Source organism: Pseudonaja textilis, chromosome 10, assembly GCF_049901715.1.
Source record: "Pseudonaja textilis isolate UNSWEBS1 chromosome 10, rPseTex1.2, whole genome shotgun sequence".
In the NCBI taxonomy this organism is placed as follows: Eukaryota; Metazoa; Chordata; class Lepidosauria; order Squamata; family Elapidae; genus Pseudonaja; species Pseudonaja textilis.
The window spans coordinates 20,048,407-20,189,203 of record NC_141999.1 but is presented as its reverse complement, the minus strand read 5'-3'; the positions used below and the strand labels follow the sequence as shown (position 1 = coordinate 20,189,203).

Here is a 140,797-nt window from a genome sequence, read left to right as displayed (position 1 = left end):
TGGGGAAGCCAGATGGACTTAACCACCATGTTACTAACTTAAGAACTGCGGCAATCGACTTCACAACTGGGGCCAGACAAGTCCTAAAATGGGGGAAAACTCATTTAACAAACGTCTTGCTTAGCACCAGAAACGTTGGCCTCAACTGCGGTCGTAAGTTGAGGACTACCTGTGTATGCGTAGTGCAGAAAAATAAATACTCTCAAGTAGGCATGGATAACTTGGCTAATGACCATTTTGAAAAAGGGAGGGAAGGCTCACGTGTGCTTAGAATACGTACTCTTTGGGCCAGGGGTGGGACTCGGCCAGTTTGGGCTGGTTTGGGCGAACCAGATGTTAAATTTACATCTGGTTCACTGAAACGGTAGTTGAACTGACCAGCTGGCCCCACTCGCCCCACTCCACCCCTTCATATTTTGGACGCGGGTAAGTGTAGGATTCGCGCAGAGGCTGTGGGAGAGCGAAAAATGGCCCTTCTGGAAATGCAGAAACGGGCCTGTTTCTGGCTTCCGGAGGGCTTCCAGAGCCCAAGGGAGGCTGTTTTCACCCTCCCAGAGGCCTGAGGGAAGCCTCCGGACTCTGGGGAAGGTGAAAAACAGCCCTCCCGGAAGTTCTGGTAAGCCACGCCCACCCAGCAACCAGGCAGACAACCGGTTGTTGGGATTTTTGAATCCCACCCCTGCTTTGGTCTCCAAGAATGGTCTCTTCACCCCTGGTTTTGTAGGGTGGTGGTGGTGGTGGTCTCTTTAATGGTGTGAGGTGTACATCCTGCATAAATAGGGGCTCTCAGAAGGAGCCCCGTTTGCTCCCAGCTGTATTAAATATTGAAAAAGTCCTAGTTCTAAGTCCTACTTGGTCCAGATCTGGAGTAAGTGTCCGTCTTCCTCTTGGAGATCAGGAGCTTCCTCAAGAAAGGAGAAAAACTATAAAAAGCAGGAGACTCGTTGACATAATAGTGTGATGGGCCAAGGTGAAGTGGCTGGCTTGGCTCCTTGGAGATGGTTTTAGCTGTCCATCAATGATCAAGCGGTTGCACTGATCACCAGTACAACAGTGGGTTTCTACGCTGCCTAGGTTCTTGTAGATGGAGGTGTACGGACTGTCGCACCAGGAAGGGGATGCACAACCTTTGACCACTGAATAGTTCCCAGAGATGCCTGAATGAGGGAGAAAGCGAGAGAGAAACTGAGTCTTCCATTCCCACTTGAATCATACCATGGAAGGATGCAGTCTTACAAAACAATGTAGTAAGCAGAAGGTATCTGAATGGTATATACCAAAGGTCTTCAAACTTGGCAAGTTTAAGACTTGTGGACTTCAACTCCCCAAATTCCTGAGCTAACATGATTGGAAGAAGAATTCTGGGAGTTGAAGTCCACAAGTCTTAAGGCTGTCAAGTTTGAAGACCCTTGGTATGTTCAGTTGATTTTCTCTTAAGCTCTCGAGGGCAGATGTTACATTATGCCATGCTCCCAGTTCTGCTGACCACAAGGAGGCAGACACTACAGAACCAGTTTCATCCAGCATGGGACTGGTTGAATATAGATATCCAGAAGTTATTCTAGGGCAGCTTTTCTCAACCATGGCAACTTTAAGATGGATGGACTTCAACTCCCAGAATTCTCCAGCCAGCCAACTTTAAGATGGATGAACTTCAACTCCTAGAATTCTCCAGCCAGCCAACTTTAAGATGGATGGACTTCAACTCCCAGAATTCTCCAGCCAGCCAACTTTAAGATGGATGAACTTCAACTCCTAGAATTCTCCAGCCAGCCAACTTTAAGATGGATGGACTTCAACTCCCAGAATTCTCCAGCCAGCCAACTTTAAGATGGATGGACTTCAACTCCCAGAATTCTCCGGACAGCATGTTGAAGTCCACCCAAGTTGCCGTGGTTGAGAAATGCTGTTTTGGTGCTTTTAAACTCTTAAACTGAAGTCATGAATTTTTGCTCTTCAGACGACTGTTCATCTGTAACTCATTCAATGGTTAAAAGAACAGATACATGGAATCTGTCAGAATTGCATATGACTGACAACCATCTCTCTCTGCTCTCAGGACTTAAGGGAAGGTGGACTTCATACACCAGGGTTTCTTAACCTTGGCAAGTGTGGACTTCAACTCCCAGAATTCTGGGGAATTCTGGGAATCGAAGCCCACACATCTTCAACTTGCCAACGTTTAGAAACATTGGCAAATACCACTCTGATAAACTGGCAGATTCAGAAAATTCTCATTGTCCACCAAGACATGGTCCAAAAGGGTCTGGAATGTTGAGAAAGACAAGAGTTTCCACGCAACTCTGAAGCCTGCTTGAAACTCTTAGTCCATTTGAAGTAGATTCACAATTTCTGCAGATTTATTTCCAAATCTTTCTCCTTATGCTCACTCTGCAGATTAACATGTAAGTAAGTAGGAGCAAGTAAGAGGAATCTGCAACAAATGACTCACCGTGGATTCCTGAGGCTTCCAAGCATTTGGTCATGGGCCCTCGGCATTGTACCGTTGTGATATTATTCGGGGCACAACCTTGAGTAGTGTCTCCTTCGCAGCTGTGGCACGTAAGGCCATTCAAGGGCAAGGAAGCCAATTTATAATCTGCAAAGAGAAGCAAACTCTGTGAATCGGTGCCCTTACTGCATTAAGCAAAGGGTTGTTGTTCATGATAATGGAATATGCGTAACTGGTTGGGTATGTACAACACAACATGCTCCAAAGGGCAACTAGACTTCCTTGTTTTTTTCCTTTTCTTTGAAAACATTTTGCTTCTCATCCAAGAAGCTTCTTTGATTTTAACTGACTGGTTCAAGGGATTTATATTCTTTGCAAATCCTTCCGTCCTCCACCAGTCAGTTAGAACTGAAGAAGCCTCTTGGATAAGAAGTGAAATGTTTTCAAGGGAAATAAAAAAACTTAGAAACTCTGTAATTCTCTCTTTTTTTCCCCTGGGCATCACTTCCAATATGGTACTTGGTGACTGTGCACCCAGGAAGATTTATACAGAAAGGAAAACGAACTAGCAAGATCAGGAAAATCCATAGTATAAAATGGTTTTAAAAACATGGATTGAAAGCATGGATATTCCCATGTATTTGTATCCATGTCTTTGACCTCAGATGTAGCATTACATCACCCTGCAAAGGATGCCATGATGGGTGTCTTCACCGTGGCTTTCATGCCAAGAGGGGGCTAATCTCAGCCCACAGGAGGTGAATGGGAACTGACCATGAAGGTCCATGAAGGTGACCATGAAGGTCATCAAACTAACATTTGGGGATGGCTATTATATGGGCTGTTCTTTCTTTTTTCTGCAGGCCTCTTTTTACAGCTCTAAAACAAGGTTGTGTGATGACCTACCTTGCACATCATTGTTACACCAGCTGGAGTTACAACACTTCACCATGTAGAAACTCTTGTGGTTTTGGAAGCCCAGGTTATCCTGGCAGTGGGAAAGCTGGCCACAGCCCTTGATACGTTCTTGATCCTTGGGAAATTCTACCAGAGGGAGGGAAAAGCAATGATGTAAATGTGGTTTTGGCCTCCAGGGGGCACCCTGTTCCATGAGTTGAGATTCCCTAACAGAACAACAGGATAACAGATTTGGGAGGGACCCCCGAAGGTCTTCTAGTCCAACCCCTGGCTCAAGCAGGAGACCCTATACCATTTCACACAAATAGTTGTCTAATCTCTTCTTAAAAACCTCCAGTGATGGAGCAGCAACAACTTCTGAAGGCAAGCTGTTTCACCTTTGGGACCAGAGTTGCTGGTCCCAAAGGAACTTCTCAAAAGGCAACTGGACTCCCCACCTCCTTTGAAAAGCACTTTGGGACAACCAGGACCTGGACGAATCCCCAGAGACCTCTAGACCAGGATTTCTCCAAATGTACTCTGGAGATCCCCAAGATCCTTTCAGGGGAACCACAGAGTCAAATAAATCATTATTATAACCATTCTCAGGTTTAATTTCTAATGTAGTACATATTAATCGATATAACCCACATAAACCGAAGCTCTTTGGGATCCTTAATCATTCATAAGAATTCAAAGGGATCTTCTGAAGATTCCACATGCTGCCTGGGGAATTCTGGGAACTGAAGTCCATGTGTCTTAAAATGGCGAACATTGAGAAACGCTGCTCTAAACCAGAGGTCTCCTACCTTGGCAACTTTAAGCCTAGCAGACTTCAATTCCCAGAATTCCCCAGCCAAATTGAAGTCCGTGTGCATGTGTAACAATAATACAATCAATAATAATAATACAATCAAATAATAATACAGTCAAAATATAGCTTTACTATGCTTTACTATGCAAAATAGCTTCACTATGCAAAATAATACAGTATATATATATATATATATATATATATATATATATATATATATATATATATATATATATATATACATACACATACACATACACATACACACACATACACACACACACACACACACACTGTATTATTTTGCATAGTAAAGCTGTGAGAGTTGGTCCAACTTCTTACTAGAACCCATTGGACCCAAACAAAACACTACAGTTTTGAGAACGGGGGAGTGAAATGCTAATTTTTAATCCCCGCATACAGAGGGCAAAAAATGACTTTATTATTTGGCACAATAGTGCTGGCTGTGAGCCGTTTCATCGTCTTAGCAGACATCACACAGTTCTGAGAATGGGGGAGTTAAATGCTAATTATATACAGTATATTTATTTGGCAGAGTGGGTAGGGGTGAATGCTGCACCGTTTGCCATCTTTTATACTACTGGGAAATTGAAATGTTCTAAAGGTTACTACAAATTGGAGCTTCACAGAGATCCCTAAATACATTTTTGCCTGAACACATTCCTTTAATTTGGTTAATTACAACAGCTCCACTTACAAACATGCAAAGTCTGATTAGTTTTAATTTTGGTCGGTTTTGTAGCTTTCTGAGTAAGGTGAATCCTGCTTAAATATATTTTGCATCGTCTGTGTTTAGACCAGGATTTCTCAACACTGGCTCCTTCAAGCTGCATGGACTTCAATTCCCAGAATTCCCCAGTCAAGAGCCAAGGTTGAGAAACATTGATTGTAGAAAACTGGCTATGTGGATGCATGATTGGATAATGCTGACTGCTAGCTATTTTATTTCTATTTTTATATTGTGTATTTTATTTGTTTTATTTACTAGAGTCATGTAAAAGTGAGATAGGCAGCTATATAAATTCAATGAATAAATAAATCTTAGAGATAATGAATACAAAAGCATTTTGATCAATTAAAAAATGTATAGTTATATATACATGTATGCATTTATTTATTTCCCGGATCTAAATGTCTAAATCTTAGGTTGATCTCTGCTTTCCTGCCATATGTACTGAAATGAATGGATTGACAAAGCTAGGTCTGTCATAAATTATAGATAGTCCTTGACTTACAACCATTTTAAAACCATTTAGTGACTGTTCAAAGTTACAATTATAGATAGTCCTTGACTTACAATCACTTACAACCATTTGGAGACTATTCGAAGTTACAAGGGCACTAAAAGAAAGTGACTTATGCTCGTTTTTCACACTTACAATCATTCCAGCACCCCCATGGTCATGTGATCAAAATTCAGGTGTTTGGCAACTGACTCACATTTATGTCCTGGGGTTATTGATGCTCTTTTGCAACCTCCTGACGAACACAGTCTATGAGGAAGCCAGATTCACTTAACGACCATCGTGCTAATGTAACAACTCCAGTCATTCGCTTAACAATTATGGCAAGAAAGGTTGTAAAATGGGGTAAAATCCACTTGACAACTATTTTGTTTAGCAACAAAAGATTTGGGCTTTGCTGTGGTCATAAGGGCTTCCTGTGTATTTTTTTTATTTATTAAACCCTATATAAATAAATTATATAGGACCTGTATACTGCAAGAGTCAAAAAGAGGGCTGTGAAAATATTTACAGACCCCTCACATCCCAGATATAAGGTGTTTCAACTCCTTCCCTCAAAACGATGCTATAGAGCACTGCACACCAGAACAACTAGACACAAGGGGAGTTTTTCCCCAAACGCCATCACTCTGCTAAACAAATAATTCCCTCAACATTGTCCAACTATTTACAAAGTCTGCACTACTATTACTATTAATCTTCTCATCCCTCCTTATCACCCATCCTCTCCCACTTGTGACTGCTGTAACTTTGTGGCTTGTATCCTTACGATTTATATTGACTGTTTCCTAGTATGATTTGATTGCTTATTGTACCCTATGACTATTATTAAGTGTTGTGCCTTATGATTCTTGACTCTTGACGAATGTATCTTTTCTTTTATGTACACTGAGAGCATTTGCATCAAGACAAATTCCTTGGGTGTCCAATCACACTTGGCCAATAAAGAATTCTATTCTATTACTATTACTATATCGATTGCATTTGTTTAAAATGGCTGCCCTCAGATCACTCTTTTAGAGCTAGAGGTTTTGTTAAATTTCTAGACACATTTAATATGCAAACACACGATGCTTGAATTACCCAGGAGAGCTCTGGGAGTAAGATGTTAAATGAAAGTTAGCTTCCTGTCTGAAACAAAGACATCGGAAGAAGAAGCGGCCAATAAATTGTGCACCAGAAGAAGGCAGGGACTCACCTTCTGGATCCGTCAAGGAGGTAATATCTATGCACTTGTCCTGAGGCCAGAAACAACGCATCAGTTTGAGACTGGAGTTGTTACAAGTGTTATCAGCAGCTGTACAAGAGTAGCAATTCTGGAGGTTTTCGTTATGGCCTCGGACACGGATCATATCCGTCACTGCCAAGGAGAAAAACAGCAAACCATTGAAACAGTGAATGAGTCTTTGTATATGCTTGCATACATTAAATCATTATTATTATGGATAAGATAGATAACTTCTATTGTCATTTTTTGTGTGTGAGCACAGTGGCCCACATTAAAAATGAAATTCTATTGCCTACTCTCAAGAGAAAGTATCTATCTACCCAAACCCATACATAACACGCATATACACATGCGATATACATATGTATGTGTGTGTGTGTGTGCGTATACACACACACACACCCCTATATATGTATGTGTGTGTGTGTGTGTATATATATATGTGCGTGAGTGTGTATGTATGTATATATGTACACACACACACACACACCCCTCTAGGCCACTGCACCGAGCTCTTTCCTCACGATCAGGAGGCTGTGAGTTCGATCCTAGGTATAGGCAGATATTTCTCTCTCTGGGTGCAATGAGGACATATCTGCTGAACAAAACTCTGCATTGGCAACAGGAAGGGCATCCGGCCAGTAAACATTCAGCTCCATTCGGTTGCCCAGACTCCACCCTGCAATGGATTATGGGGTTGTTAAAAGAGGAACAATACTTTGACCGAATCTAGATGTTCTCCTTCGGATACCACGAAGCTTCCTCCCGGAAGGTAACAAGGAAAACAGTGAAGAGGATGTGTAGCAACCCAGGCCTCACTTTGGACTCTGTTCAAGCATCATTATGTCAGAGTCTCTAGGCATCACGGCACGTACAAAACCCCAAGAAGCATTTTTAGGACTGTTCGTGAAACTGTACTTCAGTCCTTGGAGATTCCCAAGCACTCAGGTCATGGATGTCCCAAAGACACTTTTTCCAAAGGGCAACGGGGGGGACTTTCTTAGTTTTGGTTCCTTGAAAAAGAACTGAAGAAGCTTCTTCAATAAGAAGCAAAATGTTTTCAAGGGGAAAAAAAAAAACTAGTTGCCCTTTGGGACACCATACATCTGTGTTTCTTGGTTGTGGCAACTTTAAGATGGATGAACTTCAACTCCCAGAATTCCCCAGCCAGCCATGTAACAGCCTAGCAACAGAAATCTGGGTCCCAATTATGGTGGTTGTCAAAGACTATCTATAGTAGGGTATCTCTGACCTTGGCAACTTTAAGACTTGTAGACTTCTGGCCTTGCTGGCTGACGAATTCTGGGAGTTGAAGTCCACAGGTCTTAAAGTTGCCAAGGTTGCAGACTCCTGAATAGAACAAGCGAAGACTCATTTAATGGGATATTTGAAGTCATGCAGCTATCAGTCCCTGAATAAAACTCCTACGTGCTCAAATATGTACCTCTGGGTATTTCCTTGGGTACATCACTGTTGCACAGGTCAGTTTCACAAAATTCCTCTGCCAAAAACACCAGCCGATGGCCCAGAAGGTGTGAGATGGAATTATTAGTCTTTCCACTGATGTCACAGCCCTTGAGGAAGTAGGTGGAGATCTTGGGTCCTGCAGGACAACGGAGGAAGAGAAAGGCAGAGACACAACGGCCGTCATGGCAGGTTCCTGAGCTCGTACGTACAAATCGGCTCTCGGTTTTTAATGGGGATTCTTCCTATCCTTCCCTTGACAATGTGAAAAATTCTCCAACGAAGGATTTTCTCAGGCAGAAGCCGCCTTGAGTTGCCATGTGCGATTAGACGGCAGGATAAATTTCCAAATGAATAAATAAATAAAATGCAGCCTGGATCAGCCATGGGCCTCACGCTTTTCCCCCCATCACCCTCTTACCCCTATCACGCCCTCCCTTTCTCCCTCCCCAAAACTTACGACTTATTATGGTCATAACGGTGGTTTTGCACGTCTGCTGGTGGTCTTTACATGTTTCTGTATCCCAGCAGTCGCTGTTCCCGTTACAGGAGTAGCATTGAAGGGCAACAACTATTAGAAGAAGTTGAAAGGGAAGTCATTAGTAAAGCAGGGGGCAACAGGTAGGCCTCAGCATACAGCTACAATTGGGATCGCTGCAGTTGTTAAGTGAAACATAGGGCTGTTTAGAGCAAGGGTCTTCAAACTTGGCAAGTTTAAGACTTGTGGACTTCAACTCCCAGAATTCCTGAGCTAACGTGACTGGAGGAGGAATTCTGGGAGTTGGAGGCCACAAGTCTTACAGCTCTCAAGTTCGAAGACCTCTGGTATAGGATTTCCTGCTTGCCTTATGGCTTTTGCTTGTAACCGGGTTGGGAAAGTCACAAATGATGATCACCTGATGCAGCCCCATGCGGCAAACCTTATAAATGCACGCCATTTGCCAAATGACCAAATCACAGGACCAGGAGATATTGCAATGGCCATAAGTGTGATGACCGATTGTAAGCCCTTTTTTTTCAGTGGCATTGTAACTTCAAATGGTTGCTAACAAATTTTTGTAAATTGAGGACTATCTGCAGAAGGCCTCTGTAAAACAGGGATATTGGGAACAGACTTCTCTACAGAAATTATTTCCTTCCTTCCTTCCTTCCTTCCTTCCTTCCTTCCTTCCTTCCTTCCTCTATTTCCTTTCCCCTGTTCCTTCCTCCCTCCTTCTTTTCTCTTTTTCTCCTTCCTTCTTTTCCCTTTTCCTCCTTCCTTCCTTCCTTCTTTCTTTACCCTTTTCCTTCCTCCTTCCTTCCTTCTTTCCTTCCTTCTTTTCCCTTTTCCTTCTTCCTTCCTTTCCTTCCTTCCTTCCTTCCTTCCTTCCTTCCTTCCTTCCTTCCTTCCTTTCCTTCCTTTTCCCTTTCCCTTCTTCCTTCCTTTGTTTACTTCCTTCTTTTCCCTTTCCTTCCTTCCTTTCCTTCCTTCTTCTCCCTTTTCCTTCTTCCTTCCTTCTTCTTTTCCCTCCTCCCTTCCTTCCTCCCTTCCTTCCTTCCTTCCTTCCTTCCTTCCTTCCTTCCTCCTCCCTCCCTCCCTCCCTCCCCTCCCCCTCCCTCCCTCCCTGCCTTCCCTTCCCTTCCCTTCCTTTTATTTTTCATACTTCTTAATTGCCCATTCTTAACTGCCCATCCTCCTCAGATGTAAGCTCCTCCATCTATGTAAGCCATGGGTTTGTTTAACTGTGGCCAGTTCAAGAAATCATAATTGGTGGAACACACTAAGCCAGGAATTCTTCTAATCTAAGCTATGTATGGTCTATTGAGAACCACGTTGCAAAACAGGGCAGGTCCAAAATGAATGTATGTGGTGGTAGGGTTGAAATGGGTGCTTTAAAAAAAAAACAAGACACTTTTTTATTCCTTAGGTCGGTAAGCATGGAAAGGGAGATCAGCAAACAATGAAATAGGCATTACAGTGTCATGGTACCTATTCAGCTCCTATCACCCCATTTCCATGATGTCTTACATAAGTATTTAAGGAGTGGAATTTGCATTGTGATTTTATGATGCAAGTTCCATTCTCTTGAAGAAATGCCAGTTTGCTACTGATAACCCTGGACAGTAATGTCCACAGTGCCAACCACATTAAAAAAAAAAAAAACACAAGCGCAAAAATATTTGGCCTTACTGTTTTACAGGCCTCTAAATCTGCAAAGGAATTCAGGAGGCTGGGATTCATTTTTTAAAAAATATACTACTGCACAAGGCCGTAACTGCAGTCCTTGTATCTGGGATTATCAGACAGATTGAAATTCATAAATATTTTCCATCTTTGAAAATGCTCCAGGATCAGAGTTTTATTGGTTTTCAGCCACTCTTGTTGGGGAATTCTGCGAGTTGAAGTCCACATCTCTTAAAATTGTCAAGGTTTCAAATTTTCTAGCCACCCATAACTTGCAGGGAAAAGTGAGGAAGTGAGGAAGCCATTATTTTTAGCTGCTAATTTTTACCTTTTGCATTGTCCCTAAACAAGCAAATTGATCCGTGCTTGATTTGCCTTTGGGTTGTTCATCATTTAAAAAAATTAAATAAACCAGGCATCTTATAAAAGCCTAAGATTTCAGGGTTAGAGTCTTGCTTGTTCATTTTCCCCCAGTGTCTCTGGTCAAGACTTCTGGTCTCAAGGTTAGAAAACAAAACTTTTCTTCCACCTGCCATCATCTCAACAGAAGCTGTGGGAAGCCACGAGACTCCAAAGTGCCAGTTCCCTCTGGCGATCATCTGCATTTCTGCAGCCCAAACTCAAACTGTAACCATGAGGCATGACTTCCTATTGAGAATAAAAAGAGTGGGGAATAGGAAAAACTATAATTCTACTTCTTTCTCTCCTGCTTGCGACCTGCTCTGAAATCAGCCGGATCGATTCCCCCCACCCACCCCCAACCGATCATAAAAGAACCAAACTTTGAAAACTCCTCTGCGAAACTCATTTGGGAGCTCCGAAGAACAACTTTCATTTAACAGCCCTTTAGACAAAAGACAATACACAAAATCATTCGCATCCAACCGCCACCCTTCCCACTATTTAATTCTCTCTTTCTTTCTCTCTCTCTCTCTCCCTCCCTCCCTCTCTTCCTTCTCTCTCTCTCTCTCTCCTTCCTTCTTTCTCTCTTTCTTTCTCTCATTCCTTCCTCCCTTCCTTTCTTTTCTCTCTCTCTTTCTCTCTCTACTTCCTTCCTTCTTTCTCTCTTTTTTCTTTCTCTCTTTCTTTCTCTCTCTCTCCTTCCTCCCTCCCTCCCTTCTTTCTTTTCTCCATCTCTTTCTTTCTCGCCTTCCTTCCTTCTTTCTCTCTCTTTCTCTTTCCCCTCTCTCCTCCCTCCCTCCTTTCTTCTCTCTCTTTCCTTCTCTCTCCCTATTTCCTTCTTCCTCTCTCTCTCTCTCTTTCTCTCTTTTCTCTCTCCCTCTCTCCCTCTCTTTCTTCTCTCTCTTTTTCCTTCTCTCTCTCGCCTTCCTTTCCTCTTTCTCTCTCCTCTCTCTCCTCCCTGCCTCCTTTCTTCTCTCTCTCTTCCTTCTCTCTCTCCTTCCTTCCTTCTTTCTCTCTCTCTTTCTCTCTCTCTCTCTCCTCCCTCCCTCCTTTCTTCTCTCTCTCTTTCCTTCTCTCTCTCTCCTTCCTTCCTTCTTTCTCCCTCTCTTTCTTTCTTTCTCCCTCTCCCTCTCTTTCCTTCCTCCCTCCCTCCTTTCTTTTACCTCTGCCCCCTCCCCCCCTTCTTCTTTTTTGCTTTTTACCGTCTGTCGCCACCAAGGAGAACAAAACGCCGGTCCAAAAGCACTTCATGGATTCAGGATGCTGAACAGGATCCGGGGCGGCGGCGTAGGAGCGAGCTGGTAATCCGCAAAGCGAGTGGATCCTGGAGCAATTCTTTCAGCCGGAGGGGGAGGAAAAAAAACCCTTAGATTCTGCGGTTCCTTCCTTCTGGCGCTCTGCTTATGTTTGAAATCCACCCCCCTCCCTCCTTCCTCCAGCTGGCCTGGCTCCACCCCGGGCATCACTTGCGTCCCTCTTTTTAGAGAAGTTTCGGAGAGTGACGCAGCGGCGGCGGAATGAAGGGGACGGGAAGAAGAACGGGGAAGTGATGAAAACTTCACTTCGCGGCCCCATCAGCTCTCGGCTGCAGGCACACGGCGTTCTTTCCGCTGGAAACCATCCTCGCTTGCAGAAGCGGCTAGTCCTCAGTGCGGTGTTTCCCAACCTTGGCAACTTCTAAGGCAGGTGCCAAATATTTGGTTTTGCCCTGGGTTTGTTTAACGTGTTTTGCACTGCGGGCGTTAAGAATACAGGGCTGTCTGTCGGCAGCAAACTGGGATTTCTTCATGCTGGTGATGATTGGTTCCCTTGCCTTTATTATTGTTATTATTATTATTTAGAAATAGCTCAAAGTGGCCAACATAACTGATGTTCACTCTTCCTCCTATTGCCCTGCAACAACAACCCTGTGAGATGGGGTTGAGCTGGCCCAAATGGATGGAAACGGAACAAGGACAGATTCAACCTGGAAATAAGGAGAAACTTTTCTGACATTGAGAACAATCAACCAAAGGAACAGAAGTTGCCCTCGGAAGTTGTGGGAGCTTCATCACTTGAGACTTTCAAGAAGAGATTGGACTGCCATCTGTCAGAAATGGTGTAGGGTCTCCCGCTTGGGCAGGGGGTTGGACTAGATGACCTACAGGGTCCCTTCCAGCTCTGTTAATCTGTATAATCTTTATAAAATCACCCACCCAGTAAGCTTTCATGCCAAAGGGGGGATTAGACCTCACAGTCTCTGGGTTTCTAGCCTAGGGCCTTAACCACTAAACCAGGAATCTCCAAACTTAGCAACTTTTAAGACTTGTGAACTGAGGAATTCTGGGAGTTGAAGTCCACAAGCCTTAAACGTTGCCAAGTTTGGAGATCCTTGCATTAGAGACCAAGACGGCTCTCAGATCAGCACAATGCAAATTTCATTCCTTAAATATTTGCAGTAGATATCACGAAAGGAGCTGATTGTGATCTAAAGCAGGGGTCTCCAACCTTGGCAACTTTTAAGACTTGTGGACTTCAACTCCCAGAATTCCTCAGCCAGCATAGTTTCCTGGAGAATTCTGGGAGTTGAAGTCCACAAGCCTTAAAAGTTGCCAAGGTTGGAGACCCCTGATCTAAAGTACTACCTGTATATCTCAGGTCCGTCTCAAGATCTCCCAGAATTCCCCAGCCATGAGTTGAGTTCCACAAGTCTTAAAAATTGCCAAGTTTGGAGACTCCTGGTTTAGTTGTTTGAAAGGCCTGGAACGAAACTCATTTCGGGAGATCACAATTGCCTTAAAAAAACAAAAGGATATTGAAGAGAAGCTTAAATGAAAGATTAGCGTTGGGCACTGGGCAGGGTTCTCTGTGGCCCTCGATATTGCTGTACATTTCAAAGAGATTGTGGAAGAGTGGTTGTCAACATTCACACTTGTGACCTTGTCTAAGGCTGCGCTCACATGATGGGTTGTTGAACTACAAACTCATCAAAAATGCTCTTTTGCAGAGTGCGCAAAACTCAACTGGCCAGCCCATGTCACTAATTTTATGGAAGAGAGGTCCACAAGTTGTGTGTTTGTGTGTGTGGTAATTTTTGTGCATTAGAAGGGAAGGAAGAAGGTTGGTTCTCTCATCATGTGGCAAAATACTTCCCTAGGATTCTGGAGGTGTTGGGTAGGGAATTCTGGGAGTTGAAGTTCACCTATGCTCAGGGGTGGGCTTCAAAATTTTTAGCAAGGGGTTCTCTGCCCAGTTGTTGGGAGGGCGTGACCATGGTTGGCGTGGCCTAGTCGGCCTCCTGCACCACCACGGGCGGGGGGGCATTTTTGCCCTCCCCGGGCTCCGGAGGCTTTCCTTGAGCCTCTGGGAGGGCGAAAATGGCCTCACCAGGCTCCGGAGGCTCTCTTAGACACCAGAAACAGGCCCATTTCTGGCCTTCCCGAACTTCCAGGAGGCCCAATTTTCGCCTCAAAACGGACCTTGTGGGGACTCCTGGGAGGGGCAGGGTGGGCAGGGCCATCCAGGAGTGGGATTTGGGGGTTTTCTGAATTGCACTGAACTCCTGCAAACCCCCAACAGGCCCAGCCCTGCCTATGCTGAGAAACAGTGCTTTAGTATGCCAAAATCTGCATGCAACAACCAAGGCCAGCAGGCCCAGGGTTTTATAGAGCATGTTCAAAATCCAGGCTCTCCCTCCTCACCTGAGGTGGAAGATCTCACCTGCCCTGCACACTTTTAGCTTTGGTGCTAAGCAGTTTCCTTTTTTATTTTGTCGCCTTTATTATTATTATTTTTTAATTATTTTAATTTTTTAAAAAAACTTTGTTTCGTGATGTTGTATGCCACCCGGAGCCACGTTGTTTGAGTTCTAAATAAATAACCCTTTAAAACTAATAACGGCATCCTTCTGGCCCACCGTCTTCTTGAGAAAAGGTAAGCTGTCCCAGATTCGAAATCAGGCATGGCAAAAGAGCCTCTGACTCAGTCTCTTGACATGCCCGGAGGCTAGGAATTCATACTTGAAGGCAGGTGTGTGCAGGAAAGAGGAAAGCTCAATTTTTCCCCTTTCTTTTCTATTTTATCACATTTTTTGTATTTTCACTAACTTTTTTTATTCCTTTCTTTTTCCTCCCATACTTCTTCTTAGCTTGTATTCGTGTTTATCTTCCTTTTAAAACGTTTTAATAAAAATTTATACACACACACACACACATATATATGTATACAGTATACATATAATATATGCATACATGTATATATACAAAACACATTTGTAACTGCAGTGAAGAATATCAGAATCTCTTTGAGTCTTTGGATTCGAGCTGCCTGGTGGCCCCTGTGGTGAAGACTCTCGCCTCCCACTCAGAAGGTTGAGAGTTCAGTCCTGGGTAGTGGAAGATGTTTCTCTCTTCTGGAGCACAAAGGAAAAAAAAAATCTACTGTGAACTCCATGTGGTGTCAGGAAGGGCATCCGGCCTGCAAATGTTCAGCTCCATTCAGTCACCCCGGATTACAGGGTTGTAAAAAGGGAGGAATTTTTGAAACTTGGAATCTCTTCTATTTTTGTTTTCCTTATTTCTGGGTGGGTTGTGGTTTTTTGTTTTTTTTTGTACTTTTAGCTTTTTCTTTTTACTTTTTTCTTGCTTATTTTATATTAGTTTCTCTCTCTTTCTCTTTCCCTCCCTCCCTTCCTCACTCTGTGTGTGTGTGTGTGTTCTCTTGGTAAGATGATCTTATTATTTGCACATCCACGTCCAGAAACCTGTGTGTACTTTTGGTATTTTCTCATGCCAAATGATTAATGTACTTATGGAGGGATGTGACTGGCTGCATAGCCTTATCTCCAGAGCCCTACAGAGATATTTTAGCACTTGAGACCAGAGAAAAGTTGTAAAATGAGGCAAAGTTCCCTTAACAAATGTCTCATTTAGCAGCTGAAATTTTTGGGCTCATTTATGGTCCTATGACGAGGACTACCTGTTTATTAAATACACACTGGTTGCCAAGTGCCTGAATTTTGATCATGTGACTGTCGGGATGCTTTCTTTTTATATTTTTTTATTTTATTTATACATACAAGCATCACCTTTCATTTGAACAGTGTGTCATTTGGGTATAACTATCTTGTGCAATAACCATTCTAGTTTATGCATATTCATTGCTTAGCTTTAATACTCTGTTCTTACTTAATACTAATCTGCATCATATATCTAATTCTTATAACATTCCCCATCTTAACATTTTTAATTCTTACCACATGTTTACAATTTTGCGCTAGTCTTTTTTAATTTCTAGCTTCCATATTTGTTTATCAACCATTGATAAAAAAAATCCTACATCATATAATAGCCAATTTGTTCCTTGTCTTGGATTGCTAGTGTTAACTTATTCATTTCTGCACAGTCTAATATTTTTCTAATTACACTCTCTTCAGTTGGAATCTCTTCACTTTGGGATGCTGTGAGGATTGTGTGCGAGGATTGGTTGCAAGTCACTTTTTCCCCCAGTGTCCTAATTGTTAAATGAATGATTGTTAACTTGAAGATTACCTGTAAGTAACCCCAACTATTATTCAGGAAGGGTTCAACATTTACTTATTTATCCAACATTTTGCAAAAGCTGTTGTTGGAAGGAGTAGAGGAGGGTTATATATATTTATATATTTTATATAAGTCCAGAAAGAACCTTTTGGTTTAAATCTTAGCACCTGTGGTTAGATTTTAGCATTAGCTAAAAGGAAGCCCTTAGTCAACCGTGATTCAAACTCCATTGGCTTGAAAACGGGGGAAGTGATCTAAGCATTTTTCATATATTGCTGTATTTGCAAAGCACATGAACACACACACACACACACACACACACACACACACACACACACATCTATCCATTATCTTATAAAATGCAAGACTGGATAACGGAATGGAGACAAACATTTTGTTTCATTTCTTCTACGTCAATATTTCATATTTATTTGTTTTTAGCATGCAATGCTTTTTTTTTAAAAAAAAAAATTCATTTCCAGTGATTTTTCTCATGAGGTTTATGGAGTCTCTTATTATTAAAAATAACAATGGGAGGGGGGGAAAGACAACCCCACTAGACGTTGCATGAAAAAACCAGTAAAACCGCTGAACGTTATGCAGCCCTGGAGTCCGCCATGGGATTCTCGTAGTAGAAACTGAAGTGCCCTCCAAGGAAAATATTTATGCAGGGAGCCAAATGGAAAAAGTTGACTTTCGCAAGACTTTCTTTCTAGGCTCAAAGATCTCTTTTTGCAGTTCGAGATGCCCATTTGTGGCCAGGACCAAAGGGTTAGAGTGGGAATGTGTGAAGTCAGCTGCCTGATGGGGTCCAGATGCTCACCAACCCTGACCGGAAGATCCAGTGGAAAAGAATTAAGAGGATTGCGCTCCTAAGTGTAAGGATGTCCCTGGATTCCCTGAATCTCTTGTAAAAGTTAATGATGAATTTTTAAGCTTCTTGCTATAAAGCAGCATTATTTTAAACGAGAAGAGGAAGGAAACAGAGACAGACAGAGAGACTCTGTGTTTTTGTGTGTGTGTGTGTATGTGTGTAAGAGAGAGAGAGAAAAAGACAAAGACAGAAATACTTTGTCTCTGTCTGTCTCTGTCTCTCTCTGTGTATGTGTGTGTGTGAGAGAGAGAGACAGACAGAGACAGACAGAGACAGACTGTCTCTGTCTCTCTCTCTCTGTGTATGTGTGTGTGAGTGAGTGAGAGAGAAAGAGAAAGAGAAAGAGACAGGGAGGGAGGGAGAGACAGAGACAGACAGAGACAGTCTGTTTCTGTCTGTCTGTCTGTGTGTGTGTGTGTGTGTGTGTGTGTGAAAGAGAGAGAAAGAGACAGAGACAGAAATACTTTGTCTCTTTCTGTCTCTCTGTCTCTCTCTGTATGTGTGTGTGTGAGAGAGAGACAGACAGAGATAGACTGTCTCTGTCTCTTTCTGTCTCTCTGTCTCTGTGTATGTGTGTGTGAGTGAGTGAGAGAGAAAGAGAAAGAGACAGGGAGGGAGGGAGAGACAGAGACAGACAGAGACAGTCTGTTTCTGTCTGTGTGTGTGTGTGTGTGAAAGAGAGAGAAAGAGACAGAGACAGAAATACTTTGTCTCTTTCTGTCTCTCTGTTTCTGTCTGTATGTGTGTGTGTGTGAGAGAGAGAGACAGACAGAGACAGTCTGTGTGTGTGTGTGTGAGAGAGAGAGAGAGAGATGAGAGGGAGGGTGAGAGAGAGACAAACTGTCTGTCTCTCTTTCTATCTATCTCTGTATGTATGTGTGTATGAGAGAGAGACTGAGAGAGAGAAAGGGAGGGAGAGACAGACTGTGTGTGTGAGAGAGACATGAGACGGAGAGGGAGAGAGAGAGAAAGAGAGAGAGAGAGAGACCCTGTAGAATTATGGAACTACAGTTCCCATCTGCAGCAGTGGTGGGATTCATATTTTTTTACTACCAGTTCTGTGGGCGTGGCTTGGTGGGCGTGGCAGGGGAAGGATACTATAAAATCTCCAGTCAGAGGTGGTATTGGCTGGTTCTCTGAACTACTCAAAATTTCCGCTACCGGTTCTCCAGAACTGGTCAGAACCTGCTAAATATTACCTCTGATCTGCAGCCATTATAGCCCAATGGTGGTGAAGAATGCTGGGAACTATAATTTAGCAACTTCTAGAAAGCCATATGTTCCCGAAATCCATATACATTAATAAAACAATCAAATATACTCAATTGATTGGAGTCTATCCAGCATGACAAGTTTCCGTCTCGCCTCCCTTCTAACGCATTTTAATGCTTCCTCTTACCAAAGTTAGATTAAATCCCCGCAGGAGAAGAATAAATGGAAGTGGTCCCTTAGTTTGATTTGCCAGAAAAGAAGAGGAAACGGTAGAAAGTTATTTCATCTCGGGTTTTTTAACACTCAACCTCCCCTCCCCACCTCTTCCTTCACAGAATTTCAGTCATCCTGAGTCAGTCTGGCTTGGAGGGATCTCACCAGGGTTGCAGAATCTCCTTCCCACCAACCAGATGTCTGGCAGGAGAACTTGGTAGCAGGAAGACAATGGGAAGGTGGGGGGAGGGAAGGAGAGAGGTAGGGAGGGAGGGAGGGAGGAAGAGAGAGGGAGGAAAGAAAAGGAAAATCAGGAAAGAGAGGGAGGGAAGGAGAAAAACAGGAATGATGGAAGGGAGGGAGGAAGAGGGGAAGGAAGGAAGGAAGGAAGAAAAGGACGGAGAGAAGAAGAGAGAGAGAGGGAGGAAAAAAGGAAAAGAGGAAAGATGGGAGAGAGGGAGGGAAGAAGGAAAGAAGGAAGGAAAAGGGAGGAAGGAGGAAAAAAGGAAGGGAGAGAAGGAAGAAGGAAGGAAAAGAGAGGAAGGATGAAAGCACAGAAGGGGGGAAGGGAGGAAAAGAGAGAGATGGAGGAGGAAGAAAGAGAGAGCAAGGATGGAAGGAATCCAACCCTACAATGGATGCCCATACTTTTATCCTTTACTTATCCTGGGGGCCCATTCTTCACCTCATCCTTTCTTTCTTTCTTTCCCCCCTTTTGATTTAAAAAAAACATCTTTGGATTGGGGAGGGGGGAAAGACTCTGCTCTACTTCTGATGTTTCAGAGCTACAAATTCCAGCTGTCTCAGCCGATAGTATCACCACTCAGCCATGATGGGGGTCTAATTTAGTGAGATCGGGACGACCGCCCCGCCATATTGGATCCCCCGAGAGCCGCAGCCAGCCAAATAAATAAATATCTCAGCATTGCTCTTTCTCTTAGTTGTTGTGAGAACAGGAAATGTGTTCAGGGAGGGGTGAAGGATTCACACATGCCACCCTGGTGCTCCTTAGCCGGAAAACATTCAGTAATGTAATAAAATGAACTTAAATTTGATTTGTCTTCCCCTGCCTCTATTTTGTACACAAATTTAGTGTGGCTGTATTGGGTAGCTGAGAATCAAGAGGGACTTGCTTGAGTTGATGGCTATAGAAACTGAATAAAATATAGATGAGAGATGATTAGATAGATAAATAGATATAGAAAGATACATGATAGATAATAGATAATAGATAGATAGTGTAGTTGATAGATAGATATAGATAATAGAGATAGATAGATAGATAGATAGATAGATAGATAGATAGAAGATAGATAGATAGATAGATAGATAGATAGATAGATAGATAGATAGATAGATAGATAGATAGATAGATAACAGATATAGATAGATATAGAGATAGGGACAGATGTATTGCACTAGCTTAGGGTTAATGTGAAGCCAGTTACTATATTCGACAAACCATGGTTTCTGACTTATATGTTAAGAGAGTCAACTGAGGACTATTTCAAGACTTTGATTAAATTATCCATGGTTTGAGATGTTGCATGACGCCACTGAGTTCCAGGAAATTAATTGAGGGCGTTGGTTATGACCATTCTCCCCTCTAAAAAACCCCACCTTGTAAAGATTTGGGTAGATTTGTTAGTGGTTAGATGAGAGGTAGGGGAACATATCAAATTTGTAGGCGAAGTTAGGTGAAAGAACTTATATGTGTTACAAGACAGAAATAAAATTCAGATGACTTTCTCTGGTTGAAAAGAAACAAAGGAAATTTAACAGAGAGGAAGTTTGACATTAGGAAAGAGATCCAACACAGAAAACAGAACAAAGAATACAGCTTAGTAACAAGTGAAAAAAAGGTCCTGCAGCTGTAATTGATTACACACAGGATATGAGACAGGAATGTGTTGTACTTTAAAAAATAACCGTCAAATTTAATTTTAGGCTCCATCAATAGAAATAGTTTCCAAAGCAGGCAGTGTTCAGTCTTGAATATTATGTTAGGTTCTGGGCACCCTCCTTTAAGGTGGATGGTTGGAGAAGGACAGTGAGAATGGTTAGGGTTTCATTAGGATCTGCAAGAATCGTCACATCCTCCAGCTATCACCGAAGTGACTTGTGTCTTCATTATTACTGCATTAACACAATGGGGTCTAGATCATGCTAGATTTGACGTGTTTTTCAATCTTGGCATCTTTAAGATGCATGGACTTCAACTTCCAGAGCCCCAGAATGGCTAAAAACGTGTGGAACTTGAAGTCCACACTTCTTAAAATTGCCAAGACCGAGAAATATTTTGCTAGCAGACAGTATACAGTGGTGCTTTAAAAAGTTGTGAGCCCTTTGCAATTGTTAGTATTACTGCATCAATATACCTGGCTAGCAGTTCCTTGGAGAGGGCTGGTGACAGCCTCCAAGATTTATTCTTCTGCTTGTCTCTTCCCGGCTGCCATAGAAATGGGGGGTGGGGTTGAGGAATAATTGGGCCTTGTGGAGAGAAGGGTGCTGGACAGGTGTGGGATTCTACCAGTTCAGACCTATTCGCTAGAACCGGTTGTTAACATTCTAAGCAGTTCCGAGAACCGATCGTTAGAAGAAATTACTGGCCTAATCCTGTAAGGAAGGGCAGGAAGGAAACATTCTGGGGTTGCTTACAGAAACTGCCTCTCCGTTAACCCTTATTACATTCTTGGCAGGACTAGACTTCCTGTCTCAGGAACTTCTCTGGAGTTTTTTTCCCCTCCTTTGCTGGTACTTTGCTTGTGTGGAGTGACCATTCAAAGTTACAATGGCACTGAAAAAAGTGACTTATGACCATTTTTCACACTTACAACTGTTGCAGCATCCCCAAAGTCATGAGAGGCCAGGCGAGGAGATGCGTGCCTTGATGTGAGTGATATTGAGTTGGCCAAGCCCAGCCAATAACATGACCACCAAGCCACGTCCACCCAATCACATGACCACCAAGCCATGCCCACCAACTAAGCCACACCCAAAGAACCGGTTGTTAAAAAATTTGAATCCCACCCCTGGTGCTGGAGGATGAAGTTGTGAATTGTACAAGTTCTTATGCTTTCTTGCTTACTGAGCAGATGCAGCCACTTATCTTTTCTAGGCCAAAGTCAACCGTCTTGGCATACCAGATGTGTGAGACGCCACCTGACATTATACACACCTCAGATTGGATGTCCAGTGTGAACTATTGGGGTTGGGGATATGGGATGACTTTCCATATGTAATTTTCATGCCCTCTGCTTCAGATCTTGTATTTCTTCTGATGCTGACACTTCAACTTCAGTAAAAGTCCTTTTCTCTATAAAAATGGAGTCTAAGTTTTTCTTCCTTGGATCTTGAACGGAGCTACACCTGACAGCTGGATTTGAATTCCTGCAAGCATCATGACGTTGGAGTCAATAGCCTGAAACAATTCCTTTCAAACTTGTGATTCCATAATTTGGTGATTCTCTGAATCAGCCCTTTAGTTTGCAAGTCACATTCCAAATCTTCAAGTCACCGGGATGGGCTGTGGTGTTGAGCTGGATTATCCCAGGTATGTGACTTGGAGTCAGGCCATCCATACAGGTGTGTGCAGAAATGTTTCATCGCCTCTCTACTAAATTAGGAATCTAAAGAATTGCCGTTGCTACTATATAACATCTTACGTTGCAATGTCCTACCTGTCAATGAATACTTCAGCTTTAATCATAACAATATAAAAGCACACAATAGATATAAACTCAAGGTAAACCGCACCAAGCTTGATTGCAGAAAATACGAGTTCAGCAACAGCGTGATCAATGTCCGGAATACCCTACCTGACTCTGTGGTTTCTTCCCCAAACCCCCGAAAACTTTAACTTTAGACTTTCTACTATTGACCTCACCCCTTTCCTAAGAGGTCTGTAGGGAGCGTGCATAAGCGCACCAATGTGCCTACTATCCCTGTCCTATTGTTTCTTTTTATTTTTCTTATAAGTATCTATCTCATGTATTCAAAACTGTATTTATTCTTATACCTGTATTTTGTAAGCGACTGACAAATCAAATAAATACTAAAAAAAATAAATAAATACTGGTGGATTTTTAAAAAAATCAAATTCTCCCTTCTTGCTGGGCCTGATTCCAAGAACGAGTTAATGAATTTTGGATAAAATTATCCAACTCTTTGAAACTTCTCCTTGAAACTAATCAAGGAGAGAACCAACCTGGAATTAAGAAGAAGCTATCTAAGAGTGAGAACAAATAACCAGTGGAACAGCTTGTCACCAGAAGTTGTGGGTTCTTCATCACTGGAGGTTTTTAAGAAGAAACTGCACGGTCACGGTGACTGCATTCTTGAGCATGAGGTTGGACTAGGGGTGACATGATAGCTGTGTCCCAATATTTGAGGGGCTGCCCCAAAGAAGAGGGAGCCAAGCTATTCTCCAAAGCCCCTTAGGGCAGGACAAGAAACAACAGGTGGAAACCAATCAAGGAGAGAAACAACTTAGAACTAAGGAGGAATTTCCTGACAAGTTAGAACAATTAACCAGTGGAACAACTTGCCTCCAGAAGTTGTGGATGCTCCAACACTGGGAGCTTTTAAGAGGAGATTGGAAACCATTGGTCTGAAATAATATAGCGTTTCTTGCTTGAGCAGGGGGTTGGACTAGAAGACCTCCAAGGTCCCTTCCAACTCTGTTATTCTGCTAAAAATACATAGGCAGGGAAGTCTGCAGAGATGGGGTTCACAAAATGGAGATGGCAATGAAAGGTTCCAATCCCATAACTATATTTACTCTCTTGACCTTTTGGACTCTATTCCTGCAGAAACCCTTCCATGTAGGACTGGTGAACCAGTGGTGGGATTCAAATTTTTTTTACTACCGATTCTGTGGGCATGGCTTGGTGGGCATGGCAGGGGAAGGATACTGCAAAATCCTCATTCCCTCCCCACTCCTGGGGGAAGTTTACTGCAAAATCTCCATTCCTTCCCCACCCCACTAACCTGCTTTCCAGCTCTGTTCTCCTGTGCAGGGCAACCAAAGAAGACCCAGCCGATCAGCTGGGACTCAGGAGGCAGAGAATAGATGGAGGCGGGGCCAGTCAGATGTGGTATTTGCCAGTTCTCTGCACTACTCAAAATTTCCGCTACCTGTTCTCCAGAACTGGTCAGAACCTGCTGAATCCCACCTCTGGGGTAAATGAATGGAAACAGTCTTCCATACAATGACATCTACAGCAGAAGATCACTTCTTAACAGAAAAGCTTTTTAAAGTAGATTGGAACTATGACGAACTGCCTGCGTACTGTGAAATATTCTTTGAAGAGATGGGGCACTGCTTTTGTCATGCCCTTCATTTTGCCACTTCCCTCGAACACACATCCCACCACCATCTTGGCATCTCTGATCTTAGATCTGCTCTTGGGCAAAGGACATTTCATGGGGGCAAGGCAGAAAAACAACATGACTGGGGCATGTTTGTGATGTGGTAGGATTGCACCATTTTGTGTGAAAATCCACAGAGTTTGAAATGTCTCATTCAAGGGAAATAGAACAGAAAAACAAAAACAGAAGCAACAGTTTCTGTCTTTTTGAAATCTTTATTTATGTTGGCCTTATTTGGTTAAGACTCCGATGAGCAAAGATCTTGGAATATCCTTTTTTTATACAACACCAATCAAAAGTCAACAGAGGATGAGCAAAGAGTATGGCGCAATAAAGGCATGTAGGAAACAATCTTACAAAGAGGTTTTCATTCAGTCATGGAGAAGAACCCAGGCAGACTCTTTCAGCCTGCCTCCGTTCTGATGTGTTGGACTACAACTGCCATATTTTCCAAGCATGGAGAAGATCATAATGTTTTTTTGCTGTTTAGAGCTGGAATGTCTAACATTGCAACTTTAAGACTTGCAGACTTCAAATCCCAGAATTCCCCAGCCAGCAGAGCATAGCCTAGCTGGCTGGGGAATTCTGGGATTTGAAGTCTGCAAGTCTTAAAGGTGCCAAGCTTGGACATGCTGGTTTAGAATCAAGCTACACCTTCTGTGAAGTATCCCAAGGGTGCTTTTTCCAAAGCTCCTCATCCAAGAAGCTTCCTCAGTTGTAGCAGAACTGAACTGAAGAAGCTAGTTGGATGAGAAGCGACATGTTTTCAAGGTAGAAAAAAAAAAAAAACCCAAGAAAGTCCATTTACCTATTTAAGAAAACACCTTTGGGACAACCATGACCTGGATGACTAAGAATCTCCATAGACCTTCTGCTACGTGGCTATTTAATAAAAGTATTGATTATGTGCTATCAAATCAGTGTGGATTCTTAGGAACGCTACAGATGGATCTCTAGAAGGATCTGTCTTCAACCTGATCCTTCAGATCTTCCAATCACTTTTGTAATCAAGTCCATCTACTTTGCAACTGGTTATCCTCTGTTTCCTGTTTCCTTCCATCTTTCCCAGCATTATGAACTTCTCAAGAGAGCCAGGGCCTTTGCATGATGGGTCCAAAGTAAATCATTTGAGCCTGGTCATTTGTGCCTTGAGTGAGAACTCTAGATTGATATGTGTTCTATGACACACTGGTTTGTTTCCATAGGATTGTCAAGAGTCTTGTCCAACACTCAATTTCAGAAGTGTAAAAGTAGAAAAAAAAATAGCAGGATTTAATCTGGAGTCTTCTCAGTGCCAGCTGATTTGTGCAAATTGTGTTGGATATCAGATTTGAATTGTGCATTTGGGAAAACTGAATCGATTTGGAAAACACAGCGATTTTTGATACCCAAAGTGAAACATCCAAATGGGTTTCTTTGGTAAGCGGGAAAAAAAGCTGTTTCAGTGGCTAGGCAGAAATATGCATTCAAGTGCAGAAGCAACAGTGCACTGATGATGTTATCTAGTTTGGTAATGAAATGTCTGCAAGAAAACAAGCAAGCTTGGAGAGCATCAAGGTTCCCACAGAAACATCCCAAACTGAATTAATCCAGAGTCAATATCAAGTTCCCTTTGAATCAAATCTAACTGAATATATGCTCAACCCTACACAGTATCCAAGGTTTATGAAGCAGTCCCCCGTTCCTTACAGCAGGGGGGAAAAAAATCCCTTTATAGTATACATTTTTGTACGGTACATTCTCTCCTGCACAAATATAAACACACGCACATTCTCTTGTTGCAAAACCGAAGTTCGCCAAATTTTAATCTAGCTCCTTATTTGCAAATTTCACCCTACACCTTTTGTAAACGCTGTGGATGTTTGAACCACCCAAGTTCCCGTGTTCTTTGTTTGAAGAGGGTTGGGATAAAATCCCAGACACCTGGGCCACCCTTCAAGTGAATGCGCTTTCCTCCTCCATCACGACAAACTAAGTAAGGGCAGCTAACAAAAGAGTGAGGGAGAAGAGCCCCAAATTTGTGGCGAGGACAAGAGCTCCACTATTGTGTTGCTCTTTTACCGTTGTGTTGTGTTCTGGACTTTTAGGATCACCGAAGAACAAGGCGCTAGCGTTCCTCGTAGCTTCTTCTTCTTCTTCTCCAAATGAAGTCATCAGGTTCACTTCAAATGGGTTTTCACACCCTGTCTGGTTGCACGGAGTCTTGGTTTTGGGACGGGAGGTACTAGGTGCCGCAACAAGGCCCATTCCAGGATTGTGGATGGAGTTGGACTTGGTGTTGGCTGCTGCAGAAGCGTTTTCTCCATACTTGCCTTCTACAATGAAAGAGCTGTTATCTATAGATGTGATGGGAAGTCTGGGAAGAACATTGCTGGCCAGGCCATCTGAAGTTGCGTTACGGCTGGCGGGGGTTGATACGGGAATACTATTATCAACGATGAAGTTGTCACCTCCAGATGTCCCATAGCCATGCTCCATGTTGGTGCTTTCTGAGGTATTAGTGGCAGGAGAACGTGGAGCTCCATGTTCTTCTATGGCTAAAACAGAAGCATTATGTATGTTTTCAGTGGATGAGGAATAGGATTCTGATTCTTGATTGCTTCCTTCTCTGAGAAAGTTGCCAGCATCGGGAGCATCTTCAGCAGAGCTGGAAGTGTTTACTGGGGTCCAGCTTCCATGAGAAGAAGATGCAGGGTGGCTGGAAGAAGAACCTTCATGGTCCTTCTCCTTGGTGACTATGAAGTGTCCCCCAGAGCTGAGGCACTTCTCCTTTGTCTCACATTTGTCATCCTTATCATTGCTAGAAGCTATCAAAACTTCTTGGGAGGTACTTGTCTTGATGGGGGAGGGAGTCGTAGGAGAAGCGGTCTTGTTTCTCTTGGGAACAATGAATGGTATCAGTAGAGCAACACCACCAGGGTAACCAGAAGTCGAATTGCTTGTCTCCAGGTTTGTGGTAGCCAAGGAGCTGCCTGAAGAACCATGTCCAGTATGTGAATCACCAGTAGAAAAAGACGTTTCTCTGCTTTCAGAAGAATTTCCAGAAAGAGTCTCCTCATAGGGCTTTCCACCTACGAAGGTCTGGTCGTGATGGGACGAAGGTCGGACATGGCTCTCATTGACCAAATTCTCACTCGGTTTCTTTTCATCAACCATGTAGACAGTCTCCTTATCAGTGTGGTTTCTAGAAGATGGGCCCTCACCGGGAGGTGAGTCCACCAACACCATGAGATCTTCCATCTCATCTGAATCGAAGCAATCGGATTTGGGTGTAGGCTCAGACGGCTTGGAGTCGAATGTGACGCACCCTACATCCTCAATGTTTTCGGGGCTGTCAGCAGGGTCTCGGGATTCCGTGATCACGCCATCTACAATGCGGTTGTTGCAGAGGTTCCCTTGGCAACAGAGGATGTCAGCATCTTCCAGCTCCTGCACCAATTCTAAGAGAGAGCTCTGGCACATGGCAGGGGAAGCACAGCCTTTGAAGGTCACCAAGCTCACTTCTTCCCCAGCTGAAAGGAAAAGGAGAGTGTCAAGCCCAAAACTGATATAAGTGTAGTCGTTTTATTTAGCCTTATGATATATTCCTTTTCTTTCTTTCTCTTTGCTAGTTATGGGGTGGGGGGGTTTCGGGCTTGCCACATTCCTAAGGGGGGAGGAGTGGAGATAGAGAGAGTTGCTTAGGGAACCATGACCATGCAGGTGACCATGCTGTGACCTGGAGGTGGAGATTGATGACACCAGGAAACGTTGATTTATTTCTATTGGGGAATGTGACTTTGGGCGGCTGTTTCTAATTTCCAATATTATGTGGTGTAATTCTGGGTTGTGTCAGATCTGGAATCACAACAGACTTTGCCAATTTGATGTTTTTCTAAGTAAAAAAAATGTTTTAGAAAGTGGACTTTGCTCTTTTCTTTTTAAATGGATTTCATCACTTGGAAACCTGACAGAGAGAAGGAGAGTAGCCAACAATATCAATCCAAGAGTTGATTAGACCTGGAAGAGACTGAGTGAGCCTCCTCCCCCAAGAGTTAAGATATGTCTCCATTCTGGAGTCGTGGACTGTCTAAGTTTCTAGCCCAGGGATCTTCAAACTTGGTAACATTAAGACTTGTGGATTTCAACTCCCAGAATTCCACAGCCAGCATGAGGAATTCTGGGAGTTGAAGTCCACAAGTCTCAAAGTTGCCAAGTTTGTAGACTGTCACTGGCTGTCTAAGTTCTAGTCCAGGGTCTCGAAACTTGGCAGTATTATGACTTGTGGACTTGTGCACTTAAACTCCCAGAATTCCGCCACCAGCATGAAGTCCACAATTCTTAAAGTTACAAAGTTTGGAGAGCCCTGGTCTAGTCTATCTTATGACCATCTATACATGGAACCTTTGTGGTTCTCTATTCTACTGTCGTCCTTTAAGCAAGATGAAAAAGGAAGTGCAAAAATTGTGGTTAGACTTGTCTCTAGAGTAAAGTAGAGTGTAGTGTAGAGTAGAGTAGAGTAGAGTAGAGTAGAGTAGAGTAGAGTAGAGTAGAGTAGAGTAGAGTAGAATAGAACAGAACAGAACAGAATAGGGTCACAGGTGACTGTGAATTATGTATGCCAGACCTGGCTTCATTTAGGTTAACGCCCGGCATGTTGATTCTGGGAGTTGAAATCCACAAGTCTTAAAGTTGCCAAATTTGGAGACTCCGATATAAGCCAAAGTGGAAAATTTCTGAAGGTCAAACACTCACCTTTACGGCTGTTGCCAATTCCTTCCAGGCACATGTTACGAACACCGGTGCACTTCACTTTGGAGATGGTCTTGTTGGAACATCTACCACCAGAGCCCTGTCCATCCACACAGCTGTAGCACTCCAATCCGTTTGGAGCCTGGCTTTCCAGGTGCAAGTCTGAAGGAAGTGGAGATACGAAGCAGGAAACATCTATGAACGTTTGTGTGTCATGATCAGGACATTGAGTTTCAGGCTCTTCATAGGAAAAGTCAATCCAGGAGGGTAACTGCTTCACACAAATAAGAGATTTCTCTCTCTTCACAATGACCTACGTAAGCTGCCCAGAATTCCTTTTTGTGCATAGATCAGATGCAATCCATGCTATGTTTCGAAACTTGGTCTGTTTGGAAACCCACCTTTGCAAATTTTCTACCTTTGCAAATTTCCTTCTTGCTGAGAAGTATTTGGTGATTTGCAAAGGGGAAATGAGGAAGCGAAGAGAAGGCCAATAAGGCACCAGGCTAGAAAGCGGGAGATTGTAAATTCTAGTCCTGCCTTAGGCATGAAAGCCGGTGGGGGAGTGGGGACACGACATTGGGCCAATCACCAGGAGATGGTGAGTTCTAATCTCATTTTTTAAAAATCCCAGCTGGGTGACTTTAGACCAGTTCCTCTCTCTTGGCCCAACCCACCACACAGGGTTGTTGTTGTTTTGGGGGGAGGAAATACGATGCAGAAGGTGTTGGATATGTTCACTGCCTTGAGTTATTTGTAAAAACAGTAAAGGCCAGATATAAGTAAGTAAATAAATGAAAATGAGCTGCCGTATATGGTAGCTAGATGGATGAGCAAACTTCTTTTCCCTGAAATATTTCTTGTGGTCAGCTGCTAATGTGTGACTGGGCTGTGCAATTCAACATGAGCTACTTTCCTGGCAGACACGTCTCTGAATATTTCTCTGAAATGTTAAAAAAAACTTTTCCAGTGGATTAGAAGCTCTGCTATGTTGAGGGCATTGAGAAAGCTGCTAAACCTCTGAAACAATGACCCCAGTGAGTCACGGGTGTCTAGTAAACCAATAAATGCCTCCTGAAGTGACCCTTGGATTTTGAAATGATGCAGTCCTATACAGCAGTGGTCCCCAACCTATTTTGTGCCACGGCCCGGTACCGGGATCACAAAATGACCCGCGGCCCGGTACCGGCATCAGCACGCATGATAAGGCAAGGCGAGCCAAGCGACCGGCCACCCAGCCGTCCCCCGCTTCTCCCCGCCACCTTCAACTCCTCCTTTGTACCTGGGCTTTGCTTCAGGACGGCTTGCTCGGCTCGCCTTGCCTTTGGTGCTGAAAGAATCCTCGCGTCTTAGTTTTGTTCGAAGCCCCCCACTTCGATGAAACTAAGGCGCGAGGATTCCTTCAGGACCCAAACGCCGCTTTCCAACTGGAAAAGCTCACCCAGAAGCACTTTCTCGTCAAACAAGATGGCGGCGCCCAGCAAACCGGCGGCCCGGTAGGAAATGTTCCACGGCCCGGTGGTTGGGGACCCCTGCTATACAGAGTGATGGGCTGTTGCCAGTTCAGACCGGTTCTAGTGAACCGTACGAACGATCCGTTGGCCCGCCCTATCCTGTCTTACATTTCCTTCTTTTGCCGCTCAGCTGATTCATGCGGCAAAGTGGTTTACCGCTCAGCTGTTCTACTTAGCGGGGAGAGCTAGAAGGTGAGCTGGAGAGGTTCATATTGGTGTTTATTGGATGCTGTGCACACTCATAGAACCGGTTGTTAAACTGGTTGCAACCCACCCCTACCTATGTACCACGTGTAATTGAGGGGGAGGAATACCTGGAGTGAAGGTATTGCAAAGCGGAGTATTGCAGCAGCTGGCGTGGATGGTCTGGCTTCCTGAGTAAAAGCTCAAAGTATCCTCACACCGGGGGAGATTGGTGCAGCCTTTCAGCTTGAGGTTGGAATACGGACCTATTAAGAAGGAGGTATGATAGAGTGGGTCCATTATATCCACAGCACTGAGTGTTATCCCTACCTCATCATCTTTTTACTTAGAGAGAGAGAGGACAATGGTTAAGTAAGGCATATCTCAGCACTTGGGGGTACCTAAGTGACGGCCTTTCAGTCTAGCTTCATGAACGATTAGCCAGATCTCACAGCTTGGTCCCTTTTATTTAATGTCCCCATTCTCTGCTGATGTAGTATACTAAGAAATAGTTCTGAAGAACTTAGCAAAAGTTGCACATTCCTTGTCAATCCAAATAAAGGTATCATCCAGGGATGGAGGCTGGGTGTTGCGGTGGTAAAAGTTACTACCCACTGCAGTGGAATGTAGTCTGGTTTTCCAGAAGGAAGAAGTTGCATTCCAGAGAGCAAAAAGGTAGCAAAGCATGCAAAGTTTGGTTGGGAGAAAGAGAGTGTAAGAAGTTATATCTATAACGATGCAAATCGTTGCTTACTTTGGCAAGATTCTGTCTTCAGGTGAAGAACATTAAAGGGAACTGCTCAGAAGTAACTCCACATGTCTTTCGTGATTCTTGGGGTCTCAAACCCAATCCAATATACACATAAGCTATATTCACAAGCAAATCTATGACATGGGCTTTGGCTACAACATTAAGAAATCTTTTTGTGGGCTGACAGCATAATTTTGTTTTGATTTTCCTTAGGTGTGCTTTTCTGAATCTGGTTGGCCTATGCTCCCTTCTCATCAGCTGTGTTCCTCTAGGGCATTTCACAAGTCAGTTACAAACTTAGAAGCTGCATTTGTGTATCATGCCATGCCTGGTTAGTTTGAACCTTAGCTGATTTTGGGGGATCTTAGCATGTTGTCTGAATTCAGATTTTTGGTTAGGTATGGTTCAGTATAATGTGCACGCACTCTTCTCCAGTAAAACAGATTATTCAAATAATCAAATTAAGAACAGTGGTACAACTCTTCCATTCATCTTAATCCAGCCATTTGCCCCCATCTCCAATCTACCTACCTCTTTCTTTCTCTTTCCCAGATTTTTCGGCAGCTACTTACCCAACTTCCCAGTGATGTCAAGATCCACACATTGCTCCTGATGCCCAACACAGCTGATCTGAGTGCGAGAAGCTTCAGGACACCAGGCTCCCTGGGAGGCACAGGTATGGCAGCGCATGTGATTGGTTGGGGCAGGATGAGACACTGGGGAAGAGGCACACAAAAGGGTAGAAATTAACCACCAATCACTGTTCCAGCTGTTGTACAGTTGGGGTTAAGTTAAAGATAGGTCTTTGTGGGTCCCTGGTCAACATATGTTCAAAAACAGCTTGCCAATATATTTTCTGGGATCTTTTTCAATTTTCCAGTCAAGCCTACAGTCCTGATATTTCTAGGTTAGGGTGTCAAACTCAAGGCGTCACGTTGTCGCCATCTGATGTAGCATGACTTTTTCCTCTTTGCCAAACTGGGGGTGGGGGTGGCCAGAGTGTGATGCATCCAGCCCCACAGGCTGTGAGTTGGACACCCCTGTTCTAGGTGGTTTCCTTTCCAAGTGCAAATCAAACCCAGCCCTGCTCAGTTTCTGTAGTAAAATGTGCGAATGGCCTTGGGGAGACAAGGGGAAGAGATGCAGCCTAGGAATCAATGAGATAAGAGAGGGAGGAGCCCCAGTGGCTTAAAGGTCGGAGGAAGAAATAAGGAAGGACCTGCCCTTATAGATCAATCAATGAAAAAGTCTGAAATACTTTCAGAAGTCAGGAACAAATTCTTCTTCCTACTCAGCTGCCCCACGTCTTGCAACAAGGCTGTTTCCATCCCCACTCAATATTTTTAAAAAAGGAAAAGGAAAGCTAATTATCTGGTTCTTGCCAATTTCATCTTTTTGCTTTTTCCCTATAGAAACTACTAAGGGGAACTGCAAAGCTATGAAGTCATCATTCCCCTTATAAGACCTGAAGCTCAGAAGTTTGGAAAGACGAAGGGGAAGAGCTCCCTCTAATGGAGAAATGGAGCCACAGCCTCTTAAAAACAAAAATCCTTGCTTAGCAATGAACTAAAGTGCAATCGAGTCAGAACGTCGTCCAGCGGCCTCCTGAAAAAAAGCACTTTGGGGACAACCAAGACTTGGATGACTGAGAGTCTCTTACAAATTGAGTCAGAAGGTTCTGTTCCTCAATTGTGGAGAAACAGACCTGGAAGACCAGTCTGTGAAGCTGCTTTCAAGCTGGCAGAGAATCTCCACGGATTGCCAGCCAAGCTCAACTCAAACTAATGTCTCATTTTTCATACTTTCTACCCACAACGTCACAATAGGGGAATAGAATTAGGTTTTTAGGTAAGAAGAGCATAGAGTCCAGTGTGGCTTAGGTGAGTTGAACACATTGAGATAATACTAAAAATACCAACAATCAACATTTGTCAATCAAAGGTCCTTGGGAAGGACTCAATATGATAAAAATGACAAATCCAGTCTAAATATCTGGCCGACTGTGCGACGAACTAATAAGAATAAATACTGCCCAAAAGGAAGGATGGACAAATGGCTACCAAAGCCCTTATCCCATATATCAATCTTTCATAGGGATCTTTTTGAGGGGCGGGGGGGGACAAATAAGTGCCTTGCAACATCACTTGGCAAACTAGCTGACTTATATACTTCAGGTGCAAGTGAAAAAGCGGGAGATTTGTATTGTAACATCACCACACAACTTGTCGTTTTTTCCTCGTTGTGGTTTATATCAGACCCCTGTGCAGCCTTTCCCAACTTCATGCTCTTTGTGCTGAATTCCAATCCCCAGAATTCCTAGTCAGCTGAATGAAAATTTGAGGAATTGTACTTTAGTTCAAAATACCAGTTTGATCTACTGATTAAGGCCCCAGGATAGAAATCAAGAGACTGGGAGTTCTAGTCCTGCCTTAAAAAGCCGCCTGGATGACTTTGGGCCAATCACCAGGAGATGATGAGTTCTAGTCCTATTCTAGGCATAAAAGTTGGCTGGGTAACTTTGAGCCAATCACCAGGGGGCGGTGAGTTCTAGTTTCACCTTAGGTATGAAAGCCGACTGAGTGACTTTAGGCCAATTCCTCTCTCTTATCTCAACTGACCTCAAGGATTGTTGTTTTGGGGAAAATAGGAGAAGGAAAGAATATTAGATATATTCACGGTCAAGTTGTTTATAAAAATAATAAAGGTGGGATATAAATAAAAATGAGTGAATAAATAAGTGAGCATCATTTCCGACGTCACTTTAGCTTCACCTGGGAATGTTGCATCTTTCAGAAGGGACACCTTTTCTACAACCTCCTCTGTCTTTCTTCTTTTGGGGGGGAGGACCCCTCCCCGGTCCAGTTTAAAGGGGCTCCCCTTCAGGACTCACCGAAATAGGTCTCATTGTTGCAGCCATCCTCTGCACAATAGTTTGCTTGGTACGAGAGAGTCACAAGGTGCGAAGTCATGGAAAAAGATTCAAATGGATAGAGCTGTCGAGCGCAGCCTTTCCTCACGGTCTGGAATTCCAGAAAAGCTGAGGAGAAAAAAAGAAGAGATGGAAAGTTTTTTTTTTTTTTTTAGGCTGGACAATCCACAACCCGGTCAGGATAGATATACTGTTTTTTCCAATACTTCTTTCTGCCTCCTCACAACATGAATGGAATTAGTTGGTTTTCCTTGTTTTATTTCGACAAATAAAACTCTTGAATTCTCTTCCTGTGTTTGGCTTTGGAAAACTGAAAATCCTTTCCTGTAATGCAGAGGTCTCCAAACCTGAAGACTTGTGGATTTCGACTCCCAGAATTCCCCAGCCAGCTGGGAGTTGAAGTCCACAAGTCTTCAAGTTGACAGGTTTGGAGATCAATATTGTAACAGAATGTGAGAAAGACCTTGGGAGACAGACGGAGAAATGCTGCCAAGGGAATGGTCAGATAAGAGACAGCATAGTCCACAACTGGACAATGGGTGGGGCAAGAAGCTTAGAAAAGACCCCCCCCTAATTCTAGGGTAAGAGGACATGGTGGCTCAGTAGCTTAGACACTGAGCTTGTCGATCAGAAAGGTCGGCAGTTTGGCGGTTCAAATCCCTAGCGCTACATAACGGAGTGAGCTGTTACTTTTCCCAGCTTTTGCCAACCTAGCAGTTCAAAAGCATGTAAAAATGCAAGTAGAAAAATAGGCACCACTTTGGTGGGAAGGTAACAGTGTTCCGTGCACCTTTGGCGTTCAGTCATGCCGGCCACATGACCACGGAGACATCTTCGGACAGCGCTGGCTCTTTGGCTTTGTAATGGAGTTGAGTACCACCCTCTAAAGCCGGAAACAACTAGCATGTATGTGCGAGGGGAACCCTTTACCTTTTAATTCTAGGGTTGTAAAGGAAGCTGTGGGTGGAGGATTGTACTTTCAGACTTGACAGATTCTGCCAAGATAACTTTAAAATAAAGTAGAACTAGCTCATCAGGTTGCAATTTCTATCCGGGATGCCAATATCAATCTTGCCAGTCTGTATATATAATTTACTCCCTGAACTGCTCAAGAAACTAGGGAGGGTTTCTTCTGAGCCACTGCCTCACCCTCCATACAGCTGCAAGTTATGTTGTCTTTTATCTAACTGTTCTCTACCCTTTTCATTGCTCAGTGTCCCAAGGTCTTTCCCACATACCGTTATACTTCCCTTATTTCTTGCTTCCTCTGTCTGCACTCCAGGAAATTCAAAGAGCAGGGATGGCTGCACTATTATTAGTGTCCAGGGATTTTTCAAATCATAAGTTAAAACATATGAAGAACGATTGCGGGAATTGGGTGTGTCTAGTTTAATGAAAAGAAGGTCTAGAGGTGTCCAATATCCAGGACTGGGCTGCTGGGGGTTTGTAGGGGTTCAGAAAGGCCCCTAGCTAAGATTCTGTGCAGTTCGAAGAATCCCCAAACCAGAGGGGATATTCAGCAGGTTCTGACCAGTTTTGGAGAACCGGTAGCGGAAATTTGGGGTAGTTAGGAGAACCGGCAAATCCCACCTCTGACTGGAGATTTCACAGTATCTTCCCCTGTCACACCCACCAAGCCACGCCCACAGAACCGGTAGTAAAAAAAATTGAATCCCACTATTGCCCCAAATCTCACCCCTGGCTGGCCCCACACATCCTGCTTGAGCAGGGGAGGGGTTGGACTAGAAGACCTCCAAGGTCCCTTCCAACTCTGTTACTCTGCATTCTACACCAGTAATTGCAGCATTTGCAAACAATGGAACCCACGAAAGTGACTTTTCCAACACAGCTGCCCATTGTTTTGCTATGTTCAAACCACCCATGTTCCAACTTCTTTGCAGAAGACAAGAAAATCGTTGTACAAACAGGGGCATCTGCTGGTCAGGTCAAGAAGGTAGCCGTAACAGTATGATCAAAGCTCTACTACCTAGTGTGAAAAGTGGGCAGAGCTTCGATTGTACCATCGTGGCCACCTTGATTTTTTCTGGACCACACAATGCAGACAATGCTTGTGACGAATGACACTCACAGACATGTGCCTTTCGGACTGAAGTTGTGCAGCTGGCTGAGGAATCTTCACAGGTCATGTTCTGTCCAACACAATTGTATTCTCCGTGACATGTATTACACTGCAGGCAAAACACTGGGAAGAAAACAAGAAAAATTACTTTAAGACTGTAGTACTCTTTATTCCCTTAAGACCTGTGGACTTCAACCCCCAGAATTCCACATCCAACTGGGAATTAAAAGTCCATGTGTCTTGAAGTTGCCAAGGTTGGGCACCCCTGCTTTAAGATTTTTATAGTCCAGCCAACTCAGAAAATATCCAAATCCTTAACTGAACACAAGCACAGAGGCAACTGAAGGGAAGGAATGGTTAGAAGCCTCTGTTTATGCATTTATTTAATGCTACAAAGAAAGAAACGACATGGATTGGATAAGAAAGAAGACAATAAATGCAGAGTATATTAAAAATGTTCCATATATTTTTAAATCTGTGCCCTGTGAACTTGGAAGTCGTCAACAGTGAGATAGGTGGCACATAAATTTAATAAATAATATACAAAATAAGTACAATGCCTGTGCCTAAAGGGACATGTTTTGCATGCACTATAAACCATGCAACCAAAGGATTTTTGGGAAACCCAATTGCTATGAAAAGAACTTTTAACACCCAGTTTCAGGAACCAGAAATGTGAAACTGGGTTCATCTTTATTTTCGCCTTTTTGATCTCTTCCCATATTCATCACCGTAGCTAATCATCCTGCCTTTGCAATTATGTGACAGAGAACACTGAAGACTGGAAACTTCCTATTGAGAGAAGTGCTTTTAATTTTAAACCCAGAGTTTTAAGAGTCTTGGGGGTGTGGGGGTGGTGGTATGTGGAACCAAGAAGAAAGTCTAGTTTTGTGTCTAATTATTCTGTTTCCTTGTCAATTCCATGAGCTTGGAAGATACTAAATGATGTTTAAGGTAGCCTTTTGAGGGGTGGAGTTGTGTTGTGCTATTATCTACTTTAGGCAAGTAGAAACGCATCTCCTCAGCTTCACTATTAGGCTAGTTTATTATTGCCAGTAAACCTATCCCTGTTCAGATAGTTCAGGAAATATATGGGACTGGATTGCATCTTGCAACAAACTGTTTATTGAGTTGTTTATTGATTAACTCATAGTGTAAGTAACTTGCTAAGCCAGCAACCAGCTTCTGCAATCCTGGACTTATATAATACATTAATCCAAACTAATAAAGCCAAGTTATTGCAATACATGAGTCTAATCTTTTTATTGAATGCAAAGAGGAGATGACAAGAAAACGTCAGGAAACCTCAGAGAACTTGCTAACTAGCAAGCAAATAAAACAGCCCGATGGAGAACTCAGCACAAGGTAGTCCTCGACTTATGACTGCAGTTGAGCCCAACATTTCCATTGCTAAGCAAGACAGTTGTTGTTAAGTGAGTTGTGCCCCATTTTACGACTGTTCTTGCCACAGTTGTTAAGTGAAGTCACTGCAGTTCTTACGTTAGTAGCGCCGATTGTTAAGTGAATTTAATTTCCCCATTGACTTTGCTTGTCAGGAGATCATCAAAGGGAAATTACGTGACTCCACAACACAGCAACCGTCATAAATACGAGTCAGTTGCCAAGCATCCCGTTTTGATCACATAGTCTTGGTGATGCAGCAAGAGTTATAAGAGTGAAAACAACGGTGGTTAAGTCACTTTTTTCCCCCCAGTCCCATTGTTGACTTTGAGTTCGTCTTGACTTGTTGCTTCCTATGTTTGTTAGTTCCTGAGGCTGACCTAGATCTAACGGTTCCCACGTGGGTGTAGTTCTCCTACCCGGCTGTCAGTGTTGACCACTAACACGCAAATACAAGAAAACCAGAGGTGGCATTCAGCAGGTTCCCATCAGTTCTGGAGAACTGGAAATGTTGAATATTTCGGAGAACCAGCAAATGTCACCTCTGGCTGGCCCCGCCCCCATGTATTCTCCGCCTCCCGAGTCCCAGCTGATCGGCTGGGTCTTCTTTGGTTGCCCTGCAGAGGAGAACGGAGCTGGAAAGCAGGTTAGTGGGGTGGGGAGGGAAGGGAGATTTTGCAGTAGCCTTCCCCTGCCACGCCCACCAAGCCACGCCTACAAAAGCGGTAGTAAAAAAATTTGAATCTCACCACTGAAGAAAACACCTTCCTAAGGAAAGCACATTTCCATTCTAAGCAAGGCATGTTTACTCACAAGTCTGTCCCACCAGGGGTGGGCTTCAAAAATGTTAGCAAGGGGTTCTCTGGCTGGTTGCTGGGTGGGCGTGGCCATGGTGGGCGTGGCCTAGTCAGCCTCCTGCACCACAGCGCAGGTGTGAGTGTTTTTGCCGTCCCCAGAAATGGCTTCCCTGGGCTCCGGAGACTCTCTGGAAGCCGGAGACAGGCCCATTTCCGGCCATTCCAAACTTCCGGGAGGCTCGTTTTTCGCCCTCCCTGAGCCTCTGTGTGGGCCTTGCACTTACCTTCAACCAAAATGGGCCGTGTGGGGATTCCTGGAACGGGCAGGATGGGGTGGGTAGGGTGGGATTTGGGGGTTCTCTGAACTGCACAGAATCCTAGCTAGGGGCACTCCCAAACCCCTGCAGACCCCCAGCATCCCAGCCCTGCGTCCCACTGAATTGTCACAAGCTAGTGAGCGGAGGTTAAAATCTGATATACAATTATGCACAAATAATCCCCGTTGGACATCGATGGCTGAACCGCCAGCAATATATTCTATTACTTGGAATAACATCGGCATGTTCTCTCTTTATTCCAGCCGCATCGAGCATTCTGAAATTCAACCAACTCCGGAAGCTGTTTAACTTTTTTAAAAAAATCAGTCGCTTGCTTTTGAAAAAATGAAATATTTTACATATCAAGTTACTTATACAGACACCCTACCTGAACTAAAATACATTAAAACTGTTGATAAAGGAATATAACTGTCTCTTCTCTCAATCATTTTCTAGATGACTTGTTCATTTTGCAACATAGTTGGGAAGACGCAGCTAAATTTATTTTTCACATGTTAAAAAAATGAAGACAGGTTTTCTTTATCTGCAGGCTGGACACGGCGTCTGTCCACTGATTGGCAGGACAAGCCTTAATATTCATGTTAATATTTTATAATATGTTTTCTTTCAAACCTGACAAACTTGTTGCAGATATTCTTGCCTTATTATTACAGTTTGTATGCGCTCAATAATTGCCCTGTTATTGCAACTGGATACAAACAATGCATTGAGGTTTATCATGCTTCTTCCAAGTGCCCACAGATCAATGGGTAGTTGAACAGCCCTAAGTGCTACAAACAATTATTAAGTTGCAATGATCCATTAAACTTGTTGGTTTTTCTTTGCACAATAAACTCTTATCAGGTTTTATTTTCACTAGATGTCTATGGAGATTCTCAATCATCCAGGTCATATTCCGGAGCCAACTCAGCTATTGCTGTGAATTGAATTCTATATATGGAGGGTGGCGGGGGGGAGAGAAATTACCTATATCAATGTCTGTGGAATTTCTCAGTCATCCAGGTCATGGTTTCCCAAAGGTGCATTTTAAAAATGCAATTGGATGTCGTTTTTCCTTAAAGTCGTTTGGCTTCACCAGTTCCAACAACCCATTTGCATTCTTCAGGTGACTCTGAAGGCACAGATAAACCTCCAAGTGGCCTCAATGACTCTCAGAAAGAGTGCTAACGACCAGAGGACTGCAAGGAATATCAGTCCTTCCATCCTTCACCATTCAGACAGAACTGAAGATGCTTCTTGGATGAGAAGCAAAACATCTTTAAGGAAAAACAAAGCATAGTTGCCTTCTGAAAAAGCGCCTTTGGGACCTACAGTTATAAACAATCTTGCATTGCTGAAGGTAAAGTCCCTGCTGAAGCAAAAGCTTTGTTTCTAATACTCTGAATGTGTTAGAACAGAGTTTCTCAACCCTGACATCTCTACGATGTATAGATTTCAACTTCCAGAATTCCCAAGGTAGCATGCTGGCTGGAGAATCCTGAGAGTTTGAAATCCATGCACCTTAAAATTGCAAAGACTGAGAAATGCCGTGTTAGAAAGCAGAATGGATGGGAAAGTTAGAGATGCTAACAAAATTTCGCTTTAATGAAAACGTAAAACAGATTCTAAGGCTCCTGCAGCACAGAACAGTTAAACCTAATCTAAAAAAGACCAAAAGAGTTTTGGATGAAGAGAAAGTGCTCCAAAACAGAGATGCATACCGTTTTTTTCCCCCCTAAGGCACAAATACAAAACAAAAGTAAAGATTCTTCCCTAAGAAAAAGAGCTGCAAAACTTCCAAGGAAAGTAGAATAATAAGATAAATAGAATGAAAGCAGAGTTGGGATTGAATATCAACAGAAAGGAGTCTATCAAGGCAACCAGTCTTGCTTTACCTTGGCTGAGGAGGGTGAGTAGCAGTACCATTAGCAAGTTCTTAGCCATTTTGAGATGCCTCTAACTTCCCCCTTTGTATCCTGCTTCCTGGACGTGGCCAGCTGCCTGTCACTGATTCTCATGGGTGTCTAAATATTCCTGGCTGAGCATTCCCTTCTATATGGACCTGCCCAAAATGAAACACCTGTTTGGGTTTTCATTCGTCTCAGGCTAAGATCCTCCTCTGTTCCAATGAGTGGAAAAGGGCAGTTTCAACCCCGGCACGTGAACAGCCATCCCAGAGGATGCTCTGGAAAGAGACCCACCCAGTATCAGGGATGAGTCACAGCTGGAATTCGTCAGGAGCTCCTGAAAGCATCTCAGAGGATACAGGGGAAGGTGAGCATACCAGGAATCCAACCCAGCTGGTTGGAATGAGAAGTAGGAGAAAGAGACGGAGAGTAAACAACCGGTCAGGGAACGGGAGAACAAGAAAGAAGAGAAAGGAATGAGGAGTAAGCCTGGAAAGAATGCTTCACAGAATAGTCTTCGACTTATAAACACCCTGGAGATCAGAAGTTCCATTACGAAGTGAGACTTATTGGGCAAGATCAGCTACTAAAGGAGAGGGAAGGAAAGGAAAGGAAAGAAAAATGCATTCCAGCATGGAGTCTCTTCATGGGAGGAAGTGAAAGAGGCCTGTCCCTTGAAGCATTCGTTTGCCATTTCCAATCAATCAGAATAGAGCAGGAAGGGACCACGGAGGTCTTCTAGTCCAGCCCCTGTTCAAGCAGGAGACCTTGTACCATTCCAGACAACTGGCTGTCCAGTCTCTTCTTAAAAGCCTCCAGCGATGGAGCACCCACAACTCCTGGTGGCAAGCAGTTCCACTGGTTAATTGTCCTCACTGTTGGGAAGTTAATTACTTCCCTCCTTGTTCGGTTCCATCCATGGTTTCTTGTCCTGCCCTCTGGTGCTGTGGAAAAAAAGTTGACTCCCCTCTTCTTTGTGGCAGCCTCTCAAATACTGGAATCCTGGTATCATGTCACCCCCTAGTCTTTCTTTTCTCTAGACTGGCCATGCCCAAATCCACTTTTTCCAAAGTCTCAACATCTGTTTTGTAATATGACCAAAACTGGCAGCTATATTCCAACTGTGGCCTTACTAAGGTTTTATAAAAGCAGTACTTTTATAGTACTTTTATATATTTATAAAAGCAGTAGTTTTATAGTATTTTTATATGTGTATAAAAGCAGTATTTTTATAGTATTTTTATGTGTTTACAGACCCCTCACATCCCAGACATAAACTGTTTCAACTCCTTCCCTCAAAACAACACTATAGAGCACTGCACACCAGAACTACTAGATACAAGAACGTTTTTTTCTCCAAACACCATCACTCTACTAAACAAATAATTCCCTAAACACTGTCCAACTATTTACAAAGTCTGCATTACTATTACTATTAATCTTCTCATCACTCCTTATCACCCATCCCCTCCCACTAGTGACTGTACGACTGTAACTTTGTCGCTTGTATCCTTACAATTTATATTGACTGTTTCCCAATATGATTTGATTGTTTATTGTACTCTATAACTATTATTAAGTATTGTACCTTATGATTCTTGACTCTTGACAAATTTTTCTTTTCTTCTTTGTATACTGAGAACATTTGCACCTAGACAAATTCCTTGTGTGTACAATCACACTTGGATAAAGTGTGATAAAGAGTTCTATTCTATTCTAATAAAGAATTCTATTCTATTCTATTCTATTCTATTCTATTCTACTCTATTCATACTTTACATGATTTTGATTCTGTATCCAAATGAATATAATCAGTCTAGCAAGATTCTCATAAATAAACTGATTTGGCTTATTCACTGAATTGTTCTGGTTCCTTGTATCTGACCGGTTGCTAAGTGAGTTGTGCACAATGTTACAATCTTTGTTGGCCCCAGTTGTTAAGTGAATTACTTGGTCATTAAACAAACCTGGCTTGCCCCATTGTCTTGGCTTGTTGCAAGCTGACTGGGAAAGTTGCAAACTGTAACCAGTTGACCCCAGGATGCTGCATCTGTCATAAATACATGCCAGCTGCCAACCAACTGCAGTGGTTGTAAGTCTTGAGGAACGGCCATTCTTTTCAGTGCTATTGTTGTCAAGGTTCCAAGTAACAGACCCATAAGCAAGCAAAACTCCAAGGCAGGTAGATTCCTCAAAGAAATGTTTTATTGGGTATATCATATTGGCACAAATCTGGTGAAAACCGACTCTGAAAACTCCCGCGATTTTCACCTAATTAAAAGTTTTCCCCTTTCCCCAAATAATCAGTCACACAGTCCAATTGATGTGCCGTCTGGTTGCTGGGTAACATCATTCCTTCTCTCTCTGACCAGGGGTGAGAGTGTCCTTGGTTCCCAAGAGAAAGTATTTTGTTTTGGCTAGAAAACCCCAGCTATCTCTACCCCTCACCTCCCTATCCCTTGGTTCCAGTGTGGCAACACTGAAATCACAAAATGGCTACGGTCAGCTCAGCTTCAGGGTTGACAGTTGTAACATCGAACAGTGACTAAACAAATAGCTGTAAATTAAGGACTATCTGAATGCTTAGATGAGTCCAAGCTAACAACCTTATTCATGCCACAGGCAAAGCTTGCTTGGTTTTAATCTGGGATTTGGGTTGACTTGGTATCTTATGTAAACCTGGGGTTGGTTTCTGGTTCAACATGTTGAGCAAACACCGAAAAAAGGATGCCAATGTTGTGTATGTTGCAACGCAATTTTCTTTCATCTCAAGGACTTTGGAATAATAGCTAATGCTGGACCGCATCCCAGCAATCTGGCTCTTATTATATCACCCTGGTTCTGTAACACGGGCTGTGTTAGCACTGTGATTTTGAAAGTTTTGAGAAAAAATGTGTTGAAGCACATGGAGACACATGGAGACACAGGGAGACTAAAGTCAACTCTGCCTACCTCTTTGTAAGCGGTTTAGAGTCAGTTCCACTGGAGCAGCAGAGAGTTTCTGAACCCATGGTGGGATTCAAACTTTTTACTACTGATACTGTAGATGTGGCAGGGGAAGGTTACTACAAAATCCCATTCTCTTCCCACCCCACTCACCTGCTTTCCAGCTCCGTTCTCCTGTGCAGGGCAACCAAAGAAGACCCAGCCAATGATCAGCGGGCACTCTGGAGGCAGAGAATAGACTGGGCCAGTCAGAGGTGGGATTTGCCAGTTCTCTGAACTACTCAAAATTTCCGCTACCAGTTCTCCAGAACTGGTTAGAACCGGCTGATTACCACCGCTGCTCTGAACTGAATAGACCCTCAAAACCAAACACAGCCATTTTCATGATGTTATTGTAGCACACGACCAGGTCTGGCAATCCCAGAAAAAATGTAGCTGCTTTAAGGAGCTGCAGATAAGTGTGATGTGAGCATCCCTGGGTGCACCAAAGCACCTTTTGCCTTTAGCCTGACAGTGCTGCACACCCTGTGTTGTGTGTTTACTATTAGTCTACTTTAAAGGTTTTGTTTGTGCAGTTGCTTTTGAGAGCCGGGGACATCGCTAGGTTAGGAGGCACCAGGAAATCTCTGATTGATGATGATTCAGTTTCCGCATCTTTAATTGATGCCTCTGTTCAGGGGATGGACAGATAAAAACACTGTCTTACTAGATAGGGTTCCTCAAGGACAGATGTGTGAGTCAACTGCAGAAATAGAGTTTGGTATCAATTTAAATCAGACCCAGAGTTTAAAGCTAAAGTAGCTCAGGTTTGTATATATCCCCATATTTCTCCTTCTGATTGTGATTCCTTGTTAATTGACAGGATAAATGGGTCTTCCCTTTGTGTATGTTTATCATATCTGCGTTGCAAAAATCCAGGTAAGCATTAGATGGCAGCAGAGATCCTTTTGTTGGGATCTTGTGTTCATCTAGATCTTGGCAATCTGGATTTAGAAATCTTGATTTAAGGACAGGAAGCATATTAACCCACATTGTTCCATGAACCCTAATAAACAGGATGCTAAACCTGGTTAGTTCCCCGCTCCCTCCTTAGCTTAGTGTAGGTGTGTCCAATCTACAGTCCACGTGTTAATCCTGGACAGCTGGTAATGAAGCCCCACAAGATTGTAAACTTTTAACATTATTATGTGATTTATATACTTTAGCTATATTATATACTGTATATTTTATATGTGGCTCAAGACCATTCCTGACAGGGCAGCCCAGGCAAGCCAAAAGATTGGAAATTTTGGGCTCAGTTGGGTGGTAAGTCAAGGAGTACCTGTAATTCAGGAACCCAAGAAAGACAGTCAGGTGGGAACTAAGGCCCCTTCCAGGTTCTTGGAAGGTTGAGTGAATGGTCCAAAAACCGGAACCTGTGGGCAAGTAGAAAACTGGTCATCTTTTCCATTTTGGAGTTGGGTGGACTCTTCCCTTCTCATTAACCCCAGGATGGGAGTTAAGTTACATTTGTCTATTCACTAAAGATAGAGATTTTCTGGTCCCAGGATGAGTTTAGGTTGGGTGTACCTTGTCTTCTTCCTCTTTTTGGAGACAAATAACCCCATCATTGAATCCAGCCCCACCAAAGGAACATGCACAGCTTCCATAACTCACCTGAGGACAAACAAGGAACATTCCACAATGGACAGAAGGATTGTAAATATTATAGCTACACAGGAGTTGCTTCCTTGGATAACAGATAATCAAAGTTGGAAGGGACCTTGTAGGTCATCTAGTCCAACCCCCCGCCCAAGCGGGAGACCCTACACCATTTCCTCCATCTTGCTTTCTCCATTTCTTGCTAGATCATGAATTCTCATGGACCCAAAGTCAATGCACCTAGCTCTGCTCCAAAGGGCAGCCTGTTCTTTGGTTTTTTGAGAGCCAATGATGGGCTTCCTTGCCAGATGGTTGCCATGGAGAAGTTGGCTTTTGCCCAAAGTGGATATCAGGATTGATGAAGTCAATCCTGAAGAACAATACTAAGAGCCACCTGGCCTCTTACATTGTCTCTTGTGGCTCCAGGAACGAGACAAATCAATGCAGGATAAAAACTTAATGGAGAAGGTCTATTAAGAAGTGGCAACCTAATTCACAGTTGGGGAAATTGCCAGGAAATGGATCAGACGTTTATTTATTTTTCTCACACCATTAAGTTAAGATGACTTCCTAAATATGTAACCACCTTCTGCCAAATATATTGTGCTGAGCATAATGACGGGAAGAAATGCAGATGGTCAAGTTGGAAGTCTTCTAATCCAGCCCAACCACCTGCTCCAGGCAGGAACCTTATACCATCCCAGTCAAATGATTATTTGGTCTATTTTTCAAAACCTCCAGTGAGGGAGTACCCACAGGGCAAGGTATTCCATTGATTAATTCTTCTCATTCTCAGAAAATTTCTTCTTACTTCTAGGTTGTATTGAAATTTCTTCTTACTTCTAGGTTGTATTGAAACTCTCTTTAAAAGGCTTCCACCCATAACTTCTTGTCTTGCCCTCTGGGGCTTTGTCAAAGAAGTCAATTGCCTCGCATGGCACAACTTAAGAGAACAAAGCCATCAGGACAAGATTCAGAAGTCTGCCTGCATTTAAAAGGCAAAGGCCACTCTTTTGAGGACAGCAAAGTCCATATTTTGGACAGAGAGGACCGCTGGTTTGAAAGAGGGGTCAAAGAGGCCATCTATGTCAAAGAGGGGGAGGGATACATTATGTAATTAAGATATTCCCATTCCTTCTTAATTCAATTCTCTCACATTTCATTTATCTTGTTCAAAGAATAAGAAAATTTCACTGAATTATATTAAATATTTTATCCCATTTTATAATCATATGTTGTTCCAATTTTCTAACATTACTTCTAATACAAATACAACAATACAGTCTTATGTACCTTTGCAGAATCTCTTTTTCAATTATATTTTTACCCATTATCTCTAAATAAATCCTGTTTCTTTACATCTTGTTTCAAACCTTTGTAGCTTCTCTTCCCTTCCTTCCTCCCTTGCTTCTCCACTCTACCCTTTTTACCTCCTTGTCTCTTGATCTCCACCCTCTTCTGTATTCCTCTTTTCTGTTGCTTTCTGACATTGTGTCCACTTTTCACCTTATTTTTCCCTTTTTTGGTTGTTTTCTTAAGTCTTAAATTCTCCATTCTCTTTCCCCCCTTTCCCCTTTCTTCCCCAGATAAAGTTGCTTGTTCATTAAAGATTAATTACTCAGGTGACTCTGAGGACACAGATAAATCTCCAAGTGGCCTCCGTGGCTCTCTGAAGGAATGCAAATGACCGGTTTGTCTACAAGGAATATAAATCCTTCCATTCCCCACCATCTGGTCAGAGCTGAAGAAGCTCCTTGGATGAGAAGCAAAAGGTCTTCAAAGAAAAGCAAGAAACTCTAGTTGCCTCCTGAAAAAGCACCTTTGGGACACATCAATCCACTCTTTTCTGTGACGGCCCTTCACGTCCTGGAAGACAGTTGTCATGTGCCCCTTAATTCTTTCTGGAACTCTTCTTTCTGAATCTCTCTTACTGGTACCATTTTCCAGTGGGTGTTATTAGACATCTTGGAGGCTCCTGGCCAGAGATGGCTGCAGTGCAGAGGTGATATTCAGCAGGTTCTGACCAGTTCTGGAGAACCGGTAGCAGAAATTTTGAGTAGTTCAGAGAACCGGCCAATACCACCTCTGACTGGCCCCGCCAACCCCATCTCTTCTCTGCCTCCCGTTGAGTCCCAGCTGATCGACTGGGTCTTCTTTGGTTGCCCTGCACAGGAGAACGGAACTGGAAAGCAGGTTAGTGGGGTGGGGAGGGAATGGGGATTTTGCAGTAATCTTATTCTGCCACGCCCACCAAGCCACTTCCACAGAATCGGTAGTAAATTTTTTTTGAATCCCACCACTGCTGCAGTGATTTGTGATGAAGGATGGCCTATATAGTAACCCTCCAATGACAGCCTCCTTTATGCGCTGGTGTGCTTGCTGTTGCTCTAGGGCAGATTTGCAGGGTAACATTGACTATGCCTGTTTTCATATCGTGAAAGGGCATCTTAATAACTAGCTGAAAGCAGACTGGCTTAATATGTGTGAATCTAGTCATTCGGGCCCGCAAGCCACGGCTTATTGCTCAACATTTGTTACTCCAGCCCCCTGGGTTTCTTTAACCCATCATGGTTATTCAAATTGGCTACATGTCTCTGTCTTTTCCTGCCCGACGTTGTCCTTATCCTTGCGGAGTGATATGGAATCAAATCAGTTTTACTTCCAAGTAAAAACGCACAGAGATGTTGCTTTATTTACAGCCCCTTCACTTTGGGGGGGCGGGGGGGGGATTTCCCCTTCTGCCAGATTTCAGCAACCTCACAACTTCCCAGAGGGAAAACAAATGCATCGCTGAGTTGCGATGCAGGATCCTTTAATCTGACTCCGACAAGTCTATGCTTCTAGGAAACCCTTTTAACAATTTTTTAAAAAGAGAAAACTATTAAAAAGAGAGAACGCTATCTAGGTAAAGGCCTTTAAAGTCCCAGCGAACAATCAACAACACTTAAAAAGAGATATTACATGCAGTAACCCCGAGACTGGAAGGCCAGGCTATTATTTTATTAAGAAATTACCTGCAAGAGATGATTACAAGAACACCATTCGAATGAGATATTTTGCTGTAGGGTTGCTGATTGGCTGGTTGCAACTCACACCCCTTTGGGAAATATTTGTGGGAATGTTATGTGGGAAGGGAATGTCCCATCTCTTACCTGCAGGCTGGGTAAACCAGGGAAGTGCAAACTATGATATCATCATCCCTACTTTAACCCCTCTTGAATAGAGCTTTTGATGCCAACTTTCTATTGCTGGAACAGCTGCCTGCAAGGGAGTTTTTATTTCTTCACTGAAGGTCAGTTCAGGAGCCATGTGCTAATTCCGAGCATGCATGTGCCTTCCAGAGCTTGTAAAAGCCTTATCTGCGTAGGTTTCTTGCTTAAGAAGGCATTACAATATTGCATCTCTAACTTGTACATGTTATCTGTTGTTCTTGGCCTTTTACTCAGTAAGAGGGCCTTGATTGGCCTTGATTGCATAACAGTTGCCTTCTAGAACTATTTTTTTTTTTTAATGAATTCCAGTTTGTCAATATGCCACTTAAGACTTAGTTGTCAAGGATTGATTTAACCTGATTGCTGAATTATCTTCTTCTCTGCATTCACAAAATGTTGGCAAACACATTCAGAAAACTTCTGCAGTTTAATAAGGAAATAGACGAACAAATTGTCCTATATATGGACATTTTAAAAATATAAATGGTGGTTACTGGATTAAATAGAAAATCCATCCTCTACCTCATTTTACACTCTCCCCATCTTAGATGATTCTTAATTTTAATGTTATACAGGCAGTCCTCAACTTACGAACACAATTGAGACCAAAATTTATGTTGCTAAGCAAATCAGTTAAGTGGTTTTCTCCCCTCCCCATTTTATAACCTTTCTTGCCACAGTTGTTAAGTGAATCACTGCAGTTGTTGAGTTGGTAACATGATTGTTAAATAAATCTGGCTTCCCAACTGACTGTCAGAAGGTCCCAAAAGCCAATCTCTTGACCCCGGGATACTGAAACTGTCATAAGTATGAGTCAGTTGCCATGGAACCAGGGGTGGGATTCTACCAGTTCGCACCTATTCGCTAGAACCGGTTGTTAACATTCTAAGCAGTTTGGAGAACCGATTGTTAGAACAAATTACTGGCCTAGTCCTGTAAGGAAGGCAGGAAGGAAACATTCTGGTGTTGCTTAGAGAAACTGCCTCTCCGTTAACCCTTATTACATTCTTGGCAGGACTAGACTTCCTGTCTCAGCAACATCTCTGGAGTTTTTCCCCCCTCCTTTGCTGGTACTTTGCTTGGGTGGAGTGACCATTCAAAGTTACAATGGCACTGAAAAAAGTGACTTATGACCATTTTTCACATGTACGACTGCTGCAACATCCTCAAAGTCATGAGAGGCCAGGCGAGGAGATGCATGCCTTGATGTGAATGATGTTGAGTTGGCCACACCCATGACCACCAAGCCATGTCCACCCAGTTACATGACCACCAAGCCATGCCCACCACCTAAGCCACACCCACAGAACCAGTTGTTAAAATTTTGAATCCCACCCCTGCATGGAACCATGGACCATGGAAATGCTGCAATAGTAATAAATGTGAAAAATGGTCATGTCACTTTTTTCAGTGCAGTTGTAACTTTGAACAGTCACTAAATGAACTGTTTTAATTCAAGGACTACTTGTCTTTAATTATTTTGCTGTTTCAAATACTGATTACATTGCAAGCTGCCCAAAATCATGTGACTGCGAGACAGGTAGCATATAAATGTAATAAATGAATAAAAATCCAGTGATAATTCCCAACATTATTCCAACTCTTCCTCTCTGGTATCGCTCTGACTATGTTGATTTACATCTCCCAGTAGCTTCAGTAAAACTAGCTTATGTGATGACCCAGGGCGTGGCACAAAGGCAACACAGTCACATAAGTAAGAAAAGTCCCTTTAATACCTCCAGCTTTGCCCCCAGTGTCCAGTTACCTTTGGCTGGAAAAAAAACTCTCCCAAGAATAGTCTTTAAGTGGAGGAAATTCAGTCCGAAAACAAAGTACATACAAACTGTAAATAAAAATCCACACAAACCATACTGCTCAATTAACTGGACAGGGCAGGAGAAGGGATTGCAGACTTCAAAGGCCAACAAAACACCCCCAGTTGGGAACATGCCAGGAACCCAGATAAGCCTCGACAAAACAAGATAATACACGATTTGTTTCCAAGAAGTTGCTGTGCAACTTTTTAAGCGCTATGTTCCCATCTGTAGCTAATGAAGGGAATCAGGGCCCTTTCCGCCCCCATAAGCCATGCAACTCATGCTGCTCCCTTCTCCGTTCCTCCCTGCATGCCCTAGGATGAAGAGGGGGTGGGCTTGGGTCTTCCTCTGAATTCCTTCTCCCTTGCTCTACCTCTCCCCTGCTCTGCACAGCCGTACTGTGCCCTTCCCCAGTTTCTTCCACAGCCAATGGAACCACAGTCCCACTCCCTGTCAGCTGCTCGGCCTTCGCCTCAGAATCAGATTCCAACAGGGGCATGACAGTTTAGTTCCATTTATTAAAATATATTATCATAGGCCAAACACATCCATTTAAACAGTCAAGTATGTTGGGTAGGAGCATGTATGGCATCAAAAACTCAAGATGGCGTCAAGAACCATTAAATCAAAGGCCTGTTCCTAGGCAACCCACTTGAAAAAGGGGCGGGGCATTGATCACATGGTTTTGGCCACCATCTTGACTCCCCCAGGCCTGCTGGGTTGGTTCTTAATGCTAGGAATTATAATTTAGCAACATCTGGAGGGCAAACAGTCCCATTCCTGAGCTAATGCGCCACGAAACTCCAATGTAAACAATCTACTCCAAGCAAATTCTTGAACTTATCAGGTGTTTAAAAACAGAGACATGCATTTCATATTTCTAAATACTCAGTTCTTGTTGCTGTTTCATCTTTACGTAGGAATTTTGTGATGCTATTTTAAACTACCACCTATGAGAAAGTCATCAGGTTTAGCTGAATGGTTAAGTGCATATAATCACTTGGTGATGAAGTTTCCAAATCTCTTTGCCCGTTGTTGGGTAACAAGGAAAAACTAAGATGTTGAATGACAAGAGATCACCACATTACACATTTTAAAGAATATAAAGCCCTTTTAAGGAGAGGAGAGCTTTCTGCAGGCAAGGGGAAATTATTTATTTTAAGCTTGGTTGCCAAGATCTCTGGTAACGTTGCCAAGGGCTGTTTACCAAACCAACGTTGCTTCAGATATTGCAACCAGTGTTCTGTTGAGTCAACTTCTTTGGTTTCTTCAGGCCAGCACACCCATCGTAAGAGGGAACTCTTGCAACAAGCTGCCACTTTCACTCTTGGTCTCCTTTTCACTCACATCACTCTTTAAAATTAGCTTGGATTTCAGAAGTGGAAGGCGCACCATTTTGTGAAAACTAAATGCTTCACAGTGAACACAGAGAAATAGCACTTAAGACTTATATACCGCTTTACAGTGCTTTACAGCCCTAAGTGGTTTAGAATCAGCCTATTGCCCCCAACAATCTGGGTCCTCATTTTACCCACCTTGGAAGGATGGAAGGCTGAGTCAACCTTGAGCCTGGTGGGATTTGAACTGCCAAATTGCAGGCAGCCCGAAGTCAGCAGAAATAGCAGCAGTATTGCACTGTGCCACCATGGCAAATGAAAAATTACGGACATCTGAACTTGAAAATTGCAGTTTTTGCAAGATCCAATCTGGGTCAGTCACCGGGACCAAAAGTTTTGTCTTCTGAGCTTTCAGAGTTCCGGTCTTGGTGACTAACCAAGAAGATTGATTCTTGCAACATTATCCTGGGACATGTAGATTTGCCTTCATTACTGCAGTTTTTGTTTTTAGAGGGCGCATTCCTGATTTCTTAAGACGGCAAAAGTACATTTGGCAATAGGAAAAGACTAGAGGACGAAACTGCCAATGTTGGTACTTCTTTCTGCAATCTCTTCCACCAAGTTTTGTTGCCTTGTTCTTTCTTCACTTTGGGCAACCAGAAATTCTACATACTCTTCTCTAGTGACAATTCAGTGGCTCATTCAACACGTAGCCAATGGCTTATTACCATCTTTCATGAGGTCTACACTTACAAATTTCCATCGTTTTATAAGGAACCGTAATGCCTGTAGTCCTCGATTTACAATTGAGCCCAAAATTTCCGTTAAGTGATACTTGAGTTTTGCCCCCTTTTTATAACTTTTTAAATGACCCCTCACATTCTGGATATAAACTGTTTCAACTCCTACCCTCAAAGCAGTGCTGTAGAGCACTGCACACCAGAACAACTAGACACAAGTAGTTTTCCCCCCAAAGGCAATCACTCTGCTAAGCAAATAATTCCCTCAACAGTCCAACTATTTACAAAGTCTGCATTACTATTAACCTTCTCATCACCTATCTCCTCCCACTCAACTGCAACTTTGTTGCTTGTATCCTTACGGTTTATATTGACTGTTTCCTAGTATGATTTGATTGCTTATCTGTACCCTGCGACTATTATTAAGTGTTGTACCTGATGATTCTTGATGCATGTACCTTTCCCTATATGCAGAGCTGCTAAGGAGCCTTTGCATTTGGTTGTTTGGAGATCCAGGTTTCAGGCCAGAAGAGACCCTCCAAACCAGTGGGATAAGAGATGTTGCCCATCATGGACTTCTGCTCTCCCCCTTGCAATAGCACTTAGACTTATACACCGCTTCAATGCTTTACAGCACATGGTTTAGGGTTAGCATGTTGCCAACAATCTGGGTCCTCATTTTACCCACCTTGGAAGGATGGAAGGCTGAGTCAACCGTGAGCCGGTGAGGATCGAACTGCTGGCAGTGGGCAGAATTAGCCTGCAATATTGCATTCTAACCACTCCGCCACCACAGAGTGGTGCCGGAAGTCCTCCCCTTCTGTCTCAGATATAACATCCAACCCTTGAGTGCAATTGCTTCACACCTCCCCCCCACACCCCACCCATTAGCTGGGAGTACGCGCCCAGCACCCCGTCGTTTTCCAAAGACAAAACAAACCACAGTGGCCCAAAGTGGGTGGGTTAACCAAAGTGCAATAATTTATTCACATGAACAGGATTCTCAATTTGGCAGTCGGGAGAGAGGCACAGTTCCATTAACGGAGTGGAGAAAGGTGGAGAAGGGGAACAGAAAGAAGAAAGCAAATTTAGGACGCTGTGTGAAGGCGGAGAGGGAGAGAGAGGGAGGGATAGAGTCAGATGCACGGACACACAAGAGACAATCCTGAACAGGCCTGGTGGCAACAGCTGAAATGGAGCAGAACCAAACGATAGTTCTCCTTGGAAAGATGACGTGTTGAGTTTCTTCTTGAGTCTTCACCCACCCGTGTCCCTCTTGCAGGGCCTTCAGAAGAGGCAGAAGCTTAATCCACCTCCTCGATGGTGGGACCAGAAGAACCGCCTCCAGCTCCTCCAGCTCCGGGGAAGCCCCCTGGCATTCCTCCCGGCATCCCGCCGGGCATCCCTCCGGCTCCTTGGTACAGCTTGGTGATGATGGGGTTGCAAACGTTCTGCAGCTCTTTCTGCTGATGTTCATATTCGTCCTTTTCTGCCATCTGAGGAAGGGGAAAAAAAAAACGGAATGAGAACATCTGAACGCAAGCGAGCAGAAAACGGAAGTCTCGTTCTAGCTTCTAGTAAGAACTCCAGCTAAAACCTTCAGGGCTCAGATTGATTTGTGCCAATCAATCAAGGAAGTGCATGTAATAATATGTAGGATTCCAACTGCCTTTAGGTTTCATTTACTTATTTATATGTCATGTTTGGACTTTTTATCCCACTTTGATTGTTTTTATAAAGAACTCAAGGCAGCAAACCTATTTAATACACATTCCTTCCTCCTCCTATTTTCTCCACAACAATCATCCCAGGAGTTGGGTTGGGTTGAGAGAAGGAGACAGGCCCAGAATCACCCAGCTGGCTTTCATGCCTAAGGCGGGACTAGAATTTACACTCTCCTTGTGATTGGCCCAAAGTCACCCAGTTAGATTTTCCTGCCTAAGATAGGACTAGAACTCCCAATTGCCTACCTCAACCACTAGACCAAACTGGATCTGCCTTCTTAATATCAGGTAACAAAAACTCATTTTAAGATTTTTCTGCATGGACAGATAGGCTTCAATCTGAGACATTCAACCTTTTTTTGAAGTCAAGGGCTAAATTAGGACTTCAGTCGATTATCTCAACTGCCACCCAACAAGTGGGACCAACAGATGCAATTCAACGACATTTAAAATTTAAATTTGATCAGTGGATTCCCCAAGTGCTTTAGAGGCTGATGCTTAAGTATCAAGGAGGTAGGTATCATATTTAGGACGGCTCCTGGGGCAGATCTTCAGATACCTGCGATCCAAATCATTAGGTGGCCTCAGCTGCCCCCTAGCGGATCTGAAAGGAAATCTCACCAGCCCAAAAGATAAATCTGGACTAGTGTTTCTCGGATGGGATTTGAGGTCCACACAACATTTTAAAGTGGCCAAAGTTGAGAAATACTGATCTGGATGCTATGAAGGCCATGCTCCTAACACCTTCTCTGGAGACAAGTGGACTTTAATCAGGAATACATCTGAGTGGTTCACATTCAATTTTGGCACTGCAACCAAGATAAACTGCTAAAAAGCCAGAATAAATTTGTGTTTGTAAGTGATCTAGGATCAATTAATAGGAAAACCAAATACCTATAGGTTTCGCTCAACTCTGATTGTATTGGCTTGGGATGTGGGGCAGATGCAGTGTGGATAAAAATGAAATACCACTCATGCATCATCACAAAATCTCCAGAACTGTAACGTCTACAAACTTGAAATTTGGCACCTATGTTCCTCTTGGCTTCTAGGTGCTCACTAAGAAAGGATTTTTCGAAATGACCATCAGAGCCTTAGAATTTCCTACATTATTTTTATTAACATGCTCTGATGCTAAGGAGTTCTACTCCCCCTGCCCACCTGAAAAGATATCTGTTCCAAATGCAAAACACAAGCAGAGGAATTTCAGAGCACCAAACAGCTTTAGTACAGAACAGTTGAGCTAAGCCATGCCCAGGCTCCTTGCTCACACAGCAAATACTGTTTCATTTCCCAAACAGCCCTCAACCCTCTCACATACTGACAGGACGCTAGCCAGGTGATTACTCATGAGATCCCGATAGGCAAGAGGCAGAATTTTTTCCCCTTGTTTTCCTCCCCCAAAACTAAGCCTGACCACATAGTTTTGTAGCGAAGCATGGACCTGAAACATATTACTAGTTCAGTAACATGAAAAAGACTTAAGTATAAATGTAAAATCGGAGATCCTACAGCTCTGTGGAGAACCCCCATGGAGGCAACTGAAGAGGAAACACCTGACTTAACCATCACCCCCGCCCCCGGCCTTCCCTGCTCCCTTTGCTCACCTGGTTCCTGTCCAGCCAGGAAATGACCTCATTGCATTTATCCAGGATCTTCTGCTTGTCCTCAGCAGACAGCTTGTCCTTCAGCTTCTCGTCTTCTGCCGTGCTCTTCATGTTGAAGGCCAGAGACTCCAAGGAGTTCTTTGCAGCTATCTTCTCCCGCTGGACCTCGTCCTCCGCTTTGTACTGCTCCGCTTCTTGGACCATGCGTTCGATCTCCTCTTTGCTAAGACGGCCTGGGGGTGAGGAAGGAAAAGAGGAGTTATCGGGAGATTGGAGCTAGACCAGGCTGGCTGCCTACGACCCTTTTCCAAAGCTGGTACCACCACCTTCTGGTTGGTTCTGAACTTCCGATTTGGAGTTCGTGGACCAGCACACCTCACCTTTATCATTGGTGATGGTGATCTTGTTCTCTTTGCCCGTGCTCTTGTCCACCGCAGACACGTTGAGGATACCGTTGGCATCGATGTCAAAGGTCACTTCGATCTGTGGGACGCCCCGAGGAGCAGGCGGGATGCCCGTCAACTCAAACTTGCCCAGCAAATTGTTGTCTTTGGTCATGGCACGCTCACCTTCGTATACCTGTGGGCACAAAAAAGGCAGGGTAGGAAGTCAAGTCCGAGACCCTTATTACCAACCCGCAGCCGGTAAAAGGAAAACACCGTAGAATCCAGAGTTTGGTTTTAGGGATATTGTGGCTCTACCCTTCAACCCAGCACCTGTTTTACGGCTTCCTTTAACCCAGGTGACAAAAATGTGGCTCTCTGGAGAAGACACCAATGTTGGGAAAGTTGCGAAGAAAAAGAAAAAAGGACAGCCAGCAAGCAGCTAAGTGAATAGATTTAGCAATAGCATTTAGACTTATATACCGCTTCACAGTGCTTCTACAGCCCTCTCTAAGCTGTTTACAGAGTCAGCCTATTGCCCTCCAATAATTTAGGGTCCTCATTTTAACCCACCTCGGAAGAATAGGAAGGCTTAAGTCAACCTTGAGTTGGTGAGAACTGAACTGCCAAATTGCAGTCAGCAGAAGTAGCCTGCAGTACTGCATTCTAACCGCTGCGCCACCACGGCATAGTTAAGGTAGGGATGAAGGCACCATTGGAAGAGCTCAAGAACGAGCTTAGATTGTCATGGAGAAAGTCTAAGTGGCTGCTAAAAGTCAACAATGACTTGATGGCGTGTAAAAATCACCAACAAACTGACAGGGGAAGATGCCATCTGAAATACTGGAACCTCCTTTTTTGAATTTGGCACCAGGAGCTGAGTGAGATCACACAACTGTTTTATCCCTTCCCCCAACACTATATCCCTTCGCACAAATGGAACCAGATAAAAGGTTGGATCGTTTCTTCCCAAAGTTTGATTTTACAGGTCAACAGGAAACTCTTCATTCTTTGCGTACTCAAAGCTCGTGAGTTTAGGGGGGAAAAAAAAATAACAACCTCATCTACCTTCTTGTTCCACCTACCGTTTCCCCGAAAATAAGCCCTAACATTTTACATGTGCACCTAATATAAGCCCTACCCCCAAAATAAGCCCCACTTAAGTGCCTGCACAGCCGGCCACCCATCCCTTCCATCTGGTTGCTTGTGATGCCGCCAACACAAGGCAAGGAATGAATGGTGGGAGCTGCCCCATATGCCCTGTTCTGGTTTACTTCACTCAGGGACCCCTACAGCTAGGCCATCCATGCCACAACACCTGCGTTGAAGGCAGTAGCCACGTGCAGCAGGTACCTGTGTGGCTACTGGCTCACTTTTTCTGCTTGATGTTGCGGCCGGAGGTGTCGGGGTATGGATAGCCTGGCTGCAGGGGCCCTGATATAAGTCAGTGTGGGGGGCATGGGCAGCTCACCTCCCCCCGCCTTGTGGCAGTGGCAACGGTGTACTGCGCAGCCTCTGGTCCCATTGCGAGCAAATAGAAGTGGGCCTCTCATTCATGGAAAACCCCAAACAAAATACCCCAAAACGTCTTAATTTGTTTTCTATATATTTCCTTTTGGGGCCCAAAATAACACAAGGTCCGGTCTTATTCTTGGGGAAACATAGGCAGGTCCTTCTGGGGTCTTCAGCTTCCTAGCTATCAACCCCATACCTTCCTTCTACTATTCCCAGCCCCATCCTGGCCAGGATGCGACGTTCCTTACCTGAATAAGCACTCCAGGCTGGTTGTCGGAGTAAGTGGTGAAGGTCTGGGTCTGCTTGGTGGGGATGGTTGTGTTTCTCTTGATGAGGGCTGTCATCACCCCCCCTGCAGTCTCAATGCCCAGGGAAAGAGGGGTGACGTCCAAAAGAAGAAGGTCTTGCACGTTCTCAGACTTGTCCCCACACAAGATGGCAGCCTGGACAGCTGGAAGAGGAAAGCAGGAAAGCCGATCAGGATCTAACCCTGCATCCCCCTAGAATAGCTACCCCCTGGATCTTCCTAGGAAGCAACAAAATACACTGACCCTAAGGAGCTTTTTCCAAAGGCAACTGGGTTTTATTTTTCCCCTTTAGGCTTTTCGCTTCTCGTTCAAGAAGCTTCTCCAGAACTGAAGCAGCTTCCTGGATAAGAAGCAAAACCTCTTCAAGGAAAAACAAAGTCCGCTTGCTTTTGGAAAAAGCATCTTCGGAGCAACCATGAGTGAGAATCTCCATAGACGGTTCAGCAAATGCACTGGAGGCTTCCCTTCCATTTACACTAGGCGTCCAACTTTGAAGACCTGTGGACTTCAACTCCCAGAAGTCCCCAACCAGCTGGGTGTGGAATTCTGGGAGTTGAAGTCCACACAGCTTAAAAGGTGCCAAGGTTGGACCCGCCCCCAGGTTTACCCCATACATTGCATTTAGCTATAATCAATAAACTAGCCTAGCTTAACCAATCCATGTCTTCACAAAGAATGAACAAGGCCATCTCCTAAAATGGCTGTTTTACTGGACTCTATTGGTCTTCTCCAGTCAAGTGGAAAGACGAGCCCATACACCTGACATAAATGCAGGTCTACTGCGATCTTTACAAGGGTCATTTTATTTTTATCTTCTCCATCAAGAGAAGGATGAGGTCTTTCCACTTGTAACTAATCTTCTGAAGAACTTGCAGAAGGGTACTTCTGCGTTATCTTCCACACTGCCACTTTCTATGACCCTTACCTGCTCCATAAGCCACCGCTTCGTCTGGGTTGATGCTCTTGTTGAGTTCCCGGCCGTTGAAGAAATCCTGCAAAAGCTTCTGGATCTTGGGAATGCGGGTGGAGCCCCCCACCAGCACAATGTCGTGGACCTGGGCCTTGTCCAGCTTGGCATCCCGCAAAGCCTTCTCCACCGGCTCCAGGGTACCCCGGAAGAGGTCAGCATTCAGCTCTTCAAAGCGAGCCCGGGTGATGGAGGTGTAGAAGTCAATGCCCTCATAGAGGGAGTCAATTTCAATGGAAGCCTGGGTGGAGGAGCTGAGAGTGCGCTTGGCCCGCTCACAAGCGGTGCGCAGCCGCCTGACGGCCCGCTTATTGTCTGTAATGTCCTTCTTATGCTTGCGCTTGAACTCTGACACGAAGTGGTTCACCATGCGATTGTCAAAATCCTCACCGCCCAGGTGAGTGTCTCCGGCGGTTGATTTCACTTCAAAGATGCCATCCTCAATCGTCAGGATGGACACATCAAAGGTGCCACCGCCCAGGTCAAAAATGAGGACATTCCGTTCACCACCCACCTGAAAAACAAAAAGAAGCCAATTAAATGGGAAACGGATCTCGCAAGGATGTCTATATCCTATGACAAAGTTCACCAACATGAAGTAGATGGAAGAGTGGCTCAAATGCTCTGGATACGTTGGTCTGCATCAGAGGTCTCCAAACTTGGCAACTTTTAAGACTTGTGGACTTCAACTCCCAAAATTCCTCAACCAGCCATGCTGGCTGGGGAATTCTGGGAGTTGAAGTCCACAAGTCTCAAAGCGGCCAAGTTTGGAGATCCCTGGTCTGCATCTTTAGCTGGTTAATCTTGCCAAATCAGGATCTGGTTAAGTGCCAATAAACTCATCTTGCCATTAAAAAAAACAACCCTAAACTTCAGTTGTTAGAACACTCCTGTCATGGCTGAAGGGCAAACCTTGTCCACAGCCAGACAAGAAGCAACGGAGGAAGAGAATGATTGGAATGTAAGGGAGATCTGGGCAGGGGGACCAACGCAGTGTTGGGATTCATCGAAAAGTTGATTCCGTTACCCAAACAAAATGATGAGTGGATTGGAGGAAATAAAAGACTGCGGAACAGCCAGAGGGGAAAAGGGGAGGTGTAATTATGCTGTAGTTAGGCCATGTGCAACTGACAGACTGGATGCCAAATTGTGATTTTAATATAGATTTTATCTGTTATTGCTTTATTATTCTATAATTTTTAACTGGCTAGTGCTTGAGTGTTTTCATTTGTTCTGCCCTCCAGCTGTAATAAAACTTGATTTGATTTGAATTACGCTGTTTGAATTAGTTTTGATACTTCCTTATTCATGCCAGCTCAACTGTACTCTCGGAAAAACGAAACCCGCCCTGGAAATCTTTATTTCATGCATGAACTGCGTGGGAGGGTTGACCAGTCCAAAGAACAATCAAAACAGTTTCCCAAAAGGGGATATTGAGAAGTTCTTCAGATCTTCAGAAAGTTCCTTTCTGGACTCTATATAAAAGTAATCAATCCAATGTAGGAACACCTTATCCATACCTTTTTATCCAGTCCATAGGCAATGGCTGCTGCTGTGGGTTCGTTGATGATGCGAAGGACGTTGAGTCCTGCAATGGTGCCAGCATCTTTGGTGGCTTGCCGCTGAGAGTCGTTAAAATAGGCTGGGACTGTGATGACTGCATTCGTAATTGTCTGTGATGGAGGGAAGGAGAGATCAGGTCAGTGAAAAGTAACGTGGCGCCTCTCCATTGTCACTTCAGACAAGAAAACGAACAGAATCTCACTTATTAACTTCTTCATCCCATAAGCAGGCCCTACTTGTAAGCATTAAACTTCCAACTTTCCTGGGATACAGTGGTGGTAATTCTACCGGTTCGGCCCAGTTCTGCCGAGCCGGTAACAGCGATGAGCAGCAGACACTAAACTGATTCTCTCTGCCACGCTGCTGTTAGGCCCACCCGCCATACTCACCTTTTATCCTGCTTTTGAGGCGCAGCTGCTTTGCGCAGCACAGAAGATGCTGCGCGGCAGCTGCTGAAGCGACCGGGAGAGTGCAGGCTTGCAGGTGGCGAGTTGGAATGCCTCTGCGCCTCCACAAAGTGTGCGTTTGGTGTGCACGCCCACGCCAAGCGCACCCACCAAACCGGTGGTAAAACTTTTTGAATCCCACCATTGCTGGGATAGAATACACAGTGGAACCTTGGATGGCAAACGCTTCGTTCAAGAACAGATCTTCGATAAGCAAACCCCCCCCAAAAGCTATGGGGATTTTCCCTGCTGTGGCGATTTCCCCTTCGGTGCCATTTTGTTTTTTTCATCCGCGCATGCGCAGATAGTCGTGCTTCTGGTCATGACCAAATAGGTTTGCGACTGTAGTCCTAGAACGGATTACGGTCATGATCCGAGGTCCCACTGTAATGGCACCAGGCCTTGTGTTTTTGAACTGAGAAAACTCCCATTTTTATCACCAGGGGCCGAGTATACGGGTAGCCCTTGACTTATGACAATTTCGCCCCAAATATCTGTTGCTAAGCAAGGCAATTAAGTGAATTTTGCCCCATTTTGCATACCTCTCTTGCCACAGTTGTTAAGGGAACCTGGATTCCTCAATGAGGGCTTGTCAGAAGGTTGCAAAAGACAATCAACATGAAACCGCACGCGGAACACAGCAACAGTCATAAATAAATATGAGCCCAGTTGCCAAGTGTCTGAATTTTGATTGTTGGAGAGATGTTGCAACGGAAAAGAGAGAGATGCTTCAATGTGGCAAAGGTCTGAAAAATGGTCATGTCTCCTTTTTTCAGTGCTGTTCTATGTTGGGTCACTAAATGAACTGTTGTTAAGTCAAGGACTACCTGGATACCAAATTAAGGTCTCCTCTCCTTCATTGCTCCTGCATGTCAAATACATAACACGGCATGCAAAGGGTTCCCCTTGCATCCCTCACCTTGCCCAGGTAAGCCTCTGCAACTTCCTTCATCTTGGTCAGCACCATCGAGGAGATCTCTTCAGCGTAGAAGCTCTTGACGTCACCCTTATATTCTACTTCGACTTTGGGACGTCCCCCATCGTTGATCACGTGGAAAGGCCAGTGCTTCATGTCGGAGTGCACAATCGGATCATCGTAACGTCGGCCAATCAGGCGCTTGGCATCTGAGAATGGGGAAGATTCGAAGCACTGAATTATTTTCACCCCCCCAACGCCATCGCTCTGCTAAACAAATAATTCCCTTAACACTGTCCAACTATTTACAAAGTTTGCACTATTACTATTAATCTTCTCATCACTCCTTATCACCCATCCCCTCCCACTTGTGACTGAATAACTGTAATTTTGTCACTCTTGTACCCTTACGATTTTTACTGACTGTTTCTCCTAGTATGATTTGATTGCTTATTGTACCCTGTGACCATCATTAAGTGTTGTACCTGATGATTCTTGACTCTTTGCAAATGTATCTTTTTTATGTATACTGAAAGCATTTGCACCGAGACAAATTCCTTGTGTGTCTAATCACCCTTGGCCAATAAAATAATTGTATTCTATTCTATCTACTCTATTCTGAAGGACTTCCTCAGAAAGACACTAGGTAAAGATAAGGTTCCCCTCACACATACATGCTAGTCGTTTCCGGTTCTAGGGGGCGGTGCTCATCTCCGTTACACAGCCAAAGAGCCAGCGCTGCCTGAAGACGTCTCCATGTTCATGTGGCTGGCATGACTAAACACCAAAGGCGCACAGAACGCTGTTCCCTTCCCACCAAAGTTTTTTCCACTTGCAGTTTTACATGCTTTTGAACTGCTAGGTTGGCAGAAGCTGGGACAAGGAACAGGAGCTCACTCCGTAATGCGGTGCTAGGGATTCAAACCGCTGAACTGCCGACCTTTCTGATCAACAAGCTCAGCGTCTTAGCCACTGAGCCACCATGTCCCACCAGAAAGACATAGCCAGAGGATCAAATTGCCAGAGGGTCTCAAATGTTATGAGGCCCCCAAGTCCATCTTTTCTAGCAGAGACGGGCAAGTTCCAAATTGGTTGTCTTAAATCTGATTTTTACCACTAAGTCCTCCCCAGATTGATTAAGCAGCGAAAAGCAAACGAAGATACTTGGAATCAAAAAAAGCTGCCAGTGGGTGTGGCAACGTGGGAGAATTGAATTTCAAGAAGTTAAGTGACAGATTTGATTTCTTCATAAGGGAAGTTTAAAAGTTTTGAGCTCTTTCTGAACTAACCAGTTTGCTGAATAAACGAGGGAGAGACTTCTGCCTACGAAGCTTTTCTTATCAGTGAAAGTCTCGGGACTTTCTGTTCCATCTCAGAAATCACGTGCCAGCCATCCAAGGTCAAGCCTTGCAGCTTTTCTGACCACAGGACATGAAGTGCTAGGTTTTAATAATAATAATAATAATAAAAAAAACCTTTGTACTGGCTTTTAAGCTGGGAACTTCTGCATAGAAGTTAACCCTATGGAAATTTGCTGTCCTTGTGGAATCTCTGCTGCTGTTATTAAAACTCCTGAGAGTTTTATCAAGGCAAGAAAATATTTGCAGCTCGGGGTTGAACTGCTGGGCTCTTGATGTTCTCTGAGCTTGGGTTGTTTTCTTGCAGACTTTTCATTGTCCAATTAGGTAACATCCTCAGTGCTAGAGGGGAGTAAAGTTCACTCTTTAGTGGTTTGCTCTGCCAGTGGACTTGTTGGTTCCCAACAAGCCTCAATAGCTCAATCAAGGAACCAACGACTCCACTCCCAATACCCAAAGGGCAATCCATTAGTATAGAATTCTTTATTGGCCAAGTGTGATTGGACACCCGAGCAATTTGTCTTGGTGCAAATGCTCAGCGTACATAAAAGAAAAGATACATTCATCAAGAGTTAAGAATCTAAGGTACAACACTTAATAATAGTCTTAGGGTACAATAAGCAATCAAATCATACTAGCAATATAAATCGGATACAAGCGACAAAGTTAGTGATTCAGTCACAAGTGGGGGGGGATGGGTGATAATGAGTTATGAGAAGATGAATAGTAGTGCAGGCTTTGTAAATAGTTGGACAATGTTGAGGGAATTATTTGTTTAGCAGTGATGGCTAAACAACGGGAAAAAACTGTCCTTATGTCTAGTTGTTCTGGTGTGCAGTGCTCTGTAGTGTCATTTTTGAGGGTAGTATATGAAATGAGAGCAAATCCCACCCCTTTTCTATCATGGATGATGTCACCAAGTACGGTAAAGAAATGTCTGCAAGAAGACAGCCAAGCTCAGAGAGCAGCAAAGAGCCCCAAGTTTATAAGAGATCTGGGTATCATCTTGTTTTGGTAGGTGGCGGCGCAGTGGTTAGAATGCAGGCTAACTCTGCTCACTGCCAGGAGTTTGATCTTGCGTGGCTCAAGGTTGACTCAGCCTTCCAAGGTTGGTAAAATGAGGAATCCAGACAGTCGGGAGCAATATGCCAAGTGATGTAGAGCACTATGAAGTAGTATGTAAGTCTAAATGCTATTGCTATGTAGGCGTTTCATGTTATGCTTTTAACCGTTTGCTTAAGTTAACAAGAAAGCTTAAAATCTCTTCAGTCACTGCTCTGGAGCCCAAATAACCGATTTCCTGGACACCCAATCACTGCCCTGACCCTTGGCAAACTACGCCTAATGCATGCAGGAACTTCTTGTTACTTCTATAGCCATTCCCCAACTAAGTGGCCTACCAATGTTTTGATTTTTATCTCCCCATTAATTCCTTAGACCTCTTGCCTCAATCCCTGATAGTTCTAGCAGAACCAGGCCCGATTTCACCCTCTTACCAAAGACGGTGTTGGTAGGGTTCATGGCCACTTGGTTCTTGGCAGCATCACCAATGAGGCGCTCTGTGTCCGTGAAAGCCACATAGCTAGGCGTGGTGCGGTTGCCCTGGTCGTTGGCGATGATCTCCACCTTGCCATGCTGGAAAACGCCTACGCAGGAGTAGGTGGTCCCCAAATCAATGCCGACAGCTGGACCCTTGGACATTTTGCCTGCAAAGAGAGGCACATCATAGGTTAATACAGAGGACGGAATTCTCCAGAAAGCACTGGGTGATGCCATGGCCTAGAGGTAGAATTCGTCTCACAATCAGGAAGCTGTGAGTTCGATCCTAGGTGGAAGGCAGATATTTTTCTCTGTGGACACGTTGAGAATATATCTGTTGGAAAAAAACCTCTGCATTGGTGACAGGAAGGGCATCCGGCTATTGAACACTCTGCTAGCTCCATTCAGTTGCCCAGACTTCCTTCTGCAAGGGATTATGAATTCTCAAGAGAGCGTCTCACTTCTTAGCCTCAGTCTTCCTATCTGCAATTGGGAGCAAACAGCAATGGCCCGACTGCAATTGGAAGGTTAAGGTTGCTTTGGACATGCTCTGCAAAGCCCTTGTTTTGCAATTGGCTTTCTTGGAAGAAAGAAAGAAGCTTCAGTACCATTCCATGAAGTTTTAGTATTTGAATGGAGTTTTCTAGATAGAAAATAATATTCACTTAAGTGTTAGGCTGCTGTTTGGTTTGGGTTTATAAAGGCTTCCTTTGGTAAACTATCTTTTTAGAAACAGGAATGACTAGGAAAAAAAAATCTTCCTCTTTGTTTCTTGCTCTGTGCTATCTTTGCTAACTAGATTTTCCAGATTGTCACAAAGATTTGGAAAGAGCAAGAAGATTTATTTATGAAGATTCACTTTTGTGCAAGACATTTTTTTTTTTTGCAATTTAGGCCAAAGTTCCAGATTAAGGGTTCATTTGTATGGAGAAAAATAGCTGCCATTTATGTCTATCCAGGGAGCTCTCACTCCAGGATAAACAACAAGCTAAGAAACTTCAGTCTAGAGCAAGGGTCTTCAAACTTGTCCAGTTTAAGACTTGTGGACTTCAACTCCCAGAATTCCTGAGCTAACATGACTGGAGGAGGAATTCTGGGAGTTGAAGTCCACAAAGTCTTAAAGCTGTCAAGTTTGAAGACTCCTGGTCTAGATGCAACATGGGCCAAGTCCCCAAGATGAGGGAGAAGATATGGATTAAATCCCTCAAGTCTCACATTCTTTTAAAAAGCAGCCATTCAATTCTCCCATTTTCTCCTTAAATTCAAAGAACCCTTATGAATCCATGTTTTGTTATGGTGCAGCAAATGTATTGCATATGCACAAAGTATTTTTATTGGCTCCCCGCCCCCCCTTGCAGGAAACATTCAGAACTGCACACAGTAGTCCTTGGCTTACTAATCATATTAGTAATTGAGCTTTAAAAAAAATTGGAAATCCTAAACAACTTTAAAAAAAATCCAGGAAAGCTTTTCATTTTAACTGTGCAAGAGTTAAAAAAAAAAGAATTTTGCACATGTTTATAATCCATGTAACCCATTTGCAAATGCTTACAATTATTTGCTGGATGGGGAGGGGAAACCAAGAGAGCTCATTTAAAGAAGTGAATTGTAGACATACAATTGCCTAGCTGTCCTTAAATTATTCCTGGGTGCCAAGTTTTTAAAACAGCAAACGCATAAAATGCTTTTAAAAATGCACTCTTAAGACAAATGCAGTTGCCAAACTTGTTAAAAAACAAAGCTACAAATGGTTCTTTAAAGTCAGTTGTTAGTTGGAAGGCCAGCCCTGCCTTTCAAAAAACCCAACAGTCAAACTGGAAAATAACAGAAACCATTTAGCAACTGCAAAGGCCTAACTGACAGCAATGTTGGAAGTCGGTTTTAAAAAATGCTGTTGTGTTACCCAAGATATGAGGAAGAAAAAAAAAAAACTCCCTCAAGGCTGAAGAGTGATAGCCCCACCCAGCTCAGCTGTGCCAGGGACTGCACTTAAAAAAAAAAAAAAAAGACTTACGCCACTAACTTGGCTTCAGGCTCCCCGCACCAAACCGTTTTCCAGAACAGGAAAGATTTTTCTAGAACTCCACCAGTGGGCTGGCTTGGAGAATGCAGCTGCAGCAATTCTGGTCAGCTACAGAGCCCCAGCAAAATTAGGCAGACAATTCTACAATTTATCTTAAGTGCCTGGCTCCCACCCCACCTTCAAAAGTAAAAAAAAAGCATTATTAATTCTGAAAACTAAACCTTCAAAGGTGCTTTTTTTTTAAAAAAGGCAACTGGACTTTCTTGGGTTTTTTCCCCCTTTGAAAAATGTCTTCTCATCCAAGCAGTTTCTTCTTTGGTTCTTGGATAAGAAGCAAAACCTTTTCAGAAGGGGGGGGGGACGACTCAAAAGTCCAGTAAGCCTTTTGAAAAAAGCCCTTTTAGGACAACCATGCCCAATTTTCTTGATTTGCTGTAGATTTTCTTCTATTGCTGGTATGTTTCTGGAAAGAAACCTGTAAGATTCTCTTGGTAGGTTTTTCATAAACAGCCCCCAAACCAAATAGAATAATTTAAAGAAATAACCAACAGGGGCGAATCCCCAGACTATTTTAACTCAATTTTGGGACTCATTCTTTTTGTTTATATCTCCATAACAGAGCCCCTGTTTCATCTGTCAGAGGAATTAAGGTCCCCTTTGGATTTGGGTGGCTGAAAGTTTTTTGCAGCAAGAATCCTGGGCGGGAAAACCAGCTTGATGATAGAAAGAACTAAGTTTTCCTAACTACTCTTGGATAAGGTTAGTTTTAACCACACCAGGGTGAAAAAAAAAGTATTTTCCTACAAAAATAGACTTGCTGTTCAGAATTGTATGTGCCATCAGTCAATGATGCTCCAAACCAACAAGCTTGTTTCCAACCTTACAATTAAGTTTCTAAAACTTTATTCCAATACCGGAGAAGACCATAATATTAATCCAGGGTCTTCCCTTCACCCCCAAATCTTATCACATTGGTTTTTTAAAAAAGTTAAGATCAACCAACAGGCCTGACAGAGGCTTTCTTTTCCATTGATTCACCTTCATCCCCTGGCTGAAGTGCTCTCCATAAAAATAACCTTTTATAAGTAATACATTAAGAATGAAGACAATCCCTTACCATTCAGGCTCTGAACTTTTAAAAAAAACCACAACGGGGTCATAAATTGCAAAAGAGAGGCACTTTAAGCTAAGCAATGGGAGGATAGGACAGTTATTAAAAACAAATCCATTTTTCCCCCCAAGACAAATGGCACAAGCTTAATAAACCCTCTGCCTGTTTACTTATGAATTGAAATATTGATTTTCAAGGGGCCTCCAGCCAGTTCCAGGACAACTTTCGTTTTATTCCGACCTGGGGCTGATGATTCCGAATGAATCCGCATTAAAAAAATATGGGAGGCTCCGGGTTTGTTCTTACAAGGAATGCGATTTATTTTCCAACACTCTCTCCTATCCCCCCCTTTGATTGTGTGCGCAACAGGGCACTTTCTGCGCTCAGGTCCAAGCATGGAATTGTTCTGGGCCAACGGACCAGATGCTTTAACTCAAAATAACTCCAAAGAAGAAAATAGAAATGCAAAGATCCAGACTTTATCCAACAATCCTGGGATACCAGCCCCCCTTTTGGGGGGGAAGGAGGGAGGGGGGAAGCTTCCCATCGGACAGAGCCCAAAACCTTCTGGATGTTTCCTCTGCATTCTTCAGCAACAGGGCAAGCCAAGGGTTAAAGACTGCAAAGCAAAAAAACCAACTGCGCGCAAAAGGAAGGGGGGAAAATTCACTTTGCAATAAACCGTCTCTCTCCCCCTAAAGGCTGCAAGCCAAAAACACCCCCCCCTCCTTTTTTTCCGGGGCGTGGGAGTAGGAATCAAGGGGGCACTTAGCCTATATGGCATCCACTCCCCACACTTTTCAAGTCTCTTTTTCGGGAACAAGCAGCTTGCAGTTGGATCCCGACATGTCCCCCAAAAAAGAAAGCGGTGACTTTTTAGCCAAGTGTGTATCCCACAAGCGTCCGGCGCGCCATCCCCACGTTCCGTGTTTCCCCCTCTTTATCGCACAACGATGCTTAGCCCAGAGTAATCGATAGAGGGAGACTCAACGATGCCCCCCTTTATTTTATTATTTCAACCTAACATAACCCTTCAGTTCAAGACCGCAGGAAACGCGGGCAGCACCCTTCCCTAACAACCCCTCCTTGCCTGCATTCACACGACACGCTTCTCCCGAATCGGCTCACTTTCTAACCCGTTAAAGGCAGATCCCAAACAAACGGGTTTGGCTTCGTCCTGGGGACGCCCAACTTGTGCAAAAACCAAACCAAACCAAAAACTACCACGGAGCCACCAGCCAAACTCAATGCAACTTCCCAATTTGCTTGCAAAAAAAAAAGGCAGCGGCCAGAACTGGCGCGTCGTGGGAACGAGACCTCCGCGGCCGCCAAAAGCGGGCGGTTCCCGGGCCGGGCGACTCTGGCGGGCCAGTAGTTTATCCGGGGCGGGCGCGAGCGAGCGAAGAGGCGGCGAACCAGCCCTTTAGGCGCCGCGCTTTGCAAAAAAAAAGAGAAAAGACCCCAGACTTTTGCACGCAACGCAGTTTTCTTCTCCTAGCAATTTGCGCGCCCGAGTAGGTAGGTACCTTTTTGCTCGTTGCAATCGCTTCTTCGCCGAAATCCCCAAAGCGCTTGGAAGGCGCTGGCTTGTGCTTGGTTTTCAACCCGCCGTGCAAAACCTCCGAGCGCTCCTTGCACGCTTTTCTTATTTATAAAAAAACAACAACCCCCCATCCCGACTTTATAGGCAAAAGTCCCGCTCCCACCCCGCCCCTTCTAGTACATTCCCTCCTCCCCCCCCCTTTACAGAACCTTCTGGATTTGGCTGCTTTCCTTCGTCCAATCCGGATTCGCGTCGGGCGGGGCTTTTTGCAAAAGGCGCGCTCCCGCGGCCGCCGTTTCCCCGAGCCGGACGGGCGCGAGCCTCGCCTGGAACGTTCAAGAAAAGTGGGGAAAGCACGCGTTCCCTCCGGCGGGGGGGTCGGGGGGCGCGCGCTCCCGCGGTTCCCTGGCACGCGCGCGGGAGGAGAGTTGGGGGGAGGGGAAGGAAAAGACCCCGCTCGTCGTTTCCAAATAAAGCTTCCCGCTGGAAACGTTTTTGTCCCTCCCTCCCCGGGGAGCCCCTGACTTCACTTTCTAAGTTTATTCGGGTGCGGAGAAGGCGCGCGCGCGGGGGAGGAATTGCAAAAGAAGGTCGAGGGCACGGGAAGCGTGCAGAAGGGCAAACGTGGAGCTTTGCATTCCCAGGACCCCTTTATCCAGACCCGAGAGAAACTCGGCCGGGACGGGCGGGGGCGTTTAACCTGCTTGGTTGTGGTTTCATCTTTGCAAAAGTTTGGGTTGGGTGTTTGTGTGAACCCAGCCTTCTTGGGCAGTTTAGGATTGGGTGGATAGCAATAGCACTGAAAGACTTATGCAACCCTCTAAGCCAGAGGTGGGCAACTACGGCCCCTTTATGACTTGTGGACTTCAACTCCCAAAATTCCTGAGCTAGCATGGCTTGCTCAGGAATTCTGGGAGTTGAAGTCCATAATTCATAAAAGGGCCATAGGAGCCCACCCCTGCTCTGAGCGGTTTACAGAGTCAGCCAACAACCTGGGTCCTCATTTTACCGACCTTGGAAGGGTGGAAGGCTGAGTCGGTAAGGATCGAACTGCTGGCAATTGGCAGAAATAGCCTGCAGTACTGTGTTTCTAACCACTGCGCCACCAGTGGTTAGAATAGCAATAGCACCAGTCTTACAATAGCAATAGCATTTAGACTTATACTGTATATCGCTTCACAGTGTTTTACGGCCCTCTCTAAGCGATTGACAGAGTCAGCATATGGCCCCCAACAATCTGGGTTCCCATTTTACCCACCTCGGAAGGATGGAAGTGAATGGATGGCGTGAACCCTCAAATATCCGTGAATGCAATAACTTAAGGACTGAGGGAATGTGGATACAATTTTCTGCTGGGGGTGTGGAGCAATTTTCTCTCTGTGTGTGTGTGTGTCCCCTCCCCATTAGGGAATGCTGGGATAGATTGTGTCCACACAGTGGTTAGAATGAAGTATTTCTGGCTAACTCTACTTGCAGTCGAGTTTGATCCTGACCAGCTCAAGATTAAATCAAATCCTTCTGAGGTCAGTAAAATGAGGACCCAGATGGTTGGGGGCAATGTACTAAATCGCTTAGAGGGGGCTGTAAAGCACTATAAAATGGTATATAAGTGCTATTGCTATCATCTTTCTCAGACTTAACCACATTAAGACAGGTGGACTTCAACTCCCAGAATTCCCCAGCCAGCTTGTCGAAGTCCGCCTGTCTTAATATGGACAGGCTCCAGAAACTGTCTTCTATGGTGGGGCCACCAAACTAATATTCTGGGGCCAGATAAAAGGCAGGAGCACATTTGACTTGTGCGTGTTATGGTGTGGTAGAAATAGAGTATTGTTTGTAAGTGTTGACAAATGTGCAGAGCGATGCCTGAAGTTGGTATTCAGGCAACTCAATATTGGCAGAGTTGGCACATCTTTTTATATGAGGTTACCGCTCCCGCCCTCGCCCCAGTTCCTGACAATCTAGTAATTCAAAAACATGGGAATGTGAGTAGATAAATAGATACAACTTCTGTGGGAAAAGCTGATCATGTTCTCGATTGTCATGCTGGCCACATGACCATGGAAATGTCTTCGGACAGCTCAATGGCCTTGAAACAGATCAGCACCATCCCTGATTTAACAGATTAACAGAGCTGGAAGGGACCTTATAGGTCATCTAGTCAAGGGATCGCCAGCCAGTGGGCCAGGGACCACTGGTGGTCTGTGAGAAAATTTTGGTGATCCTCAGAGAAAGCACCCCCCCAAAAGCAATTAATAAGGCGTCGCATTGCAAATGGGATAGTGAGGGGACAGGGGGAAAGGGGGGGTGGACTTGCCTGGCCACCGGGCTGCTTCTTTCCATTTCTTCTGCTTTTGGCTGCATGCAAGGAAAGCAGCAAAAGTCTTTTTTTCTCTCCCTCAAACTTCACCAGAAATGAGTCTTTGGGACCCTGCAAGGCATCCTGCTCCAAAAGGCAAATTTCTGGTGGACTTTGGGGGAGAGAAAGAAATACTTCTGCTGCTTCTACTGCTTTCCTTGCATGAAGCCAAAAGTCTCTCTCTCTCTCTCCCCCTGAGAATGGAGCTGGAGATGGTATCCTGCGATGCCAAATAATGGTTGAAAGGTAGGAAAATGGGGTGGGGAATTTTGGGGGGGATTTTCCCAGGGTCTCTGGTCCGCTGGAGTTTGATGGTCCCTGAGGTCCAAAAGTTTGGTGACCCTGATCTAGTCCAACCCCCCACCCAAGCAGGAGACCCTACACCATTTCTGAAAGATGGCAGTCCAGTCTCTTCTTGAAAGCCTCCAGTGATGAAATTCCTACAACTTCTGAAGGCAATTTCTCTTCCATGGTTCTGACTGTCAGAAAATTTCTCCTTTTTATCAGGTTGAATCACGTTGCTTCTTGTCTGGCCTTCAAGTGCCTTAGGTGGCAATGACCAGCAGACTAAAATCCACCTTCTACTTTTTTTTTACCTCTTACTAACTCTATTCTTCTACTCAAGGCCCATGGGCCAAATATGGCCCACACGATGCTTAAATCTGGCCGGTGGGGCTGGCCTGGAAATATCAAAGGACCAGCCTGCAGTGCCTCTGGTGGCTAAAGCGGGCAGTGTGCATCCCCCCCTTGTTTTCACCCTTTATGGCAGTGATGGCTAACCTTTTGGGGCTCCTGTGCCAAAAACTGTCAGAAGTGACAAAATGGGCCTATAATTCAGTCTAAGAAGCCTTGCAGAGGCTTTTTCCAAGCCTCAGGGAGGCCGAAAAAGCCCCCAAACTGACTGGGAGGGGCGGGGGGAAATCAGCTGTGAGGCGTGCACATGCGCAGCAAGGCAAGTTTGCCTTTGCGTGCCACTTGTACCACGTGTGCCATAGGTTTACCATCACAGCTCTATGGCCTCCTGCAGCACTCTGCTGGCCAAAAACCGGCCAAAAATGCCCCCCCAAAAGAGCCCCAGAACAGGCCGGAAAACGGCCTAAAATGGCTCGGAAAACAGGCCAAAAGTAGCTCTGTAAATGGGCCAAAAAAAACCAGTCCAGAAACAACCCACACAGCTCGTTTTTGGCCGGCAGAGTGCTGCAGGAGTCATCCGTCCTCCCCTCTCCCCCCGGCCCGTGGAGGACTACAATGCTGATTCGGCCCTCAAAGAAATCCCATTTTGACACCGCTGCTCTGCAGTATTGACTTTTGTTCCAAGGATGGAAACATCCAAGGGCCAAACTGCCTCATTCACACCGCTAAAAAAAGGGAGCAGCTGAAATTGGCAGCTGTTCTTTGGAAAAGCCAGCATCTGAGGCCCCGATTTGGCACGGGAGTCTCTCTTCTCCAAAAGGCTCTGAACTGGCTTCCTTGAAGCAAGGTCCTATTTACAACAGCAACATTTTGGGCCTGCTGGACATGATTTTACTCAAATCTTGCTCACATGTTTAAACGTATAAAGCCTGCGTTGCCCAGAGCGTCCCAAAGACGTTGGCCGTTTAGAAAATGGCCAGTGAAGACCAGTGTCCTCAATTAACCCCTCTTGACCTTTTCAGTCTGTGGAAGCCGATCCCGGCTGTGGAAACTTTATAGCTCTCTGGAGAGATTCCCTCTCTTGTTCTTTCAACAGTGGCAAAAGCTTTCTTGAATATAGCAATAGCACTTAGACTTATATACCACTTTACAACCCTCTCTAAGCGGTTTACAGAGTCACCCTATTGCCCCCAACAATCTGGGTCCCCATTTTACCCACCTCAGAAAGATGGAAGGCTCAGTCAAGCTTGAGCCGGTCAGGATCGAACTTCCGGCAGTGTGAGCAGAGTTAGCCTGCAATAGCAAGCAACAGCAACAGCACGTAGACTTATATGCCGCTTCACAGGCTTTACAGCCCTCTCTAAGTGGTTTCTTGTTTTTCATTTCTAAAGTCAGTCTGTCCATTTCAGCACATGTCAAAATCTTATTTATCACCTTATTTTCACTAGGAATTTCTCTAGCCTTCCATTTCTGGGCAAACATCATTCTTGCCGTCTTGATAACATGGATTACTAAATACATCTCTTCTTTGCTGTATTTCTCTGATATAATTCCCAATAAAAAAAAATGCTGGTTTATAACCTATTTTTAGTTCCATCATCTCCTCTCTAGCCACTTCCAGATGCTCTTACAGAACTGTACTTTTTTACAAGACCACCATGTATGCACTTCCATTCCCTTGTGTGCACTTCCAGCAATTTGGTGATCGATTTTTGTATCAGTTTTTGTATGCTTGGGCAGTGGGTTGGACTAGATGACCTACAAGATCCTTTCCAACTCTGTTAATCATCTGACGTGCATCACACGCCTAGAAGACGCTCGCCTAGACTGGGAACAGCTAAGCCCTTTTGATCTGTCGCTCCCCGCGGGCCAGCCAATAGGAGTGCGAGGCTGGGTCCCGCCTCCCAGCGAACGTTGCGAACTTGCAGGCTTCCCCTCCACACTTAGCAGTCAGAAGCTGCTCGCCCCGCCCCCTTCGTTCTTGCGTGAGCGTTGCTTTGTAGCGCAAGCTTGGTAACCATAGAGACAGAAAGGGGCGAGCTCTTTGGGCCGCTGGCCTGGCCTGACCTTCTTCAACCTGGTGCCCTCCAAATTCATTTGAGTTATAATAAATAAAGGTGGCGTTCATTCATTCCGAAATAAGATTACGCCCCCCCTCTTCGCCGCCTCCCGTCTCGAGGCCGGCCAAATTGGGGGGAGGGGGAGGTGGGTTTACTTTCAAGCAGCACTTTTCACGTGCAAACTCAACAGCCGCATTCCCACGAAGTTTGAACTCGGTTCCCTGATCCTGCATGTAAATCAGAGGTCCTCAAACTTGGCAACTTTAAGACTTGGGGACTTCAACATCCAGAATGCTCCAGTCTGGAGAATTCTGGGAGTTGAAGTCCACAAGTCTTAAAAGTTGCCAAGTTTGGGGACCCCTGATATAAATGAACGAGCAAGGGACAAAAAAAAAAAGCCTTCAAAAATTTGGGCAGACTTCTCAAAAATGGTTAAAAAAAAATCAGTTTGGGGGGCATTCGTTTCAGCCTTTTTCATTTGTGGCAGGGATTTCCAAACTTGGCCACATTGAGCCGTGTGGACTTCAACTCCCAGAATTCCCTAGCCAGCATGGGTGGTTGAGGAATGCTGGGAGTTGAAGTCCACAAAGTCTTAAAGTGGCCAAGTTTGGAGACCCCTCATTTATGGTGTCCTGGAAGACACCAATATCCACTGGGGTGCAAGTCTTGTGGAAGGGCGGTAACCCCAAGGAACCCCAAATTTCAAGGAAACCTCAATCACAGCCATTCTCCAGGTGAATTCCCCATTTCTTAGCCCAGCCCACAAGGCTCCTGTAGGAGAAAAATGAGTTTTTTTGTGGGAAGGCAGCCTGTAGACTTTTCATCCCCAAAAGATGGCATACTTTTAAAATGCAACAAATGCATATAAAAATACAGATCGGGATGACATTAGAATAAGCAGATTTTGGGGTGGGTGGGGGGGGGGAATCTCCATAGACAGAATAAACAGATTTGTGGGGGGGAGCAGAATCTCCATAGACAGAATAAGCACACGTTTTGGGAGATTCTCCATAAACCAAGGCTCTTCAAACTTGGCCAGTTTAAGACTTGTGGACTTCAACTCCTAGAATTCCTGAGCTAACGTGACTGGAGGAGGAATTCTGGGAGTTGAAGTCCGTAAGTCTTAAAGCTGTCCAGTTTGAAGACCCCTGCCATAGACCGGTAGAATAAGCAGGTCTGCAACCTCCTCCCCCCACAACCCAAGGACGAAGAAATGGAGATTTACAACCGACTCCATTTAGGATGCCGTCCAAGGTTGCGCCCTTTGGGAAGCTCAGATTGCAACTCCCCCTTCCCGGCTCGGGCAGCAGCGGCTCCGCCTCCTGGAGGGCCAGTTTCTCTTTCTTTTCCCTTCCACTCGAGCGAAAGGTCTCTCTGTTTCGTTTCACCGGGGAGGGGAGAGAAAAATCCTCTTCGATCCAGAAAGAGAAGCGCGGGGCTCTCGGAGTCCTGGGATTGCGCTCATCTCCCTCCTTCACGGCTCCTGCAAGACCGAAGCCGGCTTGGAAAGGATCCTTTTGCGAGGTGATTGGTGGGCTCGGATTCTCCCTGATTGGAAAGATATTCATTATATATAGAATATTATTCTTTATTGGCCGAGTGTGATTAGATTACAGGGGTCTCCAACCTGGGTAACTTTAAGACTTGTGGACTTCAATTCCCAGAATTCCTCAGCCAGCTTTCGAGTAGTAGTAGTAGTAGTAGTAGTAGTAGTGGTGGTGGTGGTGGTGATGGTGGTGGTGTAATATTCTGGTGGCTTGCCCTGTAGGTGTTGGTGAAGGTGATCTTAGAGATTCTTTGGTTGGGCTGCTTACCGATGATGGGTCTCTGGCAGTTTTTCGATTGGGGTATTAACCTTGGAGTTAATCCATGGCTGATCTGGTTGCTGATCACTGGTGGAGAAGTTATTGGAATCTTTTTCTCTTTTGAGCTGGTTGATGGTCTGTGTTGCACAGATTCTTGACGAAACTGCCAAAGAGCCACCAGTAAACAGCCATGCCATGGCCAAAGATACAGAACAATTAAAACTCGGACCACGTGTTTTGTGAATAGTTCTTATCCCAGAGCTATAACTGCACTTAACAATGAACTTAAGGACCACCATCAGTGAGCTGTTGGACAGTATTACTTCGTCTGTTGTGTGGATGCTTGTGTGTTTTTAGGGGGTGGGGAATTTTGGTGGGTGGGGGGGAGTGTTTGGGGATTGTCACGTGTGTGCGCATGTTGCATCTGGTCTCTGGGTATTATGTGAATTTTGTTGTATGTATACTGTTTATATACGTACAATGACAATAAAGAATTAAATTCAGTAAACAGCCCAACCAAGGGGCCTCTAAGGCCACCAGCACTGACAGGCCAAGTCACCAGAATATAAACTGACAGCAAACCCCACTCCTTACTAGCCCTGATGATGTTACCTAGTTTGGGTCTTGAAACCTCTGCAAGAAAACAAGCAAGCTCACAGAGCACCAAGGACCCTTCATTTCAGATAACAGATAATCAGAATTGGAAGGGACCTTGTAGGTCATCTGGCAAAGGGCAGTCCAATCTCTTCTTGAAAGTCTCCAGGGATGACGCTCCCACAACTTCTGAGGGCAACCTTTGTTCCATGGGTTGATTGTTCTCACTGTCAGAAAATTTCTCCTTATTTCCAGATTGAATCTCTCCTTGATCAGTTTCCATCCATTATTCCTTGTCTGGCCTTTGGGTGCTTCAGAAAATAGCTTGACCCCTTCCTCCTCCCTGTGGCAGCCCCTCATATATTGGAAGAGTGCTATCCTGTCTCCCCTGGTCCTTCTGTTCATTAGACTACCCAGGCCCAGTTCCTGTAACCATTCTTCATACGTTTTAGCCTCCACTCCCTGAATCATCCTGGTTGCTCTTCTCTGCACTTTTTCTAGAGTCTCAACATCTTTTTTATAATGTGGTGACCAAAACTGGATGCAGTATTCCAGGTGTTTCAACCCAGAGGTACAAAATATCCTCCTGTAAAGAGACTCATGGCCAGTTTTCATACTTGTGTCCCCATCCCCGTGATCAAACTTTGGATGTTTAGCAACCAGCATGAATTTACAATGTTGACCGTATCCTGGAGTCCTTAGGTTGTCATTTGCAATCTTTTTGTAGAGCTTCTGACAAGCAAAGAGGGGGGGAGCCAGATTCACTTACTGACCATGAGATGCATTGAACAATTTGAGCAATTTGCTCGAAAGAAACGTGGCAAAAAAAAAAAGTTTGCAAAATGATGTGTGGCTCGCTTAATGGCTGCCTTGCTTAGCAGTGGAAATGTTAGGCTCCATTGTGGTCGCATTTGGAGAATAACCTGTAGATGTGTGTAACAAACGAACATCATGTGCTTTCTCAGATAGGACAGGGTGGGCTGGAGTGGGTGAGTGCAGAGATGGTTGCTGATGATTTGCTGAGGATGATTTTTCAGTTCATGTTTTTAAGTTGTCGTTTGCAACGTTCTTCTTTTGCTGGGATTGGCGTTTTTTTGTGTGTGCGCGCCATTGCTCTGCGTGGTTTGGGTTGTTCTTTCAGCGTAGAAAAAAGGAGCACAACCACTTCCTTCTCTTGTTGTTTTATTTAGGGAGACCGTGGGTTTGCCCTGTGAACAGGACTGTGGATTCTAAACCGAGTAGCCGTAGGAGGAAAATGTCTGTGGGTTTTAGGAACTGGTGGAATTCAACTGAAAGCAGCAGTCGCGTAGAGAAAAAGTGGGCAGAAATTGGCAGGCTTGGAGGGAAAACAAAAGTTCAGTGAACAGAAATGCAATTTTACACAACCTTTATGTGGACCTTAGGATCAAATATAGCAGGGGTCGCCAACCTTTTGGACCTCGGGGACCACCAAACTCCTAATTTTAAATCCCGTGGACCAGAGACCCTGGGAAAATCCCCAAAATGTCTGCAGGAAAATTCCCCATCGTGTTTTCCTACCAATCGATCATTCTTCATTTGAAATCTCAGGATATCATCTCCAGCTCCATTCTCGGGGGCAGGGGGGGAGAAACTTTTGGCTTCATGCAAGGAAAGCAGCAGAAGTCTGTCTTTCTCTCCCCCAAACTCCGCCAGGAATGAGTCTTTGTGGGACCTGTCACACCGGCACAGCCTCTTGGACCAGGATGCCTTGCAGGGTCCCAAAGACTCATTTCTGGCAGAGTTTGGGGGAGAGAAAGAAAGACTTTTGCTGCTTTCCTTGCATGCAGCCAACAGCAGAAGAAAGAAGCAGTCCGGTGGCCAGGCCAGGCGCGTGGAGTGAGTGGGGCAAGTCCCCCTCTGCCCTTTCCCCCTCCCCTCACTATCTCGTGTTGTTCGCAATGCAACTGACACAAGCCTTGTGTTCCTGTGGGCCATGTGGGTGGTGCAGCCTTGTGTTCCCGCACAGCCTGGATTAATTGCTTTGGGGGTGATATTTCTCTGTGGACCACCAAGGCCATCATCACTTGCGACCATAATGGGCAGGATGAAGCGCTCACTTGTTCACCTCATAACCTGCTTTTATTAATTTTTTTTTTTTTGCATGACGATTGTTTAGAGAATGCAGCCATTGCTAAGCACCAGACATGCTCATTAAGCAAACCATTGGTTTGCATTTTGGCCAAAGACCAGATTTTCTGCAAAACCATCATTAAACATGATCAGGTGACAATAGGAAGTTGCAGAGGGCTATAATAATGTAGGTGTGTTTCTGAGTGCTCAAGTTTGATCATGTGACTGGGGAGGTGGACTGACCGTCGGAACTTCAAATCCAGTTTATAAGTAGCAGCAAGGTAGGTCCATCAGAACTTTGACTATTTGCTAAATGACTGGTCGTAAGTCAAGGACTATACTTAAAAAAGAACTCAATAAAATACAATAAAACGAAGCCATCCTCCACTTACAACAGTTCCTTTAGTGACCGTTCAAAGTTGCAACAATGAGAAAAACTTACGACTGTTTTTCCCAGTTACAACCTTGTAGCATCTCCATGATCATGTGATCAAAATTGAGACGGTTGGCAGTTGGTTCATACTTATGACCATTGCTGTGTCCCAGGGTCATGGGATCCCCTTTTGTGACATCTGAAAAAGTCAATGGGGAAGCCAGATTCACTTAACAACTGGGTTACTAACTTATCAACTGCAGGGATTTGCTTAACGGTTGTGGCAAGTAAGGTCATAAAATGGAGCAAAACTCACCTCACAAGTGTCCCACTCAACAGCATAAATTTTGGGCTCAATTCCTAAGTCGTAAGTCAAGAAGTAGCTGTACTGAGATGGGATCATCACTTTGGCAATGGATCCCAATCTGATCTAGTTAGGAAATTCTCTCCTGAACAGCTTTAATTGATTGCTTCACCTATTTATTAGCTCGAAGGAAGTAAGAGTTAGCGGGCTATCCATCCTAGTGGTTGAGGCACCAGGCTAGAAAGCAGGAGGCTGTGAGTTCAAATCCTGCCTTAGCCATGAAAGCCAGCTGAGTGATCTTGGGCCAGTCCCTTTCTCTCAATCCAACTCAACTCACAGCATCGTTGTTGTGGGGAAAAATAAGAGGAGAAGGTGTGTTGGAAAATATGTTTGTCACTTGAGTTATTTGTAAGGTGTAGAGACGGTGCTTTCTAATCAGCAGTGCATGACTAAACCTGCCCAGCAGAGGGAGCTGGTGCCCTTTCTACATTTTGCAAATATATCATATATAGAAAGAAGAAATATAGATTATACAGATTAATAGAGTTGGACCTTGTAGGTCATCTAGTCCAACCCCCTGTCCAAGCAGGAGACCCTACACCATTTTTGACAGATGGCAGTCCAGTCTCTTCTTGAAAGTCTCCAGTGATGAAGCTCCCACAACTTCCAAAATATATTGCATATATAGAAAGAAGTATATTGCATATATAGAAAAAACATATATATATATATATTGCATATATAGAAAGAAATATATTGCATATATAGAAAGAAGAAATCTATTGCATATATGGAAAGAAGATATATCTTGCATATATAGAAAAGACATACCCCGCTCAAAAAAATAAAGGGAACACAAAAATAACACATGCTAGATCTGAATGAATGAAATATTCTTATTAAATACTTTGTTCATTACATAGTTGAATGTGTTGTTTAAGTGTTCCCTTTATTTTTTTGAGCAGTGTATTTTGCATATATAGAAAGAAGTGCATTGTGTTAATCTAGTGGTGAAGATACTTTCCTCCCACTCAGAAGGTTGAGAGTTCAGTCCTAGGTAGCAACAGATATTTCTCTCCTAAGGTCCAAAGAAAAAAATAACTGCTGTGAACTCCGTGTAGGTGTCAGGAAGGGCATCTGGCTAGTAACCCCGACTCTCCCTTGAATAGGGACTACAGGGTGGTAAAAAGGGAGCGCGTTTTTTTTTTTTTTTAAATGGCTTGTATAGAAAAAAAATTCATTTCTTTATTTTCTTCTATTCTTTCAGCTGAGCTTCCACCATGGACATCCAGGAGGCGGACCTCAGAGAGATGGCTTCTGTCATCCAGTCAAAAGTCGTTCTGGAGGTGTCTTCTCAAGTCCAGTCACTCCTGGATTCTCTAGAAACCACCACACTGGACATCGCAGTGACAGGCGAAGGTGGGGCTGGCAAGTCCACCTTCATCAACGCCATTTTGGGGGTCAGCGACGATGACATCCGGGCGGCCAAAACGGGCGTGGTTGAGACTACTCTCTCGGCCACTCCTTATCACCACCCTCATCTTCCCCGTGTTCGGGTTTGGGACCTGCCAGGCATTGGCACCCCTTCCTTCCAAGCCCAAAAATACCTGCAGCTGGTGAGGTTTGAGAGGTACGATTTCTTCATCATCGTCGCCTCCGAGCGTTTCCGAGAGAACCATGCCCAGCTGGCTCGGGCTGTGGCTGCCCTGGGCAAACGCTTCTATTTCGTCCGTTCCAAGGTAGACCAGGACCTGCGGGCTTCCCAACAGCGAAGGCCCAGCGTTTTCCAGGAAGCGGAGGTGCTGCGGGAAATAGAGTCAGACTGCACCCGCCAGCTCAAGAAGGAAGGCCTAGAGACGCCCAAGGTCTTCTTGATCTCCAGCTTCCATTTGCACAGGTTCGATTTCCACCGCTTGCAGGAAACTCTGTCTGAAGAGCTGGAGGGTCACAAGAGACACACCCTACTGCTTTCCTTCCCCTCCGTCACGGCCGCAGCTGTGCAAAAGAAGAAGAGTTCGCTGCGCCAGCACATCTGGAAGAAGGCGCTGCTGGCGTGTATCATTTCAGCCCTGCCTGGCCACCCGTTCCACCTCAACCTCCCCATGCTCAAGGGGACACTCAAGAACTACCGGCAGCATTTCGGCTTGGACGATGCCTCTTTGGAGGCCTTGGCTGCCACGGTCTCAAAACCCTCACACGAGTTGAAAAACCAGGTGCGCTCAACCTTCGCGAGAGACTTCCCGGAGGATGCCATCCGGGCGGTTTTGCACCAAGCTGCACTCTGCAGGCAAATGGCAGCCACGGTGCTGAAGAGCCAAGTGCCCGTTTTCAACAACTTGGTCGCCGGGGCTGTCTCGTTTGTGGCCGCCTACTATTTGCTTCACACGGCTCTGGATAGCTTCGCAGAAGATGCGCAGAGGGTCCTGGAAAGAGCCTATGGCTTGGAGACGGAAGTCAAGGGCTCCTTGGGCTATCCTTCACCGGGTTTCATCTGTCAATGATCAAGAACACCAGCCAAAATTGCTTGGAGATGACCAAATGTGTGTGTGTGTGGGGGGGGGTTTCCCCCCCCTTTTTTCTGCATTGTGTTGCTTCTTGTTTTTTTCCAATTGGTCAAGCTGGCCAGGAGAACCTAGCCAGGTCTGCCCCTATCCTATGAAGATAACCCCTCTCCCCACACCCCAAAGGTTATTGAGATAGGTCTTCACAAGGTGAGACTACACAAACTGGGAAGATTCTTTGCATTTCTTTAGATGAAGCAGATTTGACAATTGGGAGAAGTTTTACTGTTTTTCATACACTAAATGGGTTCTTGGAATCCTTTATACAGCGGCAACCTTTTGAAATGATAAACGCTTTTGATGCCTCAGTGGGTCATTCATTTATTTTATGTGTAGACCATTCTTAATGATCCTTGCCTCCTTGCCTGATTTCAGTATAACGGTAATAAAAAAAAAAACCCATGCCAGAGTTACTAAAACAAGCAAGCCATCCTTTGAGGAAAGGCATTCACACAATTGCTTGAAATTTGCACGAATGGCTTAAAAGTAAAATACCATGGAGTATGTGATGACACAGAGCGTGGCACAAAGGCAACACAGTCAGATAATAAATAAGAGTCCTTTTATTAGCTCCAACTTTGCCCCCAATGTCCAGGTTACCTTCTGGCTGGAGAAAAACTCTCCCAGGAACAGACTTTAACTGCAGGGAATCAAGTCCAAAACGTGGTCAACACAAATTAACTCTAAATCCAATCAAGCCAAACTGAGGTAATTAGCTTGGCAGGGCAGGAGCAAGAATTTCAGATGTGAAGGCATGGCAAAACTCACACGGTTGGGAAGACGCCAGGAACACAGATAACCAAAGACCACATAGGATAAAGTCAGGTTTGCTCCCAGCAACTGCAGATGAATTTTACAGTTATTTTATTAAGTTCTTCAAAAAAAAAATTGAGTACTTTGATTGGGATCGTCTGAAATAAATAGAGGAATTTTGAAAGAATATTCATTTTAATAGCAGCGATCCTGCCTAATAATGAAAGTTGCAGCTTGCCCCATGTTTCTAAATCCTTCTTTACCTGTTGCATTAATTTATCATAATTATTTTCCTTAAGTGTCTTACAATGTGCTGTCATAGGTTAACAACTCTTAATGGCTTTTTGGCTATGTAGTTACAGTGGGCTCTAGCACTTAGATCATTTGAGATGAGTACTCCAAGGTCCTTGACAAAGTTTTTGTCATCAACAATGTCTTGACTATTCAGCTTGTATTTGATTTTTGATTTTTTTTGCCAGTATGTAGGACAGAGCATTTATTTGTTGAGATTTGAAGTTGCCATTTGTTTGACCATTCTGACACATAGTCGAGGTCTTTTTGAAGGGTAGCAGCATTATCAGTGGTGTTGAATAGCTTTACATCATCAGCGAAAAGAACACATTTGCTTTTAATATAATCACAGAGGTCATTAATATAGAGTATGAAGAGAGTTGGTCCTAGAACACTGCCTTGGCAGACACCACTATTGACAGGTACAGGATTTGATAGGATGCTCCCAATTTTGATCATTTGTTGCCTGTTAGACAGAAACACTTCTATCCAGTTATGCAGGTATCCAAAGATACCATAAGACCTTAGTTTTAGGAGTAGTTTGTCGTGTACCACTGAATCAAAGGCTTTATAGAAGTCTATGTAAATTGCATCAATTGCTTTGCCCTGATCAAGATGTGTAGTCCATATGTTTTTACAGTGCAAGAGTTGGAGGTTACAGGACAGTTTCCTTCTGAAACCAAACTGTTTGTTAGAGAGTAGGTTGTTTGTCTCTAAATGGAGGATAATGGATTGGTTAATAATTGATTCCATGACTTTACAGATGACACAGCATAAAGAGATTGGTCTGTAATTTTCAATGAGGCTGGGGTCTCCCTTTTTGAAGATGGGGATGACTGTGGCTAGTGACCATAGGTTTGGCAAAGAGCTGGTCCTGAAAGTTTTTTCAAAGATTATGCTTAGAGGTTCGGCTATGGCAGTGGATAGCTTTTTTAAGAAATAGGCACATATTCCATCTGGTTCAATAGATAAAGATGGTTTTAGATTGTGAAGTGCTTTTTCAACATTGTCTTCTGTAAAATCGATATGTATTAGATCATTGTAGTTGTCCGTGGTTCCACTAGGAAATATTGAGCCAAAGAATGTGCTAAAGAGGTTGACTTTAATGGTGTCATCACTGCAGACTTTACCATTTGGTTCTTTTAGGGGAGGGATGGACCTTGAGTCTTTTAGTTTGTTGTTTACAAAATTGTAGAAAGCGCTGGTGGAATTGGTGTGTAGAAGGATTTCCTCTTGTTTAGTGTGATAATTGGTACATTTATATATATTTATATATAAATATATATAAGAATATATTGGAGTTAAGATCTGGAAATGGATGGGGAAACTGTATTGGCTAACGGAGATGCACATGAAGAAGGGTTTGTGAGAATGGCCTTCAGAGATCTCAGAAGATTGTTACCAACCAGCAAGTTTCATTAAGACAGAAGAAGGAACTCATCAACTGCATGACAGGAAGGCTGTGCCCTTAATATTTCATTCAAATCACTTGGGAATGAAATCAAATATAGTTTTGGACCTTGCCCCCTAATTATTTTTTGGAGTGGGGTCTAGAGAGGTCTGCAGATGGATGCAAAGTAAGTCAATATATTAACTGCAATTATGCAAACCAAGCCTTGTTCCTGTTTTTTATGCAATGCAGTTCTGACCAACACACATACACATCCCCAGACAATCCAAGATGCAGCTATGTTTGCTATTGAAAAGGTCTCCGCCCCACTTCGGAAAGGAATGTAAATTCCTTCCCAGTTGCTCATAACCTTGTGAGAGAAAATTCTATTGTCCGTTGTTTTTTGGAAGAAGTCGGTCCATTTAGCACATTGAACAGTTGAATAAAGGAGCATATGGATGAAAAGAAGAAGGTAGTTTAATCATTAACCTGCGAACAGGTGGGGCAGAAGCAAATGTCCCCATGCAACTACAAAGTTCAGCGAGAATTCTAGAAACGAGGGATTGGTTTACTCTGCTTGGGAGAGGTTGGATAAATTGCTCTCCAGATGGCCTACCTCCTATTAACTTAAGAGACTCGTTTACATAACCGGACTGAGGATTTGGCCATTCATTGTCACGCAATGAATAGTTCCTTTAATGTCCCAACCTATTGTAAGGTCCCAGAAGTTTCCCCGAGCCACGGAGATGCCAAAGCGTGAGACTCGAGACGAGGGCTTGCAAAAATAACCGCTTCTTTATTCCTTGGTCAAAGCAAAAAGTCTGGGTGAATACTATGTTCAAAACATACAGACAAAGTGCACGTAAGGAATAGCCACACTCTGCAAGAGGGGCTCGGAGTATTATATACATTTTACGCTGAATCCAATCAGAGACAAAGGTTCGTTATTAATGTAGGCGATGGTTTGCCCGTGCCCTCCCCTTCTTCATCCATGGAGCGTTCTTTGTCCGTGCTCTGTCCATACTTTGTTATTTTACACAGTATCCCTTGTCTTTGTGTATTCATACTCCTGGGCAGCCCCCTCTTATCTTTGGAGCAGGATGTTCCTGGGAACATCCAAGGATGTGTCTAGCTCCGAAGCAAATTGCAGAGACGAGAAACCAGATAGAAAAGGAAACAATTCTCTTACAGAATGAATTCCTAACAAATGATTCCCATCCTTAGCAAAATAGTACAAGCAACTTCTTTAAAGGTTAGATTGATTCATGTCAAAATGTCCTTTCACTATAAAAGATCCTTGTCCATCCTTGGCAACTTTTTAAAGACTTACGGACTTCAATTCCCAGAATTCCTCAGCCAGCCATGGTCATTAAGTGAATCTAGCTACTCCTATTGACTTGGCTTGTCAGACGGTCTCTGGGAATGTCACAAATGGTGATCGCTTTACCCTGGGATGCTGCAAGTGTCAAAAAGACTTGTCAGTTGCCAAGCTGGCTGGGGAATTCTGGAAGTTGAAGTCCACAGGTCTCAAAAGTTGCCAAGGTTGGACACCTCTGCTGTAAAAGGTAAAGATAAGAGTAAAATTTGGAGAGGGGAGCCATGTATACATCTTTTGTTTTTTTACCAAGAAGTAATCTGTGTCTGTCCAGACACAGAGACATATTATTGCTTGCTAAAAAAAGAGAGACATTACTGTCTGTCTGTCTGTCTATCTATCTATCTATCTATCTATCTATCTATCTATCTATCTATCTATCTATCTATCTAGAAGCTACCTGATTCCCTAAAATTCTGGCCATCTTCCAATTGAAAAAAAAGAAAAGAAGAACAATGCAAAACCAGAAAAGATATCTTGAGTGGTCTGAAGGTAAGCATCTAAACAGAAAAGCCATCACCTTGCCCCAATAGCTTCCTGAAAGTCATCGACTGGCAGCCATCTTGAGTTTACCTGCTACAGTTTTCTCAGCTTGGCAATTTTAAGACCTGTGGACTTCCAACTCTTAGAATTCCCCAACTGGCTTCACCAGCTGGGGAATCTTGGCAGTTGAAGTCCACATATGTTAGAGTTACCGAGATTGAGCAACCCTGCTCCAGACAGTTTTCCAATAACCAAACTGTACCTTTTTAACATGTTCCATTGGATGAAAGGAGAAATTATTCCTTGTGCAGGTCCAGAGTTTAAAATAAAACGTAGGGCACACCTTGATTTTTAGAAGTTGTCAACCTCTGATGTAATCCAAGATTTGCTTCTCCACAATGGCTACCCAAATTCCCCTGGGAAATCACAGATGGATGGGACAGGCCCAAAGACAATAGCACTTTTCCTGTAACCCATCCCCCATATCCTGAATAGCAAAAAAGATACGATTACACAAGCTGGGAAAAAGGAACCTGAGATTACTCATACCTAATAATAAAAATACTATAAATAAATCAATAGAAGTAATTCATTATTGCCAAGTTCCCAGTCCAGTTGGGAGCTTAGCTGTTTTTTAACTACCTTTGATGTCATCCTTATCAGGGTGAAATTACAGTACTTCCTCTATGTTGCACAGGACTCCACAATCTTTCTGGGGCAAAGGATGAGTTTTATCTAACATTCCGTTGATGGCAGGGAAGAAGTTGTCCCAAAGAGCCAGGTCTCTATATTGCAGAATTTTTAAATACATGGCTGTGGAACAGTGGTGGGATTCAAATTTTTTTTACTACCGGTTCTGTAGGTGTGGCTTGATGGGCGTGGCTTGGCGGGGGTGGCAGGGGAAAGATACTGTAAAATCTCCCCACCCCACTAACCTGCTTTCCAGCTCCATTCTCCTGTGCAGGGCAACCAAATAAGACCCAGCCAATGATCAGCTGGGACTCAATGGGAGGCAGAGAATAGATGGGGTTGGTGGGGCCAGTCAGAGGTGGTGTTTGCTGGTTCTCCGAACTACTCATAATTTCTGCTACCAGTTCTCCAGAACTGGTCAGAACCTGCTGAATGCCACCTCTGATCTACCTACCTACCTACCTACCTACCTACCGGCTTCCTGCTCTACTACTGGCTCTCTGGGCGTGGCTTGGTGGGCATGGCAGGGGAAGGATACTGCCAAATCCCCATTTCCTCCCCACCCCACTAACCTGCTTTCCAGCTCCGTTCTCCTGTGCAGGGCAACCAAAGAAGACCCTGCCGATCAGCTGGGACTCGGGAGGCAGAGAACAGATGGGGGCGGAGCCAGTCAGAGGTGGGATTGGCCGGTTCTCGGAATGACTCAAAATGTCCGCTACCGGTTCTCCAGAACTGGTCAGAACCACCTCTGCTGTGGAAGCAACACACATGACAAAAGCAGCTGTAGGAACATTCAACAAGCTGGGAAACTGGCAAAGTTGTGCATGTGGTTTTCTTCAAGATGACCACACTTCCAGCTGGAAGTAGGAAAGAGCAGTTGAGGAGGCCTTGATGTCCTCCAGGTGAAGCCATCAGAAGGTTTCACTTTTCAGAGATTCTCCCAAGTTCAAAAAGAACTCGAATTGCCAAAATCAAATTCACAGGACCTGCAGCCCTCAAAGAAATAACATTCTGCTTGCACATTAACCTGGGTTATTATGGAAAATCTAAGAGAACTCAGCATCAGATACAGTCCCTGAGGTGAGGAACATTCATTACAGGTAGTTCTTGACTGAAAACCTTTCGTCAATGGCCATTTGAAATTACATTGCCCCTGGAAAAAGTGACTTATGACTATTTTTCGCACTTATGACCATTGCAATGTCCCCATGGTCACATCGTCAACATTCAGACACTTGGCAATTGGTGTGTATTGGTGTCCATTCCAGTGTTCTGTGGTCATACGATCATCTTCCGCGAACTTCTGATGAGCAAAATCACCGGGGAAGCTGTAACTAGCTTAATAGTTGCAGTGTTGCACTTAACTGTGGCAAGAAAGGTCATAAAAAGGGGAAAAATTCACTTAGCAACTCAGTCTCCCTTAGCAAAGGAAATTATGGGCTCAGTTATGGTTGTTAAGTCAAGAACTTCCTGTACAATAACAACATTGCAATAGATGTGACCAGAGGTAAGGTTGGAACTTGGAGATGTATATTTATTTTTTATTTTATTTTATTTTTTTTATTTTAATTAATTAATTAATTAATTGAATTTATATTGCCGCCTATTCACCCATGGCAACTTGAGACGGCTTACACAATGTAAAACCATATTTTTTTTAAAAAAACCCAATAAAAACTAACTAAACTGAAATCTGAATGTATGAGAGGCTTCAGCACAAGTCCAAAAACTCAGAAGAGAAAACCTCTGGTTCTGGTGACTGATCCAGATTGGATCCTGCAACGTTATCCTGGAACGCGTACATTTCCCTTCATTCGTGAGAATTATTGTTTGGTTTGGAACAATACTTTTAACGATCAGAAGTGGAAAGATCTAACCACAATTTCTATGCTATGAGGAACTAATTTGGCATGTTACTTAGTTGGTGAATAATTTTCCTAAGCAAATCAATCATCGGTTCTATAAAAAGGGGAAAAAGAGGGCTTGAACGTGAATGGATCACATCTGACAGATCTCGGATTTGTTAGGTAAGTTGTGATGAATTTCTTTAAGCATAGATGCTGGACATCCACTCTTTTATATTATTCCTTTTCTCTCCTTGTTTCTGTTTTCAACATCCAGATTAGTGTTATTTTCAAAAGCTGTCAAATTATTTTGTAGGTGAATGGTTTCTGAATGGTTAAGAGATAAATTTCTAAATTTACTTGTGGGATTTCAAATCTGGACTGGTCCAGGGCTAAATAAATGAGGGAAGACAGCATAAAGTGTGTTCAATTGGTTTGCATACTTCTAGATGAACAATGGAAAATGTAACACTTCCCCCCGCCCGCCCCCCAAGAGGCTGGGAAAGACTTGGAGAAAGAATGGACAGACAACTTATTTAAAATATGTGGAAATTCCCCACCCTTCTTTATGGAAAGTTCTTGGAGCTCAGCACTCACAATTGGACTTTTTAAACCTGGAAGCTCAGTTTGACATTTTTCGCTAACCAGAAATGATTCAGCGGGCCAGATTTACCATGTGGCAAGACGGATGGATGATAAATTTTTACAAATAAATAAATCATCCACCCATCATACAAGAGCAGATCCACTCATCTGCTCATTGCCAACCGACTTTTATTTCCTCGGGGATTGTGAAATTCTGTGGCACATTTAAGAGGCCAGTTTTAATTCAAGGATTACTTAGTTATTCCTCTTGCAGGTCTTTGTTTTAATACCAAACCCAAGCAAAACCATACGGCTTTGTAAGATGAAAGGCCTGATTTGAAGCAACTGGAAGAAATATTTGTTTTTTCATGCCACAGAAACGATCCCCCGTTGGAGCTGGTGCTGAGTTCGGCTCTGTTTGTTCTTCTTCCCCTAAGGAACCATGAAGGGAGATTGGATTCTCTGCCTTATCTCTAGTCTCCTCCCTTGGGTCCAAGGTGAGTCCTTTTAACCAGGGGTGGGCTTCAAAAATTTTAGCAACTGGTTCTCGTAAGGTGACCAACTTTTTTACAATGAGAAGGAGGACACAAATGAATTGAAGAAAAAAAAACAAAGCCTCTTGCGTGCGGTGCACTTTTGCACATGGCGCACTCTCTCAAAACAATTCTCCTGTGTGGAGCGCCTGCATCTCATAATCGTGTCTCACCACACTGTACCGAGCCTTGACGAATCACCATGTCAAATACAAATATGTCACCTCACACACAACGGATCGGCTTGGCATCGATCAAATATGGAGATTTAATTTTCAAATATCAAAAAGGAGGACATGTAGGAGGACACTTTTCAAGAGAGGACAGAACTTACAAACGGAGGACTGTCCTCCCTAAAGGAGGACGGTTGGTCACCTTAGTTCTCGGCCAGGTTGCTGGATGGGCGTGGCCATGGTTTAGTCAGCATCTTGCACCACCGTGGTTGGCTGTGGGTATGTTTTTGCCCTCCCCGGGCTCCGGAGGCTTTCCTTGAGACTCTGGGAAGGTGAAAACGGCCTCTCTGGGCTCTGGAAGCTCTCTGGAAGCTGGAAACGGACCTATTTCCGGTTTTCCCCAACTTCCAGGAGGCCCATTTTTCACCCTCCCCGAGCTTCCGCATGCGCCTGCGCTTACCCGCATCCAAAACGGGCCTCGTGGGGACTCCTGGGAGGGGTGGGGCCAGCCAGGAGTCGGATTTGGGGTTTCTCCAAACTGCACAGAATCTTAGCTAAGGGCTCTGTGAACCCCCAGCAGCTCACCTCTGCTTTCAGCCCTGAATTTTGGGGTTTGTACTAGGTGTGAATTCTTGGGCAGAGGGTTGCAAGTGGACTATAGGCATCAAGTAAATGCAGTTCGACTTACGATATTCATTTAGTGATCATTCAAAGTTACAAAAGCACTGAAAAATGTGACTTATACATCCAATCCTTGCACCTACGGCTGTCCCAGCCTCCTTACAGCCACACAATCAAATTTGGGGTGCATGTATTTATGAAGGTTGCAGCATCCCCTCTGTGACCTTCCCAGGTGGTTTCCGACAAGCGGTTCACGGGGGGTCATTGGATTGACTTAATGACCATGTGATTCACTTAACAACTGCAGTGGTTAACTTAAGAACCATGGCTAAAAGGTGGGGGAAAGGCCACAATTCGCTTAATAACAGCCTTGCTTAGCAGTGGAAATGATGCTCCTAATTGTGGTCGTAAGTCGAGGATTACCTGTGCTGTTCTTTGGTTCCTTGCTGTAGATCCAGCACTCCCACCTGTAGGCAAACATCAGGCGAGGAAGAAGGAAATAAAAATTTGTGTGGAAGTTATCAGGGCTGCCCTCTTGAGTGGACATTTTCAATTTAACAGATTAAGAGAGTTGGAAGGGACGTAGGTCATCTAGTCCAACCCCCCGCCCAAGCAGGAGACCCTTCACCATTTATGGCAGATGGCAGTCCAGCCTCTTTTGAAAGCTTCCAGTGGTCCAAAGATCAAGGCTGGTTGGGTCTACAGCAGGGAAGCGTTTCATTTTTTTCTTCAATAATTCACATTTTCTCTCTCTTTCACCAGGAATGGTAAATTTAACCTGTGTTTCATGTCCTCTTGGAAGCCCCAAATGCGAAGCTAATTGCACAGATCTGCAGACTACATGTGTTACTTTGACAGAAGCCAATACACTGGGTAAGAGTGCTAGGTCTCATTGGATGCCATGATAGAACCAGTTTGGGGGCAGTGGTTAAGGTGCTGGCCTTGAAACCGGGAGTCTGTAAGTTCTAGCTCTGTATTAAGCATGAAAGTTGGCCAGAGAACTTTGGGCCAATCACCATGAGACTGTGAGTTCTAGTCTTGCCTTAGCGGAGGTGGTATTCAGTAGATTCTGACCAGTTCTAGAGAACCGGTAGCAGAAATTTTGAGTAGTTTGGAGAACCGGCAAATACTAACTGGCCCCACCCCCATCTATTCTCTGCCTCCCGAGTCCCAGCTGATCAGCTCGGTCTTCTTTTGTTGCCCTGCACAAGAGAACAGAGCTGGAAAGCAGGTTAGTGGGGTGGGGAGGGAATGGGGATTTTGCAGTATCCTTCTCCTGCCGTATCCACCAAGCTACGCCCACAGAACCGGTAGTAAAAAATTTTTTAATCCCACTACTGTGCCTTAGGCATGAAAACTGGTTGGGTGGACTTTGGGCCAATCACCAGCAGATGGTGAGTTCTAATCTAGACTTAGGCATGACAATCTGCTAGGGTCAATCACCCTCATTTAGCCCAAATCACAGGGTGGATATTGTGGAGAAAATAGGAGGAGGAAGGAGTATGAATTGTATGTTCACCGCCCTGAGTTACTTATAAAGTAATAAGGTCGGGATAAAACTCAAATAAATAAAGAATACTTGGTAGAATCCTCAGCTAAGAAGGGTTGAGGTGCTCTTTTACCAAAGCCAATGGAATAGCCCTGTTCTCTATCTGCTTTTAATTCATTCTTCCCAGGTGGAAATGTCAGTCCCAATAGAGAATATAAAGGATGCATTCACTCACTCTACTGTAGACCTCTGACCTTCACCTTGACCACAGCTGCTGGACACCACACCCAAAGCAATATGGCCTGTTGCTCAACAAATATGTGCAATGCAATATTAAGTCTAAATGGTGGGTATTTCCTGGGCTTGGAAACTGTTCCTTTTAAAAAAAACAATAGAATTATTTTGTTTAAAAGAGGAAACCATAACGTAAGAATTCTAATAATTTATGTAATTTTAATTATACTGTACATTGCCAAGGAGGGAAAGGATACAGAGCTTAAGAAACAGAAATCCATTTTAGAAAGCCTCTAAAGGTAGTCTTATTAAAGTCACACAATCAGTGACTTTCCATAGGGAAAGACAAACATCAGAAACAATAAAGATTTGTGTCACACAGCTTCCAAGCAAATCAAAAGTCTAGTGGCTCATTCCTGACCAAGTATTTACCTCTATCTTAGAGACAATGGATTGTTGAAGAAAGTGATTATTACATGCTCTTTGGATTTTTCTACATTCTTGTCATTATAGCCGTAACTCAGAGGCATGGAATCTATTCCTAAGCCTTAAAACAACAAGGACAGAGAGGCTATTATCTTTTAAATCCACAAAGCAACACTTTTTATGTCAGTAGACAATAGACTGTATGACTGTAACCTTGTTGCTTGTATCCTAATGACTTTTATTGACTGTTTCCTAGTAAGATTTGATTGCTTATTGTACCATGTGACTATTATTAAGTGTTGTACCTGATGATTCTTTACTCTTGATGAATCTATGTTATCTTTTATATACACTGAGAGCATTTGCACCAAGACAAATTCCTTGTGTGTCCAATCACACTTGGCCAATAAAGAATTCTATTGTCTACTTTTTATGTCCACGTTCTAAGGTGGACAACACTACAGTGGCTCTTGACCCAGAGATCTAATGCATATCTGTTAGAAATTCTGATGATGGCTAATGTTTAAACTGGGATAAAAAAGGTGGAAATTTAGAATGGAACTAGCAACCCCCACTCAAAGACAGCCTATTCAGAGTTGGATGGATCTTCATTGGAAAAAAAAACTTACAAGTGAATGGAAAACTGGTTAAAATACAATAAGCATTTAAAAAAATATTTTTGAAGCCAATAGTTGACTTAGTGGTATTGGATACCTATCCATCAGAGTGTCTAAGGGTAGTCTTGGTAGTATTAAAAAATTCAAAATAGTACCTAGCTACACGATCAAAACTAAGAATGTTGTGTGATCATGGCAGCTACCCTGATTTTTTGACACTGTACCCTCAACAGGCCCTTTGATATTCCTTCTCACTTGGACGCTAAGATGAAATCTATCTTGCTTTACAGTTCCTCCAGTTGGTACATTGGAAAACGGGATATCTTGCCCAGCCTGTGAAAGCTACAATCAGAAGGAGTGTGACATCAAAAGCCACGTTGCCTGCATCGGAAATGAGGAGAAATGCATTACTCTCTCAGGAGATTCTATTGGTATTTCTTCAAGTATTTCATCCCCCTTCTCCCCAATATACTGACTAGATATTCACACCAAGATCAGAGGTGGTATTCAGCAGGTTCTGACCGGTTCTGGAGAACCGGTAGTGGAAATTTTGAGTAGTTTGGAGAACCGGAAAAAAACCACCTCTGACTGGCCCCACCCCCATCTATTCTCTGCCTCCCGAGTCCCAGCTGATTGGCTGGGTCTTCTTTGGTTGCCCTGCATAGGAGAATGGAGCTGGAAAGCAGGTTAGTGGGGTGGGGAGGGAATGGGATTTTGCAGTATCCTTCCCCTGCCACGCCCACCAACTAAGCCACTCCCGCAACACCATGCCCATCAAGCCACACCCACAGAATGGTAGTAAAACATTTTGAATTCCACCACTGACCACGATCCTTAAAGCATGGCTGACTGGCTCGGGAATTCTGGGAGTTAAAGTCCATAAGTCATAAAAGGGCCATAGTTCCCCACCCCTGATGTAGGGTAAAATAAAAGAATCTACTTAGGAAGTTCAGTGTTGTCTGAATTCGCACATGCAAGACAATACTTGTTTGATTCGCACATGCAAGAGAATAGTTCAACTTGCCTGTGTGACCCAGCTCCGATTCCACAATTCCCTGTGGAAAAGTAATTCCCATGTTTGCACAAATGTACTTCTGCTTATTTCTCTCATTGCAGAGAACTCTACGAATCAGTCCTTCACCATCAAGGGCTGTGCAACCATGAATGCCTGCGACTTGAAACAGAATGACCTGGTGCCATTTGAGGGGAAGATATATAAGCTGAGTGTGAAAGCAGCTTGCACCGACAGGGGCACATGGGGTGTGATTTCTTCTTCAGGAATCATTTTTTCATCCCTTGCTGGAGTCCTCTTCCTGCAGAACCTCTCATGAAGTCAACTGGTTCCTCTTCTGTGTTTGATAAAAAGGCCATCATCTGGATGGTCTCCAAAATTGCAAATAAAATTTTCAAGTTCTTTTCATCCATGAAGTCTAGTAGTCTTTCAAACAAAATGGGAGAAGGAATGAAAGCATTTATTTACAATAACAACTTGATCTCCATAATTCTCTCTGGCACCACATTCTCACTCCCTCTCTTTTATTGTCTTTTTCTTACAAATACATTTTCTACCCTTTGTTGGTTTAGCAGTGTGTCTTCTTGACTGTTGGAATTTACTATATTCTATAAAACATTGGGAAAAATACACAGGATTTCTGGCGTGGTCCTCAAATCAACTTAATATGTTTATTCTCCAGTCCTCAAAGATTACCTTGACTGGAGAATAATCAATCATTTAGCAACCTTCAAATTTATGATGGATATACCTTGGATAAAATCTTTGGAAAGATTTTCCAAGTGAGATGGGCAACATACAAATCAAATAAATGAATAAGTATTTTTAAATTGAGGTTTCCTCTGCAGAATAAGATGGGTTTCCCTGACAGGCCAAGCTAGATATGGGATGGGATTAATATGTTATGCAACCACCAAAACCTAATTTGATCAGGAGAGACTTTTAATCCTGAGATAATTTCAGCCGCTTGTGTCATATGAGCATTAAACCTCAGTCCACCATGGAGCAATTTCTGATGTTACCTGGGGTCACTTTTCGAAGAAGGAAGAAATTTAGAAAATCATGTGCAACATAGTTTGAGGAAGTTACAAAAATCCTTACCATCTTCTCTTATGAATAATACTTTCTGGAGAAGACCAAATTAAATTGAGTGGGAATAGCATAGCATAGCAAAGAATAGAATAGAATATTCTTTATTGGCCCAGTGTGATTGGACACACAAGGAATTTGTCTCTGGTGCATAACTCTGGAGGCAAGTAATAAACAAGTAATATAATCATAAGATACCAATAGGAGAAGGTAATAGAAAAGATGAGAAGGATAATAGTAATACAGCCCAGAGGAGGTATTCAGCAGGTTCTGACCAGTTCTGGAGAACCGGTAGCGGAAATTTTGAGTAGTTTGGAGAACCAGCAAATACAACCTCTGGTTGGTCCTGCCTCCATCTATTCTCTGCCTCCCAAGTCCCAGCTGATTGGCTGGGTCTATTTTTTGTTGCCTTGCAGGAGAACAGAACTGGAAGGCAGGTTATTGGAGTGGGGAGGGAATGAGATTTTGCAGTATCCTTCTGTTGGAAGAATTATCCTTTTGGGTTCAGTTCCAAGTGGGGAAAAAGACACTGGAAACATGGAGGCTGTTTGGAAGGTTTAATGGTGGACAGGAGGACCACGTGGCCTGGAGCTCCAGAGTGAAAAGGAAGGATGATCACATGATTCAAGGTGAAGGAAGAGATCAAGAAAGAGCTGAGGTGCTGGGAGTGCCTGAGTTTTATAACCTTTGTTGGGATTTGAATTGGAGCTTGCATTCTGATTGGTTGTCAGACTCCCATGAGGCCATGCAGGGGCAACTCTGTAGGCTGTCCTGAGTCCCAGGCTTGGTTGAGCCTTGCTGGATAATGATGCAGTGAAAGGACTTTGGGCAATTGCTATAGTTTTACCTGGAAATCTTTGTTATGTAAAGTATTCTGGCCCAGGCCTTGATGGCTCACCCATTAACAAAGGTGGGAGTGAGCTTCTACTTCTGAGATGTGCTTCTTCTCTTGAGTTTCTACTTTTTTTAGAGGAAATATTCTGCCTTTTTAATATTTCCCAGGATATTTCGTTTTTCTAGGAGACGGGTGGGTGTTAACTTCCTACACTTCCCTCAGGAGTGGGCTGAGAATGGAGATTTTACAGTATCCTTCTCCTGCCAGGCTCACCAAGCCACGCTACGCCCAGCAAGCCACGCTCACAGAACGGGTCGTAAAAACAATTGAATCCCACCACCGATACAGCCATACTGTATGGTAAAGATCCTTAGATATAAGTCAGTCCTGTGGGAATTACGTATTCAGCAGAGGAATGTCACGAGAAAAAAACTGTGTCTAGTTGTTTTGGCATGCAATGCCCTATAGAAGCATCCCAAGGGGAGGAGTTGAAACAGTTTATGTCCGGCATATGGACTATTACTCTAGTCTAAAGATATCCTCTCAGTGATCAAAAAAGCAATCGTGGCACTTTCGGGAAATTACCCAGTGACAAAATATGCCAGGAATATAGAAGAGTTCCTTAATCAAAAATTACATCTGAGGAAGGAATTGTGACACCCATCATTTCCTCTTGTGGTTTGTGGTTTATCCATTGAGAATGCTCAAATCTGCTCACTTCTCAATTTTTGAGCATTTTGACTTTGACTCATATCAAGTCTCACAAAATAAGTGGATTTCTAAAGGATTTAATGGTGAGCTTTCACTCATATCTTCCTGTTTCAAAGGGCAAATGTTATTTCACAGCTCCTCCCAAATGGCAGCTTACTTACACAAACCATACAATTAGTTCCTTATTGACATGGGTGTACCAAGGTCAAGTTGGTTATGGAACAAGGTGGGATGGCTGTTTTGGGTGGCAGGAAGGAAACCTGAGGCCTCTAACTCTGGGACCAAGATATCTAAATTTAAGGCTGGGGATCTGGAGTCAAAGATGACTGATGTAGGAATCCCAAGTTGGTGTCAGGTGGGTTCGACTTGATTCTGGAACTTGCTTTATGACCACAGAAGTAATGGTCAACAAAGAATGGACACAGAACTCTGACCTACCCTGTGGTTGGTGGAACCAGCCACTGGTGTCATAATTGTGTTAGCCAATAATATTTTTCCCCACTTCTAATAGTGTGTGTAATTTACCTTAACCTAAGAAAGACAGTGATATAAGAATTAAGAGAAATATCTTTCAGCACCCAAATATAAAGTTGCTCCTAGAGAACATTTAACTGGTGACATGCAATGGGTATATAACTTTGGATCAGTAATGGCTTGCATGATTCCATATCTGATGCCCAAATTATTGAAAGAAGTTAAGGTAACTGACATCCTTGACCAGAGTGTGTTGGCTTAGGAGTAAATCCCAAATAATTCAATTGGTCTGACTTTCAGGTAAGCAGGGTTAATCCTAAACGTGGTGAATAGCAATAGTATTAGAACCTAGACTTATATAGTGCTTCATAGCGCTTCACAGCCCCTTCTAAGCAATTTACAGAGTCATCCTATTGCCCTCAACAATCTGGGTCCTCATTTTACTGACCTCAGAAGGACGGAAGGCTGAGTCAACCAATAATGGTTGTGTCACCCACCTCACCTCCTAATAATAGGGAACATACCTGGTTGCTAAGGCTTTCTCTATGAGAAAAATGTATCTTAAATCTGTAGGGCATGTAGGGCTCTATGGTGGCATCCAGAACCTTGAGCTTCACTGGAAACAAGCTTGCAATCTATACAGCTTCCCCAGCAGTGGTCCAACCAACATGGCAACATCGCAAGTGCCCACAAGATACGGGCAACTGCATTTTATACCCACTGACCCATTTCCAAATGATCTTCAAGCGCTCGTCTATGCAAAGCAAATTTTAATGCTCCATGCAAGAGATGACAAGTGTATGATAATGGTCAGCAAGTTCAGGTTGAGTTTCAGCAAGTGATGGCTTTTACAAGTGGGGCTTTGAAACTGCCTTTTCCCTGGCCTATTCTTGATATCCTTTCCAACTTAGGAAGTTTCCTCTGCTAGAAGATTCCAGATGTTGATGCAGTTGCCACCTCAACTCCAGCCTTCCATTCTCTCTGGTTCTGAAGAGAATGGATATATTGCTGATTTACTACCTCTTTGATTTTCTGCTGGCTGTTGGTAAGTTACCAGGGACTGATACATAGTAGAGCCCAAATGCTGGTCTTAAGCAGTATCTCTTTCTCTTAAGTTATGTGTTATGAAGACATACCTCTAGGTACCACAAGATAGAAAAAACTGTGTGGTAGAGAAGATGAGGAGCATTTTTAAACACTGTTTAGGGAGGTCGTGTGGTTATTTGATATCACAATATACTGTTTTGTCATCTAGTTCATTGGTGTCTAGTTCAGAGAGTTGTGGTTCTCTGATATCTTCAGCATTTCCCCTCATTTGCCACCTTAGGTTCTTATAATTGGAAGCATTGAGGACTTGTGTACAAATTAGAATCTTTATCGTTAATCCTGCAGACTCTGTCCTATAAAAACCTAACACCAGAAGGTCCTCAAAGTTACAAAACAGGGAATCTCTTCTCCTTCTCCAACAAATATCTGGATTGTTTTAGGCCAAGCTAGCGTGTTCACTTTCAAGAATATCCCACCCACCCAAACAGAATTGGTTCTATACCATGCAAAGAGCAAAGGGATGAAGTTTTCTTTTTTTTTTTTGTTTTGTGCTGCTGATAAACATGCATGTTTCACTGCCATTTCATGTGAAGTGTGATTTATGATAAAGAAGCTGTTAGGTGACATTTCTGTTATCAAGTAAGAACAAGGAAGACAGTTGCACATGGCTTTTCTGATCTTCTCTTCCAGGGCTTGGCTTACAATGTGAACGATGCAGCAGCAAAGCCAGTTCCTGCACTGGAGCCCCGTATAATTGTCCACATTCTGAAAAGGCCTGCCTGATCCTTACCATAGAGAACATTATTGGTGGGTGTCTTTGCCTTTTGCAGGGTGGGGAGGATTGGAATTCTTCCAGTCTAGCACCAGGGTTGCCTGGTTATCAAAAGGTTATGTTGGACAAGGATATATACATATACATATACATACATACATACATGCACACACACATATATATGTATACATATATATATATTTTTCTTAAGTTTTCGCGGGTACTTACATGTATGGTATTCAGCTTTGTTCGGGTATTTTTCCACGTCATTGTAGTTGTGCTTTTAAAGTTGTAGCAATGTTTCGGCAGAATCTCATCTGCCATCATCAGGCTTCTGTATAGTGTTCTAGTGTTATAGTGTAGATGAACACTATACAAAAGTCTGATGATGGCAGATGAGATTCTGCCGAAACGTTGCTACAACTTTAAAAGCACAACTACAATGACGTGGAAAATACCCGAACAAAGCTGAATGCCATACATACATATATACATACATACATACATACATACATACATACATACATACATACATGTCTCTCTCTGTCTCTCTCTTTGTCTTTCTCTGTCTCTGTCTCTCTGTCTCTCTGTTTCTCTCTGTTTCTCCCTTGTTCGAGTTCTAGCATTGTTGGCAGGGTGAGCTCCTGTCAGTCGCCTCAGCTCCTGTCCACCTAACAGTTTGAAAGCATGTTCTATGCAAGTAGGTAGATAGATACTACTTTGGTGGAGAGATGAGCTGGTGTTCTGTGCAGTCAGTCGGACTCCTGATGGCTCTGAACCTTCCCAGCTGTGGTGACCATTTGTGAGGCAGCTCCGGGAAGGGAAGGAGTCTTGGGTGATGCCGCAGGAAGAGACAATCCTCTTTCTCTCTAGTAAGAAGCCCGTTTGCCTTCCCGTGGCACACGGTAGGAAGTGTACAAGCCTGTACCTAACGATGCTAGAAAAAAAAGCAGCCAAACTACTATGTAATAGCATTGTAATCTTCTGGCTAATATAACTACATCATACGCTAATGGTTATTATAAACATGGGTATCTGCAGAGGGGATGGGAAAAAGTCTTCATGAAGACTTCAACTCATTCTTTTTTTTTACATGGGTTACCATCTTGAGTTTTTGGGCACCTCACTTCCACTATGGATCCCCCAGGGGTCTGATCTCCAAACATCTTCCTTTGGACATTACTGTATCTTGCTCTGACGCTTGTCTTATTGTTTTCCTCTTGCAACCCCAGAGAACCATCAATGGTTCTCCACCTTCAAAGGCTGTGTGCCAACCAAGAACTGTCCCTCTCTTTCCATGAGTTTCACATTTCCTACGAAGCGTGAGCGAAGGACGGCCAAGTGTTGCTACCACGATTTCTGCAACAAAGGAGTTGTGAAATGTAAGCAACTGATTTTTTCCCCCCAAAAACTTCTGAATGCTTATTGATGGGTGTCTCTTGTAAGGTCTCTTGATTACATGAAATTTCAGGTTATTCTGCATTTTTTTTATTTTATTTTAACAAAAGTGGAAACCTGGGATGTGTAGGATTGTGCAATGGTAGCTGAAAACATTTTTGAATCCTAAGATTTGAGTCGATTCATTTATGGCTTAGAACAGTGTTTTTTTTCCACCTTGGAAAACTATAAGATTTGTGGACTGAGGAATTCTAGGAGTTGAAGTCCAAATAAGTTGTAAAGGCTGAGAAACACTGGCTTAAAGTGATGAGCAAGAACCAAGAGACAATTGGATTTTTAGTTTCATGTAGATATTCTATACTTGCATGTATCTGATTGTGGATCTGAATATGGTGAGATCTGAATATGATCTGGTTAATTCAGGGCTGCATGGGCTAGGATCCAATAATAATCCTCTTTGAAGTTCTTGATATAACCACCTGAGAATTAAGTGGCACTTACCAACCTATGTGATGGCTTCTCCCAGTGGAAGACACAAAGGAAACACGAAATGGACTGAAATGCCCAGGATGCTTTTCAATGAATCTGGAATGTCAAGCCACAGAGATGTTAAACTGCCATGGCCAGGAGCACAAGTGTGTTTTCATGGGTGTGACTGTACAACATGGTAAGTCCTTCAAGATGTGATGAACTAGAAATAGGAGTCATTTGGTTCCTATCTTCCATGAGGCCAAATATTTTGGGAACAGGTCAGTAGATCTTTGTAATCTTTTTGTACCTTGAAAGGAAAGATAGCCATACAGGTAATCCTTGACTTATAACATTTTGTTGAGTGACCATTTGAAGTTATAATGGTTATAATGACACTGGAAATTATAATGGAAGTTATAATGGCACTGAAAACAGCTACTTATGGCCGTTTTCACACTTATAACCATTGCAGCATCCCCATGGTCATGTGATCGAAATTCACTTGGCAACTGACTCACCTTTATGACAGTGGCAGTGTCCAGGAGTCATGTGATCACCTTTCGTAACCTGTCAATGGGGAAGCCAGATTCACTTAACAACCGTGGCAAGAAAGGTCATAAAAATGGGGCAAAACTCACTTAACAAATGTCTCAGTTAGCAGCACGGATTTTGGGCTCAATTTTAGTCATAAGCCAAGGACTAATTTGATTTGGAAGCTTATTCAAGAGACTTTGTTGTATTCTGATTCTTAAGTTCAAAAGACAGTTCCGCTGCCTTCTTCCACTGGCTTTCCTAACTAGAATGATAGGTTCCCTAAATGACAAGGCGTATGCCCAGGGGTGGCATTCAGCAGGTTCTGACCAGTTCTGGAGAACTGGTAGCGGAAATTATGAGTAGTTCGGAGAACCGGCCAATGCCACCTCTAACTGGCCCCATCTATTCTTCGCCTCCTGAGTCCCAGCTGATTGGCTGGGTCTTCTTTTGTTGCCCTGCACAGGAGAACGGAGCTGGAAAGCAGGTGAGTGGGGTGGGGAGGGAATTCAGATTTTGCAGTAATCTTCCCCTGCCACGCCCACCAAGCCACGCCCATCAAGCAACACCACACCCACCAAGCAACGCTCACAGAACCGGTAGTAAATTTTTTTGAATCCCACTACTGTGTATGCCTCTTTATTTCACTGATCAAGAAATTTGAGGTCCTGAAATGTGGGAAAAGCAATACCCCACATGATGGGGACAGATCGCCAAGACAGGCTGCTAGAAAATTCTTTCACGTACTTGGAAGCTGGGTACAATAACTGCAAGGTGTAGAAAGGAAATCCCCTGGGGGAACAAAACTTGCAAAGATTTTACCAGGAATTACCTGCAGATGTTCAAGGCACTGGTCACTCTCCTTGACTGTAGAGAATCCAGATTCTTCAGAGGTGACATTTCTCCCCTTAATTCCTGCAGATAATCAGATCTTTGTGCATGCAAAACGTGGCTGTGGGACCAAGCAAGTCTGCTGGAATAAAGAACGCACATTTGGCATCCCTGGGCTGTATGCAGAAATCTGGAAGAATGTTACCTGTTCTCATGCTGCCAAGTGATTTGATTTAATGAGCGAAGAGGGGCTAGTCCCTTACATCGTCAGAAGCCGGGCAAGTAGAATGAAATTGTACAAGAATTCTAATTAATGATGAGCTCATTTCTTTTTATGGCGGAATAAAATCTTGTTGTGCTTCTTTATGACAATGTTGCTGAATTATTTGAATGCTTCCTCCAGATGGTTCCTATGCTGCACTTTGGAACTCATCTATAGTTACTGTCAGCATTCCAGAAAAACTCCACTCCAACAAATAACTCCGAGACAGACATGTTCTCAAAAGTTCTGTTTTATTTGGATAGTAAACTGGCACATCTGGGGAATCTCGAATCTGAAAGTTCCGGGGTTCCTTGCAATTAGTAAAAACTACAAATCCACCCCCTGCACCCATCATCACATCACATGCCCCAATCACCATCCGTCCCAACGTGAGACACCTCCTCACCCAGGTGCAGAAATAACATGACCTTGACTTAGAAAAAGAATGCTATTATGTCTAACCACACACATTCTAAGACAGTTACTTTTGGCAAATTGGAAATGTCCAACACTTTTAGGGTGAAATGCTGTAGACTCCTGCAGGGTCAGGGGTGGGATTCTACCAGTTCGCACCTATTCTCAAGAACCGGTTGTTAGCATTCTAAGCAGTTCGGAGAACCGGTTGTTAGAAGAAATTATTGGCCTAATCCTGTAAAGAAGGCAGGAAGGAAACATTCTGGTGTTGCTTACAGAAACTGCCTCTCCATTAACCCTTATTACATTCTTAGCAGGATTAGACTTCCTGTCTCTGGAACTTCTCTGGAGTTTTTTTCCCCCTCCTTTGCTGGTACATTGCTTGTGTGGAGTGACCATTCAAAGTTACAATGGCACTGAAACAAGTGACTTATGACCATTTTACACACTTACGACTGTTGCAGCATCCCCACAGTCATGAGAGGCCAGGTGAGGAGATGCATGTCTCAATGTGAGTGATGTTCAGTTGGCCACACCCAGCCAGTCACATGACCACCAAGCCACGTCCACCCAGTCCCATGACCACCAAGCCACACCCACCACCTAAGCCACGCCCACAGAACTGGTGGTTAAAAAATTTGAATCCCACCCTTGTGCAGGGTTAATGACATTCTTTACTTTTCTCCAAAGTTTAGACTTGCTCACATAAAAATGAAGTCCCTGCTTTTCAAATGATAATCTAACACAGGGGTCACCAATCCGTGGTCCCTGGACTGGCACAGGTCCGTGGCATGCCGGCAACCCAGCCATGCAAACAAGTGAAGCCCCATGAGGCAGCATGCAAAACCACACTTCCTCCAGTCTGCGGGGAAAAACTCTCTCCACGAAACCGGTCTCTGGGGCCCAAAAGGTTGGGGGCCACTGATCTAACACATACAATGCAGAAGGAAAAAAAAAAAAAATGGAGAAAACGATTACATGAAGACGACTCAATTCAATACACTGACATGCAGTATTTTTTAAAAAATAAACTTTATTGAATTTTTATTACATTAAAAACTTAAAAAATATATCACTCAATAACAGCTATTTGTGGTGCTTATCATATAACAATCATTTGTGCAATATTTACAGGTATTAATTTGTGCATAATTATATTCTTATTCTATCTATATTCTATATTTAATAATTACCTATCCTTAATCTGTCTCCGATCTATCCAGCTGTACCATTGTTCCCCTACCTTATAAAATATTGAAGCTTCCTTATCTTTTAAACTCAGAGTTCATTTACCCATTTCAGCACAATTCATAACTTTTTGTATAACCAGTTCCTCTACGGGTGTATATGCCTGTTTCCAACATTGGGCAAAGGCAATCCTGGCAGCTGTCAATATGTGTAATAATAAGAATTTTGTGCTCTTTACGTATTTTTTTTGAACATCCCCAATAGGAAGAGTTCTGGTTCTAGGTCTAATTGTTCATTGGTGATTTCCTGTAGCCATTTTTTGATTTTGAGCCAATATTTTCCAGCCTCTGGGCAAGACCACCACATATGATAATATGTTCCCTCTTTTTTTACATTTACATGTAGTATTTAATGTATAGTGTAGTGTAGTGTAATGTAGAGTACAATAGAATATGGAATAGAATAGAATATGGAATAGAATAGAATATACTGTAGAATAGAATATGGAATAGAATAGAATATGGAATAGAATAAAATAGAATATAGAATAGAATAGAATATAGAATAGAATATGGAATAGAATAGAATATGGAATAGAATAAAATAACAGAGTTGGAAGGGACCTTGGAGGTCTTCTAGTCCACCCCCCTGCTTAGGCAGGAAATCCTACACCACTTCAGACAAATGGTTATTCAACATCTTTTTAAAAACTTCCAGTGTTGGAGCATTCACAACTTCTGGAGGCAAGCAGTTCCACTGGTTAATTGTTCTAACTAATTGTTCTAGGTTCCTTCTCTCCTTGGTTAGCTTTCGTCCATTTCTTCTTGTCCTGCCTTCAGGTGCTTTGTGGCAAACCCCTTAGATATTAAAAGACTGCTATCATGTAACCCCTGGTCCTTCTTTTCATCAGACTAGACATACCCAGTTCCTGCAACCGTTCTTCATATATTTTAGCCTCAAATCTCCTAATCATCTTTGTTGCTCTTCTCTGCATTCTTTCCAGAGCCTCAACATCTCTCTCTCTCTTTTGTTTACATCATGGTGACCAAAACTGGATGTTGTATTCCAAGGGTGGCCTTACCAAGGCATTAATAAAGTGGTATTAACATTTCACGTGATCTTGGTTGTATGTACTGTCTTCAAAATTGGGGAAGTAACGATAGCTTAGATCAGGGCTGTCAAACTCCCAGCCTGTGGGCCGGATGCGTCATGTGCTGGGTTTAACCAAGGGGGAAAAAGTCTCAATATGTCATGTGATGCCACCATGACAACGTGAGTTTGACACTCCATTGGCTTAGATGACAAACCCCCTCCCCAAAGCGGATGGTCGCCTTGTTTCTCCTCCCAAGGCAGTGAGTCCTATCAGGCTGTGGGAGAAGGGAGAAGACCTCTGCCCAGACCACAAGTAGGGAAAGCCTTGTTGGTATTTTTCCGCTGCCCATTGATCCAAGAAGTTGCAGTCTTAACTCTCGGCATGTCGTTCTGGTCACTAAGCTCAGAAACAAGAGTTCCACTTAGTGATTGATCCTTTCTGCAACTTGGGAGGCCAGGAACTGTGCTGGCCTGCCATCTTCATTGTCTTCTTGTCCCGCCTACACTCTCCTGCCAACAGGCTATAAGCCCCCATTAGTATCAAAGCCTTCGTCCAGGAGCCAGCTCAGCTCTGGGTTTTTCTCATGATCTTCGGTGTTCAAAGACCATGCAGGGGTGCACAATTACCTCCTTCTTCTTCTCCATCCTGATCTCTGCAGGTAAGTCCTTTGGATTTTTAATTAAGAACGCCACCAGATGAGACGTTCTCAAACCAGAGCGTTTAAGTACAGGGGTTTCCAACCTTAGCAACTTTAAGACTTGTGGACATCCAACTCCCAGAATTCCTCAGCCAGCTTTGGTGGCTGACGAATTCTGGGAGTTGACATCCACAAGTCTTAAAGTGGCCAAGCTTGGAGACCCCCTGATTTAAAAGACGTGGTGGCGCAGTGGTTAGAATGCAGCCCTGCAAGGCTCTACTCACTGTTCACTCCAGGAGTTCAATTCTGGCTCAAGGTTGACTCAAGTTCCCATCCTTCTGAGGTGGGTAAAATGAGGACCCAGCTTGTTGGGAGCAAGAGGCTGACTCCGTAAACTGCTTAGAGAGGGCTGTAAAGCACTATGAAGCGGTATATAAGTCTAAGTGCCATTGCTATTTAATACCAAAGATTCAGGTTGTAGCTCTTGGCATCCAGGCTGTCTAATTCTCTCCCTGCTGGGGGGTCTATTTTCACTCTTTAATGCAACACAGAGATGGTGCCATGTTGAGAGAGTGGAATGCAACTACCGATAGCCCTCGGCTACTTAACCATTCACTCAGTACCATTCGAAGTTACGACATTACTGAAAAAAGTGACTCAAGACCGTTGTTCACACTTACGACTGTTGTAGCATTCCCCACGGTCGTGGGATATACATTCAGATGCTTGACAGCTGACTCACATTTCTGACAGTTCCCATGGGATCACCTTTTGGGATCTTCTGGCAAGCAAAGATAATGAGGAAACTAGATTCCCTTAACCACCGTGAGACTAATTTAACAGCTGCAGTGAATTTTCTTAACAAACGGGTCAGGAAAAGCCGTAAACTGGGGCAAAATTCACATAATACATGTCTCCCTCAACAACATTAAATTTTGAGCTCAGTTGTGGTCGTATGTTGAAGACCACCTGTAATGTTAGGGGATCATGAAATGGGATGCTTCGCTCTTCTTGTTTCCCTGGAGTTTTAATCGTGATCATTAGCTTCCCCACCATGTCTGTTGTTCCTAGAAAAGTCCATCAAAAATAGGCCGCCATTCTTGACTTTTGGGGACCATAACCAGTGGTGGTATTCACAGTTTTTTTTACTACCGGTTCTGTGGGTGTGGCTTGGTGGTCATGGCATGGCTTGGTGGGTGTGGTGTGGCTTGGTGGGCATGGCAGGGGAAGGATACTGCAACATCTCCATTTCTACCCACTCCAGGGAAAGGTTACTGCAAAATCCCCATTCCCTCCCCACCCCTCTAACCTACTTTCCAGCTCCATTCTCCTGTGCAGGGCAACCAAAGAAGACTCAGCCAATCAGCTGGGACTTGGGAGGCAGGGAATAGATAGGGGCGGGGCCAGTCAGTGGCGGTATTTGCCGGTTCTCTAAACTACTCAAAATTCCTGCTACCGGTTCTCCAGAACCTGTCAGAACTGGCTGAATACCACCTCTGGACCATACCCTGGGGTTATTCCTGACACCAATGGTGGATAAACACCAAATTGGTTGCAACTCCTAATATTTATCCATAGCCTTTCCCTTTCAGGGTCTTGTTTGAAGTGTGAACACTGCAGCAGTAACAGCGGTTTCTGTACCGGTCCGCCACACATCTGCCGACCGTTTGAAAACACCTGCCTGATATTCACCACCGAGACAACCATCGGTGAATGACACTCCTGGCTTGCTCCTGAGCTGACCAGTAATCCACTCCGGACTGGAAACTTGGAGGGAGGGCCTTAGTTCCATGAGCAGGGATGGTAGTTGAACAGGGTTTGTTTTATTTGTCCCCTGAAATGATAGACATGCCAAAGTTATCATGGTGTTGTAAGTTGAGAAAAGAGGCAGAAATTAAATTTAAATAGATGTTTTCTGGCATAGTTTGGCTGTAAGTACGTCTCTACCGACAGATGCACCTGAGTATTGCAAGGAACCATCATCTGGCATAGGAACAAAACTCATTTATTCTGGGATGAAGTGTCTATGGGGATTCTCAGTCATTCAGGTTTTCCCCAAGGTGCTTTTTCAAGAGGCAACTGGTTTTTCTGGTTTTTATGAATGTATTTATGATAACTATGATCATGATTTATCACTTATATCTTTTATATATGAGAGCCTATGCACCGAAGACAAATTCCTTGGGTGTCCTATCACACTTGGCCAATAAAGAATTCTATTCTATTCTATTCTATTCTATTCTATTCTATTCTATTCTATTCTATTCTATTCTATTCTATTCTATTCTATTCTATTCTATTCTATTCTACCCTACCCTACCCTACCCTACCCTACCCTACCCTATCCTATCCTACTCTACTCTACTCTATATTCTATTCTATTCTGTTCTGTTCTGTTCTGTTCTGTTCTGTTCTATTCTATTCTAATTTTTATTCTATTCTTTCATTCCATATTCTATTCTACATTCCAAATTCTATTCTATTCTTTGAAGATGTTTTGTTTCTCATCCATGAGCTGAAGAAGGACCATCCAGTCAGTGCTGAAGAAGCTTCTTGGATGAGAAGCCAAACGTCTTCAGAGAAAAAACAGAAAGTCCAGTTGCCTCTTGAAAAAAGCACCTTTGGTTCTGGGTTGAAGTGAATTTGAGGAAGTAGATTAAAGTCAAGGGCCATTTAGGAATACAGAGAGTGCTCTACCTATGAATGAGTGATGTTCTAAAAGGCTTTTTAAAGTCCATTTTGTGTGCAAGTCCAACCAAGTGTATGTATGTGGCGTGCTGTAAACTAACCTTCATCTAACCTCCAGGATATTCTGGGTTGGAGGTGCAGGCAGGTTTGTTCGTATCAAAGCAAGTGTGCAGCTCAAACATTCGTAAGTGGAATAATGTCTGCAACCACTTTTTTTGGATCCCAGTGGTGGATCTGGAACTTTGAGAATATATTATGGGTTTCATTTTGTGTGTCTGTGTGTGCTTTTGAGTCAGTGTTGACTCCTGGAGTCTGCTTAAACAAGTTCCTGCAGTTTTCTTGGCCAGGTTTTTGTGGAAATGGTTTGTCATTGCCTCCTTTTTGGGGCTGAGAGAAAGTGACCAGCCCAAGATCACCCAGCTGGCTTTGTGCCTTAGGTGGAACTAGAACTCACCATATTCTAGTTTCCAACCCAATGTTTTAACCACTACACCCAAACTGGCTCTCTATTATGGGCAGATAAATCACAAACGGCTGCCATTGTGGCTATGGCCTATTACAAAACATTGATTTAATAGTGGCAAAACTGGCGAGGTTACGTCTTGCCACCTCACTCAATTAACCCTTTTCATGATGTTGGAGTTAACTGAAGCTCACTTTGGTATTTTTTCCCCCTTCCAATCCCTGAGTGGATTTTCTCTTTGCAAGAAGTTGACTTTGCTAATCCCTGTCTTGACTGCTACTCTTCCCACTGCACAGGAAATGAGGTGTGGCTTGCCACTTACAAAGGCTGCAGCAAACTCAAGCATTGTGTTCCATCGCCCATGAGTTTCACTCTCCCTTCAAGACGCAAGCGGAGTGCTGCGAAGTGTTGTCGCAAGGACCTTTGCAACAGTGGAACCGTGACATGTAAGCACCAGTCTCCTAGTCTATGAGCCGCGGTGGCGCAGTGGGTTAGAGTGCAGTACTGTAGGCGGTTTCTGCCGACTGCCGGCTGCAATTTGACAGTTCGAATCTCATCAATCTCAGGTTTGACTCAGCCTCCTGTCCTTCCCAGGTCAGTAAAATAAAGACCCAGGTTGTTGGAGGCAATGTGCTGACTCTGTAAAAACTGCTCAGAGAGGGCTATAAAGCACTGTGAAGCAGTATATAAGGGCTATTGCTAATACAGTGCTATTCTAAAGCTGAACATGCTTCCCTGTTTCCCTGCTTTTTCATTCCAGAGAACTGGGAAGAATCAGTTCTAAGATACTTTCTCTACTCCCATTCACGTTTTAGACGTGGATGTCTTTTATCAGACTGTTGTTTCAGCGGCACTCTTTCTTCTGTCTTCTTTCTTATTCACATAGCCCATTACAGGTAATTCTTGCTTAATGACTGCCCAGTTTTAGTGATGGCTTCAAATTATATCTGTACTGAAAAAACAACTTGATAGTTTATTATCCCATCACAGCATTGCCGCCCTTCCAGTCATGTGATCAAAATTCAGGTGCTTCTCAACTCGTGGACATTTAGGATAAGGAAAGCTGCCAGTCAAATCACGAGTTGTGGTCAACTAAATGTCTAATTTAGATGGCTCCGGTCAGGCCAGCTTTAGGGTTGACACCATGTTTACTTAATGACAAAGTTGCCAATCCCAATTGTGGTGGTCATTAAGTGAGGGCTACCTGTATAAAATGTGACTTCTGAAAACGATGAGACAAATGTTAGTAAATCTTCCTGAGATAGAATTGGAGAGCCTGTCCTTGGTTTTCCTTCGGAATTCCAAGAAATCAGAGCAAAGATCTAAGATGGGGAAGTTCCTCTGGTCTGAGAAGGTAGGATGCCGATGTGACCATGTCTGCTTGTTTCCCCCATTTCCCAAGTGCCCAAACTCGGGATCCGCCCAAATGGGAAGAAATGTCCTGGATGCATCTCAACGGATCCAACTTGCAAACCCACTGAGCTGATCCATTGCAACGGCTGGGAAGAGTATTGTGTCTATTACGATGTAACGGTAGAACAAGGTAAGATCTGAGAAATAGCATTGTCACCTGCGGTGGGGATGGGAAAGAGGAAAGTGTGTGGGCACCCCTGTCGGAGTCTGAATCCGAGGAGGAAGACGAACAGCTGACAGGGAGCGGGAGTGTAGGTCCATTGGCTGTGGAGGAGGCTGGGGCAGAGCCAAGTCCAGCTGGGCAGAGCAGGGGAGAGATAAAACAAGGGAGAGGGAATTCAGAGGAAGACCCAGGCCCATCCCCTCTTCATCCTAGGGCAAACAGGGAGGAATGGAAAAGAGAGCAACCTGGGAATGAAAGTTTAAAACAAGGGTCTTCAAACTTGGCAAGCTTAAGACTTGTGGACTTCAACTCCCAGAATTCCTGAGCTAACATGACTGGAGGAGGAATTCTGGGAGTTGAAGTCCACAAGTCTTAAAGCTGTCAAGTCTGAAGTCCCTTGGTTTAAAAGAACTGAATGCTGACTGCAGCTGATGTCAGGAGCAAATGTGACTCTATCCTGTGTTGTCTTTGGTTATGTGTTCCTGGCGTCTTCCCAACCATGTGAGTTTTGTCGTGACTTCACATCCGGAATTCTTGTTCCTACCCTCCCAAACTGATTACCTCAGTTTGGCTTGATTGGACTTAAAGTTACAGTTTTTGTTGACCATGTTTGGACTTGATTCCCTGCAGTTAAAGGCTGTTCCTGGGAGAGGTTTTCCTCCAGCCAGAAGGTAACCTGGACATTGGAGGCAAAGCTGGAACTATTAAAGGGACTTTTATTGATTACCTGACTGTGTTGCCTTTATGCCATGCCCCGGGTCATCACACTGATGATGTCAGATATTTCCATTATTTAATGACAAAACTGGGTGAGAAGTTTGATGTACGAGGCTTCCTTCATGACCTCTGGGCTGCCTCTGATCACACTGGCAACGGCAAGGTGTAATGACCCAGGGGACGGCACAGAAGTAACAGGTCACTGGCAGTGCGAACCATCCCTTTATTGCTCCAAATTTCCCCCAATGCTCTCACGTTTCTGGCAAGTCCCAGAGCAAAAGGATGACACACCCACACCTCAAACAGCCTCTGGCTGCAAATAGTCCAGCCCAATGCTGTGAAGGCTGCAAAGCAAGATATCCAGCAGGGCAAGTCCAGGAATCAAAGGAGCAAGATAAGTATCCAGAAATCCAGAAAGAATGCAAGGAATGCAGGAAGGTTCAAACGTGGGCACTCAACACCTCCGTGAATTCAGAGTTTGTTCCCCACAAATGCCCCTCCCCACAATGTCTCCTTAAGCCTCATTCCCCAGGTGTGCCTTGTGAAGAGGGGGCAGGGCACTCTCCTCCTGAGTAGCTGGGTCAGTCTGCTCTGTTCTCGCCTTCTCTCCGCTCTCCGTGATCGAGGATCAGGAGTGGGTGGTCCCTGCTCATCGTCTGAGCTCTCATGTTCACTGCTTAACTTCTCTCGGTCATCCTGCCCCTGTTCCTCCCTACCTACAAGTCGTCCCAATCCTGAAAGGCCCTGGCCTGACTGGGCCTGCTCCTCCCCATTTTTCCTCTGAAGCCAACAAAGCCTCCCCCTCAATCTCTGTGGGCTCCAGTTCCAGCTCCTCTTCCCCCACAGATTCAGGCTCCGATGGGGGCATGACACAGGATTCCTAGATACTCTGACACACGAAATGTACAAAGACTGTAGCCTATTGCAAAAACACCCCCATCCACGCTACTATTTGTTTATTTGTATCCTGTCTTTATTCTTTTTACAAATAACGCAAGAGAGCAAACAAGTCCAAACATACACACCTTCTTCCTCCTACTTTACCCCCAACAACAACAATCCTGTGAGGCAAACTGGACTGAGAACGTGATTGGCCCAAGGTCACCCAGCTGGTTTTCATGGCTAAGGTGGGACTAGAACTCACAGTCTCCTGGTTGCTAGTCTGTTACTTTAACCACTACATCAGACTGGTTCTCTTGCCATTTGGACGTATGAAATGCACCAACACGAGAAGTAAGTCTAAAAACAGGCTGAAAACAGAATGGATCGATTTTTATTATGGCCTTTTGGCAATTCAATAAATACAATAAATCTGATACCTTGAGCATCGTTTTCAAAATAAAATTAGCTTGGCCAGTGCAGTCATGCTGGGAATGACTGGGCTCTGCTCTTAATAGCAATAGTTTAATGAGATTGCACTCATTTTAATTAAATCCAGGCTCATCTCAACAGAACAGTAGGTTAAAATTACATCAAATTTACTTCCTTTTTTCCTTTTCTTTTTTTTCCTCCCTCCCTTCCTTCCTCCCTGCCTGCCTGCCTGCCTTTCTTCTCTGACCTTCCCTCCTTCCCTTCTCTGATCCTTCCTTCCCTGACCCACCCACCTTCCTTCCTTCCTTCCTCCTTCTCTGACACTTCCTCCCTCCCTCCTTTCCCTCTTATCCACCCATCCACCCATCCATCAAATTTATGGGATTGCTCATCTCACAGCAACGAATGTAAAAGTTCTTCTGGCAAATAATCCAAGCAGTAAATATGTACATTTCTTCCTTGCCTCCTGATAAAAGGGTAAAATGCAGAGAAACACAGTCCCAATTTCCATAGGACATTTGTTTTAAGGTCCCCACAAATCCTCCTGAATGCCAGGACTTAACAATACACCCAATTGAAAACCCTGCTCCAGACTTTCATCCCACGTTATCCCTTGTTTGATACACAATGGACTTTGTTATCATCTTTCTCACATTCCTGCAGAGGGAAGATTTTACAGTCACGCTGAACGGGGCTGTGGAACGAAGAATGCTTGTCTGAATGAGCCACGTATTTACGGGGTACCCGGACTGTACAAGGAGATTATAAAGAAATCCGAGTGTACCCCGGCTCCCAAAATCATTGGCAAATAGCCCTGACTTCACAAAAACACCAAACAAGGTGGAAGATATGATGAAGCATCTTTATTCTGAGTCGGCAGGTTTTCTAACAAAAGGGGATAAAATCCTTCTATCGAGCGAAGAAAATCACATTGAATAAAATAAGTTTTAAAAATGTAAAAGCCTTGCTTGCTGCCTGCTAAATCTTGAGACGTGCCCATTTCTCTGATAATAATCAATCTATATTTATCAGGATTCACTAGGAAATATAATTTCCAGCAAGAAAAATATTTTTATGTTTCAGTAATATCTTAAAAACCTGCATGTCTTCATTTTCTTGATGAAGAAAGAAAATAAATCTGCTTGAACATATCCTTAGGCATTATATTCACACAATACCTGGAACTCAGTTTCTGAACTGACCTTTTTTCTGGGGTTGCACAAATCAATGGATATTCAAGTTACTTAGTAGCCAATGTTTATATACCTTAAATTACTAATTAAAAAGAAAAAAAGAAAGGGGAAAAAAACAAAGTTGAAAACTCCTTGAGCAAATGCACCTGGTTTTATAATCAATCATCCCTATGACTTTGGTGAAAACAGACATTCTCATACCAGAAACAGACATCTGCCAGATAGATTCCAATATTGGCATACAGTAATGAAAGATAAACACGAAATACTGCCTACAAATTAGAAAATTTTACGATATTTATTAATGTGTACACAACATAGGAGGTTTATGTAAGCACAATGAAAGTCAATGCAAGTTAAAAAAAATCATTTAAAAAAACATTTAACAGAATAATAAACGTGTTAGAAGGGACCTTGGAGGTCTTCTAGTCTAACCCCTGCTCAAGCAGGAAACCCTACGCCATTTGAGACAAGTGGTTGTCCAATCTCTTCTTAAAACCCTCCAGTGTTGGAGCACCCTCAAGTTCTGGAGGCAAGTTGTTCTACTGATTATGTCAGCCTTGGAAGTCATTTTTTACTTGGAAGCTTCGAGGCTGCCACATTCAGTGGCTGGAAATTTGGGAGGGGGGATTTCACAGAGAGGTGGAAGATTAGACATAACAACATTCTTTCTCAGAGAGTCAAGGACATGTTGCTCTGCACCTGGAGGGAATGACTGGAGCGATGTCTCCAGTTGGGACAAAAATTTGATTGGGCCATGTGATGGATTGATGCATGCAAGGGATGGATCTTTGATTTTCTTTTGGGAAGGGCAAACCCAGAATTCTCAGATTTGGGTTTTCCCAGATGTGCTAATATGACAACTCTACTAAAATGGAACTTTGAGGAAATGTTTGTCTCGGAGTTTATTGATTGGGAATTGGTTAGTTGGAACACTGACAGATTAATTGTTCTAACTGTTTGGAAATTTCTCCTTATTTCTTAAATAGGTTGACATCTTTTGTTTGCTGATGTCTACGATGTAGTAGGTTAGAGTAATTTTACTCAAAACACTTAAATTGCTCCAACAATAGAGTGTTCCAACTGTTATCTGGGTTGAAGCCCTATTTATGAGAGTTCCAGATTCTATTTGTCAGTTTGATGAATCCTTTTCCTCTGTAAATGTCTTTCCCTTAGCACTTTCCCAAACTTAAGTGGCTGAAGCTTCATTTGAAGCTGAGGTAAATAAACACTTAGGTATAATGGAAGCCAGATAAGGGACAAGAAACAGCTTGCTTGGAATATTGAACTGATTAAAACCAACAGTTTCACCTCATCCTTTCCTCCCTATCCTATACAGATGGCCCAGCTCTAGTTCAGACCCAGATATGATAAAACCAGCCTGATATTGCCAATTTTATTGGCAAACCTTTTGGTACATTTCTTGGAAAATAATCCAAGGAAGAATTAAGAAGAAAAAGTAAGGAAAAGCTCAATGCTCAAGGTTTATTAATTCCCTGAAGAACCAACACTGTTTTGAAAGAAGCAGTTTGTATTCTGCCTTATTTCAAAGTGTAATTTTTTTTATGGCAATTTAATCTCCTAGATCATCCTGAGTTCTGCTTTCCTCACATCCAAAAGGTGGCCAATAAAGGAGTGAAAGTCTATTGAAATAAAAGTCCTTTCTAAAAACCATTTTAGTTCCTATGTATTTTGTTCCCTCTTCTTCTTCTTCTTCTTCTTCTTCTTCTTCTTCTTCTTCTTCTTCTTCTTCTTCTTCTTCTTCTTCTTCTTCTTCTTCTTCTTCTTCTTCTTCTTCTTCTTCTTCTTCTTCTTCTTCTTCTTCTTCTTCTTCTTCTTCTTCTTCCTCCTCCTCCTCCTCCTCCTCCTCCTCCTCCTCCCCCCTCCCCCTTCCTCTCCTTCTCCTCCTCCTCCCTCTCCCCCTCCCCATTCCTACTAGAGAGAAGAAGAGGAATCTATCTGGGGATCTCAGCTCACTAATTCAGAGGAGCAAAGCAACTGCATTTGTTCCTTGACTTACAACCATTTGTTTAGCAACCATTGAAAGTCACAATGGCATTGAAAAGAATGGCTTATGACCAGTCCTTGCATTTATAACCAACCATTCCAGCGTCCTCACAGTCACATGATTAAAATTCAGGCACTCGGCCACCGGCATGTATTTACAGTATGATGGTTGCAGTACCCCGGGGTCACCATTTTGGCCGCCATTCGCCAACCTTCCCAGCCTCGACTGTCAACTGTTCATTGAGTGACTTGTTCGAGGTTACAACAGTGAAAAAAGTGACTCATGCAGTGTCCCCAGTGTCACATGATCAGATTTGTAGGCTTGGGAACTGACTCATGCTTATGATGGTTGCAGTGTCACGCAGTCCCCTTTAGCGACCTTCCGATGAGCCAATGGGGAAGGCCAGATTCACTTAACAACCATGTTACTAATAAAACAACACCAGTAATTCACTTAACAACTGTGGCCAGAAGGGCCACCAAATGGGGCAAACTTCACTTAACAATTTCTTCACTTAGCAACAGAAATGTTGGGCTCAATTATGGTTGTAAGTTGAGGACAACCTGTATTATTTTCCTTCTTTAGTTGTATTTCTTTTTTAGTTTAGTTTTTTCGTCTGTGTAAAATTAAAGATGGTTTAGTTATGAGAAATAAAAGTAATGAATAAAAGAACATTTTAAAAGGGGGGAAAGGAAAGGGTTTTGTTCTCCATGGGTTTGGTAGTCCAGAGGGCACGAAAACCCTGAAAGTCTTTTACGGAATCCAAAGGTCATTTGAATCTCCTTGGTAAATGATTACTCCTGCCAGTTATGACAACGTGCACCCAGTTCCTGGAAACCCATCCTGCTGGAAGTCCTCCCTGGTTTGAAAAGCAAAAATTTTATCTATATCATGCAGTGACAGTCAGTAATACGTTCTCTGGACTTTGATTTGCAATTGCTTCGTCATTCCATTCCCTATCCTTCATTTAATAGCACTAATACACATTTGGATTTAGGATTGGGCTAAATGCCTTGTTCTCCCTCCCTCCCTCCCCCCCTCCCTCCCTCCCTCCACCTACCTTCCCCCCCTCCTTCCTTTCTATCTTCCATTCTTCCTTCCTTCCTTCCTTCCTTCCTTCCTTCCTTCCTTCCTTCCTTCCTTCCTTCCTTCCCTCCCCCCTTCTTCTTTCCTTCTCCCTCCCTCCCTCCATCCATCCACCCACCTTCCCTCTCTCCCTCCCTCCCTCCCTCTTTCTCCAGGATTGAAACTTGGTGATGTTATGAACATATCCCCAAAATTCTTTTGCAACAATTTTATGTGTGATGGTTTTGATGGTGTTTTTAATTTGCTTTATTAATGAAGCCTACCTTAAAATACATTGATTATGGCCATTTTTCCCCCCATCTAGTTAGAGAACTTCAGAGTCTGCTCAGTGGATTTTCTAGGATTTCAGAAATCAGAAGATTTACCCATCTGGAGCAGTAGACTTTAGGCTAGGCAGATTACCCAAATGCATAAATTGAAAAATTGATGATGATATGAATTTTTCTGTTCTTTGTGATCATGAAAACAACCAACAAGGAAACATAAGAGTGGTACGAAAGAACACCAAAGAAGCATAGTTGAATTATTGTGGGCACACCCTCCTTTGAAGAATGCTAAATGCCTAAACTATTGCTCTACAAAATCCACTGGGTAAAATCCCTTGAGATGGCACCTACAAAATTAAATATTTCTATGAAGACCTGTTGTTCTGAATAACAAGACTGAAAGTCTCCACTTAAACATATTTTTCCAGAGCTTAACTTTTGTGGTGTGGTGTTTCTGTGTCATCTATACACCATGTCCTTGGTGGTGTTGATCTACTGATGGTTGGATGAGATAGGACCTTCTCCACTTGTAAGGACAAACAGATCCTCAAGGTTTCATCATTATTATTATTTTTTTGGTCTTTCTCCTGTGGCCTTCTATTCATCTTCTGCCCATGAGTAGGAAGCCTCCATAGATATTCCACAGTTAAAATAGACTTTTACTCTTTATTCAAAATACCATCCAAGATCAACTTCAAGGTGGGCCGAACCTTTACCTGCTTTACCTTGGAGGGAAATCAACAGACTGATAATAGGTAGGGACTGAAAAAATTAGAGACAAGAGAGAGACAGGCCAAAGGACAGCATATTTCATTCAGAGAGCTTTTCTGTTGACATAAGGTTGGGTGAAAGTATTATTATTATCAGTGGTTGAGAAATGCTCTTGGTGACTAATAGAGAAATGGATGGAGATAGTCCAAAGGCTGGAAGATCAGGAAATAGATAATTGATTCAGTTCTCTCTCACCTGGGTTTCAAATTAAGGTGGTAGCAAATGGATCCAAAAACTATGAACTCAAAAGCTAAGAATTAACAATACCCCCATTTCTTGAGATATGCACCACAACTAGCTGGATCCATTCAGGCAATTGATTGTAGCTGAGGGTGGTCGATATTAGATTCACTGGCGAGAAGTAATATTCAAATTCATAAGTGTGAGCCAGCCATAATCTAGGGCCAGGGTGTCCAACCTGGACATGTGGACTTCAACTCTCAGCTGTCTGTCTGGAGAATCCTGGAGTTGAAGTTCACAAGTCTTAAAGTTGCCGAGGTTGGACACCCCTAGTCTTGGACAATACTGGCAATTTTAAGATGGGTATACATCAATAAGCAGAATTCCACAGCCAGCAAGGGAGGTAAACTCCATCTGTTAAAATTGCTGAGATTGAGAAACACTGGTCTAGATAAACAGGGTTTACAAATGACAACAGCAACAACAACAACAAAAACCCACATCTTGTTTTGCCTTCCTAGATAGACCAGAATATCTTTTTAGTTAAGTGATTGGGTCAAATTCCCAGAGTATGCAATGGACATTCTCACAAAATGGCTGCCATGTGGAAGTTCATTTGTTATTAAGATGGGACAAATTTAATCTGTTGGGGATGCTAACAGCAGTCATGAGAGGCTGCTTTATACAATATAATCATCCAGAGAAGATGAAATCCCAGGAAAAGATGCAAAAATATCAGATGACGTTAGAAAAAAACCTGAATTGCAAAAGACACCAATGGAATCTTAAATTTTTCACCAACTGCTGTATCAACCATGGTCTACGTTACGAGTTCAAGAAACAGGAACTAAACCAAATTTTGAATTTGTCAATAAACCAGGGAGATGGCTGGCATAGAAACTCAGAAAGGAAAGTGAGAAGAAAATGATAGAGAAAAATCACGAAGGCGACATGGTCATAACAGCCAGTGAATGGCCTCATTAAAAGGTCTTTTTAAAAATTTTTGTTTCAATTTCTACAAGAAACAGAAACTTGACAAACAGGAAAAAATAGATGATTATACCTACAAAGACAACATTTACCTAAACTTTTATAAGCACAAGAGACAACCAATGAACGATTCAGTTACCTTTGAAATATCAAAAGCTATTAAAAAATGAAAGCAGATAAAACGCTGGGTCCAAATGGTCTCACAAATCAATATTATAAATGTTTTGAAGACCCAGTCTTAGAACCTTTAAAAGGTGCTATAGAGAGCAAAGATGAGTTAAACCTGGAAAGAAGCCAACATTGTGCTACTACCAAAGGAGGGTCAAGATAAAAACTATAGACCAATTTTATTACTAAATAACGATTAAAAACTTTTTGCTGCAATATTGGTAAAAAGACTGAACAAGAACTTAGAGTCATATATCCATGAAGATCTATTATTATTATTATTATTATTATTATTATTATTATTATTATTATTATTATTATTATTATTATTATTATCTTCAGTGAGATTCACAGACTTTGGGGTTGGTTGGTAGCTCAATAGCTCGAGTCCTAACCAAGGACTTAGGAACTGTTAAGGTAGCGTCAGAGGATATTAGCTGTTCCAAGTAGGGTGGGTTTTTTGGTAGAATCAGGGTATTCCAGTCTGATAAATTCAGAATTTCCAAATAGCAAGGTAACCCTTTAGGTATTGCTCCCAAGGCTCCAATTACAATTGAATAACACACAATTTCTTTTTCCAAAGTTGCTCAACTTCAATTTGTAAGTCCAGATACTCTGTGATTCTTTTCTTTCTTTTTTCCTCTCTTCCTTTCTTGTGATTTTCGATGAATGATAAAGTAATACAAAATTTAAACACCAGAATTTCTGGAAGAAAATATCCTTCCTGGTTGCATCACCTGTGGCTCATAATCTTTGGAAGTGGCGCATATACACATACAGACACACACAGACACACAGAAACACACACACATACACACACACACAAGTCCAGCTAACTGGGATTTTATAACCCCTCCCTGAATAGGGTAATCTTGTAATGGGCCCGTCCGTGTAATGCTGAAATATTGCATAAAGTGGTATTAAGGATGTAATCAATCAATCATCACCATTAGGAGGTCCTTAGACAATGTAACTGCTATTAAGAGGTAAATTATATTCTGAACCCTGTTGTCTTTTATTGCCAAGAGGCATAGGGCTCATGGCCATTTCCTGCCTATAAAGATCTTACCTGAGAAGATCTCCATCTCGGAGAACCCAGACTGATCTGAACACCATCAAGATGGCTTCCTTTGTGCTCTTCATCTTCGCCATCTTCCTCCTTCCGGTGGCGCTATCTGCAGCAAGTATGTGGGGTTCTTTGAATCCATTTTCACTTCTTCTGATGCAGTGGTAGCTGTTTTCTACCAAAGTTTTGAGTTAGGCAGTTCTTTCTTCCTCTCAGATTGCATCAACCGGATAGGCTTTCCAAGGCAAGGCCGCTAAAGGTGACCAACTTCAGGTGGCCTTCAGGTGGAAGGATGGGGAAGCAAGGAAGGTGGAATGGGATTCCCTGACCCAGCAGGGTTGGTTGGAAGTTCAGGCAGCAAAGTATCCGGGACCAATATTGGAACATAGTGAAATGTGGATTGAGTTAGATCTCTGAACTATACAGAGCATCGTGTGGGCCATGGGAGCATTTCATAAAATCAGTCGTTCAGGTTGGGTTAGGCAGAAATGTTTTCCATGGAAGAGAATGCAAATCAATGGAATTTGAGCTAAATGTTGAACAGTCAGAATCTAGGCAGATAGTTACGATCATTTCTCTAGTCTTTAGTCCTAAAGCATCCCCTATTTTAGAAACTGGGAGATGGAGAGTTCCGGTCTCACCTTACGCGTGACAACCAACTTAGTGACTTTGGGCCAATCACCAGGTAACCATGAGTTCTAGTCCCATTTTAGGCATCAAATCTGGCTGGGTGACTTTGGGACGTCCCTCTCACTCAACCTAACCCACCTCATACAGTTGTGGGAAAACTAGGAGGAGGAAAGAATATTATATATGTTTAACATGCTGCCTTGAGTTGTTTATAACAATAATGAAGGCAGGATATAAAAATAAATCAATTAATAATCTCTGCTTTCTTCCACACATCCCTTCTAAATAAGTTTATCCAGGTCAGGATGTATAAAGTATTAGCTAGTGAAGGTTAAGAAGGTTGTGAATTTTCCTTCCTTCCTTCCTCCCTCCCTCCCTCTCCTTCCTTCTTTCGCCCTTCCCTACCCTTCCTTCTCCCCTCCCTCCCTCCCCCTCTCCTTCCTTCTTTTCCCTTCCCTCCCCTTCCTTTCTTCCTTCCTTCCTCCCTCCCTATACCCCTTCCTTCACTCCCTCCCTGTCTTTCCTCCCTCCCCTCTCTTCCCCTCCCTCTCTCTCTCCCTTTCCTTCCTTCTTTCCCCCTTCCCTCCCTCCACTTCCTTCCTTCCTTCCTTCCTCCCTCCCTCCCTCCACCCGCTCCCTCCCTCCCTCCCTTCCCTCCCTCCCTGTCCTTCCTTCCTTCCCTCCCTCCCTCCCTTTTCCCCCCTCCCAAAAACTAAAATAAAATAAACCTAAAGTCTAAACAGCCTCTTGCAGGAGTTGAGCTGAAAGGCTGGTGCTGCCTTGGACACATCCACAAAGTTATTTGGCAACCATTTTATGTGTGATGGTTTTTAATTCGTTTCATTAATACAACCCATCTTGAAATGGCATCAGTTATGGTCCATTTGTTCACCTAGTTAGAGGGCTTTGACTGAGAACAACTTCAAACTCTGCTTAGTGGATTTACATAAATGCATAAATGCATAAAGTGAAAAGTTGATGGTGACATGAATTTTCCTGTCCTTTGTGATCATAAAGAGCAATAAGGAAATACGGTGTGGCATGAAAGAACATTGACCTGTTGCATTTATTGTGGGCACACCCTCCTTTGAAAAATGCTGTTGCCGTACAAAATCCACTGAACGAAACTCCCTGAGATGGAACCTGGGACAATTAAATATTTCTAGGGAGACCCATCGAGTTGAATAACAGGGCTGGGCGTCCGTACTCCAACATATTTTCTAGAGGCTATGTCTTTTGGTGAAGTGTTTTGTTATACCAGCTATAGATCCTGTCTTTCTTCAGGTGGCTGGAAACATTGGGAAGTGAAATCCACGCATCCTAAAGTGGCCAGACACTGCTTTAAGACCTTAAACTTCATGGTCAGCAATATTGCTCAAGCTAAAAAAACCCAAACAGTCCCGAAGACTGCTCTTTGGCCAATATGGCCCTTCACCAATCTGTTGGCTCATAAACATGTCCTCTGCAGACCCAGGAAGAACCCTGTATGGAGTCCACGTCTCCTTGCAGCTGGGATCCCGTCTCTAGGCTGAGATATCAGCATCCCCCTTCCTTGGGGTGGCCATCACTCTCTCTTTCCGAAAGAGTCCAGCTTCGTAGCAGCTTCCTTCTTTTCATTCTCTCTCTGTCCTTACTTCTGAGCAGCTTAAATCTGTTGTCTTCCCCAGCTCTCTTAATTCCCCCCCTTCCCAGAAATCTCTTCCCGGGCCTCTACCTGTCCAAATTCTGGGGGAGGGGCTCCAGCTAGCCAGCCAGCCAATCAGGGAATGCTGCTAATGGAACCTGGCTTCACTAGATCAGAATGGGACAACTCGCCATCACACCAATGGCTGCCAACATGCCATTGCCAACTCGCCATGGAATGACTTGCTGCGGGACAATTCAACAAACTCAATTACAAGTTGCCCTCGATTTAGAACCACAACTGAGCCCAACATTTCTGTTGCTAAGCGAGACAGCTGTGAAATGAATTTTGCCCCTTTTAGCCACCATTCTGGCCACTCTTGTTAAGTGAATCACTGCAGTCATTAAGTTAGTAACCCAGTTGTTAAGTGTATCTAACTTCCCCATTGACTTTGTTTGTCAGAAGGTCTCAAAAGTGGATCACAAGACAGTCATATATGTGAGTCAGCTGCCGAGCATCTGAATTTTGTTCACAAGACCATGGGAATGCTTCAAGGGTCATAAGTGTGAAAAACGGTCATAGGTCACTTTTTCTTTTCAGGGCAGTTGTAAATTTGAACAGTCACTAAACAACCTGTCAGTGACTACCTCTAATTTCGACAGATCCGTGACCAATAATAATAAAATTAAAACAGTCAATCCAGAAATCTAAGAGTTGCAATAATTTGAATAAAAAACGTGGTCACCACAAAAAGCACAAAAAGGAATGCCTGAATGAAAAGATTAATATAGCACTGAATTGTCCCATGGCCAGTTGTCCTAGGACCACAGTAGATAGAGTATTTTGGGAGGTTAGGTGATTGGATCAAATTCGTAGAAAGAGAATGCAATGGACATTCTTATAAAATGGCTGCCATGGGGAAGTTTACTCATTATTAAGATGGCTGTCACCCAGGGGTGGGATTAAAAAATGTTACCAACTGGTTCTGTGGGTGTGGCTTAAGTGGTAGGTGTGGCTTGGTGGTCATGTGACTGGGTGGACATGGCTTGGTGGTCATGTTATTGGCTGAGCGTGGCCAACTCAATATCACTCACATCGAGGCACGCATCTCCTCGCCTGTCCTCTCATGAATGTGGGGATGCTGCAACAGTCATAAGTGTAAAAAATAAGTCACTTGTTTCAGTGCCATTGTAACTTTGAACGGTCACGCCACACAAGCAAAGTACCAGCAAAGGAGGGAAAACTCCAGAGAAGTTCCTGAGACAGGAAGTCTAGTCCTGCCAAGAATGTAATAAGGGTTAACGGAGAGGCAGTTTCTGTAAGCAATACCAGAATGTTTCCTTCCTGCCTTCCTTACAGGATTAGGCCAGTAATTTCTTCTAACAACCAGTTCTCCGAACTGCTTAGAATGTTAACAACCGGTTCTAGCGAATAGGTGCGAACTGGCAGAATCCCACCCCTGCTGTCACCCTGGAATTGATCAGCCACTACCGGTAGTTCAACCCCTAAAAAATGATTTATGGATGCCCTTAAGTCACACAGGAGCATTTTTTCTCAACCAATGGGAGTTAGAAAAAGTGCCTCCTTCATCTATAAATACATCTTTTTCATCTCCAGGCAAGAAGTCTGAATAAAGTAATCCTAACAGGCTAGATACTACCTGACCCCTGAAAATACTTCTCTTTCCTTTTTAAAAATGTTATTGAGAAACACATTATTTCAGCAATAGTCCCAACTACTTTGGGTAAGGAATGTTTTAATATTGTCTGAAAACTCACTTTGTTGCCATAGGTTTTAGTGTCTTGCATTTTTTTTATTGTGCTAGCAACAATAAAAGTTGAGATGAGCATTTACTGTATGTCTAAATAAATCATAAATACATGAGCAACCCAAACTTTCTTATTATGCTCTCTCTCTCTCTCTCTCTCTCTCCCTCCCTCCCTCCCTCCCCCCTCTCTCTCTTCCCCTCCCTCCCTCCGTTCTCCTATCATATTTTGGAACCACCCATTCCTCACATAGGTGTTTATTCTCAAGTTGACTCCAAATCATTTTTTTTTCTTACACACATTCTGCAAAAGAATTTGAATAATGCAGTATTAGAGTTTAACATATTGTGTGAATCCATCCATTCAGATTTTATGTTTCAACATAATAACTTCTCTAAATAAATAAACAAACAAACACATGTGCTCGTCAACATACACAATGATATCAGTTAAATTAGTGGCTGAATTTACAAAGCATGTTTCTAAAAACAATATTAAATGTATTAAAGTATAAAACACAAATAAAAATAGTGGAGGAAAAAAGCGAAAGAAGGAAAGAAAGAAAGAAAAGAAAGACAAGAACTGACTTCTAACATTGTAGCACAGTACAATAACATAACACTACAGCCTCAACTTTTTTTACTTTTAAATATTTAATATTTACTAGCCATTTCTATAACAACAAACTATCAAATCAGCTAATCTCAAAGTCAATTTTTTTGCCACCTCTAGCACAAAATCCAGAAGCAGTTTCCCAGTAATTAACACAGCCAATTTGTGTTTTGTGCAGTTTCTGGGGTTTCCACAATTTTTGCCTTACCCTTTTAATACTGTATTTCTTTCTCTTATCTGATTCTGGGCTGGAAGAATTAGGTGGAAGGAATTCTGCACTATTCACTTCCAGTAGGACTGGAGAATGTTAAGAAAGTGGCCAGGTGTAGTTATCCTTCATGGAAGGTACATACACACACACACACACACACACACACACACGCGCCTACCTACCTGGGATTTTTCAACCACACCCTGAATAGGGCAATTTGTAATGGGTCCATCCGCGTAATGCTCCAATATTGTAAAAGTGGTATTAAAGATGTAATCAATCATCACCGTTATGACATCCTTGGACATTTATTACCAAGAGGCAGGTTGGGCAAAGGGCTCCCAACCACTCCCCTTCCTATAAATATTATACCCAAGAAGATCTCAATCTCAGAGAACCCAGACCGACCTGAACACCATCACGATGGATTCCTTTGTGCTCTTCATCTTCGCCATCCTCCTCCTTCCTGTTGCACGATCTGCAAATCCAAAAGGTATGTGGGGTTCTTTGAATCAATTTTCACTTCTTCTGATGCAGTGGAAGCTGTTTTCTACCGGACAACCAAAGTTTTGAGTTAGACAGTTCTTTCTTCCTCTCAGATTGCATCAACCGAATAAGCTCTCCAAGGCAAGCCCGCTAAAAGTGACCAACTTCAGGTGTCCTTCAGGTGGAAGGATGAGGAAGCAAGGAAGGTGGAATGGAATTCCCTGACCCAGCAGGGTTGGTTGGAAGTTCAGGCAGCAAAGTATCCCGGACCAATATTGGAACATAGTGAAATGTGGATTGAGTTAGATCTCTGAACTATACAGAGCACCGTGTGGGCCATGGGAGCATTGCATAAAATCAGTCGTTCAGGTTGGGTTAGGCAGAAACGTTTCCCATGGAAGAGAATGTAAATCAATGGAATTTGAGCTAAATGTTGAACAGTCAGAATCTAGGCAGATAATTATGATCATTTCTTCCTTTCTGTAGTGAGAGGTTCATCATAAGCCATTTTAGGGAATTTCTTTCCAGCCTTCTGCTAGGATGGGAATAATAAAATTGGACGAGGGCTAGTGTCTGGTTCAATATTAAAGTGCATTTATATCGCAACTGAAACCTGAAGGAGTCTCATACAAATGTATTTCCTTTTTTTTTTTAAATCCTTACCACTCTCTGTAGAATGTAATGAGTGTTACAGTGATTCAGGAAGTTCCTGCAGTGGGGGTGTGCAAAAAAACTGTTCAGATTCAGCAATGTGCTTAAGTTCTTTTTCTGTGGCCAACTTGTCAACAGGTAAGTGGATTAATTTTTGTTTTCATCTTTTTTATGTTGATTTGGATGAAGATATAGAGAAATTTATCTCCATGATATTTTGGTTTCATATAAAGCAGTGTTTCTCAAACATGACGATTTTCAGGCATGTGGACTTCAGCTCCGAGATTTTTGAGAAATATTGGTCTAAAGTATGTCTATGCGTGTATAGGTATAGTGTTCAGGAGTATAAAAATCCACTTTTCACCCTTATGATGGTACATGTCTTCCTCAATCTCAGGTCCTCTATAAAGGGCCTTCGACACAAGATTGAGGAGATGTGATAACTATTTTCAGGTATCTGAAGAACTGCCTTATAGAAGGTGAAGCAGAAAGTTTAGAGTTATACCAAAGGACAGGATGAGAAAGAATGGGTTTAAATTACCAGAAACAGAATTTAATGGACACCAGATAACCTTTCCTTATGGTAGGAACTATTCAAGAATGGAAAAGATTGTCTTGGTAGGTGGTGGTGGATATTTTGGTTTCATATAATGAAATGTTTCTCAAACTTGCCAATTTTCAGACAGCAGCTCCAAGAATTTTGAGAAACACTGATAAAAGGTGTTCCACTAGGAGCTTTGAGAACAAGATTGGGGAAATGTGATAATTGTTGTCTGATATCTGAAAAACTTTCTTGTAGAAGATGACACAGAAATTTTAGAGTAATTAACCAGGAAATAGATATTTGGTGGATGCCAGGAAACCTTTTCTTATGGTAGAAACTATTGTTGAAAGCAAATTAGCACCCACCCCACTCCTAGAAAAATGAAATATTTTGAGGAATAAAATAAAATAAATAAATAAAATATTTTAAGGGAGACAGAAATTCAGAGCCCCAGCTTCCTCTCCCCAGCAGATATTTTGTGCCCACTGAGAAAGATTAGGCCAGCCTATCTACAAAACAAAGGACCTTCAGTTCCAGGGTGAAGGAGTTAAGACAAGACCCTTCAGGACATAATAGGATTAAAACCACTAAGTCACAAAGCTCCCTACATTGCACAATCTCCTAAGGACATTGCATCACCCCCAGCAAACTTCAACCAAACTTCTCAAACAACCCACAGAGCCAGTTATGACCCCTATATGGCCCCATGGGAGTCTGACAACAGCCAATACAATACATGTTTTTGCCCAGGACTAGGAAGCTCAAGTTCAAAGCCCAAGGTATAAAAACCCCTCATTCTTAACTCCATGTGATCAGCTGCTCACATCCCAGGATTGCTGGTGGTTCTGCTTCATCATTAAACCCTCTTTCCAAGCAGCCTCCAGCCTCCATTTTGTCTCCAGTGTCTTTCTCCTGGATTGCAACTGAACCAGATGGATATTTCTTCCAACACTATTCAACAATGGAAAAGATTGTCATGGTAGAGCAGGTGTCCCTTGTGGAGAATTCTGGGAATTGAAGTCCACAAGTCTTAACGTTGCCAAGTTTGGAGACCTCTGTGGTAGAATATCCTGTGATGGATATCTTTCAGCAGTGATTGGATGACCCATCTCTCAGGGATATCTGTCACAAGGCCACAAAGGCACCCAAAAACTAACTGGAGCTTTAGAAGCTACATTTGACTGATTCCATTGATAGAACTGGTTGTAAGACAGAGCCATGTGATGCTCCATTCAGTGGTGGTATTTGATTTTTTTTACTACCAGTTGTGTGTGCGTGGCTTGGTGGGCGTGGTGTGGCTTGGTGGGCGTGGCAGGGGAAGGATACTGTAAAATCCCCATTCCCTCCCCAACCCACTAACCTGCTTTCCAGCTCCGTTCTCCTATGCAGGGCAACAAAAGAAGATCCAGCTGATTAGCTAGGATCTCCAATCAGCTGGGATTCGGGAGGCAGCAAATAGATGGGGGTGGGGCCAGTCAGAGGTGGTATTTACCAGTTCTACGAACTACTCAAAATTTCCGCCACCGGTTCTCCAGAACCTATCAGAACTGATTGAATACCACCTCTGGCTCAATTGATTACATTCTTTAATCATTATATTTTCTCTATAGAAAATCAGTTTAGAAACTCCTTCACCAGAAGCTGTGCAGAGTCTGGAAATTATTTGACGGGCTCTTTCTATTTCAATTTTGGAGACCAGCGTATTTTGGACTTTACTTCTAAAGTTTGCAATGAAACAGACCCATATTGCAGGCTTAGCCTTAAAGGTATGTAAACAGCTTTTGAATCTTATTTCTGCTTCTGGCACTTTTCCTATTGAATGGTTGACAGAAGAAATCTATGTATGGGAAAATTCCAGTGGAAAGAAATGACATCTTTCCAGTTTTTAACACTTATATCAAGAACATCTCAAAAGGCATGTTCAAGTCTACTCCTGTTTGTGAAAGGAGAGAATAACCGGATAGTGTTAGAAACGTTTGGAAGAGAATGTCCAAACATGTGAATAAAAAATTCTCTTTCAAGGTAGTTGGAAGGAGAGAAAGAAAAGGAGGCTTGGCTACCTGTAACAGAAATCTCATCTATCGGTAAAATTTGGAAAGAAAAAGGTGTTTTTAAGCCAAGAGTAGGCCAGATGGTTCCAGTTTTTGATCTTCAATGTCCATTCATGGTCCATTTTTAGTTTACCTTTGATATACTTACAGCAACAACAACAACAAAATCCCATGCCAAGTAAATATCATGAGCAAATTATCCTGCATACACACTGTATGGGATTTAAAAAAAACCAAATTCTGCAATTCCTCATTTTTCATTTTTTTTTAAAAAAAGTCTTTTTATGGCTTTTGAGTTCTGAAAAGGGTGTCTGTGGAGCAGCGGTTGTCTTGTCATAGGCAATATTTATCTTCCAAAGGATGCCTAAATTAAGCAGTTAAAACTCTACAAAGGCTTCCATACAAAGTTTCTTTTTTGGATCGCAAGGCATCCTCAAGGTATAACTCACAGTTATGTCGAGATTCATCTAATGTCCAAATCTTTGCATAGTTGACTTCATAGTGTGAAAATATAGTTATCTTTATCCCATAATGATGCAGCAAAGGGAAGGACACCAGCACTTTGCTGGGGTCCAAGCAAGAATAAAGGAACCCCAACCCAACCAAGGGTCAATTCAGTGTGCAATCAGGCTTATACATGCGACTGCATGACATGAACTACATTTCCCATGATGCATTAACTATGTTTCCCATGAGGCATTCCCTTAAAGGGACAGCTCCCAATTCCCAATTAACTATATACTGTCTGGACAGCACAGTGGTTAAATGTAGTCTTGCAGACTAACTCAACCCATAGCCTGGAGTTCGATCTTGATGGACTTGAGGTTGGCTCAGCCTTCCATCTTTTGAGGTTGATCAAATGAGGACTCAGATTGTTGTGGGCCATAGGCTGACATGGTGAACTGCCCAGAGAGTGCTGTAAAGCACTTTGAAGTGGTATATAAGTCTAAGTGCTATTACTATTGGGCTTTTTAAGAATATATTTTCCCATTGGAAGAAGAAGCAAAGATTTCCCCGTTGGGTCATGGCAAAGTGTGCCAGGAACATCCTGGAATTCTGTCTGGAATTGAAAGGCAGCAGAATTATATAAGGACCAACAAGGCATCTTGGGACAAGCTCTACTTGAAGCATTTAATGCAGTTTTAAATGAGGTGAAAACATGACAATCATGGATGGAAGCCAACATCACACTGGTACCCAAAGAGAACACAGACCAGATACTATTTAATAATATAGACCAATATCCCTTTTGAACTCAGACTACAAGATATTCACATCGATAATAGCCGAACGATTAAAAAAGTTCTTAAATGACTTTATACACATGGACCAAAATGGTTCCTTGTCAAAAAGACAAATCAAAATACTATTAGATACCCTAGAATACTATGAAGTACACAGTGGAAATCAGATGGTGCTAATTTTGGATGCCCAAAAAGCGTTTGACAACGTTAAATGGGAATTTATGCTATGGCAACTTAGACACGTAGGATTTTGGTGAGAATTTTTAAAATATAATCTTGGCGATATATTCTAAACAACAGGCTAAAATAATAATAAACAGAGAGGTGACAAAAAAATAAAAATTCAGAAAGGAATGAGACAAGGGTGCCCATTATCCCCGCTATTGTTTATACTAACCTTGGAAGTGTTAATAAGGATAATTAGGAAGGAAACACAAATAAAAGGTCTGGAAATCAAGAAAGAAACATATAAACCACATGTTTTTGCAGATGACTTAGTTTTTATCCTTGAGGAACCACAACAATTGGGGTTGAAACTCATAGAAATATTAGAAGATTATGGAGAAGTTGCTGGATTAAAAATAAACAAAGAAAAAACCAAAATAATAGTTAAGAACATGACAAATAAGCAGAAAGAGAATTTAGCCAAGGGAATAAATATCCAGATAGTAAAGAAAATGAACTATCTAGGATCAATATTTCGGCAAGATGTACAACAATTAAAGAGGACAACTATGGCAAATTAGTGAAACAAACAAAAGAGGACCTAGAAAGATGGAAAAATTGGAGGCTTTCCTTAATGGGCAGAATAGCTGTAATCAAGATGAACATTCTACCAAAACTTTTTGTTTCAAAATATACCCATAAAATTAGACAAATCTTGGAGGGAAATCTGAACAAAATGACTCTGAATTTTATATGGCAACAGAAGAAGCCAAGGATTAAACTAAAACTTCTGCAAGAAGCAAAAGAGAGAGGAGATTTTGGCCTACCAGATTGGGAAATATACTATAAAGAAGGGGTGCTTACCTGGGTGAAAAATTGGGTAACTGTAAAAAATAGAAGACTACTATCATTAGAGGGTCACAACTTACATCTAGGATGGCACGCAATTTTGTGGTACGGTAGGTACATCACACATCAATATTTTTAAAGACATCAGATAAGACAAGCTTTGTTTATGGTATAGAACAAAATCAAACAGCAAAACTACATGGAAACTCCAGTTTGGTTATCCACCTTAGAGGCGTTAGTACACCCAAATCTTATTAACCAGGAAAAATTACCACATATAAATAAGGATATTATAAATGAAAAGGGGGAATTGAAATCCAGACAAGAGCTAAAAGAACAAGGAGTAGAATTGGAATGGTGGGCGTACTTACAAATCCAATCATGATATGGGAAATATATGAAATAGTGGGGGATTAGTAGACAAGCCACGATACTAGATGCAATTTTACTGGGGACAGACAATAAATTGATAAGGAAAATTTATAAATTTTTATTGGACTATAAGATGGAGGGGAACAGGTCAAGGAAATGATGGTGGCATGGGCCAAAAACTTTGGATATAATATAGATTTGGATAAGTGGCAAGAAATTGTGGGAATGAAACAAAAAGATAACATTGGCCACATCATATAAGGAAAATCTATACAAGATGTTTTATAGGTGGCATCTCCCCCCAGCAAGGCTGGCTAAAATGTATAAAAACGTTTCACCAAATTGTTGGAAATGCACCCAAGAACCAGGAACATATTATCATACATGGTGATTTGTAAAAAAAAAAAAAAACCCACAGGGTTTTTGGTATAAAATCCAGATATGGTTAGAGGAGATAATTGGACAGAAAATAGAATATAAACTGGAATTATTTTTACTAGGAATTATGACAGAGAGATATAGTAAAGATGAGACCTATTTAATAGTACATATTATCACGGCAGAAAGAATGACTTTTGCTCAAAAACGGAAAGATAGAGAAATCCCTGAAGAAGGTGAGGTGATAAAGAAAATACTGACATGCTGAAATGGATAGACTGACTCTGGAATTGAAAAACAAAGATGAGACAGAATATTACAAGATATGGAATAAATTTTACCAATGGTGGGAGCAGAAAGGAGGGACCAAGAATAAAAAATGAGTAGGATTTGTAGAATGGGTAATTGAGGCTATGTAAATAAGTACAATGGAATATGAAGGATAAATTAATACAAATTAACTGTACAAATGTATACATGTATATAAAATATGTATTATATATTATAGTATGTATGGCCAAAAGGAGTGTCAGGATGATCACACCGTGTCCAATGTTTTAATAAATTAATCAATAAAATATTAATTAAAAAAAGAAAGACAGCAGAGCTCAAGCAACATCAGAACATCAAAAAGACAAAATGGTTAGAAATCCAATTATTCTACTGTTTAGCAGATTCCCCACGGGTAAAAAAAATCTGTGAAAGGGAAAACAAGCTGTGTTGATAATTCCTTTAAATCAATTATTTTGCTACATGAACTATTTTTTTTTGACTTGCAGGAGATAACATGCGCATATATGAAAATGGAAAATCTTGCCCAAAATGTTTCAGAACAGGTTACGATAACTGTGAGACTGATGGAGATGTATTTTGTCTGGGTGACATAGTGAATTGCAGTGAATTGAATGGAGAAATAACCAATGCGCTATCTGGTAAGCTGTCTTTATTGTTCCTCTTTTGACTCCCTTTGCTGTTAACCATATTAAGCCAGCCAGTATCTTCATTTAAAAAAAAAAAAGCTAGGGAATTCTAAGAACATGCTACCTGCCAGGGAGAAAGTGCCAATTTCAAAACAGCTAGAACTCAGGTCATAACCATTCATAAAACCTCCGTTGATTAGAATATACATGTAGTCCTTGACTTATTAGCTATTCATTTAATGACCATTCAAAGGTACAACAGCATTAAAAAGATAGACTTTTTTTTAACACCTCTTGAATTTCAGTGATTCAGATGTATAGATTATGAAAAATATATGAACCAATTCAACATTATGCAATAGATTTGTACTCCAAATCTGAATAAAGCATACTTCCCATGAAGAGAATAACATGAGTTGGAAGGGACCTGTGAGGTCTTCTAGTCCAACTCAGTATACGAAACCATATACTATTTCAGACAAAAGACTGTCCAAGCTCTTCTTTAAAACTTCCAGTGTTGGAGCATTCACAAGTTCTGGAGGCAAGTTGTTCCACTGATTAACTGTTGTAACTATCAGGAAATTCCTCCTTAGTTCTAGGTTGCTTCTCTCCTTGATTAGTTTCCACCCATTGCTTCTTTACAGATAAGAGATAACAGATAACAGATAATCAGAGTTGGAAGGGACCTTATAAGTCATCTAGTTCAGCCCCTCCCCCCCTGTCCAAGTGGGAGACCCTACACCATTTCTGACAAATGGCAGTCCAATCTCTTCTTGAAGGTCTCAAGTGATGGAGCTCCTACAACCTCCGAGGGCAAGCTGATCCATGGGCTTCTTGTTCTACCCTCAGGTGCTTTGGAGAATAGCTTGACTGCCTCTTCTTTGGGGCAGCCCCTGAGAATTGAAACACTGCTATTATGTCACCCCTAGTCCTTCTTTTCATCAAACTAGTCATACCCAGTTCCTGCAACCGTTCTTCATATATTTTAGTCTCCAGTCTCCTAATCCTCTTTGTTGCTCTTTTTTGCACTCTTTCCAGAGTCTCAACATCATTCACTGAGATACTAATAACCACTTCAGTGTAAATCTTTAAAAAAATAGTCCTGGAGAACGCACCTACTTTGTGGGTGGGAGGAATTCAAAAAAGGCAAGCCTAATTCAAACGTTATATTCGTCATTAACTAGAAATGTAACAGGCAACCACCTGATCAAAAGTCTGCCTTTTCACAGTATTTCCATATGGGCCACCAATTGATTTCTCTGCTCCACGTCCATCGGTGCCCCTGTCCTTAGTTTAGAAATCGTCTACACATTTGATGAAAATAAAATGTAAAAATACTTTGAACAAGCCATAAAATAAATCACTGTTTCCTTCTGCCTCAGGTGCAGCAATCCCTTTTGCTGGGAAAGGCTGTGTCAGCCGATCGGTTTGCGACCTTGAAGGGAAGTCCTTCCACCGTGGGAGTTACACGTTCAAAATTAAAAACCTTCAGTGTTCTAAAGCCAATGGGTTTCTCGGGCCACAGGTGGCCTTCTTCTTTCCGTGCATCCTTGGGATCTTTGCTGTGAAAATTCTCTCCTAGTTAAGTCAAAGGTAGCTGGCAAAGGCCTTAAGAAGGATCAGGTTGGGGTCAATCTCCCTCCCTTTAAGCTCTGATGATGTTGCCTAGTTTGATACTGAAACATCTACAAGAAAGCCACGAAGCTCACAGAACACCAAGGAGCCCACAACTAAATTTATGCTGCAAAAATCTTATACCTCTCCGTTGCCACTCTTAATGTCCTTCTCAAAGTTGTATATATATATATATATATATTTAACAGGAGAAATTATGAACTAAATGGGAGTTATTAATTGCAATCAATGTAAGTTTTCATTCCTTTATTATGGAATTAAAATGAATGTTGTTTATGTCCTACCCCTGCAAATATCGCCCCTCCTCTCCTGAATGAGGTCTAGAATTCTACCTAAAGGTAACAGATAATCATAAGTTGATAATTCAACTTCAGACCCCCCAAATCTGGATATTTTCCTTGAAGAGTTTGATGACATTAAACCACAGATTTTGCTTGAAGCAGAATGAACTTGGTGAATAGAGAGCAACAATATCTAGGCGTTCATAATATCATTTCATATTTCAAGGCAATTGATCCATCGAAAAATAATTTACCTCAAAATACAGTGTTCTAACACCTGAATTTCCATCAATCAATTTAGGTATATCTATATGTACATATACCCTTTATCAGGGTTTGGGAGATATATTTATATAACGTGATGCTTTAATGCTTAAAACTGACATTGAAATGTTGCAACTGTTGTCAGAATAGACCAACATCCTTTGGTCTGTATGAGACTACTGTCTGCAGAAATTTCTCTGGAAAAATAGCTTCAGTTAATGCTGCATTTTTCTACCTTTCTGAAATTGTAATTCTCAGCTGATTTGTCACAATATTAAAATAAAAGGAATTAGATATTAGCTCTCTGGTCCTAGAGGTGTTTTTTTACTCATAAAACTTCCCATTCCTTTCCTTTCCTTTCTTACTCTTCTTCTTTGGGAAAGACTGAGAAGGCCGCATGTCATTCCAAAGAAAAGCCATGGTTTATTTAAATGCTGGCTTGTTGATTTACACATTAAGCCACCAACCCCAATGTATAAACTCCAAGAAGTGGATTTGGTTCCGATGTTGATGATTCTGCCTTTTGACTAGTAGTCAAAAAAGAAAAAAATGTTTGCACTGAGCACTCGAGCCATTTTTGGATAAAGTACATAATAATCAGGGTTATCTTGGCTGTGGAGAAGTCCTAGTACTATTGGCGGCATTGGAAGAGAAAGGGAGAGTCAAGAGATCAGGTAAGTCTTTAGTCCTAAAGCATCCTCTATTTTAGAAACTGGGAGATGGAGAGTTCCAGTCCCACCTTACGCGTGACAACCAACTTAGTGACTTTGGGCCAATCACCAGTTAACCATGAGTTCTAGTCCCATTTTAGGCATCAAATCTGGCTGGGTGACTTTGGGACGTCCCTCTCACTCAACCTAACCCACCTCATACAGTTGTGGGAAAACTAGGAGGAGGAAAGAATATTATATATGTTTAACATGCTGCCTTGAGTTGTTTATAGCAATAATGAAGGCAGGATATAAAAATAAATCAGTTAATTAATAATCTCTGCTTTCTTCCACACATCCCTTCTAAATAAGTTTATCCAGGTCAGGATGTATAAAGTATTAGCTAGTGAAGGTTAAGAAGGTTGTGAATTTTCCTTCCTTCCCCCCTCCCTCCCTCCCCCTCTCCTTCCTTCTTTCCCCCTTCCCTCCCCTTCCTTTCTTCCTTCCTTCCTCCCTCCCTATACCCCTTCCTTCACTCCCTCCCTGTCTTTCCTCCCTCCCCTCTCTTCCCCTCCCTCTCTCCCTTTCCTTCCTTCTTTCCCCTTCCCTCCCTCCCCTTCCTTCCTTCCTCCCTCCCCTCCCTCACTCCTTCCCCTCCCTCCCTTCCTCTCCTTCCTTCTTTCCCCCTTCCCTCCCTCTCCTTCCTTCCTCCCTCCCTCCCTTCACCCGCTCCCTCCCTCCCTCCCTTCCCTCCCTCCCTGTCCTTCCTTCCTTCCCTCCCTCCCCTCTGTCCTTCCCCTCCCTCCCTCCCCTCTCTTCCCCTCCCTCCCTCCCCTCTCTTCCCCTCCCTCCCTCCCTCCCTCTTCACCCTCCCAAAAACTAAAATAAAATAAACCTAAAGCCTAAACAGCCTCTTGCAGGAGTTGAGCTGAAAGGCTGGTGCTGCCTTGGACACATCCACAAAGTTATTTGGCAACCATTTTATGTGTGATGGTTTTTAATTCGTTTCATTAATACAACCCATCTTGAAATGGCATCAGTTATGGTCCATTTGTTCACCTAGTTAGAGGGCTTTGACTGAGAACAACTTCAAACTCTGCTCAGTGGACTTTGTACGATGCCAGAAATCAGAAGATTTACATAAATGCATAAATGCACAAAGTGAAAAGTTGATGGTGACATGAATTTTCCTGTCCTTTGTGATCATAAAGAGCAATAAGAAAATACAGTGTGGCATGAAAGAACATTGACCTGTTGGATTTATTGTGGGCACACCCTCCTTTGAAAAATGCTGTTGCCATATAAAATCCATCGAACAAAACTCCTTGAGATGGAACCTGGGACAATTAACTATTTCTAGGGAGACCCATTGAGTTGAATAATGGGGCTGGGTGTCTGTACTCCAACATATTTTCTAGAGGCTATTTCTTTTGGTGAAGCGTTTTATTATACCAGCTATAGATCCTGTCTTTCTTCAGGTGGCTGGAAACATTGGGAAGTGAAATCCACGCATCCTAAAGTGGCCAAGGTTGAGAAACACTGCTTTAAGACCTTAAACTTCATGGTCAGCAATATTGCTCAAGCTAAAAAAAAAACCCAGCTCTCTTAATTACCCCCCCTCCCAGAAATCTCTTCCAGGGCCTCTACCTGTCCGAATTCTGGGGGAGGGGCTCCAGCCAGCCAGCCAGCTAATCAGGGAATGCTGCTAATGGAACCTGGCTTCACTAGATCAGAATGGGACAACTCGCCATCACACCAATGGCTGCCAACATGCCATGGCCAACTCACCATGGAATGACTTTCTGCGGGACAATTCAACAAACTCAATTACAGGTTGCCCTCGACTTAGAACCACAACAGAGCCCAACATTTCTGTTGCTAAGCGAGACAGCTGTGAAATGAATTTTGCCCCTTTTAACCACCATTCTGGCCACTCTTGTTAAGTGAATCACTGCAGTCGTTAAGTTAGTAACCCAGTTGTTAAGTATATCTAACTTCCCCATTGACTTTGTTTGTCAGAAGGTCTCAAAAGTGGATCACAAGACAGTCATAAATATGAGTCATCTGCTGAGCATCTGAATTTTGTTCACAAGACCATGGGAATGCTTCAAGGGTCATAAGTGTGAAAAACGGTCATAGGTCACTTTTTTTTTCAGGGCAGTTGTAAATTTGAACAGTCACTAAACAAACTGTCAATGACTACCTCTAGTTTCGACAGATCCATGACCAATAATAATAAAATTTAAAAAGTCAATCCAGAAATCCAAGAGTTACAATAATTTGAGTGAAAACATGGTTACTGTTGTATTCGCTCCACAACAGTTACCAATTAAAAGGACTACTTGAATGAAATGATTAATACAGCATTGAAGTGTCCCATGGCCAGTTGTCCTAGAACTACAGTAGATTGAGCATTTGGGAGGGTTTTTCGGTTAGGTGATTGAGTCAGATTCCCAGAGAAGAGAACGCAATGGACATTCTCATAAAATGGCTGCCATGTGGAAGTTCACTCATTATTAAGATGGCTGCTGCCCTGGAATTGATCGGCCACTACCGATAGTTGATGCCCTTAAGCTCCACAGGAGCATTTTTCCACAACTGATGATCTTTTTCATCTCCAGACAAGAAGTCTGAATAAAGTAACCCTAAGAAGCTAGACACTACACAATCCCTGAAAATGCTTCTCTTTCTTTCATTTTTTAAAATATTACAGTGTTCTCCTGATACCAGGAGAAAGACATTATTACAGCAATATTTCCAGCTACTTTGGGTCAGGAATGTTTTAATATTGTCTGAAAATTTCATTTCATTGCCATAGGTTTTAGTGTCTTGCATTTTTTTTATTGTGCTCACCATTCACAGTTGAGATGAACATTTATGACTAAATAAATCATAAATACATACAATAGTAACCCAAACTTTGTTATCTATCCCAAACTTTGTTACCCAAACGTATCTTTCTATCTATCTATCTATCTATCTATCTATCTATCTATCTATCTATCTATCTATCTATCTATCTATCTATCTATCTATCTATCTCTATCATATTTTGGAACTACCCACCCCTCACATAGGTGTCTATTTTCAAGTTGACTCCAAATCATTTTTTTTCCTACACACATTCTGGAAAAGAATTTGGATAATGCAGGATTAGAGTTTAACATGTTGTGTGAATCCATCCATTCAGATTTTATGTTTCAACAAAATAAATTCTCTAAACAAACAAACAAACACATGTGCTTATCAACATGAAATCAGTTAAATTAGTGGCTTAATTTACAAAGCATGTTTTTAAAAGCAATTTTATTAAAATTATCAAAGTATAAAATACAAATAAAAATAGGTGAGGGAAAAGGGAAAGAAGGAAAGAAAAAAAGATAGAAAGAAAGAAAAGAAAGGCAAGCATTGACTTCTAACTCTGTGGCGCAGTACAATCAGATATCACTACAGCCTCAACTTTTTTACTTTTAAATATTTAATAAGTACTAGCCATTTCTATAACAACAAACTATCAAATCAGCAAATCTCAAAGTCAGTGTTTTGCTCCTCCAAGCAGCCCGCCCGCCTGCCAGGCTTCCCCTCCGCCGCGCGGCTCGGGGCCAGGCGCGAGCACCCGTGAGTTAAAAGCAAGCCGCAAGTTGTTGGGAAGTTGCTCGGGTGCTGGGAGCTGCCGTCGTGGTGAGCGGCTCGTCGGGCACGTACGTGAGGAGGAGGGCTTTTAAAGTGCCGCCCGAGCAGGACCGCCGAGCTGGGAAACGGGGCACCAAGGCAGGGCAAGGCTCCACCAGCAGTGGTCTAGCTTTAGGTGGGCTTGGATGCCCCTGAGCGCGGTTTGCTGTTTGTTCTCTCCTGGGACTCGCGTTTGGAAAGCGTGGAAAGTAGTAGCAGGAGCAGCCACGGTGTTACTTTTTCTTACATATAATATATGCCTTTTATAAAATTGGTTCCGCCCTCGAACGCAGATCTGATTTTCCATGTGGCCCCCGACAGAAATTAATTGCCCACCCCTGCTCTAAAGCGCCTGTAGGCCAGAGAAGGAATAATGGATGGAAACTGAACAAGGAGAGATTCAACCTGGAAACAAGGAGAAATTTTCTGACAGTGAGAACAATCAACCAATGGAACAGAAGTTGCCTTCGGAAGTTGTGGGAGCTCCATCCCTGGAAGCTTTCAAGAAGAGACTGGACTGCCATCTGTCAGAAATGGTGTAGAGTCTCCTGCTTGGGTGGGGGTTGGACTAGATGACCTATAAGGTCCCGTGAACTCTGATTATCTGTTATTTGTTATCATTTACAACTAGCTCTGGAGACGTGGAAAGCTGCTGGACCCCTGACAAGAGTATCATCCTACCCTCACCCCACCTCCCAGTTCAAGAAGCAAACGCAGCAATTCTCCTTTTCATCTTTATTTTTTTAAATCTTCTATTGATTTTAGTGTAATTTCTTCATTGGGAGTCACCCTGAGTTCTGGAGAGACAGGCAGCATGCAAGTTTAATCATTTGCTATTATTATTATTTGTATGGTTGATCGCATTGCGAAGCAAAAGGTCAAACTGGCTTTGGTATTTTTATTTGCCTGTCAAGTTCTTCCAAGGGCCTGGCTTGTTGTTGTTGTTGTTGTTGTTGTTGTTGTTGTTGTTGTTATGGTTAGTCACACAGTCAGCCAGATTATTACCAGTATCATTTAAGAAGGGAAACAGAAATGCAAGGAAAGGAGGAAGGAGAAAAGAGAAAGGAAAGAAAAACGATT

At 43.1% G+C, this 140,797-nt stretch overlaps 8 protein-coding genes and 1 long non-coding RNA gene across 13 annotated transcripts in view; 6 read left to right on the top strand and 3 right to left on the bottom strand.

Moving 5' to 3' along the window:
* The window catches only part of PLAUR (plasminogen activator, urokinase receptor), a 13,115-nt gene extending 1,049 nt beyond the window's left edge, over nt 1-12,066 (bottom strand). The window contains exons 1-7 of the mRNA XM_026722796.2: nt 11,889-12,066; nt 8,581-8,691; nt 8,101-8,259; nt 6,627-6,788; nt 3,359-3,496; nt 2,453-2,599; nt 1-1,157 (exon numbers count right to left, since the gene is read on the bottom strand). The exon at nt 1-1,157 is cut by the window's left edge and continues 1,049 nt beyond it. Of these exons, the coding sequence (XP_026578581.2) occupies nt 907-1,157; nt 2,453-2,599; nt 3,359-3,496; nt 6,627-6,788; nt 8,101-8,259; nt 8,581-8,691; nt 11,889-11,937 (1,017 nt within the window). The 5' untranslated portion in view covers nt 11,938-12,066 and the 3' untranslated portion in view covers nt 1-906. The remainder of the gene's footprint in view (nt 1,158-2,452; nt 2,600-3,358; nt 3,497-6,626; nt 6,789-8,100; nt 8,260-8,580; nt 8,692-11,888) is intronic.
* Nucleotides 12,067-12,184: 118 nt separating this feature from the next.
* Nucleotides 12,185-32,799, top strand: LOC148124961 (uncharacterized). The gene is made up of 3 exons (XR_015744855.1): nt 12,185-12,372; nt 31,606-31,729; nt 32,466-32,799. It is a non-coding gene; the product is annotated as an uncharacterized LOC148124961 (long non-coding RNA).
* Nucleotides 24,070-40,664, bottom strand: LOC113451408 (uncharacterized). The gene is made up of 7 exons (XM_026722792.2): nt 40,473-40,664; nt 36,072-36,185; nt 33,944-34,090; nt 31,626-31,769; nt 30,434-30,568; nt 28,609-28,767; nt 24,070-27,386 (listed from the first exon to the last, which is right to left on the bottom strand). Exons 1-7 carry the CDS (start codon nt 40,519-40,521, stop codon nt 25,846-25,848), a joined length of 2,289 nt encoding a protein of 762 aa, XP_026578577.2. The 5' UTR covers nt 40,522-40,664; the 3' UTR covers nt 24,070-25,845.
* Nucleotides 40,665-53,134: 12,470 nt separating this feature from the next.
* On the bottom strand, nt 53,135-69,288 carry LOC113451409 (heat shock cognate 71 kDa protein). 3 transcript variants are annotated; one of them, XM_087940041.1, is made up of 9 exons: nt 69,164-69,288; nt 64,461-64,670; nt 61,610-61,815; nt 60,202-60,354; nt 58,640-59,195; nt 57,655-57,857; nt 55,889-56,087; nt 55,509-55,741; nt 53,135-53,673 (listed from the first exon to the last, which is right to left on the bottom strand). In XM_087940041.1, exons 2-9 carry the CDS (start codon nt 64,663-64,665, stop codon nt 53,482-53,484), a joined length of 1,947 nt encoding a protein of 648 aa, XP_087796167.1. In that variant the 5' UTR covers nt 64,666-64,670; nt 69,164-69,288; the 3' UTR covers nt 53,135-53,481. The 3 variants fall into 3 exon arrangements, with proteins under 3 accessions (XP_087796167.1, XP_026578579.1, XP_087796168.1); XM_026722794.2 differs by having other exon boundaries at nt 64,461-64,672; nt 69,167-69,288; XM_087940042.1 differs by lacking the exon at nt 69,164-69,288 and adding an exon at nt 68,728-68,994.
* A 6,270-nt stretch (nt 69,289-75,558) lies between these two features.
* LOC113451418 (interferon-inducible GTPase 5-like) lies at nt 75,559-82,265 on the top strand. The gene is made up of 2 exons (XM_026722804.2): nt 75,559-75,756; nt 80,667-82,265. Exon 2 carries the CDS (start codon nt 80,680-80,682, stop codon nt 81,898-81,900), a length of 1,221 nt encoding a protein of 406 aa, XP_026578589.2. The 5' UTR covers nt 75,559-75,756; nt 80,667-80,679; the 3' UTR covers nt 81,901-82,265.
* Nucleotides 82,266-87,315: 5,050 nt separating this feature from the next.
* On the top strand, nt 87,316-94,827 carry LOC113451414 (phospholipase A2 inhibitor and Ly6/PLAUR domain-containing protein-like). Of its 3 annotated transcripts, none has more exons than XM_087939405.1 (6): nt 87,316-88,449; nt 89,809-89,868; nt 91,461-91,571; nt 92,375-92,533; nt 93,755-93,895; nt 94,581-94,827. In XM_087939405.1, the coding sequence occupies exons 2-6, from the start codon at nt 89,814-89,816 to the stop codon at nt 94,793-94,795; spliced, it is 681 nt and encodes a 226-aa protein (XP_087795531.1). In that variant the 5' UTR covers nt 87,316-88,449; nt 89,809-89,813; the 3' UTR covers nt 94,796-94,827. The 3 variants fall into 3 exon arrangements, with proteins under 3 accessions (XP_087795531.1, XP_026578584.1, XP_087795530.1); XM_026722799.2 differs by lacking the exon at nt 87,316-88,449 and adding an exon at nt 88,917-88,969 and having other exon boundaries at nt 89,749-89,868; XM_087939404.1 differs by lacking the exon at nt 87,316-88,449 and adding an exon at nt 88,926-88,969.
* A 3,754-nt stretch (nt 94,828-98,581) lies between these two features.
* LOC113451407 (phospholipase A2 inhibitor and Ly6/PLAUR domain-containing protein-like) lies at nt 98,582-102,881 on the top strand. Its single transcript, XM_026722791.2, has 5 exons — nt 98,582-98,630; nt 99,323-99,439; nt 100,637-100,786; nt 101,329-101,469; nt 102,726-102,881. Exons 1-5 carry the CDS (start codon nt 98,582-98,584, stop codon nt 102,860-102,862), a joined length of 594 nt encoding a protein of 197 aa, XP_026578576.1. The 3' UTR covers nt 102,863-102,881.
* Nucleotides 102,882-106,198: 3,317 nt separating this feature from the next.
* Nucleotides 106,199-113,856, top strand: LOC113451421 (phospholipase A2 inhibitor and Ly6/PLAUR domain-containing protein-like). Its single transcript, XM_026722807.2, has 5 exons — nt 106,199-106,250; nt 107,822-107,938; nt 109,677-109,826; nt 110,783-110,923; nt 113,648-113,856. The coding sequence occupies exons 1-5, from the start codon at nt 106,199-106,201 to the stop codon at nt 113,794-113,796; spliced, it is 609 nt and encodes a 202-aa protein (XP_026578592.1). The 3' UTR covers nt 113,797-113,856.
* Nucleotides 113,857-120,684: 6,828 nt separating this feature from the next.
* Nucleotides 120,685-135,694, top strand: LOC148124960 (uncharacterized). The gene is made up of 7 exons (XM_087939416.1): nt 120,685-120,830; nt 122,627-122,703; nt 125,949-126,048; nt 126,717-126,830; nt 128,847-129,002; nt 133,075-133,227; nt 134,598-135,694. The coding sequence occupies exons 1-7, from the start codon at nt 120,767-120,769 to the stop codon at nt 134,795-134,797; spliced, it is 864 nt and encodes a 287-aa protein (XP_087795542.1). The 5' UTR covers nt 120,685-120,766; the 3' UTR covers nt 134,798-135,694.
* The last annotated feature ends 5,103 nt before the right edge of the window (nt 135,695-140,797 follow it).

What these genes read in the sequence shown, in the direction of transcription:
- LOC113451408 (XM_026722792.2), bottom strand. Translation starts at nt 40,521, where the DNA reads ATGGCTAAGAACTTGCTAATGGTACTGCTACTCACCCTCCTCAGCCAA. An exon ending in ACTCACCCTCCTCAGCCAAG is followed by an intron (nt 36,186 to 40,472) that starts GTAAAGCAAGAC and finishes TTTTCTTCCCAG; the next exon opens with TGTTTTGCCTGCAGTGTAAT. An exon ending in AATTGGCAACAGCCGTAAAG is followed by an intron (nt 27,387 to 28,608) that starts GTGAGTGTTTGA and finishes TTTTCCTTTCAG; the next exon opens with CTGGGGAAGAAGTGAGCTTG.
- LOC113451409 (XM_087940041.1), bottom strand. Translation starts at nt 64,665, where the DNA reads ATGTCCAAGGGTCCAGCTGTCGGCATTGATTTGGGGACCACCTACTCC. An exon ending in CCCTACCAACACCGTCTTTG is followed by an intron (nt 61,816 to 64,460) that starts GTAAGAGGGTGA and finishes CCCCATTCTCAG; the next exon opens with ATGCCAAGCGCCTGATTGGC. An exon ending in CCTGGCTGGACAGGAACCAG is followed by an intron (nt 53,674 to 55,508) that starts GTGAGCAAAGGG and finishes CCCCTTCCTCAG; the next exon opens with ATGGCAGAAAAGGACGAATA.
- LOC113451418 (XM_026722804.2), top strand. Translation starts at nt 80,680, where the DNA reads ATGGACATCCAGGAGGCGGACCTCAGAGAGATGGCTTCTGTCATCCAG.
- LOC113451414 (XM_087939405.1), top strand. Translation starts at nt 89,814, where the DNA reads ATGAAGGGAGATTGGATTCTCTGCCTTATCTCTAGTCTCCTCCCTTGG. An exon ending in TCTCCTCCCTTGGGTCCAAG is followed by an intron (nt 89,869 to 91,460) that starts GTGAGTCCTTTT and finishes CTCTTTCACCAG; the next exon opens with GAATGGTAAATTTAACCTGT. An exon ending in TGCAATATTAAGTCTAAATG is followed by an intron (nt 92,534 to 93,754) that starts GTGGGTATTTCC and finishes CTTGCTTTACAG; the next exon opens with TTCCTCCAGTTGGTACATTG.
- LOC113451407 (XM_026722791.2), top strand. Translation starts at nt 98,582, where the DNA reads ATGGATATATTGCTGATTTACTACCTCTTTGATTTTCTGCTGGCTGTT. An exon ending in TACCATAGAGAACATTATTG is followed by an intron (nt 99,440 to 100,636) that starts GTGGGTGTCTTT and finishes TTGCAACCCCAG; the next exon opens with AGAACCATCAATGGTTCTCC. An exon ending in GGGTGTGACTGTACAACATG is followed by an intron (nt 101,470 to 102,725) that starts GTAAGTCCTTCA and finishes TAATTCCTGCAG; the next exon opens with ATAATCAGATCTTTGTGCAT.
- LOC113451421 (XM_026722807.2), top strand. Translation starts at nt 106,199, where the DNA reads ATGCAGGGGTGCACAATTACCTCCTTCTTCTTCTCCATCCTGATCTCT. An exon ending in CAACAGTGGAACCGTGACAT is followed by an intron (nt 109,827 to 110,782) that starts GTAAGCACCAGT and finishes CCATTTCCCAAG; the next exon opens with TGCCCAAACTCGGGATCCGC. An exon ending in CGATGTAACGGTAGAACAAG is followed by an intron (nt 110,924 to 113,647) that starts GTAAGATCTGAG and finishes ACATTCCTGCAG; the next exon opens with AGGGAAGATTTTACAGTCAC.
- LOC148124960 (XM_087939416.1), top strand. Translation starts at nt 120,767, where the DNA reads ATGGCTTCCTTTGTGCTCTTCATCTTCGCCATCTTCCTCCTTCCGGTG. An exon ending in TGTGGCCAACTTGTCAACAG is followed by an intron (nt 126,831 to 128,846) that starts GTAAGTGGATTA and finishes TTTTCTCTATAG; the next exon opens with AAAATCAGTTTAGAAACTCC. An exon ending in TTGCAGGCTTAGCCTTAAAG is followed by an intron (nt 129,003 to 133,074) that starts GTATGTAAACAG and finishes TTTGACTTGCAG; the next exon opens with GAGATAACATGCGCATATAT.